A 144,179-nucleotide genomic window follows, 5' to 3' on the forward strand; every position below is an offset into this window, starting at 1 on the left:
TATCATATTTAATCGATCTCTTTGACTAGAGGTGCTATGCCGAACAGAGACTGTAGTCTGTTAAACTGTGACGGCCCAAGTTTTTCAACCCGGTACGTCAGTGATGACCCGAAAGTTGACCCGATAACGGATCCGAAATGCTGAAGCAAAAGATAAAACCATAGTGCTTTGAGATATAAATCATCTCTGGGACACCAATATGACATTCCATGAAGTCATAGAACTCAAAGAAAATGAAAGCGGAAACAAAGGTCAAAACGGGCAAAATCTATTAACCAAGGGGCAAAATGATCAATTAACAAACAAAAAGAGAAACTTGACTCTAAACAAGTCAAACAAGGTGAATAAAACCTAATCTAATTGTTTCACAACATTCCAAGAGGTTCTAAGAACTTTGGCCAAGAATCCCACAAAATGCCCATTTCCCGGTTTAAGCGAAAATCGATACTAAATCACTAAAACATAAATAACTCCCACTGTGGTTTGAATTTTAGAATGGCATTGGTACCATTGGAAATCTGACTCAAAATCTATGAATTTAAGCTCAAGAATCATCCCATTTGGATTAGAAATAAAGGAGATATGACCGTTTGAAGTTGGAACAACAGTGCTGAAACAAAACTGAAGAAGCTGGAGAATGAAGGCTATTTCGGTCTACTGAAATAGAGTTTCGGATGACCAAAACTCACAGAAACTTTGCTGAAATCTTGTTTTTGAGTGTTGGTTAGTTCGGTAGACCGAATTGGGCCATCGGTCGACCGAAATAGGCCATCAGTCAACCGAAATGGTCCTGAACAGTGCAAAAGCCTACTGGAAATGAGTTTTTGTGGTACAATGAAGTTTTCAAAAGCCATCGGTCGACTGAACTAGCATTTTTGACGATCGAAACGACTTGAGATGGTGCTGAATGACCTGTTATGCACAAGAAATGTTGAGGCTTCACCCAAGCCTCAAGCCCCAACATGTAATTGGTCCAAAAACCTGATTTTAAGCTATGTAAGCATGCCAACAAGTATACTTTAAGTATTGAAGTGTGTTAAAATGACCCATGGCCTCATACATATCAATTACAGGAATTTCATATGCTAAACCTCCAAGGTTGATAAAAATACATTTTTAAACAAAATATGGCGCTAATTGAGTACAAGTGCTAAATTAAACATGTTTGACCCTTGGCCTCATGTCATACATATCAAATACATTGTAAAGAGTGTACTTATGTACATTTTACATGTTTAGAATCAAATATACACATTTTGACATTTAAGGCTACAAATGGCATTTCTAGCTAACCTTCACAAGAATGGAAACTTTCAAGTCCACAAATCTTCAAGCATAATGAGAATCTCTAACCTTGATTCTTGTACCTGAAAAATGTCTCCACTACATGGGTGAGTAACATAAAGCTACTCGTAGAAAATGAGCATGCATCGACCTAGTATTTTACAATTTTATCACCTTAAGGTGAAACATGTTAAAGGGGCTCATGTCACCTAACGTCTATGTCAAAATGAGACTCAAGGAGCATCCTAAGTTACCCTAGATCATTTCTAGCATAAATCGCATCATCCATGCAATTTAAACCACATAGAAACATGCTATACAAAGTAACAAGATATAGATTCTCAAAGTCATCAACTTGAAATCTAATATACAAAAACGACAAAAGTGGGTCATGCCACCTAACGTTTACGTTCCAAATAAATCTATAGGATCATTCCTAAGCTACATTTGAACAACAAGACACGAATCACAATATCTATGCAATTTAACCAATATAGAAACATGTTATACAAAGTAACTAGTTATAGAATTAGAAATGTGAAATCGTAAATAGCAATTTAGTATAATTTGAATTTCTAATACCACACATCAAGACATAAATTCTCTTAGTTATCAACTAGAAATCTAAAAGTGTGAAATTAACAAAAGCGGATCTACTTGGACATCAAACGGATCAGACCGACACAGGACTTCTTTTGGGCTACTAACCCCTGGGCAGTCTACCCAACGCGCGTACTTTTGACTTAGAGGACTCTTGTCCCCGTACTAGAGCCAAACCCTAGCCATCAAACAATGTCCTCAAGTGGTTCCAAAATAAATAAGTTAACAACTTATATACGTATTAAATAGTACATGAAACTACTTTTATGCACAAGTAGGTTAGAACCACACAATACATGATTTAAATCGACAACTACTATAGGATGACAATGTCGAATCTTCAGAGTGCGATTCGTTACACGCTATAATAACATCACATGTCGAATTTTTAGTGTGTGATTTGTTACACGCTATAATAATATAATTCAATATTGAAAACATAAACTGGAGAATCTAATACAAGTCTAAAATCATACTTTAAACATACTACCAATGTCAACACATGATTTAATCAATTATGCAATAGAAATGGAAATTGATTAAGTAAAACAATTAATTTCTCTTAGTTTCAAATTTTAACCAAATGGTCCCTAATTAATACATGTTAAGCAACACAGCATGGTCATTACACATACCAAATTAAAAACTTAATTAGGCCATTTGGACAATAAAATAGAATTTAATTAAATCATGATAATCAAATCCCTAAATTCTAAAACAACATCAAATAGTCCCAAATTAATATATGCTAGTATACAACTCCTACTCATCTCAAATATCAAGTTAAAAACTCAATTAAGCTAATGAAACCTTTAAATAGATTTTAATTAATTCTTTAAATTAAAATCTCTAAATTTTCATACTTATCCAAACGCTCTCAAATTAACGTATGTTAAAGAACATGCCAAGACTTAATTTAAAAGCATATCACAAGTTAATTTCATGCAAGCTACATCCATGAGAATTAAACTTTCACAAAAGATAATTATTAAATAAAAAATACAATTCTTATTCAAATAATTCTAATTTAATATATGTTAACAACCATATCAAAGCATAATTTATCATCATGCCACAATTCAATTCTAAGCTATATGCGTCCTTGTAAAATAAATTTTATACAAAGAAATAAATATTACTAATATTCTAGATTTGATACAACGCATGCAAACAAGTTGTATAATCATGGAAAATACTCAATACAACACATACAGAATCCTAAAACATCTCTTACCTCAATTTGAGATGAAATCTCAAATCCCCATCGTAATGAAAGTGCTCCAAATCCGACAAAACTTCAGGGTTTTGTCGGGGACAACACGGTGAACAAGAACCCCAAGGAAGCCCAATCAAAATCACAACTTGACTTAAAACCCAAACTCAAGAAATGGTCAAAAATGGGTTCTAATAAGGAGGAAAGATGCGTGTAATCAAGGCGAACATAAAACGTTAAGACACTACACCTTTTTACTAAAGGGAAGTGGCCGAAAAAAGAAGAAGAAGGGTGGCAGCCCCTTGGCTCCCATGGCTGCCGGCCAAGAGAGAGGAGAGAGATAGAAAAATCTCATTTTTCATCTACTAACCCCCTATTTATAGAAAAACTCAAAAAGTGCCTCAAAAGGGCCCCGCCGGGTCTGAAAAAGTGGAATTTGAGCAGACGCGCTCAAATGGCAAAACTATGTGAACGAAAAAGAACCAAAATGAGAAAATATGAACAATGAAAAAAATGACGTCAAAAATCGAGTCCTGAACAGAGAAATATGCCCCAAACAAGTTTGGCGGCAACTCGGGCCAAAAACCCTGAAACTGAAGAAAAACAATCAGAAGAAAATTCTAAGAGTACACGACTCGACGAAAAGTGAAAATGAATCATGTACTGATAAGCGCCGAATATTATATATTCAAGCGCCCTAAATTGCATTAGTAAAGTCCGTTGTATGTTAATTTATGTAGATTATCTTCATTTCTATGTTTTTATGCATTTTCAGGTCCATTTGCCAAAAAAGGAGCAAAATCAAGGCTTTGTGGAGTTTTGGCCATCAAAAGGCACAATTCTGAATTTCTGGCAGCAGTGGAGTCAGGACTTTGCTCACCATTTTGACCTTGCAAACTCGAGAACTGGACTTCCATTATAAAATGGAATATTTAGAGCTCTGAATCAGCTTTCCAAATCTTCAAGAAGTTTGTCATTCGGAGCTCAGACCAGAGAGTTATGGCCTTGTTACCAGAGGTGCGCAGAACTGCCTGGCAGCAATGAAATTCTGCCTTGATCTTCATTTTCGACCAATCATCCTTGAGAATTGGATCTCCACCAAAACATGAAGTTTTTAGAGCTCTGAATTAGCTTTCCAAATCTTCAAACGGTTCATCATTTGGAGTTTTGAGCACAAAGTTATGGCCGTTTTACCAAAGTAGGTCCGGGATGAGCAAACCAAGCATAGGGCATTCTGGCCAATTTTCGAGTGCTCAAGGCCTAATTTCGAGTGCTCGAAATTAGGGCAGATTGCTTCACGAGATCAGCAGTGGAGTTAGGACTTTGCTCGCCATTTTGACCCAGAAAGCTCGAGAACTGGACTTCCATCATAACATGAAAGATTTAGAGCTCTGAATTAGCTTTCTAAATCTTCAAACGGTTCATCATTCGGAGCTCGGAGCAGAGAGTTATGGCCTTGTTACCAGAGGTGCGCAGAACTGCCTGGCAGCACTGAAGTACTGCCTTTCTCTCCGTTTTCGACCAACCAGACTTGAGATTTGGGTCTTCATCAAAACATGAAGTTTTTAAAGCTCTGAATCAGCTCTCCAAATCTTTAAACGGTTTGTCATTCGGAGTTCGGAGCGCAAAGTTATGGCTGTTTAACCAAAGTAGGTCTGGGCGGAGCAAGTGAAGCATGGGCATTTTTACACTAAATTCGAGCGCTCGAGGCCTTGCTTAGAGTGCTCGAATTTGGGGCAGAATTGCCTTCGGGAATTCTCATTTTGGCAGCCACTTGTGCATTGGTTTCCTCATTTTCTACTTACTTCTTTATGAGGTGGTTGGGGATGTTTTTTTTGGAGGAGAGAGAGAGCTTTGTTGAAGGAGATAAGGCAAGGAAGGCCACACATATCATTATCCTATATTCTACAAGATAGAGGAGAGAGAAGAGAGCAAGAAGAAGAGGGTTCTTGGAGCAAAAGGAAGGGAGCTCGAAAATGGAGGAAAAGGGCAAGCTTCTTCCTTCTTCTAGCTCACTCATGGGTAACTAAACCTCATCTAGGGAGGTGATGAAGCCTCCCCTTTTGTTCATGTTCTAGATTAGGTTCTATTTTGGGGATTATAATGTATAAACTTTGGTCTTTTCATAGTTTAAGAGCTTATTACTTCTTGTAATGAATATTCATGTTTAAATGATTGATGTGAGTTATTTAGCTTGTCTTGATGATTCTTACATTAGTCTTATTGCTTTTATTTTCATAGTGACAATGAAGATATTAACTACGAATGGTTTTCAAGGCATGTTGATTTTGAAACTTGATATTCCATTGCTTAGGTACTTCCTTTGATGGATTATGCTTGATTCTTACCTTCATGTGCTTCATCATTTGATTGAATGCTTGATGGTCTTTTGCTTAAGTTAATGTATTTGATACTACACCCTAGTCTAGGTAGTCCAAATGTGTTGTCTTTTGATAGACCATTCTTGTTTTAATCTCATGAACTTCTTATTGGTTATGAAGCAACTATGTGTTGCTACATAATTCTTGATCATTGCTTATATAGTGTTTATCCCCAATTTAGTCTTGATTTAGCATGTATTTAGGGCGTAGGTGGATTCACTTCTCTAGTTTCCCCTTTTATTATCTCTAACTCTCATTTACTAACACTATTATTTTATGCACTTTGAATTCCTAATTTGAGTGACAACAAACAAACCCTCTATGAACACCCCTTATCACTCTAAAATGACTTTAGACACTTAGGTTGCCTTAAGACTAGCGCAGTCCCAGTGGTTCGACTTACCCGACCAATAGCCCTATTTTACAATGATTCGTGCTATTGCGAAGGTTGATGTATAGTTGATCAACCGATCATGTACGAGGATTCAGGCTTAAAACGACGCATTTAGAATAACTTTCATTAATTGCACAATGCCCCTCCAAAAAGTGAAAACTGCACAACTAGCCCAAAATGAAAATATCATGCAAAAAATATTTTCTTAGAAACCCCTAAAATAAAATATCTTCAAAAGATATTTATGAAAAACACCCAAGAAAAGAAAATTTTCTAAATAACTGTGCATCCATGCCCCTATGAACACCGAAAGCAACCAGAGTATCTTTATGTAAAAGTAAAGATACGTATTTCATGGAAACCACTTAGAATGAAGATAGGCGAAGTCAAAAACCAACTCCGAACACTAAAAGTGTGGTTATGCCAACAAAGTAACAAGCGGAGAAAAGACAAAATAGGGAAAATGACGAAAGGTGAATAGTGTCCGAAAAATGAAAATGTGGAAATGACACGGTCCTCAAAGGAAGTTGTCAATTTAAAGAAAAGAGTCTCAGAAACTATTTCCGAGCATTCAAGATGACACTAAGTGGCATGAAACCGAACTCAGAAAAGAAAAGATAATGGAAAAAAAAAAAAAGATCCGTGAAAATCTGAGAAAAAAGGAAAGGAAGGAAAATGACCGGATCATTACACAAACCCACTTCTTTGAGAGAGAAACTTCCATAGCATGAACAGGAACAGAGAGAGCCAATTAAAGAAGTGCAAAAATAGAGCCTGCAGATTTCTGGGTCTGAGTTGGAAATTGAGAAGAATTCTCCCATTGGTGACTTGGTGAGTTTCGGTTCCTCAATTCGCATAATTTCATCTCCTTGGATTCATGGAAGCAATCCCGAAATTAACCCAAAAACCAACTTCGCACTTCCACCACCATCACTTTCACCACCCCTACCACTACTCAATTGAACCCACTACGATTTCAATCATAATGGTAATCACGAACCCACCACGAAATCAATGTGTATGTGTCTATCTTGACATTTCTTTTAGTTTCAACTTTTTTATTTGATTAAACTGAGTAGAACTCACTAAAAGTAGAAGTTGGGATGAAGTTTAGTATTTGATCTGGAGGTACAGATTGTGATTATAAAAAACAAAGAGTGTATATATATATATATATATATATATATATATATAAGAATAAAGAGGTCTTCATTTAATGTTGAATCACCTGGTTCAGAACTCAAAAGGCATCGAGTGAGAGATACAAATGGGTTTGTAGGAGGAAGAAGGAAAAAGGAAGAGAGGCGAGAGACTAAGATGGAGAGAAAGATTAGGGTTATATATATAAATATATACAAATATATATATATATGATGAGGGGTAGTAAAGGAATATACGAAGGGCAATTTCAGAATAAAGGGTTTAAAATGGTCATGTGCATGGCACATGACCAACTGACGTCTAATTTTCACTATAATTCTGACCGAAGGTGCTTAGTTGTACATTTTTATATCTAGTATGAATTTATATAAACAAATTAAACTATAAGGGTGTAATTCGCACAAATTAAAAATTATAGGGGTGATTTTTAGACTTTCCCCCTTTGTTTATCCAACTCTTTTATTTACTTGTGTCTTATTGTCGTTTAATTCTTCTTCTTCTTCTTCTTCATTCATCCACGTCATTACCTTAATTTTTTAATTTAATTTAATGTAAAATATCTTTAAATGACAAAAATATTCCTATATATGTAACTAACGCATTTTATATTTATTTATTTATTCTTTTTTTCATCTCCCCTATTTGCGTAATAAAACCGTCACCCACCATGGATTCCGGCCGAAGCTTGGGCAGCTGCCTTGGAAGCAGCTTCGGTATGTATCATCATTAACATCAAATATGTGTATAATGTATGAGTTGAGATGTGTAATCAATTTTCTAGAATAATACCTTCACTGAAAAGGGAAGTTCCAGCACAGTTAGTTTCTTGTCGTTGGAAGAGAGATTTAACCCGGGATAGCCACAGTGGTCTAGTTATTGGTCTTTGATCCTGAATGGCAACCTGATGGCTGGGCATTGAAAAGAAGGGGATGAGGATATTTATGCCCATTTCAATCTCACTACTCTACAACAGGGTCATATATATCTACATATATACACATATACACACAGGCTTCTTTGATTTTGGAGATCATATTTTCTTTGCATACGTATATTGATTTTGGAGATCATATTTTCTTTGCATATGTATCCTTGATTGAGGAGGATCTGGATAACCCTTTTTTGCTTTCAAATTTGGGAATCTAAACTCTACTCTCTCTCTCTCTCTCTCTCTCTCTAATATATATTCTGGACACATAAATTCTTTTCTAATCTATATTCTAAATTCCTATGATGTACAACCACAGCAAATTCTTGCAGATAAATTTCCTAAATCCCTAAGCAATTAAATTTTAAGACATTTAGTCATTTAAAATGGACTTATTGGTACTAGTTCAGTCATTTTATACATGAAACAAATTTTGTAAAAAGTCAAAATCGTTAAAAATAATTTTTGGAATGTGAATGAAATACAAATCAATGTAAGTGAGAAGAAAAAGGTAAATTTAACCTAAGAAAAAGTAGAGTAAGGATAATTTACGTTTTATTTAACAAGCCACAACTGTTTTTGACATTTTAGTTGCCGTGGTATCATTGCACTTTTGGTTTTTTTGTTCTTTCGCGTGCACTAAAGACTTACCATTTTGCCAATAGATATTTACTGTAATATATAATTTAAGATAATTTTTTCTTATCAACACTAACTAATAGAAATATTTAGAAAAATAGATCCATGAATTTTTATTAAATGTCAAGGCACACGTTTTTTTTTTTTTCTTTCCTTCATTCCTTACTTGAATTTATACAATCTACATCATACATGTGTGTATGTATTATTGTAAATATGCGCTTTATCGTCTATTGATTTAGGACATGTCTCTTTCAAGGAGGCAGTGGAAATTCAACTGCCCCTGGGGTAAGGTGTAGGGTACCACGAAAGGAAATGGATTGTGGCTTATTAATAAGCCTCAAATTGATTTTTTTTTGGGTCGATGCCCGAGCGGGTTAACGGGGACAGACTATAAATTCATTGGCATGTCTATGCTAATTCAAATCCAACACGGTCCAAAAATTTGCCAATCTGCCATGAACTAGTATAACTGCAGTAATAATGTGTTACACTACCACCCACCATAATAAAATAAGTTATATTTTTGTTTTAAAAGATTGACGAGTTATTTAGGCAATAAATTAAAACACTTGGTAGGTGGGGACAAAAAAATGGGCTTATTTGTAAAACAGCTATTTTAGGAGGGGCCGTTGCCCACTGCCTCTTATCTTTATATATATACATCTATGTGTCGTATGAAGTCTACATATTTGATCCTTAGTGTCAAGAGAAAAATCTATATCATCTCAAATGGCCTCCATTGAAGTTAGCAATCCTATAAATTGTCAGCCTGAGATATCTCGGCCATTAGCAAACTTTCCCCCTAGTATATGGGGTGATCGTTTCCTCTCATTCTCTTTAGATAACCAGGTAATTAATTACATATCTGTCCCACGTTTATTTAACCTATAACGCTCTTTTACAACTCATCTAGATTGTTCTAATTAATTTGTTGTCTTAAGTGTTTCATGATTTCTTGGGTTGTGGGAACTTGGAAACTCTAGCTAGTTACTCGTGTTATTTTTTCATTATGGCACAGTAGCTGTCCTTGGCGCCACTTTCTAGTCGCACAACCTTCATCTCCGCGACCATGCAAAAAAAAAAAATCCTTCATCTCTACCGCACGTCCATCACCGGCCACCAACTGACCCTAGTTCTCTTTTTATTTATTTATTTATTATTTTTTTTATGGACTTGAAAAAGAAATCCTATACTTTTTTTTCCTTCATTTTACATTCTTTACTTTCTTTTAATACTATTTTGAAATAAATGAAATTATAGTCAATGCCACAGTATATTTAGTTGCTTTCATGCATATATTTGCTTATTCAGGTATTTGAAATGAATGCCAAAGAGATTGAAGTGCTGAAAGAAGAAGTGAAAATTATACTAGTAGCTGCAAAAAATAAACCAGTAGAGAAAATAAATTTGATCAACACAATCGAACGCCTTGGTATCTCCTATCACTTTGAGAAAGAGATCGAAGACCAGCTGGAGCAAATCTTTCATTCCCTAGCGGATTTGGAAGATAATGATTTGTGCACAGCTGCTATAAGCTTTCGAGTATTCCGTCAACATGGTTATAACATGTCTTCGGGTTAGTGCCTCATCAAATATATACATATACATAAACTTGCAATGTATTTTGTGTAAGTCGTTCTAAAAATTCAAGCTCTTCAAAGAACTGGCCGGTTCTGTGGTCAAAAAGGTCGACCCTGATTCACAAACGGGCCAATTCCCAGTTTTTATTTTATTTTATTTATTTATTTATTTATTTTTGGGTATGGGATTTCAAACGGGCCAATTCCCACTTTTTTGCACGGAAGATAATTAATTAAGTTCTATAGAAGTTGGTTCAAAACATTTCCACTAGAAGCCAGTCAGAGCAGAAAGTGAGCGAGGCAGGCCAAATCCTTAGGATTGAATGGTGTGATCAATTCAGTTTAGTTTCCAATTTCTTGTACTTTCGACTTGAATTATATCATTTTCTAATTTATTTATTTATTTTTATTTTTTATTTATTTATTTTTTTTTTGCATGTTGTACCTGACATGAATATATATAGATAGGTCAATATTTGCTTTAAATGGTTTTCAAAAATTTAATTAAAATCACTTAAATTCAGTGAAAAATAGTGTACCAGTACTTACCGGGAAAAAAAATTGTGTATCAGTTCATTTTTGGTTCAATAACCATTTCTATAAGTCACGCACCCCAAGTATGTTACATCTCATTTGAGTCGGCATTCTTGTTGGCGATTGACCATGATACATACAAAAGCGGGCGTTGCATATACATATAAAAGCGTATACACCCATTCACATCACACTTGTTGTTCATAGAGATAACTGATATGTTAAGGGCATCTGAATCAGATATCTTCAACAAATTTAAAGACAGCAATGGTGAATTCAAGGAAAACCTTACTAGCGATGTAATGGGTATGCTAAACCTGTATGAAGCTGCACATTTAAGGATACATGGAGAAGACATTCTTGATGAGGCTCTTGCTTTCACAATCACTCACCTTGAATCCATGGTAACCCATTTAAGCCCTTTTCTTGCAAAACAAGTGATGCATGCCCTAAACCAACCACTTCACATGGGCATCCCAAGAGTAGAAACAAGGTATTACATCTCTATTTACCAGGAAGATGTTTCTAAGAATGAATTGTTGCTGAAGCTTGCAAAGTTGGACTTCAATCAATTACAGTCTATGCACAAGCAAGAATTATGCCACGTCTCAAGGTAATATAGATATAGATAGATATTTGTATGTTGGAAATACAATATAGATTTCTAAAATATGTTATATACGAGGAAGTCTACAATATCCCAGGGTACCGTGCCCTCGTGGCCTCTCAGCCGTTGGATCATCCATCAGGCGTGTCGCACCATTACATCCAATAGCTAAAAACCAAGATACGGTACCTGAGGATATTGTAGAATTTTCCGTTATTATACATATATTTCTATGTCTCATGTCTATATACATATGTCGGAAATACATGAATTTATGAATGAATTAGGGAAGTCATTCATGGAGAACAAGTTGAATTAGAAAGCAATTATGTAGGAAAGTATAATTCAAGCTACCAAGTGTTTCATGTTTCTTTGATCTTCTAAATCTTCTTATATCTATAACAACTTTATTTTATTTTATTTTATTATGCTTCGGTTACGACTTCGGCAATAAAAACACACATATAAACATAGAGAGAGAGGAGGGCACAATATTTGGCCTAAATTGGATTGCGTTGTATTGAAAATAGGTGGTGGAAAGACTTGGAATTTATGTCAAAACTTTCTTATACAAGAGACAGAATCGTTGAGTGCTACTTTTGGGCTATGACAATATACTTTGAACCGCGTTATTCCATGGGACGGATCATGCTCGCAAAAACTGTCGCTATGCAAACAATTATGGATGATACATATGATGCATTTGGTACACTTGAAGAACTCGAACCTTTTACAGATGCAATACAAAGGTTAGATTTACGCAATTCGTGTTTTCTTGTTTTTTGAGTTTCACATTAAAGATTATGGCATAATTGCAAATAAATCTTAGAGTCTTAATTCATAAAACCCTTCAAAATTTAGCTTGTACCAACATTTCAAGTCTTCATGTTTTTGTTTCCCTGTGGTTGTCTTCTCTACGAGAATATCAAAGAAGAGAAGTGAAGAATGTTGATTTGCGCATTTTTGTTGATCAACTATATATATATATATATTGGTGTTGAATAATTCAATAATTTGTAGGTGGGATATCAGTGCCATCGATCAGCTCCCAGATTACATGAAGATATTTTATAGGATGCTCCTAGATTTTTATGATGACATAGAAAAGGAAATGACAAAGTAAGGAAGAACTTATAGTGTTCATCATTCAAAAGAAGCAGTATGGCTTTTTTTCCTAAGCTTTTTTATGCAATTTATATATTCTCTTTTTCTTTTTCTTTTTAGTTTTCATTTCTTCAATTTCCCAATGTTTTAGATGGAAACGAGCCTATTGGGTTTAGTCTTATCAAAATAGTTCTCTAAAAGTAACTATGTTTTCATAGACCAGTTTTCATAAAACTTCAACCAAGCGTTTTCAGAGACGGAGGCAGCAAATGCGAGCAGCCCCCCCTCCCCCTAGCTCCGTCCCTGAGCGTTTTTGTACATTTTTATAATTTTTAGTTCTCTGAAAAGTGAAAATCGTTCTTACAAAGTAAACCACACAAACTCATTATATCTCATAAATTCTAATAGTAACTTGGGTTTATTTTGTTTTAACTCATGACCAGTTTAAAGAAGTAGCAAGGAGTTACTATATTGAGGCAAAGTGGTTCAACGAAGGATATGTGCCATCATTTGATGAATATATGGACATTGCATTGATCACTGGCGCTTGCTATTTGCTCGCAATACAATCCCTTATGGACATGGGAGAAATTGCTACGACTGAGGCATTTGATTGGCTACAAGCCAAACCGAAAATTCTTATAGCTTCAAACGCAGTCGGCCGGCTCATAGATGACATAATGAGCCGCGAGGTATATATCTGATCATAATAAATTTACATCACTAATTAGACATTGATGAAACACAAGTTATATAATACAAACATATAATTTATGCTATATGTATCGAACATTAATCAATACTTTAATATATATATATATATATATATATATATATATTGATGAATCTTTAAAATTTGAAGGTAGAACAAAAGAGGGGACATGTTGCCACGGGGATTGAGTGCTACATGAAGCAACATGCAAGAGTTTCAAAAGAAGAGGTAGTTGATGAGTTCTACAAAAAGATTAAAAATGCTTGGAAGGATATCAATGAGGAATGCCTCCTCAACCCAAACAACATCTCAATGAACCTTCTCATGCGAGTTGTTAATCTTACGCGCGTGTTTGATGGCATTTACAAGTGCAACGATGGATTTACTCATCCAGAAGTAATGTTGAAAGATCATATTATCTCTCTGTTCATTGATCCCATACCCCTATAGACATGAATTTGTTGTTTCTGTCTATGTGGGGTTTGGTTTTTACTTGTACGTGCATGGAGTAGGTCTACTTAATAGCTTGTGTTGAAGTGGCTCACGGTTGTTTCAGAAAGTTGCCTGTGTGTGTGAGGTGGTGGAAGAAACAAAAAGAAAATAAGTGAGGTGTATGATGTGTGTCTTCTTGTAGTGAATGAGTGAAATATTGAGGGTTGAAATCCTTTCTTTTCTTGAATAAAAGTTTGTATGTGTGATTTTTATCTTATTTTTTCTTTGTTGTGATTAAATATTTGTTGTGTGTGATCTTAGCCTGATTAATTCCAAATAGTTTGGACGTTGATGTTAATCTATTGGTACATTTTACGGTAATATGAATTATTTGACATTCATTAATAAGGGTTTTAATATAATCTAGCTAGCTTTAAAGGGCTATATATTCCTCGTCTAGAACTGTTACAACTTTCATATATATATATATATACACACACACACACACATACTAATTAGAACCACGTGCAATGCACGTGATTTTAATTCATTCATATCTTGAGGTAGTAAAATAATTTAGCTGAGAAATAAAAATAATTTAGAAATCAAATGAAGAAAGAATGTTCTAAAATAAAGTTAAAATAATTCATCGGTAACTTGTAGTTAGAAGTGCTAAATTAATTTGGTCGGTATATTTATAGTTGTAGAGCAAAATAAGTTCAAAATTTTAAGTTATCATTCATCCGAATACTATTTGACTATTAATTAATCTCAAAGATGAATAAGGGCTTAAAAAACACTTGTCGTCATCTTCAAAGTCCCTTTATGCAAAACCTTACGGAAACCCCAATCATCTTGTAGAATTTATAGCTAGACAAATAAAGGATAGAGTTTCATTTCGCAAAGTACTAAAAAAGGCTATTGAATCAACTATACAAGAGATTTATTTATATCATATCACATGCAACATTATATGTTGGGAAACAATTAAAAGAATAAAGAAAGAAATAAACATGGGTATGAGAACCGTTTATGTATCGTAGAGGCGGGTATGGATTTAGATTTTAAACCCGTTACGGGATGGGTATGGGTTTTGAGAAACATCCAACCCGCCCCACCCTTTATACTTTAATTTTAAAATATATATAGTATATATATATATATATATATATATATATATATATGTGTGTGTGTGTGTGTGTATATTGTGCTATAAATTTATGCAGATTATCGTGTTCATATATATATATATATATATATATATATATATATATATATATATATATATATATATATATATATCCTTATTTGCATTGTATAGAATTTATCAATTTATTTATATAGGTGTTCGCGCGGTTTTTGTTCCCTACGCCAGTCGATGGACTCTTCGCGGGCGTGCCAGAGTATTTGTACAAAATACCCAAAATATGTAATTGAACACCAGCCTATCCCTTTTTCCGATGGCTGACTCTCAGGCGATTGTGTGGGAGAGAGACTAGTAAGAACTCCCAGCAAGGTTCTTTTATGCCTTGTTTGTAGCAAGGACTTTTTAGAGTGTCTAAAGAAATGCAACGGCTGATGAATGTTTGAATGGATGGAATGGCCGAGTGAAGACAGGCGGCAAGAACTTAATCGATCGCCGGTCGAACGTGATGGCGAGAACTTAATCAATCGCCATCAGCCAAACACAATGGCAAGAATTTAATCGATCACCACTGAAACGTGATAGCAAGAATTTAATCAATTGCCATCAGCCAAGTAATGACAAGAATTTAATCAATTGTCACTACGATTCAATGGCAAGAATTTAATCAATTGCCATTGAATTGAAAGCCTAACTAAAATTGCGTAATTAAAATTGGCATAATTGAAATTGAAAGAAAGTAAATGGCTGAATCGAAATAGTTGACAATGATCTAATCAATTGCCATTAAATTGAAATAAAGAAATTGATATGAAAATGACGTAGAGTCAATTGAAAACATTTTAGTTGAAATGCATGTTTTGTGGTGGTGCTGGACGAATTGGAAATGGAGTACAATACTTCTATTTATAGAAGTTCTATCTCAACTTACTTTCCCAATTAATTGCTAGAAAATCTCTTTTGCTTCAATCATTTTCTTTTGAAATTCAAACTGAGCTACGGCCAACATTCCTCGCCTTCAATATCGATGCTCCAGTTTCAATGGGAAAGTCTTTACTGAAATCTCTCTTTTCCTTGATTTGCTTTACTTTGTTGCTGAAAATAAGTCGTATTCCAGTAGTCTTTCACGTCTCTTCTACTCTTGTTTCGTCTTGCTTCAAATAGAATACCTTTGTTGAAGAAAATATTGATTGCTAAGAAGTCGGTAGAAAGCTGCTGGAAGATTGCTAGTAAGTTGCTGATTTTTAGCAACTTCTTTCTTCAAGCTTGACTGAAATATTTCCCTTAAATGGCTGGAAAACCATTTATAGCCTTGACCCATACACTCACGTGGCTGCCCCTTCTTTTTGAATTTCATTTCCATAAGGATTCAATTTCCTTTCTCATAACTAAATCCCTATTTTTTAGGAACTTAATTATGTCACCTTAGCCAACCTCTCCCAATGTTCTATTTCTAATGAAATTTCCTTTTGAAATTAACACAAGTCTCGGTTGTTTAGTAACAACTCTTTTGGTGAGGTGGCTGAATATATAGATATCCTCCTAAATCTTCTCCTACTATTTCTCCATTGGCCGACCATTCTTGGACATGCTCAACATTTACCGGCTTCCCATTGGTCCACGTCGCTACTGAAGTGGCTACCAAGTTTTGGTGCCAACAATAGGAAAAAAAAAAAAAAAACAAAACGGGGCGGGGCGGGACAGGGCTGGCACTGGCACACTCATCTCTTAACGGGGCTAGTTTAGATTGTGAAATTAAAACCGTTGCGGATATGGGTGGGTATAGATTTGTCCATAATTAAACGGGGCAGGTACGGATTTAGGCAAATTCGCTCCATACCCACCCCATTACCATCCCGATCTAAGTTCTCGGCTTGTTTCACTATTTCTCACAAAATGGAGGATATAGTGATGTGATTGCATGTCCTCTCACCCACGCAGCTGTTTAGTCAACAACAAAATAAACAGGATTACAACACATAATACCTTAAGTATCCAAAAATAATTTTGCCCTTTTTGGTTTCCCAAATTAAATGACCTAGGATTTCACCCTCAAACAATCACTCCACAAACCCAACAATCTCCCACTTGGAGACTGATCTGTTACACTGATACCTTCATCCACCACAACAAACTAGTGTGAGACTTTCCCATCTTTCAGGCTTGAAGAGCAATAGAAGTTGAACATATCTTTAGCTTTTCAACTGTAACCACCTTTGTCACCATATTTGCCGGATTATCTCTTGTGTGATTTTTTTCCAATTTGAATTGTCCATCCTCCAAACGTGAGCGAATAAAGTGGTATTTCACATCTATACGGTTGATTTTTGAGTGAAAAACTGAGTTCCTTACAAGATGGATTGCACTCTAGCTGTCACTGAATAATGTGCAAGTCTTTTACTCTTTACCCAACTCTTTCATGAATTTTTTTAACCAAACCATTCATTGCACAACTTTGTGGCTGCTACGTACTCTGCCTCAGTCATGGAGATTGTCACAATTTTCTATAACTGGGAGACCCAACTGACTATGGCACTATCCGGAGTAAAAACATATATGCAGTGCTCTTCCTGGCTGTCAACAATATCAATCCCCTGCATAATTTTTGGCTACTATGTCATAAAGTCAAGTCTACCGTACCGCTATGATACCTTAAAATCCACGTGATTGCTTGCAAATGCTGCTTTCCTGGATTGCCCATAAATCTACTGATAACTCCCACTGCATTTTCGATGTCTGGCTTATACAGACCATAGTTTACATCAAGCTCCCTACAGCTGATGCATAAGGCACTCTAGCCATGTATCCACGCTCCTCGTTTAAAATGACTTGCTAGAGATGTGCTAACTAGCACCATCCATTTTAAACCTCTTAAGGACCTTTTCAACATGCTCAAATTTTGATAACATTAGCTTTATGTTCACTCTATCCCTGCTAATTTACATACCTAGTATTCGCTTTTCAATACCCAAATCCTTTATTGCCAATTCTTTGGATAGTTGTGCCTTGATATTCAAAATATCATCCATGTTTGAATATATAACATGCATATCATCTTTAAACAAAAGATGTATGAGATAAAATGTATTAGTATTCTTAAAATAACAACATTAATAAGCATGACAATATGAAAATCAACATTAGACATAAAATTGTCAAATTTTTGTACCACTATCTTGGAGCCTGTTCCCATACAAGCTCTTCTTGAGTTTACAAACCAGATTCTCATTTCCTATCACAACATACCTATGGAGCCTGTTCCCATACAAGCTCTTCTTGAGTTTAGAAACCAGATTCTCATTTCCTATCACAACATACCTTTGTGGTCGGTGCATTTAAATATCCTCATTTAAGTCACCGTTGAAAAAAAGAGTCCTAACATCCAACTACTCTATATACAATTCCTCAACCGCCATAATACTAAGGACAGACCTAATGTTAGAAATCTTCACAACGGGAGAAAAATTTATGTGTAGTCGATGCCTGCCTTCTATTAAAATCCCTTCACTACTAACCTCGCCTTGTAACGTTTGTTTCCATCAAGTTATTCATTTAGTCTGTAAACCCATCTGTTGTGTAAGGCTGATTTATCTTTAGGGAGTGGAACTAGCTCCCATTTATGGTTTACAGAAAGTGACTCCATCTCATCATTCATAGCACTCTCCCACTCTTCCTTGGTATCAACCTACAATGCTTCCTTAAAACATTCTAGTTCACCACTGTCAGTTAACAATAAATAATGCAAGGATGATGAATAAGGCACTCCAGATCTACGATCGCTAGAAAATCTCCTTAGGGGAAGAGTTTGTGGGTCTGTCTGACAAATTGGTTGTGTTTCAATAATTTAAGATTTTAGGATATCCCTATTAGTTATTTTTTGAAATCGACAATATCGAATTGGTCAACTCTTTTCTTAAGTAGGTATTTATACATAATAGACTCATTAAATACCACATCTATACTCCTAACAACCTTTTGATTTTCATTATCCCGAAACCTATACCCATAGTTATCACTGCTTTTGCCTATAAATAGACACTTTCGAGACTTCAGATCAAGTTTGGTCCTATTATCAGACTTAATATGAATATAGGCAACATAACCAAATATACGCAAGTGGGACAGATGAAAAATACGAAACCAAACTTGCCTCAACCTTCTAGGAGCCTTGGAGATGTCTAAAACTAGATGTAGACCTCAAAACCATCATATGCACCAGAAAATTCACTTCACAAGGCCTTGGTCATCATCTTCAATTGTATACACTCACAATATATACAATGGATCAAAGACTCAGAAATACTCATGTTCATTGGACTCTTGAGTGTCTTACACAATGTAGCTCACAATAAGGCTTTCATAGCTCACAAGAGACACATTGCACTAGTTGTTATAACAGAGTGTGTATATATATATATATATATTAGTACAAAGTGTGTTGATGCAGCCCAAAAAATGGATAGAATTGTGCCACAATCCACGAATCATTGGTGAGGATAATATTCTGACATTCTCTTTGTGAAAGGACCACTTTACCCCTGCCAACTCAGCTCTTTTGTCTTGTAGTGCAGTGTATAACAGAAATCATATATACATATAGGTATATGAAATGTAATGAGACTTGTTGCCAAAGAATTGTTCAACTGTCATGGAATTCTCTCACAGGGACCACTTCACACATGTCAAGCATTTGCACCACTCATACACAAAAAGACAGAATTACCCCTAGAATGATAGATGTCATTATAAATCAGATTTGTGACTTGTTTAACCTGTAACAAGGGTCTGTAATACATTGTACCTTCTTTAAAGAATTTTAAATAAACTCACATATACTTTAAAATGACCATACTACCCTTAAGGATATCAGAATTGACTTAAGCACACCAGAACTTGTGACAGACAGCAGGATTGGACCTATGATAAATCTTTTGACATTATAAAGGCAAACCATGTACAAAGGCTGAGACCAACAATCTCCCACTTTTGTATTTGAATGTCAAAAACCCAAAACAACTTCAACATCATAAAAACTACAAAAATAGGAGCATTGTACCAGCAAAATATTAACTGAAAACATAACCAAGGATATACATATCCTTATCTCAGGTCCATTTCTCCCCCATTTTGACATTGAAAGTCAAAAGGTGAGAGGGACCAACAATGTAGAGTATCATAAAGGGTTACACATAACCCCGAGAAGCTCTCTTAGGGTTGAAAATCTTTGTGGAAGTAGTGGTTTTTTCATGATATCAGCAAGTTGATGTTTTGTAGGAAGATAAGTGATATCAATGAGCCCTTGTTGCACCTTGTCTCTGAGAAAATGATTCTTGATGTCAATGTGTTTGTTTCTGCAGTGCAAAGTAGGATTCTTAAACATTGCAATGGCACTTTGATTGTAACAGTCAAGCTTTGGAGGGCCTAAAAAGTGAAGACTAAGGTTTTAGAGTGTTGTTTTCATCCACAACAGTTGAGAACTAGCTTGTGAAGCATTAATATACTCAGCTTCTGAGGTAGATAGTGATACTGTAGGTTATTTCTTGCTAAGCCAAGAGACTAAATTGGTGCCAAGAAGATAATAACAGCCTGAAGTACTCCTTCCTATCAGGTAAAGAACCACCTAAATCTGCATCAGAGTATGCAGTGATAAGTAGAGATGGAGAATGTAGATAGTGTAAACCATAGGAGAGAGTTCCTTTGACATATCTGAGGATTCCTTTAGCTGCTTGGAGATGGGAAGCCTTAGATTGCTTTAACACCTGGCCACTAAACCAACTGCATATATAATCTTAGGTCTGGAAGCTGTTAAATAGAACAAATTATCAATAATAGATCTGTAAAGAGTTGAAGGGATTGCCTCTGTTGAACAATCAGCCTGAAGTTCTTAAAGACAGTGTTACTCTCAGTCATATTGAACTTCTTAAGTAGCTCAGTAACATACTTTTCTTGAGAGATAAAGATACCAGTGGATGATTGATAAATTTGAAAACCTGGAAAGTTTATTAAGGAACCACTTGATGAGCGCTGAAAAGTGCGCATTTAAACCCCTTAAGCTTAGGTATTCTAGGACCTTTATCTATCTTACTTTCCCGTTTTAGACTAATTTCCCTTTTCAGGCACTTATCCCCAAAATAAGTTAATTCAGCCAAATAAGAGCTTAAAAAAAGTTAACTCAAGTTGGATGGAAGAAATGAGCAAAGTGGAAGCAAAGTGTGGAGAATCAACAAGTTCGATCGATCCAACATTCCTTCGATCGATCAGAGCAAGATCGATCTAAACATTTCAAGATAGATCCAAGCCTTTGTTCTTATCCAAAAGATCTCATCATCTTCGATTGATCCAACCTTACTTCGATCGATCGAAAATATTCGATCTTATCCTCACCTATCACCCCACCTACCACTTTTGTCTCTTTCCCAAAATATCCCAAAATATCTTAGAGATTTGTCTTTATTCAAAAAGGCGCCGCCAAGGATGATTGATCTCTGCAGTATTCGATGGATCTCAGCAATGTTCGATCGATCGAACCTCCTCAAGTCCGAAAAAAATAAGTTCCAGCTCATTAAAAGTTGGCTCATGGTGCAATCAATTCAAGGACTATAGTGCATGAATCCAGACCATTGGGTGTGACACTTGAGCCTCATATATAAGGATTTTTGAGCCTCATATATAAGGAGCTTCATAATTCATATCTCAAATCTTGGAGAAGAGGCTAAAGAGACTAGAGAGAGCTTTTACACATCTTTGGGAGTTCTTCCATTCTTCTAGGGTTTCCATCAAGAAGGAGGTCATTCCTACCATGGAGATAGCCCTTGAAGGTTAGATGACTACTTCAATGAGTGGCTAGACATCTACTTGGGGTTAGAGTAGCCCCTAAGTTTGCTTCCTAGACTTAGTTCTTTAAATATTTTTGGGGATTTATTTGTAACAAATGTTTTGAACTTGGATTTGTATATATATCTTATGATTTTTACTTGATGTATATGGATTAATGCTTTCAATTGATTATCTATTTCTAATCATATGTCTATGTATGCTAAAATGGATGATTCATGTGCTTTTCTTTAGATTCAATAGAATTTATGCATGTCTATGTGTATGGATGAAGTTAATCTAGAGATGATCAAAACATAGTGCTTAGTTGAATACTCTTGCAATTTATTTGATGGTTCACACTTGTTTCTTGATGGATTGTGCCACACCTTTAGCTTACTTAGTTTAATTTTCATGTCTTTAGTGTAGATGTAGTGTAGTTGCTTTAGATTCATAGATAGGTGGACAATCTATTCTTGTTCCTTGGTGTTCCATATTTATGAATGCAACTGGTGTATGTTTGTAGATATTTGTGTGTGCATAAATTGTGGTTTTATTGAATAGATTTTGGTCTCATTTGATAGGTTGTGCTTTCCATTTGAATTGGCTTGACAATCTATACTTATTTGCCATCCATGCTTCGTTTCAATTAATGTCATACACACCCACAAGTTACAATTCAATTTCCCAATTGATATACAATTGTTAATGTCTAGTGAAGTCAAGCTTAGTAGTGAGCTCTAGTACCCCAAGTCCTCTCCTCTATATCTTTTTCCCTACTTTCTAAATTGTTACTTTTGCTTGCTTTAATTCTAATTGCATTGTAGTTTAATTAACCAAACAATCTACCTTTGATCACTCGATCGACCTACTAACCCTAAGCATTGTTTCCATTACTAGTGCACCCTAAATCCCTTGGGACGATCCCTACTCACCTTGGCTATATTTTTAGTTAGCGTTAGTAGTGGCATTTATAAATTTAAAAACTTGGCCACACTATTTTGCACAAATTTTGTTGCACCACGACGAGCACACCACCACTCATTGACATTTCAAATGTTGTTTTCATGAGGTTTGAAAATTCAGAGGTCAAAGATGAATTGGAACCACAAAATGATACCATTAATATAAATTTGATGTATAAGAAAGTGGTTTTGAGAGGACCTGACATAATGTGTGTTATCCACATTACCTTTGTGAAATCCTTTATTGATAAGTGCCGAAAAGTGTGCATTTAAACTCTTAATCTTGAATATACTAGGACCTTATTCTATCTTATTTCCCCACTTTAGGCTAATTTTATGTTTTCTCCTTTTTAGGTGCTTAGCCTCAAAACAAGCCAAATCAGCTGAATTAAAGCATTGGAGGAAGCAATCCAAAGTCTAGTGAAAAGAAGGAGCAAAGTGGAAGCAAAGTGGTGAAAATTGTCCCTGTTCTATCGATCAAACCATGCTATGATCGATCACTCTGTGATCGTTCCAACCCTTCCTTGATGGATCGAGCTTTTGTCCTTATCATTAGGAAAATTTGCTCTTCGATCGATCAAACCCATTGATCTTATCCTCATAACCACTTTTATTCTTTTCCCCATAAATATTTCAGCTTTTGTCCTTATCCAAATAAGTGCGCCGCCATACTTCGATCAATCAACGCAACAGTGTGATCGATCAAACTGCCTCAAAAATCGTGTAAAACATATTTCAAGCCCAATTGAAGGTGTGCTCGTGGTGCAATCATTTGGAGGTCTTAGTGCACAAGGTCTGACCATTGGGTGTGACATTTGAGCTACCTATATAAAGAATTTGGTTATTTTTAGTAAGGAGGTTGGTTAGTTGGATAATATTAGCTAGAGATTAGAGAGAGAATATACACATTTTGGGTAGGATTCTTCCAACTTCTAGGGTTTCCATCAAGAACACCAAGGGGAGGAAGATGAATCCAACCATGAAGAGAGCCCTTGAGGGTTGGATGACAACAACCATGAGTGGTTAGATCATTCTCTTAGGGCTAGAGATAGCCCTATGCTTACTTTCTAAACTTTAATACTTTGTAATTAGTGGAGATTTGTGTTGTAAATATTGTTTTGATCTCATGTTTATATAAATCTTGTTTTTACATGATTTGTATAGTTTAATACTTCCAATTAATCTTTCAATTCTATTCATACGTCTATGTATGATGGAATGGATGATTATGAGCTCACACTTGATTCTTTACATTTAATGTATGTCTATATGTATTAAAATAATGGATCTAGTGTTGGTCAATGCATGGTGCTTAATTGATTACTCTTGTATTTTATTTGATGAATTAAGCTTATTTCTTGATGGATTGTACTACCTCCTTAGTTTAATTAGTTTAATTTCCTTGTCATTAGTATAATTATCAGGTAGTTACTTTAAATTCCTAGATAGGTAGACAATCCATTCTTATTATTTGATGATCCATGCTTATGAGTGCAAGTAGTACTTTAAATTACTTTGCCATCCATGCTTAGTATTTCAATTAATGGCACACACTTGATTTACAACATAGAATCCCCCAAAATTGACAAATATTAGATGTTTAGTGAGGTAAAGCCTAGTGGTAAACTGTATCTCCCAAGACTCCTCTCTCATTCTCTGCACTTCATTTACTTTAGTTTGTTTTACATTGCATTACTTTTAATTGAATCATAGCTTAATTTAACCAACAAACCACTCACTTTGATCATTCGACCTACTAATCCAATTTTGATTCCGTAGTACCTTACAAATCCCTTGGGACGATCCCTACTCACTCTTGCTACGTTAGTAGTAGTGGTTTTTATAAATTTAAATTTGACCAAAAGGGCTTCATTGAAACACTCTCACATTCACACATTTTGGCATATACAAGCGACACATTACCATTTATCAATAAGAAAGCTGTGAAGTTTCTCTACCAAGCTCTAGGGGCTTATTTGAGACCATATAGAGCCTTACTCAGTTTGTAAACATGAATAGGAGACTGTGAATCTTCAAAACCCTCAGGTTGTTTAATGTAAACTTCTTCAGAGAGATCACCATTGAGAAAGTCTAACTTGACATCCATTTGATAAACCTTGACATGCTTGTGACAGGCAAAGGATAACATCATTCTAATGGATTCCATCTTTGGCATTAAAACAAAAGTCTCATCATAATCAATACTAGCTTGTGCATTACCTTTACAAAAAAAGTCTTGGTTTGTTTATGATAACTGTGCCCTTCTCATTCAACTTGTTTATGAAAATCCACTTGGAGCCAATGACATTCTTGTTTATTAGTTTGTGAACAAGAGTCCAAGTGTAATTCTTCAGGATTCACTACAAGAAAAAGAGTTTTTTTACCACAGTGGAAAACATTTTCTACCACGGCTTTGAACCGTGGCAGAAACAGCCGTGGTAGTAAGCCATGACTTTCTACCATGATTTCTAATCGTGGTAGAAACCACGATGCGAAACCGTGGTAAAAAGTCCTTTTTCAACCGTGAAGTTGTTCTTTCAACCACAGTTCTGCACCATGGTAGAAAGTCTACCATGGTGCAGAAACATGGTTGAAAAAGGACTTTCTACCACGATTCAGAAACGTGGTAGAAAGTGGTATATAATTTTAAAAAAAAATAGTGTTGCCCCCATGAGGCCTTCCCTAATACTAGCCTTGCAAGGACTCCAAAAGCAAACACTAAATAAATAAAAAATAGTATCATAACCAAAATAACTTACAACTAACCAATAACATCATATATATATATATATATATATATATATATATATATAAAACAAATTCCAAATCATTGTTTTATACAAAAATTAACTATATACAAATTTCTTGCTTCTTATACCATATACCAAAATAAAACAAAAATTCTTATATCTTCTTGCTCTGTTTCAGTCTCTCTCTTCCATTACATATATGCAACTTCTTCATGAGCCATACAAAAAATATAACGGCAACAAAAAAAGTAACGGCAACTGCAATCCTAGCTTTGACTTACAAAGATGTAGTAGTTGAAGTCAGAGAATGTAAAGCAAGTTGTAAAGTTGTCAAAATTAAACCAAGCAAAGCAAGCATTACAATAGACTCTTCGAGTTAACTGAATATCTTGGGTCATTGACATTCCGTCACCAAAAGAAATCATTTGAGTAGTATTGCATGACTACAATTGTCCTCCTTTAAATCTTCAATATATATCATAATCAAATAGAGATGAACCAAAGAAACATTAAAACTAATTAGAATTCGAGTTATATGCACTTAGCTTCGTAGTTATATAGGCTAGCTGAAATATCATCAGCTTGGACTATATAATAGTACTTCAAGTTTTCAAATAATATCCCACAATAACAAGATTTGTTATAATTCAAATTAATTTACCTTTGCCCCCATTCCCCACCCCACCCCACCCCCACCACACACACACACACATAAAAGAACATTCATGATAGATAGAGACAATGAACAAAACAACACAACAGAAACAAAAAGATAGAAATCATAGAAGAAAGATATCATTTCCATGCATATATATATATGTGTGTGTGTGTGTGTGTATAGTTGATAAAAAAAGTCTCTAATTAAATACTAATAAATTTTAATCATAGGTACAATCAAGCCATTCTCAATAATTAAATATATTTTTCATGTCATGAGAAGAAAATGTTTGATTATTTATAACTTCTTTCATTATAGGGTTACTCTTCATCAAAATTAGAACACTTTAAATGGCCAACAAAGAATCATAATGATTGGTAGTGCAAATAGATGCTTTATTTTTCAAAGTGGTAGTTTCACACCCCACTAGAATTGCTTAAAGGGAAACAAAGTTCCCTAGCTACCATATATCCTATGTACCATTAGTTATTTCTTTTAAGTCCAAATGCACATAAAATGAGCACTCCTTTTTTTCTAAAAGTATAGAAGAAAAGTTGATGTTTCACCTTAATTTAACCAAATAAAGTTCAGAAAAATGAAAGGGATTCATCAGCATTAGCAAATCATAAAAGTGTTGTCGGCTAGAATGACTGAGAAAATTTCCCTTAAAACTCTATTCCTAGGAAAAATATTTCACTACTCTTGAACTATATATGAATGGTATTGTAGCCTACATAGTTTGGAAGCTGCCCTATATTCACAGGCAATAGGCAATCCCTCATCAACGCCGTTCTTCGGACTAAGAGAAGATGATCAAAACCAGATGAAGCAGCAGCAGCAACCTTCCATACCCACTTCTTCAACAGCTCCAACCACAACACCTCAGAAGAAAAGGACAAATCTTAGATAGGTTTAATAATTTGAAGTACCAATATATTCGTAGGTTGTGGTTAGTGTTTGCGCAACTTAAGGTCTGAGCTTGAGAATTTTAAGTCTTGGAAATTACTCTTTAAAGTCAGTTAAGTTGAACATTCTTCTTTTCCCCAAAAAAAAAAGTTGAACATTCTTCTGGAAATTTAAATAGGTCTAGTATAAAGTCTTATTTTAGTGGAAAATAGAACTAAAATAAGAAGGAAGTATGTTCATACTAAATAATTTTTTCCTCTATAATACAATCTTGAAACTATGTAAGCACATCGTTTGCATGAAAAATGGCATCCTGATTTTGTTTATACAATTTCGAGCATGTATTATTGCGAAGATATGATAGTTGACAATAAATGGGCATCCTAGTTAGTAAAGTTATGGAAAAAGCAGCTATATTATTTTGCATGATTAGTAGCCAATTCCACGGAGTTTACCTAGTTGTGTTTCTATCATCATCCTTTAAAGTACACAAATTAGGTACTTTAGGATTGAATTTTTATATTTATGAGTTTTATCTATTTTTGTTGGCACTTTTATCTATTTTTATATTTAAATAGCTTCAATTGTTGATCTTTGTGGCATAAGTCCAAATTGATTGTTGACACTATAGTTTCACACCTTAGTTTTTTTGGTTGCCAAAAGAAGGGGTGAATGTTAGGTGTTGCAAGGTCATACAAGCATTGAAAATCTAGGGGCAAACCTGTCTCTACTTTCAGATGCAACTAATTGGTTATATCAATCCTGTCTTTCTTCTTTTTCTTTTTCTTTTTTTTCTTTTTTCCCCTTTGACATCCATGGAATTTCTAGATTTGTGAGTTAGGTACTTTTGTAAACCTAATTTGATTCTTATTATGTCTTCTAGTTTATGGCTTTTTCAGTTTTTTGTTGTTTGGAATCCATATTATTCACAAGCATTGGCGAGGGACTTGAGGACTTGGGACCGATTTAGACCCTGCAATTAAGCAAAATCAATGATGGGCAACTTAAGATTAAGTTGAGACTGGTATGGTTTTCCTTTGAATGAATTGGGTCGGTCTAAAATGGGCAATATGTACTTAGGAAGTTTTGTAATGCCATTTTCACACAAATGTTTCACTCCTTTCTGGTACTGGATTTCTAATTGATCATCCTCTCTCTTACTCTCAGATATCATTACCATTGTAGGAGATATATTTCTATGTAATGCAACTGTATGTTATAGAGAGAGAGAGCGCTAAAATGAGAGATTGAAATGGTGATTTTGAGAAAGGGGATTGCATAGTATTTATAGGAGAGAATTAAGAGTAGACAGTTTTCAGATTGGTTTCTATAATACCAAAACAGTTGACAATACTTGGACATATCACAAAGAGGTAGGGACATGAGAGACGCCACCCTCCATACTAGTATTACTACAAACTTCTCAACTCTTCTGCAATCCCAGCTTGTCCTTTCTCTCTCTTTATATATATGTGTGTGTAAATGTGTATTATATATACACAAATATTATAAAATAGTGGGATATCAAGTCTGACTTCTTGTAAACACCTCATTCTAAACTGATCTCTTTCCAATCTTTTACCATCATAATCTGTATTATAAGTTAAATACAGTAGTTCTTTTTATATATTTATTTTTAATTAATTTTTGGCTAATACATTGCCTTTAATCATCTTAAAAGTACAAGATTATCTACTTATCACACTATTTCGAATTCTTTCTCCTACATAACAGATCCAGATGCGGAGGTAATTGCACTATCTTCCAAGACCCTAATGGCAACAAACAGGTTCATTTGTGAGGAATGCAACAATGGATTCCAAAGGGAGCAAAACCTCCAGCTCCACAGAAGATGACACAACCTACCTTGAAAGCTAAAGCTGAAAACTACAAAAGAAGTGAAGAGGAAGGTGTATCTGTGAGAAGTGGATACAATCAAGAAGCACTACTCAAGAAAGTATGGTGAGAAGAAGTACAAGTGTGAGAAGTGTTCAAAGAGATATGCGGTTCAATCTGACTGGAAAGCCCATTCTAAAATATGTGGTACTAGAGAATACAAATGTGACTATAGCATTCTTTTTTCAAAGTAATTAATCCACCCCATTTTTTCTTAGATCAATCATATGAATATAATATGAATAACAACTAATACAAAAAAAATAAAAATAAATAAATAATAAAAAATAAATAGGTTGCCAACTTGCGTTAACTCCTTAAACAACATATTAACAACTTTCCTCCACAACAATCAATCAAGACCTCCACATACGATGATCCCATACTCCCATGCTTTCAACATTTTAAAACAAGAAATAAAAATGGCCTCCACATGGGCCGATGTACCAATAAGGTAATTAAGTTCAAGATACACCACAAAATTAGTCACTTAAAGGCATGTGACCCCCCTGAGTATGAGTATAAAAAGTATTAAAAATGTGCAATCATAAAAGAATTTTATCGAACATAAAGACCATATAACTTACAAATTTTGATGTACTTGATAGGCCATGCAATCGACGCTCCCGTTGTTGTCTTTTCCCAGCCCCTTTGGAAGACTACATTTTAAGTACATGTAAATCAATTAAAGAAAATATAACACCAAAATACACCCTAAGTGGAGATAGTTAAATGAAAAAAACTCAAAAATAAGGGACATTATAAACAAATACACACAAAATCAAGATCACAAAACATCTTTGCATGATCATGTGAGAAGTCCACAGAGAATCCATGGAATGAGAAGCCCTTTCAACACCATTGGTTTGGATTGAATTGTAATTGTGAAAAGAAACAGGATCCACCATTCTTTTGGCTCATTTACAAATATTATCAAGTTCACTATATTTAATTTATGCATGCAGCTTATTCAAGTAGCTTTCTTTCTAAATGTCCCTTTTAATGTTTCAAGAATTTGACATTTAGAATGCCGGCTCACTATGACAAACTAAAAATATAAAAAATAAAAATTTCCAAATGACTTTTCCAAATATTGAACAACCAAGAGATCCTTCAAAAAATCGTATATGAAATGTAACTCCCAAAACTTAGGTCAATAGCTTCATACAAATTCAGATGAAAAATGTGCTTCCATGACAATAATTATAAAATAAATAATAAAACTAAACAAATATATAACTTTTGGTGAACCATCTATGCAGTGAATATCTAGATGTGTTTCGACACACAAGTTTTTAGTCATATCAATGAAGATCATATTTCCCTTAAGTAGAGAAAAAAAATAATTTTGAACTTCATGAATTTTATGGTAATGAAGATAGTAAAATAATCTTATAATTGGTAAGAAAGTGCAAATGCAAAATTCGAAACACATTCTTAGTTGAAACAACTATTATTTGGGTAGTAAAAGAACATTTTTTTTTAAAAAAAAAGCTAAAATCAATTTTGTAATATAATAAGATATACAATACAAGTTAGCCCAGGCTAACCAAATACAAGAACAGCCCATGAGACAGCCCAAAGCACAAGAGCAAAACAAACCCAACAAGAGTTACATTTGACACAACACAAAGCAATGTGTTTGTAGTAAGAGAACATTTATAAAAAAGAACAAATATACTTTTTTACCTTTTGGGTATATCACATAGTTTGAAGAAATAAAGCCAACTGATGAAATGCACCTGTCAAGAAAAAATATTTATCTCTAATGATAGAAGAAGAAGAAGAAAAAATTAAAACAAATATATTTTTTGGTTATTCAATTAATCTTAAATACCTACTTCTACTACACAATTAAGACTATAAACTTTTTCTCATATTACATACTAGAATCCTTCAGTCACATGAAATCATTTAAACATTGGATCCTATATGCCTCTGATTCTGATCATATATGCTCTAAAAATTTTGCTTGTTAATTTTGTTAAAAGACAAAGAAGTAGTACAATAGCAATCTTGAGAATCCATAATAAAGAATTCTTTAAAATAGTCATCAAACTACTAGTATGCAAGGTTCCCTGAAGCCAACAAGCTAGCTATATTGGTCAGTCATAATTTCTAGTATTAGGCAATCAATTGCCTTTGAAGTTTGAACCTTTCATCAAGTTTTAAAATGCTAACATGTGATAAGTCAGAACTCTTCAAATTATTTAAATTTGTATGCTCCCTTACTAAGACTTTGAGCATCATTTCATTATTTTCTTACAAAGATGCCAATTTGGAAGCAAATTAATTGATATTTTTCATTATAGTTCACATAACAAATCCTTTATGTCTCACCTTATATATTACCAAATCAGGTTCTAAAATTTCTCCTGCACCAAATCTACCTCAATCATAAACAAATCAAGCCTAATATTCCTCTTTGGAGATCAAATTTTCATTTCAAAAACTTTATGAAAACTCAAAGAAATACACAAATTTTCATCTAAACAATTTCTCAAACACTATGCATGCACATAGACACTCACGTAAAGGATTGCGATTAGTAGTAACCATCAATCCAACTTTAGAGACCAAATTAAAACTACACAGGCACACACAATGTCAAGATATTTTTCAGAGTACTGTTCAAATCATTTTGCAAAACAAAATTACAGGACTTGATTAATTGATTTAGAAAAAAAAAAAAAAAAATTAAAACAAAACCCATAAATACAAGTTAGCAGTTGCAGAGAGAGGGCTTAAGAGTTGAGAGACAGCGGGCCAGAGGCTGAAGCTTGTGAACGGCGAACCCGAACTGGAACAACGGGCGATGGAAACTGAAGGATAAGGGTTTTGATTTTTTGAACAATTTGAAATGATATGCCGATATGGGTTCTGATTCTTGTAGATTTTGTAGTTTGCAGTTGCAGAGACAGAGAGAGGGCAAGTTCAGAGTTGAGAACCAGAATAGAGATGGAGGCGATTTGGGGCTGATTTGATTCTTGTAGATTTTGTAGTTTGTAGTTGCAGAGACAGAAAGACGGCAAGTTCAGAGTTGAGAACGAGAATAGAGATGGAGGCGATTTGGGAGGCTGATCTGATTCTTGTAGATTTTGTAGTTTGCAGTTGCAGAGACAGAGGGAGGGCAAGTGCAGAGTTGAGAACGAGAACAGATATGGAGGTGATTTGGGAGGCTGAAATGATTTGCCCTAAAATTGGAGTATATATACTTTTGTATGTAAAATATGTTTTTTTTTTTTAATTTTTTTTTAAAGAAACCAGTAGGAATAAGATCCACGTATAACCGTGAAAATAAATTCACAATAAATATTCTTTCTACCATGGTTTTAAAACCATGGTATAAAGGGTCATCTATCAAGGTTATTTTTAAATCGTTGTAAAAAACTATTTTTATTGTAGTGATTTGATCAATTTTTTCTTTTATAGTTTCAACCTAATCTGAATCAAGCTTGGCTTTAGAGAAACACTTAGGTTCAATGGACGACAACATTGCAAAGTGACTGTATTTCTTATCTTCTTACTGTTTTAACTCACTTAATTTCTTTTAGGCTCTAGTCTGAACACCTGCTTTGGGATGACCAATGATACTTTCAGTTTGAACATGCTTCTGAGGTGTGGGATGAGTTTTTTCTTTGATAACTATAGGCTCAAAATGTGAAGTACTAGCTGCATTTGATTGTGGTGGTGAACATACTTCATCAAAGGTAGTGGATTGAGGACTTTCACCAAAATTCACATGAATGGACTCAACCATCTTGGAGGTTCTGAGATTGTAACAACTGCAAGACTTGCTCTTAATTGAATACCCCAGAAAAATACCATCATTTGACTTGGAATTAAACTTTCCCAAACTGTCTATATGATTTAGAATGAAACATCTGCTTCTAAAGACCTTGAAGTAGTGGACTGTGTGAAAATAGACTTGTACGGGATGCAAAAATAGTTAGTTGATTTTAATTGTGATTAACTCCTTTAATAAGCTAGATCTGATTATTAGGTCAACTTGCTCAATTTATGATTGATTAAATTGTATGATTAATTAAACATCCACAATCATAAATATAAATACTGAAAAGTAAAACAAGTTAAGTTTAAAAAGATTGCACTAGGATTTTTAGCGAGGTGATGTAGGACAGATTTTAGTATTTTTTTAATTAAGTTTATTAGTTTATTAGTTTATTTTAGATTTTTAGAGAGTTTTTAGTTTTAGATAATTCTTTATATTTTTTATTTTGTTTCCTTGTATTTTTATTTTCCTTTAGAAATTAGTTTATAGGATGAAATTTTAGTTTCCTTCTAGTATTAGGTTTTCTTTATTATAAAAACATGTACTGTGATAGCAGGGAATCAATTAATTTTATCAATAGAAATATTATATTCCTTTGTGAAATTTCTTCTAGTTTGTGGATTCAAACTACACCACCTTGTGGATTAAGGTAACCTGTTCTTCGTCAATAAATTTATCACTTCCGCTTACGTCAGTTGGTGGACAGATTTTATTATTATTTTAATTAAGTTTATTAGTTTATTTTTATTTTATATTTTTATAGAGTTTTTAGTTTTAGATAATTTCTTTATATTTTTAATTTTGTTTCCTTGTATTTTTATTTTCCTTTAGGAATTAGTTTCCTTATAGGATTAAATTTTAGTTTCCTTTTAGTATTAGGTTTTCTTTATTATAAAAACATGTACTGCGATAGCAGAGAATCAATCAATTTTAGCAGAGAATCAATCAATTTTATCAATAGAAATATTATATTTCTTTGTGAATTTACTTCTAGTTTGTTGATTCAAACTACACCACCTTGTGGATTCAAGGCAACCCCCTCGTGAACAATCTATTACTTTCGCTTACATCAGTTGGAATCAGAGTCTTGTCATACCCTGGTCTGATGATGATTACTCATTTTCGTAGCACCCACTTTGCTGACTATGATCGCAGAGTGAAGACCCCTTGGGCAGCCATGCATACTCAAGATCGGTTTATAGCAATTGGTTTTAGAATTGGTGACAACCAGGTTCATGGTTCCGTTCGTGTTCGCGTTGATGATGTGTCTCGCAGCCAACCAAGCATGGGTTATGTTCCTGTTTATCAATGTAGGCCTCCAGCCTATGCGGATTATTTCGATGATTCTTCTGATGATGAGGAGTGCGTATTCCGTGAGGTAGACGTAACAATCGTGAATTTCAGTCCAAACTTGGTCTATTTACTTTAAATGGAAGTTTTATTATTGAAGATGTCTTGGACTGGATTGGAGAAGTTGAAGAATTTTTTGAATATTTTGATGTACCTGAAAACAAGCAAGTTCAGCTTATTGCCTTTAAGCTTAAGGATCGGCTTCAATTTGGTAGGAACAAATACAATTCCATAGAAAGAGGGAAGGATCACATCCTATTCGATCATGGTACAAGATGAAACGGATGTTCATGGCTAAATTTTTACCATTAAGTTATGAGGAGTTGATGTTTCAAAAATATTGAAATTGTCGGAAAGAGAGTTCATCTGTCAAAAAGTCTACAAAGGAAATTTACAAGAAAGATAGTGATACCAAGGATAATAATAATTTTGTTAAGCCAACGACTAATATTATTAAGATTGATAGAGAGAAAAAATATGTTGTTTCACCTATTGAAGTTGAAGAGATAAAGTGGTCCAAACTTTAGCTATTGCAGACGCACTTGGCGAGACTATCAATAATACAATTTCAGAGGCCACTTTTGAGGGTATCATTGATGGTTCAACAGAATCTAATATTGAACAAGAAGGTAAAAGCCATGTGCAGTGCAGTTCGGGGCTTAAAGACGAGTGCTGTCCAAGTAACTACATGATTCAGTGTTTGAAAGGCCGAAAAAATTGAATAAACCTCAAACCATGATCACATATGCTAAGGGTAATGTTGAATTAGTTGGCACCAAAAACGAGAATGATGTCAGCTTGTTCCAAAGATGCATTAGAGATGATATCTTTTTGCATATCATAGATACTAAACTAGAGAGCACTTTGATTCAAAACACGCGTTGGAGTCTTTCTTGCAATAATGGCAGTGGTGGAGATTCGATTGAAAAAGGACAATTAAGTGAAGATAGTGACTTGTGTTACCTTCAGTTGGTGGATGCTTCAAAATTGGAATTAATTAATTATTCCAATAAACATGAAAGGTATGTGGGTACTAAGTTGGAAAGTGAGCTAGTTACTAAAATTGAAGATGTGAAGTCCGTCAACTTGTGTCTTTCAAAAATTGGCCAGCGAGAAGGCGTAGGTGCAAATTATTGGAAAGACTTGAAGAAACGAAAGAAAAAATGGAAGCAAGTTGATGATGAAGAATCAAGATCAAAGCGTCCATGGTATCGAATTTTGTCCATACTCGAGGACGAGTTTTTTTTAAGTAGAGGGGACTTATGTAGGAAAGATTTTAGTATTTTTTTTAATTAAGTTTATTAGTTTATTTTTATTTTATATTTTTAGAGAGTTTTTAGTTTTAGATAATTTCTTTATATTTTTAATTTTGTTTCCTTGTATTTTTATTTTCCTTTAGAAATTAGTTTCCTTATAGGATTAAATTTTAGTTTCCTTCTAGTATTAGGTTTTCTTTATTATAAAAACATGTACTGTGATAGCATAAAATCAATCAATTTTATCAATAGAAATATTATATTCCTTTGTGAATTTTCTTCTAGTTTGTGGATTCAAACTACACCACCTTGTGGATTCAAGGTAACCCGTTCCTCGTGAACAATCTATCGCTTCCGCTTACGTCAACTATTTGCATGGGAAAAATTTGTGGACTATTCAGTCCAAAGTAAACCGATCAACTATGTTTGAAACAAAGTAAACCGAATTTTGACTATAGCTCACACTTTATCATTCTACCAAACACCAATTGCTGACAATCCTCTGGCTTTGCGACTTGACCTCAGACTTATGCGTAATCTTTGTAGAAGGGTAGCAGGTAGATCAAACAACATTCCTCGAATGCTCCAACCCTTTCAAAGTGTGATCACTTTTACTTCTATTCTTCAAGATCTGAACTCGATGTAGAAGAATTAAATCCTGCTCTTCATACGGAATATATGAATCTTCAATATAACTCCAATTCCAATGAGATAGAGAATAACACTACTAAATCACTTATTAATATATGTGTATGCTCTCATAAATAAATTCAGAACAATCAGATTTGATTTTCTGAATTTTCTCTCTCTAAAAGGCTTTCTCAAAATATAGAATAGATTTTTCCTAAATCCATGAATAAACCTAGAAGACTAACAAGGTTTATATAGAGTTTATATTTTTCTAATCCCTCAGAAAATATGAAAAATTTCGTGCATGGGACTTAGAAAGTAGTTGGGATAAAAAAGAAAACAATCAGAAGAAATAAACTTGACAAGCCCCTTTCTAAGTGTTTAGAAAATCGACTTTTTAATGCGAGAGGTCGCTTTGCAAGGTCAAAATATGAATGTGGTTTATGAAGCCTTTCTAGTCAAATTTACATTTATAAAAACCACTAGTACAACTAATGAAGCATAGTGAGTAAGGATCGTCAGCAGGGATTATACGTGTTGGAATTTAATTTCGACTCTAATATACCAATTAATTGCAAAGAGAGATTCATTGATTACTTTAGAAAACAATTAATTAAAATGCAATTAAAATAAACTAAGTTAAGTTAGGGATTTAAGAGATGAGAAGTGAGGTCTTGGGGTGCATTGGAATCGCCACCAAGCTCGTTCACCAAATGACACACTTTCAACTAATTTGGGGAAAACTTTCTTGTGAACAAAATGCGACTACCAATTACAATATTAAGCATGGACCATCAAATTCAATAATGAATTGTCTACCTAACTAACAAATAAACTAAATGTAGAACAACCCATCAATTCTAAGCATGGCCCATCAAATTAGTCACAATCGTAGAACACATCAATCTAAAGAATCATGAAATTTGCAATAATAAGCCACGGAATATCAAATCAAGTAAAGATTATCTACCTACCTATAAGCATGAATTAAATTGTAGAACAACCCATTAAGCATAAGCAAAATTCATCAAATTAATTGACAAATCCATCTAATAAAAACCATATCTAACTATCACTAGATTCTTAATCAACCACACATAGACATGCAATTAATATAAAAAAAACTAGTGTAGAGATCAATTCCCAAATAATCACACCTAAGACAACATGTAATCACATAGAGAATCAATATAAAGAATTAATCCATAGAAATCAAAGGAGAACCCAAGATTCATTAAATTCACAAGACTAAAACACTAATCACAAGATATTATTCCCCAAAAAGTATGAAAGAGATAAAGGTTTAGATTACAATCTTGGGGCTCGGATGGAGAAGTCTAGCCAATCATGGAGGAGGTGGGTATGATCTTGAAACCCTCAAGGGCAATCCCTAAATATGACTCCATTTTCTTACTCTTCTTCTTTGTTAAATTCTAGAGAGAGAGTGTGTGTAAATTTTGAGATGTGTTCTTGGTGCCTCCACTCTTCTCTTTTCTTTTAACCCTAATCTCTAACTTTTCTAGAGAGAGAAAATAAAATTACAATGAAATAAAATTGAAGACAAAAGATATATTACAAAATGGTTCAATTCTCTTTAAATACAAGGTCCTTGGAGTAGTGAACAAGTCCAAAAATAAACCCTTAAAATATCTAATCCAGCAACTATGTGAAAGGTAGAGTTCGAGTGCGCGTGAATAAAACAGCTCGCTGCCAGCATATTTTCAATTGATCGAAAAAATCTTCGATCGATCGAAAAAATCTTAATCCATCCAAAAATTCAGCATTTTTGACCTTTTCCCGGATTTTTTTGGAATCTTCTCAAAACTTTTGCTTGACTCCAAAAAGGTTGTAATTGACCATTTTTAGCCCGTTTGAACCTTATTGACCTAAAATAGACAAAAACACAAATAAGTACTAAAATGAAAAAATAAAGATAAATGAATGGATTAAAATATCCTAACTTAGGTGCTAAAATGCGTCACATTTGAGCACTCATTACACTCCCAAACTTAGATATTGCTAGTCCCTAGCAATGAAATATAAGGAAAAGAAAGAAATAAACAACTAAGTAACTATGAACTAGGAAGCAATAAAATGATAGCACCACTTTCGTAGGGAACACGATTGCATTTAACAAATGCAACAAGCCTTTTAAACCCCTAGGTTACCCCTAGTGGACGAGTGAAGTCTTGCACAAACATTGAGCTCTTTCTCACTAAAGAGGCACCAATATATAGAACAAATATCGGTAGAAAACTACCTCAAGTATGTAATTTTTTAACCCTTTCCAAGCAATCTCCCAAAATTTCAACATCAAGTAAGCAAATATGGTCCTCCACACATTAAGACAACGATCATGCAAATCAAAACAACTCTAGAATCCTTTTTAAGTGAACCAACATCAAATATGTTTCTATCTAAGCCAACTAAAGAAATGATCACATCCGACCTCAAACTATCACACAAATCTAGTACCGATCATCAAGAAAAAATAATGGACTTTTTATTAAAGCTTTATTCAACTAGGTGCGATTATTCTTTTCACTCGAAGTTTATTTATTTATTTTTAACTACCCTAGAGGATAAAAAATGGAAGCATAGTGCAATGTGTTGATCTATTAAGTTTTCTAGTGATCTATGAGGTCGAGCGTTAGGTTAATGACTCCTAAACCGGACGGCTTTAAGACATTAGTTGTTTAAACACCCTTAAGGAGTTACAAGCTCAAATCGACTAAGTTACAAATCAAAACAACCTTCATCTAACCATTTCCTACTTCTCACCTTTTGGGAGAAGTCCTCACTTTTTCTTTTTTTTATTTATTTGCTTTTACTACATTTTTATTTTTATTTTTTTAACCTAGAGTTTGGGCCCTCCAACTTTTAGCATGAGAAATTCAGTACTTGGTGAAGTTAGAATACTGGCTACTTAATGAAAAGGGTTTGTTATCCACTTTTGTTAAGATGAAAGCTTTCAATGCACTACTAGCTCAATTGGGATATAATCAAATCAATAGTCAACAAAGCATGTGTTGCCCAAGTAATGACTCCAGAAGGGGGTGAATAGAGTCAATGCAAACAATGGTCAAGTTCAAGTTTGGATTTTCATGGTACCTCCTTGGTGTTTAATGTTCCTCTCGTTCTCCCCGACATAACCTAGGAGTATCGTCGGATTCGAAGCATTTTTCTTTCGTTGGGGATTCGAGATTTCATCTCAAATGGAGGTAGGGGTGTTATAATTTATATTCTTGAAGTATTAAATGCTATTGATGCTTATACAACTCATTTATATGTCTTTGTACAAAATATAGAGATTTTATTATTTATTTTCTTGTATGAGATTTGATTTTCCCGGTTGATTATAGCTTGGTTTAAACATGTGGCATGATAGTATATTACACCTTGATATGTTCATTGACATATATTAAATTGAGAGCATTTGGACAAGTATTGAAGTTATTATTTAATATTTTTCTAAAATGAAAATTTAATTCATGTGGCCTTATCTAGCTTGAAACTAATGTGTGATGTCATATTATATTAGGCCCTAGCATGCTCTTTAACCTATGTGAATTTGAGAGAAATCGGTGATGTTTTAAAATCTAGAGATAATTAATTAATTACATTAATTAATTCATTCCAAGTGTACTATTCATTTCGTTGGATTTCTGACTTGATATTCTTGATGCGCATGCCATATACTTTCACATATATTAAATCTAGAATATTTGATTAGGTTTTGAAACATTTCATTTATTATTTTTCTTGTATGAAGATTTAATTATCATGGTTGTAGCTTACATAGAATTCACTTGTATCATGGTATTAAATTAAGTCTTGACATGTTTAATGACATACTTTAATTTGAAAACATTTTGATGTGTTTTAAAATCTAGAGATTTTAATTAAATGAATTAATTAAAATCCATTCAATGGTTCTATGGACTTGATTAAGTTTCTAACTTAGTATTCATGATTTCCTTGACAAGTTCCTTCACGTGTATCAATTTGAGAATAATTGGATAAGTTTTGAAACTTATATTTAATTATTTTCTTTGCATGGAACTTATTTCACATGGTTGTAACTCGTATTTCATAGGGCTTTTAGCTTTTTATCATGTATCTAGACTCCTTGTATCTTGGTTTCATTAATGTACTTAATGGACTTACACAATTGTCTTGGAATGGTTTATTTACTCATGTGTTGTTAGTAAATAATTAAATCATTAATCTTATACTTGTGGTATATTTACATCAATGGATTCCTTGTGTTTTAAATCCTAATTTGTAGTCTATATAGATACATATTATGATTTCTTGACATTTCAAATGCCATCATAGTTGAGAACTTAGGGCATGACTTGTGTGTTCCAAAATCTTGGTTGTGCATGGAATGTGGTTTAATGCATTACTTGTATCGTGATACATTTTTGGTTGCACAACTTGTTGATTTTGGGACTTGGGATATTAATAAAAAATTGACATGGTTAGGCCTTGGTTTTAGTACGGGAGATAGAGAGCTTCCTATATCATAGTGTGCACTTGGGGAAGGTACCTATGTGTTAGTAGCCCTAAAGTGATCCAAAGAGTACGGTTTTAATCCGGGCGATATCCGAGTTTCCAAATTGGCTGATTTCACTCTTTAAATTTCAAGTTACTATTCCTTGAAGATTTAAAACTTGTCATGTTATGTGAAATGCTCCAATCGTGTTTCATTGCATAGATATTATGCATCATCCTTGATTTCATGTAATACTCTTGTCGTGTAAATTGGAATGCTCCAATTATGTTAATTGCATTGATAATGTGATCCTTGTATTCAAGCAACTTTCTTGTCGTGTTGTATGGACTATTCTAAATCTTGCTTAATTGTATTGATAATGCAATTCATGTTGATTTATATCCAAGTATCATCCTCATCGTGTTGTATGGATTATTCCAAACTTACTCAATTTCATAGACATTGTAATTCATGTTGTTTCATGTTAATATGACATAGGAATGATCCTATATAAGCATCTTGACTTAAATTCTAGGTGGCATGAACCGTTTCAATACTTATTGCATTCTAGGTTAAAAGGTGATAACTTTGGATACCTATGTCTTGTTGCATTACACTATGTGCTCCTATGTTATTTAAATTGCAGGAATGACGTGATTTATACTAGAAATGCTCTAAGATAGCTTATGATGCTCCCTAAGTCTCATTTTGACATAGACGTTAGGTTGATAAATTTGTAAAATGATAGGTCTATGTATGCTAATCTCTTACGAGTAGCTTTATGTTACTCACCCCGATGTTACTGGAGATTTGTTTCAAGTACGAAGACTTGGTTCGTGGTGCTCATCATTCTTTGGATGACTTACAGCTCTTTGGTTTCCATCTCATGCAAATGTTAGAATGAAATGTCATTTAATAGCTTTACATGACAAAACTTGTATTTTTGTTCTCACTATAACATATTGGGTTTTACCAGTGCTTTTTTAAAAAAACGCTGGTATAGATATATTATTACCAGCGCTCCTATACTATTACTAGCGCTCTTTCTAGGAGCGCTGGTATATGGTGGTATTGGTTTTCAGTACCAGCGCTCTTGTTAGGAGCGCTGGTATAGAGTTTTTAGTACTAGCACTTTTTAATGGAGCGCTAATATAGGGTTTTTAGTACCAGCGCTCCTTGTAGGAGCGCTGGTATATGGTGGTTAGTACCAGCGCTTTGTTTAGGAGCGCTGGTATAGTGTCAATAGCCCTCTATCCCACTTTTTCCCTTCCCTCCTTTTTTTTTTTTTTTTTTACCTCCCTCCATTTTTTTCCCTCCGTTGATTTTGGGCCCTAAACTACGCCATTTTTGGGGGCCAATTAACATTGAATTCCACTTACCTATTTCATTTTGCAATAGCGCTAACACCTTCAGCCTCTCTCTCTCCTTCCATCATAGCTCTGTCGCCCTTCCATCACTAGTCTCGCCCTTCCATCACCGATCATCACAGCTCTCTCTCCTTTCATCACCAGTCAGCGTTCCAAAATTGGTGGCTTAGTTTAGAAAGACAAAGTCATTGCTACTGCACACACAGAGAGAGAAAGAGTTGTCCTTGGGGGTTTCCAAAACCTCGTCTACACTAACAAATAGGACGAGAATTTTTTTAGGTTAGTAACTGTTCGCCTTCTGATTTTGATTACCACTTTATTTATTTATTTTTTTTAATTTAAATTATGAATTTACCATATTTGTCAACATGCCCTAGCTTTGTTTGTGCAGAGTTGGCAGACGACTCTTCGCGAAAGCCCTAGCTCCTTGCCCCCGACCACTGGACATCGCGAAGCCTTGGATAGCTCCTTACCTCCTTCTTACAGCTTACTGAAGTCTAAACAAGGTGTGCTCCTAACTTCCTATGTTTGATTGTTTGAACTTTTTTGTTTTGGACTTTGAAATTTTTCTTTACTTTTCTCTGTTTTTTTTTTTTTTTTTGTGGGGGGGGAATCAGTTTGATCTGAAAGTTTAATTTGACTTCTCATCGTGCCCTGATTTGGAATGCAATCCTTTGGTACTACCCACAATATCACAATCCATGGCATAATAGACACATTAGCTGGTTAAATTGTTCTAATCTTTGACAATTATTCTAGATATATGTTGTTCAGGAAGCTTCAACATTAATGAGTATGATGATATGACTAAGCTAATAATGATCAAACTTCTTCTTTCCTTGGGCTATTTTGCCACATTTATCTTCCAGATGCTCCATTTTGACTGGAATTGAGTTTCATAATTTTCTGGATGCCTGCATAAACTTGTCTAATCACTGATTTTATGTTAATATTAGGAACCCAAATTTCCTCTTTACTTTTTATCTTTTCTGTCTTTTTGATTTTGTTATTTGGTTCACCTTTCCTGTATTCAATTGAATTTATACCTTCCCCTGTATATTTCCTAAAACTCACCTAAAGCCAGCTAAAGGAAGCTTAAACCTATTTGCACATCTTTTTTCTTACTTTCAGCTCTATTTTAGGGGCCAAATCCTCAATAAAATTATGTCATTTTACAATTTTCAGTCCTTTCATTATAGTTTCCTTTTAGTTATAACTTAAGCAGTTTTTTAATTTTTAATTTTATTTTTAAATACTCTTATTACTATTTTGTTCATTGGTTGTCATCCCCTTAGCTAGAACATCTTTATGACAAATTTACACATATTTCCCTAAATTGATGCCCCTTTTGCTTCTTGATTGCGCCCATTACTTATTTATGTTGTTATTGTACAATTATGTCCTAAATTAAAAAAAAAATATAAAAAAAAACTCTGCAATAGTAACAGTTTGAAGGTTTACGATATGTGAATATTAAGGGTCATTTATGTGAATTGATTTCATATGGGTAAGAATTTCGCAAAGCTTAATGCAGGAAAATTGCATAAGATAAATGGTGGTTTTGAAACTGAAACTCTCAACTAGCTTCCACAGTTCAAAGTCATTTAAATTTCTCTGTTATGCCACAATAACTTATTTAGTCCAAAAAAAAGTTGGTGCCATATCAGGGTAGTATATCACTTTTATGCAGTCAAGCAATTTCATTATTCCATGCTTTATATCTGAAAAAGAAAAGAAAAGAAGTTACATTACATTTATAATTTCTCTTTATCTTCGCCCCATTTTTATAAGTCAATGTGAACAGGTCCGTCCTTTCAAGTTGGTTAAAAACAATAAAAAATAATAATTTGGGAACACTTTCTTGGATTTTTTTCTCTTACATTTTGATATAGCAGTCGATGATTTCGGATCAAACCCAAAAATTTCTATTTTTGTATGCTGCAAGACACTGACCTTGCTATGTTCTTGCTATTCCTGACAGTGTGACCACTATAATTCAGCCTTTGTCCCAATTTCCTTCGCATTAGCAATCAAGAAGGGGATAACTCGCATTTGATTGGCTAATATTCTTTGAAGGTATTGATGATTGCTTTTCCTGTTTTTTAATTTTTTTTTTTTATGCATTTAAAATTATTCCTTATGAGTTTTATTAGTTGATCAATATATTCTACTTGTTGCATGATAGGTAAATCAACTTTGGCATATCATCTTGTTGAATTGTCAGCTCTTACAAATAATCGTGTTGCAATATGTTTTTATTTTGATTAATGCAAATAATTTATTTATGTTCATGTGGACCCATCTTGCATAATGATATTTTACTAAAAATTTACGAGCATTCTTAGGAACCCTAGCTACATTTTGTTGAGGAATTTGTTTTAATGGAGTAGTCATGATTTTTTTTTTTTTGTACATGTTACTCTTTTTATTCTTTTCAAATACCTTGACTAAATTGTTATCATGTTTACCAATAATATATTTCTTGTCCATATATTTTATTTAGGTTACTTGATGTAATATCATGGATAGAAGTTGGATAACTCAATCAAGGTACTTCAGATTGTAGGTTGATTAGGTTACTTAATCTAATAACTACAATTTAAGAAATTTGATTTATTATATGCATTACCATGCAAATAGGTAAAGTTTAGCATACTTGCGTGGAGTTGAAGAGTTTCTAGATATCTCATCTGAGCGAGTTGGGAAGGATGGGCGTATAAATTGTCCTTGTACTGATTGTGGCAATTGTATAAAAAAAATACATTCTGAGGTGAGAGATGATTTGGTATGCAATAAATTTATTCAGTTATACACAACTTGGTTTTATCACGGGGAAGAAGTGCCGTCATCTTCTCGGCAAACTGATGTACACACAACACACGAGGATATCAATGCAAACAAAAATGATGATATGCATGGACTCTTACACGAGGGTTTTGGTGTTCCAACTGAAGGGAGGGAAGAGACCAACGGAGAAAATGATCAGCACTGAAGGGTGTTAAATGAAGAGTTAGATAAATTTTATAGGTTATTGGAAGATGCAAACCAAGAGTTATATCCTGGGTATAAAAAGTTTTCAAAGTTATCCTATGTAGTGAAGCTATATTTAGTGAAGACTAAATATAATTGGAGTGACAAATCATTCACTGATCTATTAAAAGTGATAAAAGATGGATTACCAGATGGCGAGACATTACCAAAGACCTTCAATGAAACAAAGAAGATGATTGGTGACCTGGGTCTTAAATATGATAAGATTCATGTTGTATTGGAAGGAGCACTCTAATGATGAAATGTGTCATAATTGTGGCAAGTCAAGGTGGAAAGTTTTTGATTTCGAAACTGCGGGCAATGCGAGTACACCATCCTTATCAACAAGTAAAAAAATTCCTGCTAAAGTTATACGATATTTTCCTTTAAAGCCAAGACTCCAAAGATTGTTCATGTCAAGTAAGATAGCCTCTTCTATGAGATGGCATGCCGAAGAGCGAACCAAAGATGGATTAATGAGACATCCCGCTGACTCCCCAGCATGGGATAGCTTTGATAAAAGATACCCAACATTTTCTAGTGATCCTCGGAATGTTAGGCTTGCATTAGCAATTGATGGGTTCAACCCATTCAAGACCATGAGTGTTGCACACAGTACATGGCTTGTTTTGATACTCGTGTATAACTTACCCTCATGGATGTGCATGAAATAGCCTTATTTTATTCTATCAACCTTGATACCTGGCCCTAAGGGACCTAGAAATGATATTGATGTCTATTTGCAGCCTTTGATAGAGGAATTAAAAGAGTTATGGGTTGATGGGGTGGAAACTTATGATGCTTCAAGAAATGAGATGTTCCGCATGCATACAACATTGTTTTGGACTCTTTATGATTTTCCTGGTTATGCAATGGTATCCGATTGGAGTACAAAAGGGTATTTGGCTTGTCCTACTTGTAACAAAGACACTTGTTCTCATTTCTTAGATCATAGCAAGAAAATATGTTATGATGGGTATCGTTGTTTTCTTAGAAAAGATTATAAATATAGGCATTGTAAATCAGCATTTGACAACACTGAAGAGGTAAGGTGTGCACCACTTATGTTATCTGGACCACAATTGTTACATGAATTAGAGGGCCTTAAATTTCCACCATTTGGAAAGAGTGGGCATACAATGAATGAAGATCAGAAACATGAAGATTGGACACGTTCGCCGCACAATTGGAGAAAGAAGAGTATATTCTTTCAATTACCATATTAGAAGTATAATCTTCTGCGTCATAATCTAGATGTGATATATATTGAAAAAAATATATGTGATAATATACTTCACACATTGATGAATGATCGGAAAGGGAAGGATGGATTAAAAGCAAGACTTGACCTACAGGATATAGGAGTAAGGCCTTCACTTCACCCACAAGAACGTGGTTCAAACAAATTTTATTTTCCTCCTGCAACTTTCACGCTATCTTCACTTGAAAAGAGCACATTATGTCGAGTGTTGAAAAATGTTAAAGTTCCAGATGGGTATGCATCTAACATTTCACGTTGTGTGAAATTGAAAGAGCGTACAATTAGTGGGTTGAAGAGTTATGATTGTCATATCTTAATGCAATAACTTCTAGCCATAGCCATTCGTAGGATATTGCCTAAGAATGTTTGCTCAGTACTTGTCAAGCTCAGTAACTTTTATCGAGAGCTGTGTTCAAAGACTCTTCGGCTTGAAGACATAGATAAATTGGAACATTGAATTGTTTTAATACTATGTCAGTTGGAAATGATATTCCCACCTGCCTTCTTTACCATAATGGTACATTTATCTGTTCACTTGGCTCACGAGGCAAGGATTGTAGGACCAGTGCAATACCATTGGGTGTATCCAATTGAGAGGTCAAGATTTTTAATGAATTTTCATTTATAGTTTGTTTATTTTTTAATAATTCTGATATTATTAAATTTCATTCTTTATATTTAGGTACCTTATGACTTTGAAAAATTACGTGCGAAATAGAAGTCATCCCGAGGGTTCAATAGCAGAAGGTTATTTAGCAGAAGAATGCTTGACTTTTTGTTCACGTAATCTAACAAATATTGAGACGAGATTTGATAGGCCACAAAAGAATTCCGATAATGTGCTTGATGGAGAGGAAGTGAATGATTTTGGTGCACAAGGTCGTGCCTTAGGAAAACAAGAGTTCATTAATCTAGATGAGATGACTTTGGTGCAAGCTTATTGGTATGTTTTGTTCAATTATCATGGAACAGAACCATTCATTGAGTAAGATTAAGTTCCCTAATATATTACGTGATTATATTCGTGTCAAACTTCATTTAGTTTAATAGGCAATATGTTTAACATTATATTTTCACAATGCAGAAAACATAAGAGATTTCTTAAGATGAGGCAGCGCTATTTAAAACCAAGACAATTAGAGAAGATGTCTCATGATTTATTTCACAAATGGTTTAATGAATGTGTAAGTATTTGACTTTTGTGTATGTGTTGGTGTATTATAGGTATATGAAAAATTACCTTATTATATAAGTTATATCTTTATGAATACAGTTGCGAGATAGTGAGGATCCAATTCTGAATGAGCTGAGGTGGCCAGCACAAGGTCTAAACCTTGTCGCGAAATGGTTTAAGAAATTTGTGATCAATGGTTTGAAGTTTCAAGTTAGAGATGTTGAGAGACGGAGAAAGACTCAGAACAATGGAGTTGTCATAAAGGCAGTGACATCTAGTTATGCAAGAGCCACCAATCAAAATCCCATCACAAGAGATATTTAGTACTATGGTGTGCTGACTGATATCATTGAGTTAAATTACTATGTAAATAGGAAGGTGGTATTGTTTAAGTGTGATTGGTTTGATGTCTTATCCAAGGGTAGAGGAATAAAGGAGGATGATTTTCGATTTAAGCTTGTTAATTCGTCAAGATCGTTGGGAGCAGATGAGCCTTTTATTCTAGTATCTCAAGCTGGACAAGTATTTTATGTTGATGATCCCATTGACAATGAGTGGAAAATGGTTATTGGCGCAAAACCACAAGACCTTTATGATATACCAGAGCATGATATTGAATCTTATCAAGTTCAGGAGCCATTTCATGCACAACATATGGATAACGACTTGGATGTACCTGATGATAGCACGTTTTAGACAAGAGCTGATTTGCTTGGAACAACTATAGAAGAAGATGATGATGTTGATGATGACCTTGATGAAGATGAGATTTAGGATGATTCCATATCTACTATTCAATGGATGTGAAACGTCTTTTTTGGATGTCAAATGTCTTTTTTTTTATCTAATAAGCTCAAATTGACTATATATATATATATGCAGCTTTGACAATAATATTGCAGTATCATATTTTGTAACATGCACATGTACGCTTCCCATGAAAACTGATTTAGTTTTTTTGTGTGCTTATATATTTTTAATATATTTTGATATATTCTTGGCACATTATTGTATAAGTGCAATGAATGATTTTACCAAAATAGAATAAATTAATATAATTTCCATTGGACAACCAAAAATACCCTAAAGTTTTGAGGTATTTTTTATTTCTTTTTATTGATTTTTCCTGGATTGTGCATTGCCTTTTTTAAACAATTTGATTGCATTCTCTTAAATGAATTCTCACTTTTTTGTTTGCTTTTCCAGGAAGGATAAATAATAAGCTGACAATGAAACGAACGGTTAGTGAAGTGGAAAAAGTAAGTGAACAAAATACCGAAGTTTCAACTTCAAAATCATCCCAACCACCACCGAAGAAGAGACGGGGCCCAACATGATGCAAGAATGTCGTAAACACGACAACCTTATTACCATTAAGGTACATATATATAGAGATCATTTTATATAGTTAACATAATTAGACTATATTCAATATGAAGGAGAAAAAAGGATTTTTATCTTTATTTTTGTACTAAACATCTACAATTGCTAATTTTTGTTTAGGGTTAATAAGTTTGGATAACCGATCGGCCTTGGAAGTGGTACGTATACTAATTATTTGGGAACACTTGCCCGGAGTGCTAAATTAACTCCTTTGTGCTACAAAACTTGGTGGGAGATGCCTAAATGGCTGAAGGAGGATATGTGGAACATTGTAAAGGTAAAACCCTTCAATGACATTAAAATAATTTTTAAGGAAAAAGTGGACTGACATACAACAATTATCACATTCTCAGGGGAAGTATGATATGGGAATCATGTCAAAACATTGGACATTATCCTCCATCGGAAAAAAATGGAGGGGTACAAGTGTGAATTAAAAAGTGAATATTACTCGGTTAGGGATACAGATGTAGAAAGATTGGCAAACCCACCACTTGTGTTGAAAAGGAGCATTGGGAATTTTTGGTTAGGCATCGGGGTACGCCTATGGCGAAGGTAATCCTCCATCTATCAATTTTGTTTAAAGTCATTGAGTTGAATTTATAGTTTACCTGCTTTCAGTCATAATTTTAGGTGGAATGTTCTTTACTCAAAGAACGTTTACTTTTTCTCACTTTTTGTAGAAGGTCAGCGAAAAAAATAAAGAACGTCGTGGGAAGCAAACAATGATGCATACTACAGGGACAAAAAGCTTTGCATGTGTTTCTGCCGAGGTTAGTTAAAGTTTTGGCAATATAAATTATTTCAATTCATATGTCGTTGAATGATTATAAATGTTAGTGGTAAATAATATATATCACAATGTTTATGTTTCTTTTATAGATTGAGGAAACGAAGGTATTCAGCTTTCTCGTGCAGATTTATTCATTCGTACACATATAAATAAGGATGGCAAAGCTACTGACGCTGCTGCTTCGGAGATGATTGTAAGTTTTCATGCTTCCATTTTGCAAAAAGGGGGTCACATGCCTTGAAGTGACCAATTTTTAAACTCTTTGCGGTGTATTAGGGGGTCACATGCCTTGAAGTGACCAATTTTTAAATCATCAGCCCGTGTGGAGGCATTTTAATTTCATTGTTTATCATCGGCCCGTGTGGAGGTAATTTACTTTCTTATATTTGTTGAAAAGCATGGGAGTATGGGATCATTGTATGTGGAGGCTTTTTGTTGATTGATTTGTGTTGTGGAGGAGAAGTATTTGTTATTAATCTTAAAGGGATAATGAGAATTAGTTTCTCTTGAAGAGAAAAATAAGACAAAATAATCCCTTGTAATGGAAACTAGCTGTTTGTTAGGTTTAAATTTCTGGGTTTACCTTGTAATGGAAATTTTATATTGATCATTTTGTGAGCCTTCGTTTGTAATGATGCTTTGACTTTCTTCATTGACCTCAATTTTTTTTCCTTCTCTCTTCTGAAAAGAATTTGGATTAGTGTTTTTTACATGGTTATTAGCTCTGTTTGAGTGCTTGAAGTTCATTCCATCTCATCTGCTTGGTGTTGCTAGGATTCCTAGCTGATTAGCTTTTGGTGTAATTCATTACATCACCACTGGTTGAAATTCTCTCCTATAGGTTTATCAATGGCAGGTCAAAATCTCTAAGCTCTATGTAACACTGCATCTTAGACAAATAATTGCAGCAACAAAGTTCAGCTGAGTGCCAATGCAATAGCATTGTAGACTTTTTGTAAAACTTTCCCCACAATGTGGTGTCATCCATCATCGAATTCTTAATAAAAACAGGTCAATTCGAAATATGGAAAAGGAAAACAAGAAAAAAGAAAAAAAAAATTCCCCCATTGGCTAGTATGATATTTAAGTATTAACAAAAGATTTCATTTCATTCAGAATTCTTTTCACATAACACCTAAATCACAATGACATGATTTGAATTCAGTACATGTCCAAAATGACCATTACATTCCAAGGACTTTTGGTAACATCATAGTGTGATAGTCTCTACGCAAAAGTACTGTGCAAAAAATTTCGTTCATTTCACACTGTAATCTTTACCAGTGAACTTATTTAACCTCATTGACAAAAAGTCGGTCAAGTAACGTGCTATTTCCAATTTCTGATATGAGGCAGCATGCTTAAGATTGATTCTCATGCCTCATTGCTCTTAAAATGGGATTTTCATCATCTAATAAGTTGTCTTCATCATCAAGTTCATCCAGATCATTCATTATTGACTGGTTGGTTTTCTTACGAGATTGTCTCCGATGCTTCTTAGTCTCTAACCTTGGTTCAGCTTGCATGACGCCCATATCTCCCGCCTTTTACCAGCAAAGAGAGTTCAGTTCAAGTTTAAAACCAAGGAAATGGAGTACACAATAAAGGGAAATGAATAAATACAGGCCTTTACTCAGGGAGATAGACCAAAATTGGAGATTGATTGAATAACAAGGCATGGGCTTGTGTGACCATGTGAATAGGAAACCGAAAAAATAAAAATATAATATAATATAATAAATTCTAATTCTAACATTTAAGAAGGGCTCGAATACTCAACCTCCCCTTTGAGGGGAGAGATTATACCCATTGGTGGAGGGATTTATTTGATAGACTTAACCTTTAACATTATCTGCAAAAATAACCAACCTCATACTCAAACCTAGATTTTCTCATGCTTGAGAGCAAAACGTTTTACCATTGCATTGGCCCTAGTAACATGGGGAACTAGAAACTAAACATAGAACAACGGAAAAAGAAAATAAAGATGCTAGAATTGTGACAACCTTTTAAGTACGGCAAAGGACTGAAATATAAGAAGAGACATGAAAATATAGTAGACAAAGATTTACAACTTCTTTGGCATAACTAGATCAGAATGATAAAAACAAAGTTGTGAAAAACTTCTGTAAGCAAATATATTATCTGGAAATGATAAGCTACTTTTAGAATTTAGTTACAATATGTACAACTAAATTCTGGTATGCTGAATGTGGTTTCAAATGATACGGAAAATTTAGTTAGGAAACCAGCAAAATTTTCCATGAGAAAGAAGTAACATGATTTTGTTCATTGTTATTAAAATCACAACCCAATCCAATGTTTATGTTTATGTCACCTATGATACTCGTGGCTGCAACTGTTTTTCGTTTTCCTTTTCTTTTATGGGGTGTTTATTGTGCTAATTAGTATTTAAGCATATTTTCTTTTCTCATTTAAACTTAGTGTTTAAATTTAATTGAGAATTTGGCTATGGAAATTCTCTTTCATGTCTCAATTTCATAAAAATGATAGGAACTTGGACTCTTTCTGACTATTCATGATGTTAACAGTTGGACAAGTAGTTAAATTTTTGTTGCCCACACTACAACAGTTCTGGCTTTTACCAGCGCTCAAAAGCACTGGTAAAAGTCTTAAAAAGCGCTGGTAAGCGCTTTTGAAAAAGTCTTGCTCTTTTCAAAAGCACTGGTTTTTAAAATTGTTCCAAGGAGTCCTAAGTATATCTAAAACCATCCCAAATCCTTACTTAAGTCAATTTGCATCAAATTAAAACTTAAAACATTTACCGATCCAACATGCTTAAAAAGAGCAAGCACTGCAACCAAACCAAACTTGCATGAACTGTAACAAAATTAATTCACGCCTACATACAGATAATTGATTAAACAAATACTAAGCATCTAAGATTCAATTTATTAGTCCATTAAAGCCCTAGAGACTATCTACAGATGCACAGAACACAGGCAACGGGAGAGAGAAAGGAAAGAACTTGCCTTTGCGGTTTTGGAATCAAAACCTTGTCGCCGTCTTCCTAGGTTTTTTTTTCCGGCGATCATGACTGCCGTCAAGCCTCCTACTGCTCAACCTTCCCTTCTCCTATGACTAATCCTATATCCACAGTTGAAACCCTCACCAAAGATGGTATGTTATTATCTCACAATTTATGCTCTGTTCCTCTCTATCTCTATGGTACGTGAAAAAGGTTTACATATATATATTTTTTAAAACCTTAAGTCAACATAATGATATATTTATAGGTTTAGAAAAACTAAAACCCTAATTCTAATTTTAATCCGAGAAAGAAAAACAACCATAAAAGTTATAATGTAAGTCGGCTAAAAACGTGAGAATATATGTAACCCTAAAATTATAACCTATATTAAATTATGATTAATACCTCAAGTTTAATTATTAATAAATACCAATAATTAAAACTAACTCTATATACATATATACCCATATATATACATGTATATACTTCCATGGGTAAAACGGTACCCATTTACACTATCCAAATAGTCCGTTAATCATATCCAAGCCTAAGTTCGATTAAAAATAAAATAAAATAAAAACAATACATTTAATTTAACATTCAAATGCCACTTCATCACGCACACTTATAATTAAATAGTTAATTTATTTAAACAACAAAACAGGAAGTCACGTAACAAAAGTCATGAAAACACCTAAGAATAATAAAATAAAAATAAAATTCCAATTATGTCCTTTTTAAATTTAGGGGTATTACATTTGACCCTTGACCTCATGTCATTCACGTCAAATAGATTACGAAAAGTGTACTTATGTACACATTATATATTTAGACACTACAACAGTTTTGGCTTTTACCAGCGCTTAAAAGCACTGGTAAAAGTCTTAAAAAGCGCTGGTAAAGCCAGTGTCGGTAGGCCTTTACCAGCGCTTTTTCAAGAAGCGCTGGTAAAGGCCTTTTACCAGCGCTTTTCCAAAAGCACTGGTAAAGGCCTTTTACCAGCGCTTTTCCAAAAAGCGCTGGCATACCAGTGCTTTTCCAGAAAGCGCTTGTAAAGGGGCATTTAATTTTTTTTTTTCCTCCCCCCCTATGCCAGTGCTCTTTTAAGAGCACTGGTAAAAGGTCATTTTAATTTATTTTTTTCCCCCTTTATTGTTTTTGGAAAAAAATATCTTTACGGCTAATAAATATCATCAAGTCAATATAAAAATACCATCCAAATTGTTTTTACATAATACAACCACAAGTCAACCTACTGCCAATATGAAAAATACCATCAAAATTGGTTACTAATAGATAAAGCTGGTAAATGTCAACCAAAAAGGCAAAATGTATACTAATACGACCCCAAGTTAACCAGCCAATATGAAAATACCATCCAAATTGTCTAGATAAAGCTACTAAATGTCACGCAAAAAGAATTAAGAATTTTTGACAAATGTAGTACAAGTTTATCAAAAAGAACCCATCCAAGGCAAAGGAAATTTAGAAAGCACAGCCACGACCCCATCTTTAGCTTCAACTTCAAAAACTCTTCTTGCTCATTTGATTTGAATTACCCTACATTTTTTATAAATTCATTAAGCGCACATTATAATAAATGAAAATTTAACATATAAGAGAAATTAAAAGTTCATAACCTTAACTGAATTGGCATCACGACTAGAAAATGAATTTGGGGATACTCTAGGAGGAGCATTTAAAGAATCAGAGCCTTTCAAAATAACAAAACAAAATACATGAAATCTTGGCATAAGTAAACATATATTTAGTAAAGAGTAAAACTAATAATATATATACCTGTCCACTACAATTTTGTGGTTGCATCTGCATTAGCATAGCCATCTGTTGTTGTAAATTTTCCAACTTGTCGTCATAGTTGGCTCGTAAATTTTCCAACTTGTTATCATAATCGGCTTGCTTTTTTGAAATCGTCTCCTGTAACTCTACACGTGCAGCACGTGCCTCCTCATCAGATTTTTTTGCTTTATTAATTAGTTCAGCTTTACTAGGAGAAGGCCCCCAAACATCGCTTGGTGTAGGCCCGAAGCCAAGCATCCGCACACGACCAGTTCTTTCTTCTCCCCTCACAACGGAGAACAAATCATTGGAACTGCCAATAGGAGAGTCAGAGTAACTTTTTTGAAGTTCTTTTATATTTTCTTGCAAAAAAAAAAAAAAAAAAAAAAAAAAAAAAAAATGAAGAAGAATAATGAATGTATAAAAAATAAATTAAATAGAATGCTTCGTGTCCAACATTTGGGTAGTATATTTGACTTTTAGAATGGAGGGAGATTTTGGAGTACTGTGAAAGAGCAGCGGTGAAAAATGGACTCAATTTTTTAAATTTCTAGTCCAAATGCAAGAAATTGAGATTTTTCAGCTATATAAAAGGTTAAAGTCCATAGTTAATTACTCCATTTTTAAAAGACTAATGATTTGGCACTACAACATATTAGGTTTTTACCAGCGCTTCTAAAAAAAGCGCTGGTATAGGTCTAATATTACCAGCGCTTTTAAAAAAAGCGCTGGTATAGGTGTAATGGTACCAGCGCTTTTCCTAGGAGCGCTGGTTTTTAAAAGCACTGGTAGAGGTGTAATGGTACCAGCGCTTTTCCTAGGAGTGCTGGTATAGGTGTAATCGTAACAATGCTTTTTTTAAAAGCGTTAGTATAGGTGTAATCGTACCAGCGCTCTTTGTAGGAGCGTTGGTATAGGTGTAATAGTACCAGCGCTTTTTGTAGGAGCGCTGGTATAGGTGTCCCCATTTTTCCACTTCCCTCCATTTTTTTTCCCTTCACTCCATTTTTTCCCTCCGTTGATTTATATATAGAATATTTGGGCCCTAAAACTACGTCGTTTTGTATGGAATTAACATTGTATTCTCCACTTTCCCATTTTATTTTGCAATAGCCCTAATCCTTTCATTTTGCAACAGCCCTAATCCTTCAGCCGTTCTCTTGCTTTCCATCACAGCTCTCTCATCACAGTCTCGCCCTTCCATCATTGGTTGCGCCCTTCCATCACCGGTCAACGATTCGAACTTCTTCAAGTGAAAGCTTGAACCATCACTCTCTCTGTCTTCCTATTCCCAACCCAACCATTCCTATTCCAGACATTATCTAAGTAGATTTTGTAGCAATTCGGCTTCGAGTGCGTAGGGGAAGAAGTGCCGTCATCAAGCCGGGAATACGGAAACAGCTAAAGAAGTAAACAAGATCAGGTGGGTTTGATTTGAGACTGGAATTTAGTTCACGTGACAATGCATCCTCCCAATTTCAATGATTCTGCAACCACTATTTGATCTCATTCTGTACCTAAGATTGTTGTTTTCAATTTTTCTTTTCTTTGTACAGGAGGAAATAATCGATCGTAGCTTGGATTGTTGGAACAAGTTTTGTCGTTGATTAGTCTGATTTCGTTTTTCAGGTAATTTCTTTCTTTCTTTCTTTTTTTTTTTTTTTTTTTGGTGTTCCAACATTGAGAAAACTGTATATAAATAATATACAGTTTGTCATTAATTAAAATTAATAATATTATTATTATTACTATTTTTTAATGTTTGGTGGTTAAAATAATACTGTATATAAATATCAATTAAAATTCAAACAAATCTCAATATGATTAGTTGGGAATCAAAATTGGATCCTCTAAGACAATTAAGGATACAAAAATATGGGGCTTAAAAATTCTCTTACTGTATACTTTTTCTATACAGTTTTCTAAAAGAGTAATCTTTTTTTGGCACAGAAGAAGTATGTAGTAAGAATTTCCTAAAAGAAACGTTCTTCTTTAAGAGTTAAAAGTTTATTAAAAAAGACATCCTCTTTGAAACAAAGGAAAAAAAAAAAATTTCCTAAGAATTTCCTAAGATTGTTGTTTAAATTTTTTTTAAAAGTTTTTGGTTAACTGTATATTTAATTTCAAATGTGACGTGGAATGGGTGATTGGTTGAGGAGCTCAACCAATTTCAGGAAATGCTGTCTAGAGAGAGAGAGAGAGCAATGGGTTATTAAATGGGTCAGAAACACCTTGATACGTAGTAATTTTCCCACCCTCGCATTAGGTTCATGATTTTACCCCATGGATTCCGACACCTCACCTTTACATGAGGAAATACATGTGTAGCTTTAGGGGAGCTCCAGTCCAAAAGGGCTGGAAACGCGTGTGTGACAGCTCTTCATTGTTGTGGGTTGGTTAGAGTGTTTGGTTGATAGAGTGAAACTCTTTAGATAGTAGATAACACTTGAAGATGGTAAGATATTTTATAAAAGCTGGATAGTATCATTGTTGTTGGAATTTAGGTGGGATGGGTAGAATGTTTGGTGGATTATGGAATTTAGATGGTAGGTAACAATTGAAGATAGTAGGATATTTTATAGAAGGTGAATAGTTGTATGGAAGAACAAGAACACTTAGTAGAAGAAAGAAAATTTATTTATTGCATGTAGCAGTTGATTATCTAGAATTACAATATGCAGTATTTTCTCCTTTTTAGATAATTTGTACACATATTCTGACATGTCATTTGTCTAGAAAAATGAATCTGGATTTTCTTACTCCATATTTAGACAATATATTTTGTTTTGCATATATGCATATTGAGGGTAAAAATTTAATCGGTACAGCATTCAGATTTCATCTTTTGTATTCTACAATCTTAATGAATTCAACACTTAAAAAGTTAAAATTAAGACAATATCAAATAGGTTTTCAAAGTAATACATTCAACTCTTAAAATTTAGTGCTTGAAATTTTTAGTTTTACTAAAGGGCACCTTAAAGTTGTTCTAGTAGTGCCATTGTTAATAAATATAGTATGCCATTAAAAGCCTTCTGATTTCTCATGTGGTTTATACATCCTTAACAACTATTACCCAGTAACATATTATATTATGTAATGTTTATTAAGAAATTCAATTGAATTCAGGTAATAGTGATAGTGTTTTGTTTAGTTAGATTTGCTGTCTACCTTCTGAAGGAACAAGGGGATTCTGCCTTCGCAAAAGTTGGATTCTTTCCTGGTTTTCTTTTGACTTAATAATGTTGCATTGATAATAAGGATCACTTTGGCACTCTAGGAGAATTGGTGTTTTAGGGTGGGATTGAAAAGCTCTCCAGTGTGTTGTGAAGCCTTTGGTGTTGAGAAAAAGAAAGAGAAACTAATGATCTTTGTATAAACCATGTTTTGCTGTCAATCTGTCCAATCACATTCTCATTGTCACACTCATTTCCCATACTCCATTCAACCTAAAATATATTGTGAATTCATTAATTCCCTATAGAAAGATTGTATAAAAAGGAGAGAGAAAATGATCGTTGTAAAGGGGCTTGTATCATTACGTTTTTTGAAAAGAAAAAAAAAAAAAAAAAGGTACATTATTCAACGTTGAGATAAAATCCTACTAAAAAGTTTCTAGGAAAAAGATAATAAGGATAATAAATAAATAAGTAAAAGATAAAATAAATGAAGTTGCAATCTTAAGGCTCTGTTTAGTTAGAATGAAATAGCCACTAGAAGGTGGAAGTAATAGAAATTGAAGTGGAAAAAGGAAAATTATTTTTTCAACATGTATTTGGTTAAAAGGATTTTTTTTTAATTTTTTTTAATTTTTTATTTTTCTCATTTTTGTTGCACACGAAAACATATCTAAATAAACTTGTCTCAAATAAATATTTTTATCTTCTCTCAAAAAGTAAAATTTATTGGAGAATCTAAATAAAATTTTTTATAGTTTATTTAGAGAGAGATATGAACCATTAGACCTTTCTTTCAAAATTGTAGGGGCTTAATTGTTATTTTTCCTATCTCTTGCCTACATACTTTATTCCTTTGGGTTCTGTGACCTCATGGAAGGTCATCTTAAGGTCTTAGAGGTGTGTTATGCCTTGGGAGACCATTGTCTTGTTTCTTGCTTCCGCATCTGGATCCGTTAATGGGTCAATCTTCGGTTCATCACTGATGCACCGGGTTGAATAAAACTTGGGTCACTACAAGATATGAGCTTCAAAAATGTTCATACATACTTTGACAAGGGTTCCTAAAAGCTCACCATCTTAGCTATCCTATTTGATAGATATGATCTTGATGTCTTTCTTTTAGGTCTTGATTCCTTTGACTTTTTCCATATCTTCATGTTGCTTCTCTTCCTTTGTGCTTAACATGAAATGTCTTGACTTGATGAGTGCTTAGATTTGTAATTTTGCTCAAGATAGACATTAGAACATATAGAACATCATTAATGAATTATAATCATCAAAAGCCTTAGATTCAAGATCAACAATCTCCCCCTTTTTGATGATGACAATTCATTGATGTGTTCGACAAATAAGAGTAAAAAATATGAATAGTGCTCCCCCTATCAATGTGCATAGTTTTGAAAATGAACTAATACATGAAAGAGATTACTAATCTCCCCCTTTCTTTGTGCATCTATTTTAATGTTATAAGCAAGATTGAGATATCATATTCAAAACATGTATTTTAACATTGTAAGCAAGATTGAGATAGTATATTCAAAACATGTATTTCATTTGATCAAATAAGGTTACATTTCAGCATGGTCATAACATAATGTCTCATAAATGATCAATACAGCATAGACATGTGACATATAGATATTGAGACCAAAAGATATCCACAGCTACATCCACTACTAGCTACTTTCATAACTACATCTACTCCATAGCTACATCATCCTTTTTCCCCTTTTGTCATGCATCAAAAAAGTGGGGGGGAGGGGGGCATATCAGAAATGAGGGAGTCCTGTTACTCGGAGGTCAGCAAGGTCGTGCTTGACAGGGTCGACTTCATTTACTACTTCTTCAACTCGTTCGCGCAAAACTATAATGTGTTCCCTATTTTCTTTGCCAAAGGCGAGTTGCTCTTTAGAAAAAGCAATACTTTCTAATAGAAGCTCACGAAGAGATCTTTCTTCTGATGGAGGGACTGGAGGAGCATTAGTGGCTTCTTGTTCTCTTCTTCACCTTCTTCCTCTTATTATTCTTCTTCTTCTTCTTCACCACCCACTTCAGCACCTTCTTCTTGTTGCTTTGCCAAAACAATTTCTTGGCCCATATTTGTTGTATCACCAAATTTAGGGTCATACAAGGTGTTGTCTTTAGATTTTTTAAGACCCATTCTGCCGAGTAAATCTTTGTCAATCCGATAGAGATTAGTTAGTTCTTTTTCATCCTTTCTCGCTAGCCGTACTTTATAGGATCTAAATATCATGGTGAGAGCCATGTCATAAAATAGATGAGTTTGTTTGCTTTTTGGCGCAATCTTGCATATGGTGAAAGATGAGGAAGGCGTGCTCAAACTTCTTCCCGTTTAGGACACACCAAATTAGAATAGTTTCCATAAATGATACATCTGAGCGTCAGCTAGATTTTGGAAGGATGGTATGTATGATAAAATGGTAAATAAGGTGAGCTTTCACAGTTAACTGACTTGCAAATATTTTGTCAGTGTTTTCGGTGGAAATTGGCACATTTGTTGAACTGCTTCCTTCTCATCAAACCCTTCCCCATTATACTAGTCATAGTTAGTAAAGTAAGTGATATCTCTATGAGGAATTTTGAGAATTCGGCAAAAATTAGACAAGGTAAGTGTAATTGTAGTGCCGACGACGAAAGAAGTGAAAGTGTTTTGCCCTAGTACTCTCTCAAGATGAGTGTAAAATAATCTTACAAGCTTGGGGTAATAGGGAACTTTGAGGGATACAAATCCACCCAAGCCAATAGCATTAAATAGGGAGAAGGTGTTTCGAATCAATTCTTCACTCTCACTTCCATCGAAAAATTTATTCTTTGCAACTATCTTATGGATAAATTTGGTTTCATATGTTTCTTTGAACTTGGGTTCTCGGAAGAGGCGCATTGTTGGGGCTTGATAGGGGTCGGGATGGTCAGGATTGGGTGGGACAAACCCTCTGGCATCAAGATCATGAACATGTTTAGTGCGTTTTTCTGAGCCTCTGGCCATCCTAAATGGATTCTTCCTAGAAACCATGGGAAACGAACTCAAAGGTTTTCTCTAGAGTTGAGGGATGGTATATGATAACAAAATAGAAGGATTTATTATAGATAAGGATAAGCACAAAGAAAGGCAACCTAAGATACCAACACAGGATAATGAAGAACAAATTGATTTTGAGTATGAGTGATGAGTCTTACCTTGAATACAAAGAGAAGAGAGTGAAGAAGCTTCGCAATCGCCTTTCGAGAGAGAGAGAGAGAAATCTATTTGAGTTTGGGAGAGAATAAAATGGTTCATGGGTTACTTAAGGGTATATTTGGGCTTTTATGTTTCTGAGCCGTGAAGTATTGGTCGACCGAAATTACTTCATCGATCGGCCGGTTTGCAGTTTGAAGTGATTTTGACATCCTGATTTCGGTCTGTCAAAATAGGGTTTCGGTCTGCCGAAATACTTATTTCGGTAGACCAAAATAAAGTTTCGGTTTGCCAAAATGAATACAGAGGCAAGCTTGTGAAGGATTTGACAATTGTCATTGAATCTCACTTTCCATTGCCATTCCGATTTCTCATCGAAGTGTACAAAACCTATCTTCTTGAAGTTGCTTTGTGAGAATGTCAGCTAATTGATTCTCGGTGCTAATGAACATCAATTCAATATCACTTTTTGATACTTGATCCCTTAAAAAATTATATCTAATCTCAATATGTTTTGTTTTAGAATGCTGAATTGGATTCTTTGATATACAAATGGCGCTGGTATTATCACATTTGATAGGAATTTTGTCGAAGAATAAGCCAAAGTCCTCAAGCTGTTATTTAATATACAAAAGTTGTGCACAACAGCTGCCAGTAGCTACATATTCAGCCTCAATAATGGATAATGCAACTGAATTTTGCCTCTTACATGACCAAGACACAAATGACTGACTTATAAAGTGACAGGCACCGTTTGTACTTTTTCTATCAACTTTACAACCGGAAAAATTCATATCAGTAAATCCTACAAGTTCAAAGGACGTATGCCTAGGATACCAAAATCCTAAGATAATAGTGCCATTTAAATATTTGAAAATACGTTTGACAGCATTGAAGTGAGACTCTTTGGGACAAGACTGAAATCTAGCACATAAACACACACTAAATATAATGTCTAGCCTACTAGCCATTAAATATAGAAAGCTTCCAATCATCCCTCTATATTTCTTAATATCAACATCTTTGCCTTTTCTCATCCTTATCAAGCTTTAAGGATGGACTCATGGGAGTTTTGGTATGTTTGGTGTCCTCCAAGCCAAATTTCTTTAGCAAATCTTTAGTATACTTTGATTGGGAAACAAAGATTCCATCAAGAGTTTGTTTGATTTGCAGCCCTAAGAAGAAGTTGAGTTCACCCATCATGCTCATTTCAAACTCATTTTGTATGGAGGTGGCAAATTCTTTGCTTAGCAAGTCATTAATTGATCCAAAAATAATGTCATCAACGTAAATTTGAATGATCAACAAATTTCCATCAATGATTTTGGTAAAAAGTGTATTGTCAATTCTACCTCTACCAAGACCATTTGAAAGTAGAAACCCACTAAGTCTTTCATACCAAGCTCTAGGAGCTTGATTCAAATCATATAATGCTTTAGACAATTTATAAACATGGTTTGGACTTTCATAGCTTTCAAAGCCTGGTGGTTGTTCTACATATACTTCTTCATCTATGAAACCATTTAAAGCACTCTTTACATCCATTTGAAATAATTTAAAATTTTTGTGAGATGCAAATGTAAGCAACATCCTTATAGCCTCAAGTCTAGCAACGGGAGCAAAAGTTTCTCCATAATCTATACCTTCTTCTTGGTTATACCCTTTTACAACAAGTCTAACCTTGTTCCTAACAATAGTTCTCGATTCATCCTTTTTGTTCCTAAAAACCCATTTTGTGCCGATGATTGTTTTGTTTTGAGGCCTAGGAACAAGATGCCAAACTTTGTTTCTTTTGAATTGAATGAGTTCTTCTTGCATTGCCAAAAGCCAAGACTTATCATTTTCAACCTCATGTATATTTTTAGGTTCAAATTGAGAAACAAATGCCATAAAGTTGCATACATTTCTTAATTGTAACCTTGTACTAATACCTTTGGATGGATCACCAATAACTTGATCTAATGGATGATTATGAACTAACTTCCATTCATTTGGAGTAGTATTATTATGAGGGATGTCATCACTTGAATTGGTCTTTTGAGAGATATCAACAAGAGACTCATTTACATTGAGTTCATTGATACTCTTCTCAAGCTCAATAGAGGACTCATTTACATTGAGTTCATTGGCACCCTTTTCAAGTTCAATTTCTTCATCATTGTCCATCACACTTTTTTATAGGAGGAGTTGGGGATTCATCAAATACAACATGTATGGATTCAACCACAACCAAGGTCCTCTTATTATAGACTCTAAATGCTTTGCTTCTAGAAGAATAACCAACAAAAATGCCTTCATCGAATTAGCATCAAATTTTCCTAGATTGTCTTTATTATTTAGAACAAAACATTTACACCCAAAAACTTTAAAACAACCTATATTAGGTTTCCTTTTGTTCCATAGTTCATAAGGTGTTTTGTTGAGAATTTTTCTAATGACAACTCTATTAATGACATATCTTGAAGAGATCTATTCTTTCTTTCAACAACTCCATTTTTTTGTGGAGTCCTAGGTGCCGGAAGATTGTGATTATAACCATTTTTGTCGTAAAATCTTTCAACGTGTTGATTATCAAACTCTCTGCCCCTATCACTTCTAATAGTCTTAATCTTACACTCCTTTTTGTTTTTTACTTTTTTACAAAATTTTAAAAGAATTAAATGAGCCTCATTTTTATGTGCAAGAAAGAATATCCAAGTGAATCTAGAGTAGTCATCAACAATCACAGAAGCATAAAGTTTACCACCAAGACTAGTAATTTTCTCCGGTCCAAATAGATCCATGTGAATCAATTCAAGTGGCTTTGAAGTCGTTATATCCTTTTTCCTTTTGAAAGAAGACTTGACTTGCTTATCTATTTGACAAGCACTACAAGGTTTGTCTTTTGAAAAATTTGTCTTTGGGAGACCTTTAACTAATTCATTTTTAGACAATCTTGAGATTAAATCCATGCTAGCATTACCTAACCTTTTATGCCACAACCAACTATGTTCATTTGATGACATAAAACATTTAACATCTTGTTCATGTAGTTCACCTAAGAGCAAAGTATATACATTACCACTTCTAGGAGCACAAAATATTTGAGTTTCACTTTTTTTAACGATACACTTATCCGTTTTAAAAAACACATCAAATCCATTGTCACAAAGTTGACTAACACTAAATAGATTATGCTTTAATCCTTCAACAAGCAAAATATTTTTAATAGACAAGGAAGAAGAAATACCTATGATCCCAATGCCAATCACCTTGCCTTTAGAATTGTCTCCAAATGTGACACTTCCTTTGTTGTATGCTTTTAGAGAAGAGAATTTTGAGTAGTCACCCGTCATATGTCTTGAACATCCGCTATCTAGAAACCATTTGTCCTTGGAAGATGTGGAAGCCTTCAGACCATCTTACAAGAGAGATTTCAAATAATCTTTACTTGGTACCCAAATTTTGTTGGGTCCATAAGAGTTAGTTAGAGGCATGTATGTTCCTTTAGGAACCCACTTCTTTATGATTTTTGACATTTTCTTCAAGCAATCTTGAATAAGATGACCATTCTTTTACAATAGTTGCATCTAGAATTTTTGTTCTTACTTTTAACAAAATAGTTAGCCAAGGGCTCTCTCTTTTTCAATAGGCATGTTTTTTTGTCAAAAGGATCATATCCTAATCCATGTTTATTAAAGATACTTCTTTGAGCACCTAGCATAAGTTCTAGATTTTTTGTACCTTGAGTAAATTTTGCTAGACCATCAATTTGGTCTTCAATGATTAATTTCAAGGATTCATTTTCAAAAATAAGATCATGTGATGCTGATTCTTTAAGTAGAGTGCATTCCTTTTTCAAGCAATCATTTTTATTTTGAAGAGTTTGAATTTTGTTATCAATGATAAGCTTTTCTCTTCTTTGAGAAACACATTTTTTGACCATTTTACCTAGTTCATCATGCAATTCTTTAAAATCATCAAGTGGTCCATTATAAGCATCAACCAAATCATCATAAGACATTTCACAATCAGATGAAGAGTCAAGATTAGAGTTTACCTCATCCCTGTTTGCCATGAGACAGAGAATAGCTTTTTCCTCATCGTTTTCGGAACCTTTTGAGTCATCATCTTCCCAAATGGCTTGCATGGCTCTTCTATTTTTCTTCTCCTCTTTATAAACAAGACAATCACCTTTGAAATGTCCCAGTTTTCCACAATGAAAATAGGTAAGTGTGTCTCATTTGCTTTGTTCATTTGATGATTCACCATTTTTAGATCTTCCCTTGTTGAATTTCTTCCTATGAAGAAATCTTTTGAAGGATTGAGTAATGCGAGTAAGATCATCATTTTCACTTTCGTTGTCGGCAACTTCCTTTTCTATTTGAGAGGACTTGAAAGCGATTTCTTTCTTTCGATGATGATCTCCTTCTCTATCTTTTAGGGTGATTTCCCATATAAGAATAAAGCCAAGTAATTCATCCAACTCAAGTGTGTTGAGATTGTGTGCTTCCTTAATTGCCTTAGCTTTTGCGTCCCATTTTTCAAGTAAGCTTCTTAGAATTTTCCTTGCAAGATCAGAATTAGTAATAGTCCTACCAAGATACTTTTAGCCATTTATAATGTCAGTAAATCTTATAAACATTTGACTAATGGACTCTTTTTCATTCATGAGAAACAATTCATATTAATGCATAAGAATATCAATTTTGGATTCCTTAACATGTGATGTTCCTTCATAGGTAATTTGAAGTTTATCCCAGATTTCTTTACATGTGATACATGTAGAGACTCTATTGTACTCACTAGGACTTATGGCACAATTCAGATTTACCTTGGCTTTAACATTTAGGGAAATGAGTTTATAATCTCGGTATCCCATTCTTCTTCAGTTTTAGGGACTTTTCTTGTGTCAACAACTTTCATTGGAACAACCGACTATGACTAACCAAATTTGATAATCTATGGATTGAAGAAAATCTATCATTTTATTTTTCCAATAACCATAATTTGTTCCGTCAAACCAAGGAGGTCTGGAATTAGATTGACCTTCTTAATGAAAGTGACCATTTAAGTTTGTCATGATCATTCTCTAATACACTTAAGCCTTTTCAATAGAGATTAGGCTCTGATACCAATTGTTGCCCAAGTAATGACTCTAGAGGGGGGTGAATAGAGTCAATGCAACTAATGGTCAATTTTTAATTTTAATTAATATGCAAGTACCTAAGTTAACTTTCTTAACAATTGTTTGATAAAGCAATTTAAATTTTGAACCTCAACTAACAACATTTATCAAAAAATTAATCATGCTAAACTTTAAGCAATAAATGGAAGAGATAGAGATAGAGATTGCAAACAAGTACTCAGCGATTTTAGCGAGGTTTGGAAACTCTTACTCCTCGGCTCAAGACCCCTCTTGAGACTTCCCAATCCACTATGACTTTTCCGTATGGGTGGAGAGCAAACCTTTTACAAAAAGTACCTCTTTGTTTCAAAGTGCTAAGAGAAACACCTTCTCTTAGTCTTCCTTTGGCCACACCAGCCCTTACAAGATTTGAAAAAGATAAATGAAGTACAATATAATCTCTCTCAGATTTGAAGTACAAATTTTAGCTCACTCTAGAGTATGTATGAATAAATTGAAGCTCAGTACTCTATTAAGATTATGAAATATGTGAATGATAATACAAAGCCTCTATGATTGCAAGGATATAATTTGTTGTGGTTGCAATGCCTTTTTATGAAGAAAATAATTCATTATATATAGTTTCAGATGTGTCTGATTTGTATTCTAGCTGTTGGACATGCACTTCGAGGTAAAATAGCTGTTTAAATTTGAATCTGCACAGGTTCGGTCGACCGAAATGAAACACCACTTTGTTTCAGTCGTCCGAAATGGTCTGAGGCTAAGTTTTAACTTTTTACTTCGGTCAGCCAAAATGGATGAGGCTTTTATTTTGGTCATCCAAAATAACCTGGAGCTTGTTAGCAAACCTACTGGAATCATCGGTCGACCGATTCATATCGTCATTCTATTTCGGTCATCCGAAATAACTAGAGGTTGTCTTTCATCAATCCAATTTGGTAGGCCAAAATGATTTAGTCTTTTATTTCGGTAGGCCGAAATAACTTGAGACTTTGTTCCAAACCCACTATTAAGATCAGTCAACTGTTTCAAGTTGTCCTTCGACCGAAATGGAACTTATCTTTCAAGAAACATGTTCTAAGATCATAGATGATTTTTATTCTTCGTTTCTTGATTACCATGTAAGTGATTAATGTATGATCCTAGATATAAGCTTCAAAAATGTTCATACATACTTTGACAAGGGTTCCTAAAAGCTCACAATATTAGCTACCCCATTTGATAGATATGATCTTGATATCTTTCTTTTATGTTTTGATTCCTTTGACTTTTTTCGTATCTTCATGATGCATCTCTTCCTTTGTGCTTAACATGAAATGTCTTGACTTGATGAGTGCTTAGATCTGTAATTTTGCTCAAGATAGACATTAGAACATATAGAACATCATTAATGAATTATAATCATCAAAAGCCTTAGATTCAAGGTCAATAGCATGACCTCACAAATGAATACTAGTGTGTGCCTGTGCTAGTGTAGAATCCTAGAATGAATCTCAAAACAATCATGAGATCAAGATAATGTGGACCACAAATGCAAGCAATATATCAATCTTTTGAAAAATTTACTCCTAAATGGCATCCAGAAGGCATATAAGGAGTATTGGACTCTGACGTCAAGCAATTTTTAAATTCTAAGTATCATGGTTCTCAAAAGATCAAAATCATCGTTAACAGAGATTTCACATCTCAATCATGCAATTAAAGCTACAACTTAAGTATAATGCAACAAAGTCACCTTACCCATAAACTTAAACCGCACATTGTCCTCAATGTGCAATGAGAACAATGGAAAAGATGAAAAGAATATACCGTGGTGGAAAAGATATAAAGCCCGGTAGTGATCCATTGGGAAATAGTGCACCTCCAAACTTAGAATCAACAACCTACTTGAATAATCACACTAGCAAACTCACATCAAATATCAAATGGGATAAGATAAGTAAATCAAGTATTCTAAGGCAATATAACACAAGATGAAGAGAGATATGAGATCAAGCCCAATAGAAAATATGAAAGTAGCATGACTACACATAAGGGCACAATGGTGAATTTGTTTTATATTTTTCATTTAATGAAAGCAAGTATATACAAAAGTAAGAAAATCAAAGAATAAAATGCATGAACAAAATACAAAATGAAAGATAAAGAAAGTAAAATGCAATGAAAGAATATGTACAATGCAAGAAATGAAAAATAAAAAATAAGAAAGGATGCATGAACAAAATAATGAAAATAAAAACTATTTTTAAATTTTTTATTTTTATTTTTTAGACATAGCAAGTATGTACACACACACAAAAATAAAACAAATAAATATGTAGGGAATGAAAATGCAAGGAAATAAAGAATGCAAAGAATTTTTTTAAATTTTTTTTTTTTTTTTATGAACAGTGCTCGATCGATCGAAAGGGGTTCGATCGATCGAAAAGATTGAACATTATTGCCCTGGGATAAAAAATTTCTGATGCAATTCCAATCGATCAAAATTATTTTTGATCGATCGGAATAAACATAGATCGATCGAGAAAGTCTTCGATCAATCGAACTGGGCGTTGCCTATAATACCCCTAATTTTAAAAGGATAGTCTCGGCATTTTAATATTTATTTTATTGCATTTTTTAATTATTTATTGGTATTTGCCTGTTTGTTTTAATTAATTGATTCATGGTTGTTTAGTTTCATTAATTGTTTAATTGCTTGTTTATTTGAATTAAGTGGATTAATTGTTATTATTTGAATTATTTGAATTAATTGATTTAATTGTGTCTTTAATTGAATTATTGTAATTGTTTAAATATTTAAATACGTTAATTGGTTTACATTTGGGTTTGGTGAATGTTTAATTTAGGTTTTTTATTTTTCTTTTATGCTTCACGTGGTGGCCGACTGGGGTTAATTAGGGTTGGCCGTCTCTAATTATAAGTGAACTATGATTTATATTAGTCTACATATATGCTATCATATGAGGTCTGTTTAGGGTTTACGACATAAACCACAAATACAGAGTATTAAGAGGCAGAGAGGGAAAGTTGAGAGAAAACAGAGAGAGAAGTTAGGGTTTTGGTTAGGGTCAAGGGCTGAATCAAGGAGGAGTAATTAACGCATGCTCGTGGGTTGAACTAGGAGCAGCAGAGGTCAGTAAAGGCAACTAAGGTCGCCAGAGTTGCTAGAGACGACGGTTTAAGATTTCTAAACTGAAATCGGAGGCAAGTCTCTATTCTATCTCTTTCCCTTAAACCTGTGTTCTGTGCAGGCCTAGGTAGACTCCAAGAGCTTAATTAATGCTAAAACATAGCTAAAAAATATTTGTGATGTATGTTTAAACTGAAATTTGCTTCGTTGAATTAAACTGTTTTGAAAGTGTTTAAAGTGTTTAATTGTATCCTTCTGTTTATGCTTTTAAGCCTTATGTAATTGATGTTGTTAATGCATAATAAGTAATCTGGGACATTAATTGAACACTTGAACAAGATTTAAAAGAATTACAAAGGGCCTAGGTATCACCGGAGGCAAGTAAAACGAAGCAAAAAGCGTCGAACGGCTTCAGGGAGTAAGAGAGCAGGCTCCCAAAAGGAGGGAGCCAGCTCCCTCATCAATGGATCCAGCTCTGAAAGGTGTAGAGCCAGCTCCTAACTCCATAGACCCTGCTCCCAAAGTTAAAGATCCAGCTCCCATGTTGTTGGAGCAGGCTTTCAACTTGTGAGAGCCTGCTCTGGCACTGAATTACGAATTTAACTATTTTAGGGCGCTGTTTGGACTGTGTAGGGTGTTTCTACTTCGTTTAAACTATTTTAAATGATGTATATAATGGCTATGGACTTGTAAAAACATAGGAAAATAATAATTCATAAACGGAATAAGGAATGGACGGTGTGAACTTAGGGAAAAATCCTATATGTTGCACTTTGATTGTTAATCAACTTACATACTGGAACTTGGAGGTTATTTTAAATATAATTTTAATACTGTTAATCACATTTAAATAGAGATATAAGTATAATGAATCACTTGAAATTAACTATGCTTGATTTGGAATAAATTGATACTTATTTGCTACTTAACTGCATCAATTTATGGACAATTTGGAGGATGTAAATGCATAGATTTATTTTAGTAGTTTACATAGTTAAAATATGATTTTTAGGTTCTACAATGACTGCCTAATGTTGATATATATGCATTAATTTATATTAATGCACATTTTGGAGAATGGTTGATGGATATATAGTGTTGTTTTATTAACTATGTTATTTGGAGGATTGTATGCACCGGTATGGGACGGTGGCATACTAGGGATGGATTAGTTCAAACACTAAGTCCTACCTATTCTGGATTAAAGTATGGATTAACCATAAAAGTTAAGTCTTACTTATATTTGTGTCATGTTATAAAATGATTGAATGACCTACTTTGGTTTTTGGATGAATTGTTATATATATATCAGGCTACTATACCAGATGGATGATATTTGGTATTAGGAGTAAACGGACTTCATATATTTATGTTATGGTGCCATGGTATGAGCTTGAGTCTTAAGACCATGGTTAGGGTGCGTATATCGCCTAGGATGGATAACTAGATAATAGTTGTTGTTCCCTGGTAGGTCGAGGTACACATGACCACGTTATGTGTGATTTGCATGGTATCTCTACTCAGGCTGAGACAGACCTATTGGGTTAATGAGCATCCTATAGTTTGTGCTTATACATATATGGACTATTCTAGTTATTGTTGAGCTATTTAGGATGTATCTGCATATCAAGTTTCTGTATGGATCGTAGTAGAATAGGACTTGCATGTGGGCCTGACCCACTCTCTTATTTTTCAGGTGCTCGTTAGTTCCAAGGTTAGAGCTTCGTCATGCAGAGCAGATATAGACACTCATTCCTCCGACTATGTAGGATTGCTTTTTATATTTAGCTTTGGAATTTGATTACAGTTATTTCCTTTTCGGTTTGGGATATTTGATAGGGGTCCACTAGATGGATTCCTGATGAGCGCTAAAAAGTGCGTACTTAAACCCCTTAAGATTAGGCATTCTAGTACCTTTATCTATCTTACTTTACCATTTTAGATTGATTTCGTATTATTTCTATTTTTAGGCACTTATCCCGAAAATTAGCTAACTCAGCCAAATAAGAGCTTAATTGAAGCAATTCTGGGATTAAACAAAAAAAGGAGCAAAGTGGAGAAAGAAGAAAGCAAATGAAGCCAAAGGTGGGAAGCAGCAAAGTTCGATTGATCGAATAATGATCGATCTCAACACTTCAAGATAGATCCAAGCCTTGGTCCAAAAGCATAAAGTCCAAAAGTTCGATCGATCCAACACCACCCTTCGATCAATCGAACACTTTTGTCCTTATTCAAATGATTGATCCTATCCACAGCTGTACCACCCACTAACCACTTTTGTCCTTTTCCCAAAAATATCTCCCAAAATATCTCAGATTTGTCTTTTCCCAAAAAGCTCAACCAGTTGGATTGATTCAGCCTAAGTTCAATGGATCTCAGCCAGTTCGATTGATCCAAGTCTAAGGTTCGATCGATCGAACTTTCTCTAGTGCGAAAAAGTTAACTTTCCATCTCATTGAAAGTTGTCCTTTATCCAATCATTAGGGAATATTGTGTGCACGACCCCAGCTCATTTTGGGTGTCATTTTGACCTACCTATATAAGGATAAGGATTACTTTTTACAATGGGGAGCCAATATCATTTTCATATCATCTCTTGGAGAGCAAGCATAGAGGAGGAGGCTAGAGACACCATTGGAGACTCTTCATCAACCAAGGAACAGATCTCTTCCATAGGGTTAGCCCTTGAGGGTTGGAGCAACATCACCATGAGTGGCTAGACATCCTCTTGGGGCTAGAGTTAGCCCCAAGCATGCTTTCTATATCTTAATCTTGTGTATTATTGAGGGATTAGTGTTGTAATTAATGTTTTGACACTTTGATATATATAGATCTTGTTTATTCAATGATTTATGTGGTTTAATGCTTCCAATTGATCATTTCATTCTATCCATGTGTCTATGTATGCTAGAATAGATGTTCATGTGTTTGTCTCTAGATTTTGTGTTATTGATGCATGTCTATCTGTATTGATGCTATAGATTTGGAGATTGTCAAGACATAGTGCTTAAAAGAATGCTCTTGTGATTCTCTTGATGGTTCATACTTATTCCTTAACAGATTGTGCCTCTCCCCTAGTTTATTTTCATGCTAGTAGTGTAGATGTAGTGTAGTTGTAGTGTAGTGTTAAATGGGAGGACAATCCATGCTTGTTGTTTGATGATCTAAGCTTTTGAATGCAAGTAGCATATGTCTCTATCCTTGTGTTGTATTTGGATTGTGAGCTTAATGAAAGGATTAATGACTTGTTTTGATCTATTGTGCTTTTCACATGTTGTTTAGACAATATATGCTTCATTGCTTAGATATATTGTACATTTCACATGATGTTTAGACAATACATGCTTAACTAGTCATCCTTGCTTGTTGAATTAATCAAACACACACACACTTCAATATTGCAACACACCATTTGCCCTCATTAGTCACTTGTCAACGGTATAAAAATGCATTGATTGGTGGTGATCTCTAAACCCCAAGATCTCTCTCTCTCTTACTTACTCTTAATTACATTATTTTGTTATCACTTAATCTAATTTAGTTGTTATCAAATCAACCAACCAACTAATTGTTTGATCACTCGACCTACTAGCCCTAATAGCGATTCCACGACCTTGTTCGATCCTCATAATCCCTTGGGACGATCCCCACTCACTCTTGCTATATTTTTAGTGAAGGTAGTAGTGGCTTTTATAAATGTAAAACTCTTAGCCCTCGCCTTAAAACACACATTCTCAAGCTTTATATGGTGTAGCGACCCTCACAAGGACCACGTTAGTTTTTAGCGCCGTTGCCGGGGATTTGATTGATTAGATTTGGCAACGTTGGATTTGTGGAATTGATTAGGATTAGTACTCTTTTAATCATGTCTTTACTTTATTTTTATTTTTCTTTTTGGTTACTTATTGTATTGTTCTTACTTAACTAGGTGCATTGTTGGAGAGGAAGCAAGCAAAGGAGTATTCAAGCTAAGCAAGCAAGGAAAAGTGTTGAAAATTTTTAAAAATTTGCTAAGCTAAGCTATAAATTTGGAGTTGAAGTGCTAAAGGACCTTTGTGAGACTTTCTTTACTTAATCCCTTAGTTCAATCATCGGCCCGCGTGAAGGCTTTCTTTTAATTATTCTTTACATCATTATTGTTAAAGCATGGGAGTATGAATTAAGTGTATGTGGAAGAAGTCTAATTGCATTACTGTGAAGGCATAGTGTTTGTCATTCTTTGTGTTTGTTGTGTTTTGCATTGTGCATTCATGGACGTCGTTCATTGAGACCAACTCTTGTCCCTCTTGATTTGCATTTGGAATGTATCGTTAGAAATCCTAGGGGAAGAGGAAGTTCAAATAGATCCAATCTATCAATGATGACCATAATAATGATCATGTTGAGGACCTTGGTCATATAAACCAACAAGGTATCCTTCATCCCAATGTGCACAATGAGAACATACAAGTATCATTAGGCATGCCTAGGCCATTCATTCACCAACCACCATAACAACAAGGCCAAGCTCCATATGGAATGCCAAGGCCAATGTATGCTCCACAACCTTCTATCATCAATCAAGGAATTCAAAACCAAGGTGTTCATGTTGCACTTCAAGTAGCTAATCCACCTCTTGCTTTAAGAGACCATTCTGTGCCTAACGAGTATAATGCACTGTGATACCCCTCGGATCCGAGACACGAGTCGATCAGGCCCAGGCCCAAACCTGAGGGAATATCTAATAATTAATATTTTATAATGAACACGGAATACAAAATGAATTAAGAAATGAAATTAAAGCTGAAAGGAACTAAAAATAGAATCTGCAAAATATTATAATTATTAAAATCCATCAAACCCAAACTCCAAAACTCCATCAGTTTACAACTCGGGAATCCATCTCTAGTGGACCCCTATTAAACATCCAGACTGAAATAAAACAACTGTAATAAACATCCAGAAAAACTATGGGAAGAATCCTACATCGTCAGAAGAGTGAATAGAGACCTCTGCTTAGCACGAACACATCTAAGCCTGGAACTGTCGTGTACCTGAAAAAATAGAAGTGGGTCAGGCCCACGCGCAAGTTCTATACTACTATAATCCAAACAGAGGCCGATACGCATGTACATCCTAAACAATTCAACAATAGCTAATAGTCCGTAAATATATATATAGTCACACTAAAGGACTCTCACTAGACTACAGGCCGGTCTTAACTTGAATAGAGGCAACATGCTAAAATGCACACGAAGTGGGCATGTGTACCTAAACCTAAACAGGGTACACCTCTAACCATCGTATCTAGCTATGCATCCCAACGCATATACGCTCCCTAACCGTCGATCCTGAGACTCAAGCTCATATCGAGGTACCACAACAATATATTTAAAGTCCCTCCTGAACCCTAGTAGTGCCGCTCAACTAGTCGTTGCTATGACACTACAATTAATAGGACTTAAATTTAGTTAATTCATTTCATAATCCAGAGTGGGTAGGTTTTGGTATTTTGAAACCAAACCGTCCCTAGTATACCACCGTCCCATACCGGTGTATACTATCCAATCATCCAGCAGTTGATAACATCAACAATTAAAATAAACATCCGCTAAATCCATATTTCCATTACTGATACTAACAGGCATAGTGTAAGCATCAATAACCATAGTCACAGTATAAATATAAACCTACTCAGTTTAGGTTGTATCATAAAATCTGGTACAGTGATAGGATTATTTCAAACTGTCATCCAACACTTAGCAGTTGATACTACAGCCATTTAGAATAACCATCAACAAGTTCAATTCCTCCAACAGTTGATACTAGCAGTAATAGTGCAAGTATCAAGATAGAATTACAGTATGTATATACACATGCTTAGTTTTTGGTTGTTTCACAAAATCCAATTGATGTTAAATTTAAAACTTAGTTCCATTCAACACTAACGCATCCTACCCATATATAATTCAAATACAAGATCATGGTATATGGTCAAACATGTTCTATTACCATTGTTCATCTCAGAAAAGGCTATTGTAGAGAACTAAACACTACAAGTCTATCAACTCCAATCACAGTATAATTATTTGTTCAAGTTCTTTATTGTCCAAGCTATTCCAAGTGGACAGATTAATTAACACTCCTTTTGGAACCTTAACCCAGACATGAGCCTCTTCTAAACATTACATATTCAGTTTTAACCTCATCTGAAAAGTTCCAGAACCATCCACTACATGAAAAACTAATTAGAAACGAAGAAAAAATTGAAAAACTGAGCAAAGAGACGTCTCCAAAAATTAGAGCCGCCTCCTTTAGACCTTGGAGCTGGCTCCAATTTCTTGGAGCCGCCTCCACACTAAGGGGAGCCGGCTCCCTCCAAGGGAGAGTCGGCTCCCTCCCTCTCTGCTTCGTCGTTCCCTCCTCCGATGAACTCTGTAGCCTCTACACCTCACTGTTATGACTTCCAAACCCTGTAACCTAACCCTAGTGTGTTCCCAGGCCATGTTTAAGTCCTTATACCATTATTAATCATGAATTTAAATCAAGAATTATGCACACAACTATCAAGTTTTAACAGTTTAACAACCATGCAACACATACTGGTGTGTATCAAACTTTAGCACGAATAGAGAAACTTTTTAAGTTACAATTAATCCTGGAACAGTTTAGGAATGCAAAGAACACGAAGCCTAAGGGAGAGAGTAAGGATAGAACTTGACTTTGAGATCTTTGTTCAAAATCTCTACGCCGTCTTCTAAGACCTCCGATGAATACAATTGTTGTAAACCTCCTCTGTTTCTCTCTCTGCTACTTCCACAGACGTGTGTTGGTTTTCTTTTCTTTGTGTTTTTTTTTTTTATTTGTATGTAAAACCCTAGGTAGCCTTATTACGTCTATTTATAAGGCTACATAAAACCTAAAGCTCACTGAAGCCCTAATGTGAAACCTAATCGGCCCATAACACCATTAAAGTGAATAAGCATGTCTGCTACTTACCACCAATCCTACAGTAACGTGAATTTAGGAAAACAAGTAACTTTAATTTATTTTAATTACCAATTAACCAAAAACTAAATAAAACAATTAATAAAGAATTAAAAAACACAATTAAGTAAATAAAATTAAACGAAGTAAAACAATATAAATAATTAAAGTCAATAAACAGGTCAACCAAACAACTAATTACAATTAAACCAATTAAAACATTAAATAAAACAATTAATCAAAATACCGAGACTATCCTTTTAAAAATTAGGGGTATTACATTCTTCCCCCTTAACAAAAGGAATTCCATCCTCGGAATTCGCTCTTACCTTCTTCCAAAATTTCAAGAAACTGCGAGCGAATGACATCCTCCCGTTCCCAAGTAGACTCAGCGTCATTGTGATGACTCCACTGGACACGAACCAAAGGAATAACCTTATTACGAAGGATCTCATCCCGATGATCTACAATACGATATGGTGGTTCCAAATAAGTTGCATCCGGCTGCAACTCAATCTCCCCAACATCGATATGCTGATACCGATCCTCATCTCGCAGAAATTTTCGCAACATGGAAACATGAAACACGTTGTGGACGCGATCCAAAGTATCCGGAAGTGCCAATCGATAAGCAACGGCTCCAATGCGATCCGTAATCATGAATGGACCGACAAATCGCAGTGACAACTTCTTTTTCTTCCTAAAGCGCATAACACCCTTCATAGGAGACACTTTGAGTAGAACCTGATCCCCAACCTGAAACTCCAATGCCCAAGTATGACGATCAGTATAGCTCTTCTGCCTACTTTGGGTAGTACGCATGCGATCTCAAATAAGAGCTATCTTCTTAAAAGTATCCTTGATGAACTCAGGACCCAAGAATCTGCTCTCACCAACCTCCATCCAACAAACAGGCAATCGACAGGGTCGGCCGTATAACGCCTCAAATGGTGCCATCCCAACAGTCTTCTGAAAACTATTGTTATAAGCAAACTCCACAAGCGGTAAGTAATCCTCCCAGTGGCCCTTGAAATCAAGAACACACGACCGAAGCATATCCTCCATAATCTAATTCACCCGCTCAGTCTGTCCGTCAGTCTGAGGATGATAAGCAGTGCTAAGATGCAACTCTATACCCAACGCCTGCTGAAAACTCTTCCAGAATCCTGACACAAAGCTCGAATCCCTGTTCAATATGATAGACAACGGAATGCCATGCAACTTCACAATCTCTGAGATGTAAAGCCTTGCCAACTGCTCCGAAGTGAAATCAATTCAAGTAGGCAAGAAATGGGCTAACTTAGTCAACCTATCCACAATAACCCATATGGAATTATGCCCTTTGAAAGAATTAGGCAGTCCTTCCACAAAATCCATAGATATGCTCTCCCATTTCCACTCCGGAATCGGTAGTGGCTGTAGAGCACCTGGCGGCCTCTGATGATTAATCTTAACCATCTAACAAGTACTACACTAAGAAACAAAAAGAGCAATTTCCCTTTTCATACCTACCCACCAAAACTGCCGTTTCATATCTTGATGCATCTTGTCACCTCCTGGATGAACAGAAAACTCAGAATGGTGAGTCTCAGTCATCACATCCTTCCTCAAATCATTAGCAGAAGGTACCACTAACTATCCCTTGTACCTCAAACCTCCGTCAGCCCCAACATAGTAAAATGGAACCTCTCCAGAAGCTATCTCTGCAACCTTGTCAATGCACTGCTGATCCGTGAGTTGTGCTTGTAAAACATTGCGAATGAAGGAAGGTGTAACCACCATGCAAGCCATAAAAGCATCCGATAACTCATCCATATCCTTCAAAGCATTCCACTCAGTGGTGAATAAAGCAGAAAGACTACCAACAGGTCGGCGACTGAGTGCATCCGCCACCATATTCGCTTTCCCTAGATGATACTATATAGAAAAGTGATAGTCTTTCACAAATTCCAACCACCTGCATTGTCTCATATTCAGCTCCCGCTGAGTGAACAAGTACTGCAGACTCTTGTGATCACTAAATAATCTGAAGGACTCACCCAATAGATAATGCCTCCAAATATGTAAGGCAAAAACCACTGCTGTCAACTCCAAATCATGTGTTGGATAATTAAGCTCATGAGGCTTAAGTTTCCGAGATCCATAAGAAATCGGTCGCTCCTCCTGCATCAAAACACATCCAAGACCCTGCAACGAAGCATCCGTGTAGACAAGATACTCTATCCCACTCTGTGGAGTAGCCAGAATCGGTGCAGAAGTCAACTTCCTTTTCAGCTCATCAAAAGCTCGCTGACAGTGTTCATCCCACACGAACTGTACACCCTTCTTGGTCAGATGAGTGAGTGGTTCTACTATCTTGGAGAACCCCTAGATGAACTGACGATAATATCCTGCCAAATCGAGAAAACTCCGAATCTCGATAGGTGAAGTTGGTTGACCCCACTTTATCACAGCTGAAACCTTAGCTGGATCAACCGCTATCCCCCCTTCTGACACCACGTGACCCAGAAACTTCACTTCCCGTTGCCAAAATTCACACTTCTCGAACTTGGCATATAACTGGTGCTCACGAAGCGTCTGCAAGACTATGCGAAGATGTCTAGCATGATCGTCCTCCGACAGAGAATAGATCAAGATGTCATCAATAAAGACAATAACAAATTGATCCAAATAAGCCCAGAAGACTCTGTTCATTAAGTCCATGAACACTGCAGGTGCATTAGTCGTCCCAAACGGCATAATACGAAACTCATAAGAACCATACCTCGTGAGAAACGCTGTCTTAGGAACATCCTGCTCCCTGACCCTCAGCTGATGATACCCAGAACGCAGATCAATCTTGGAGAAGTATGTGGCTCCCCTTAATTGATCAAATAAGTCATCAATCTTGGGCAAAGGATACTTGTTACGAATCGTAACCTTGTTCAACTCCCTGTAATCTATACATAAGCGAAGTGAACCATTTTTCTTCTTCACAAATAACACTGGTGCTCCCCAGGGTGAAGTACTCCTGCGAATGAAACCCTGGCTAAGTAGCTGCTGAATCTGATCCCTCAGCTCGCGCATCTCCACCGGTGCCATCCTATAAGGTGCCCTAGCAATAGGCGCAGTGCCTGGAGCTAAATCTATCACGAAATCGATCTCGTAACTAGGTTACAACCCTGTAATCTCCTAAAAAACATCTGGAAAATTCTGTACATCGGTATGTGATCCAATGACACAGTAATCCCCTCCTCCTTTTCCTTCTCCACATGGAACAAATAGGTGCTACCGCCCCCTTTAGAATGTGGCATAGCTACTACATACATATCCTGACCAGGTACGGTAAATACAATAGACCTATCAAAATAATAAACTTGGACATGGTAGTGAGACAACCAATCCATCCCAAGTATCACATCATAAGTGTGCATGTGCAGGACCAATAGGTTGGTTAGAAATCTGAGTCTGCCAATATCTAGTGTCACAGGCCCATCACTCTCATGTATAATAGCTGTATCGCCCAATGGTGTAGGAATACCCTGAGGTCTAGTGCATACCTTCGTCCTCATCCCAGATAAAACACCAAAAGTCCTAGCTACAAATGAGTGTGTAGCACCCGTATCAAATAAAACACGTCCATGAGAACTATGTATAGGAAACTTACCCTCAACAGCCTGAGGTGCCTGCATATCCTGTGGCTTAAGGTTGTACACCTTGCTATAATGTAATTGCTACGGTGCCTGTCCCTGAGGTTGCGGCGGTGCCGGTAATGCCAGATAAGTCTATCCCTGAATCCGAAGAACCTGTAGAGTTGGAAGAGGCATTGGCGCCCTCTGCCCCTGTTGCACATGCTGTCCCTGTCCCTGTCTCTGTCCCTGTCTTATTGTAGGACACTGCTTAGAAGTGTGACCGTACTCTCCACAAGTATAACAACTACCCTGGAAAGTACCAAATGGCCTCCTCTATCGGTTAGCCGGTGGCTGACCCTGTCCTACCTGCGGTCCCCCATTCTGTTGACGCTGAATAGGTGCTACATCCTTGGGAGCATCTGAACCACCCTTGTGCTTCTTCCAAGGCTGCTGTCCCTGGAATATGCCCTTGTCATTCTATCGGTGTCCGTTCCCATTCCCTTTCTTAGCTGACTGGTTAGCAGAGTCTCTGTCACCCCGCTTCTCACCCTTGGCCTGTATAATGTCCACGGTCAACTAATACTACTGTAGAGCGGCGTCTACCACCTGAGCATAGGTAGTATAGGCTGGACTACCTGTAATAGCTCTCTTGATAGACCACATCAGTCCCTTGACAAAATTGTTATGCTTCTTCTCTTCTGGTGCAAAGAGAGACAAGCGTGTGAACTGCTGCTCATACTCCGCCACTGTCATATTCCCCTGCTGTAGATTTAGAAACTCAGTCTTCATAGCTACCCTGACTGCATAAGGAAAGTACTTTTCATCAAAGCGTGCACTGAACTGATCGTAAGTCAATGCCATCCTCTCCTCTGCGGTGGTAACTGACTCCCACCACTGTAGTGTATCCCCAACTAGCTTGAATGTAGCAAGCATCTGCTTTTAAACCTCCGTGCACTGAACCAAGCGAAGATGTCGCTCGATGTCCTATTTTCACTGGTGAGCTGCTCTGGCATCAGTGGAGCCTGTGAACTCAGGTGGGCTCCCCTTTATGAAAGAACTCCTGGCCTTCTCCCAAGTATCAGTCTGAACAACTGGTGCTGGTAGCGGTGCCGGCTGTACCTGAGGCTGATTCCGAAGTGCAGCTGTTACCCCAGCTTCTATAGCCCGAGCAACGAGCTCATTGAGGTGAGGAAGAATCTCTGGATCTCTGACTTGGTCCAGAGTCTGCTAAACATTCTCCTGTTCCTCCTGAAACTGACCCATGTCTTCTTGAAACCCAAGCCTTTGCTGCTCTTCCTCCATTTGCTGACGCCGTAGGAGATATTGATGCCTACATGCCGCTCTCCTTTCCTTCCTAGTTCCTTGCATTTTCTGTCCGTTTCTAACGTTAACCATTTGTTAACACGAAAAGACAGACGTCAATACCATTTCTATATGAACCGTAAGGAATACAATGAATCCTAACTTAAGCTCTACTTAAGAGAAAATGCTACGCGGAAGTCTTATATGATAGAATCCTAGAGACACTTGAACCTGGAGTGCTCTGATACCAATTGTGATACCCCTCGAATCCGAGACACGGGTTGATCAGGCCCAGACCCAAACCTGAGGGAATATCTAACAATTAATATTTTATAATGAATACGGAATACAAAATAAATTAAGAAATGAAATCAAAGCTGAAAGGAACTAAAAATAGAATCTGCAAAATATTATAATTATTAAAATCTATCAAACCCAAACTCCAAAACTCCATCAGTTTTCAACTCAGGAATCCATCTCTAGTGGACCCCTGTTAAACATCCAGACTGAAATAAAACAACTGTAATAAACATCCAGAAAAACTATGGGAAGAATCTTATATCGTCAGAAGAGTGAATAGAGACCTCTGCTCAGCATGAACACGTCTAAGCCTGGAACTGTCGTATACCTGAAAAAATAGAAGTGAGTCAGGCCCACGCGCAAGTTCTATACTACTACAATCCAAACAGAGGCCCGATACGCATGTACATCCTAAACAATTCAACAATAGCTAATAGTCCGTAAATATATATGTAGTCACACTAAAGGACTCTCACTGGACTACAGGCCGGTCTCAACCTGAATAGAGGCAACATGCTAAAACGCACACGAAGTGGGCATGTGTACCTAAACCTAAACAGGGTACACCTCTAACCATCGTATCCAGCTATGCATCCCAATGCATATACGCTCCCTAACCGTCGATCCTGAGACTCAATCTCATATTGAGGTACCATAACAATATATTTAAAGTCCCTCCTGAACCCTAGTAGTGCCGCTCAACTAGTCGTTTCTATGACACTACAATTAATAGGACTTAACTTTTAGTTAATCCATTTCATAATCCAGAGTGGGTAGGTTTTGGTATTTTGAAACCAAACCGTCCCTAGTATACCACCATCCCATACCGGTGTATACTATCCAATCATCCAGCAGTTGATAACATCAACAATTAAAATAAACTTCTGCTAAATCCATATTTCCATTACTGATACTAACAGGCATAGTGTAAGCATCAATAACCATAGTCACAATATAAATATAAACCTACTCAGTTTAGGTTGTATCATAAAATCTGGTACAGTGATAGGATTATTTCAAACTGTCATCCAACACTTAGCAGTTGATACTACAGCCATTTAGAATAACCATCAACAAGTTCAATTCCTCCAACAGTTGATACTAGCAGTAATAGTGCAAGTATAAAGATAGAATTACAGTATGTATATACACATGCTTAGTTTTTGGTTGTTTCACAAAATCCAATTGATGTTAAATTTAAAACTTAGTTCCATTCAACACTAACGCGTCCTACCCATATATAATTCAAATACAAGATCATGGTATATGGTGAAACATGTTCTAATACCTTTAGACCTTGAAGCCGGCTCTAATTTCTTGGAGCCGCCTCCACACTAAGGGGAGCCGGCTCCCTCCCTCTCTGCTTCGTCGTTCCTTCCTCCGATGAACTCTGCAGCCTCTACACATCACTGTTATGACTTCCAAACCCTGTAACCTAACCCTAGTGTGTTCCCAGTCCATGTTTAAGTCCTTATACCATTATTAATCATGAATTTAAATCAAGAATTATGCACACAACTATCAAGTTTTAACAGTTTAACAACCATACAACACATACTGGTGTGTATCAGACTTTAGCATGAACAGAGAAACTTTTTAAGTTACAATTAATCCTGGAACAGTTTAGGAATGCAAAGAACACGAAGCCTAAGGGAGAGAGTAAGGATAGAACTTGCCATTGAGATCTTTGTTCAAAATCTCTACGCCGTCTTCTAAGACCTCCGGCGAACACAATTGTTGTAAACCTCCTATGTTTCTCTCTCTGCTACTTCCACAGACGTGTGTTGGTTTTCTTTTCTTTATGTTTTTTTTATTTGTATGTAAAACCCTAGGTAGCCTTATTACATCTATTTATAAGGCTACACAAAACCTAAAGCTCACTGAAGCCCTAATGTGAAACCTAATCGGCCCATAACACCATCAAAGTGAATAAGCATGTCTGCTACTTACCACCAATCCTACAGTAACGTGAATTTAGGAAAACAAGTAACTTTAATTTATTTTAATTACCAATTAACCAAAAACTAAATAAAACAATTAACAAAGAATTAAAGAACATAATTAAGCAAATAAAATTAAACTAAGTAAAACAATTTAAATAATTAAAGTCAATAAACAGTTCTACCAAACAACTAATTACAATTAAACCAATTAAAACATTAAATAAAACAATTAATGAAAAGAAAACAATTAATCAAAATACCGAGACTATGCTTTTGAAAATTAGGGGTATTACATGCACCTACCTGCATCCAATTGCCTCCATTTAGAGCACATCATTATGAAATTAAGCCAAAAACTATTCAAATGCTTCCTAATTATCAAGGATTTCCAAGTGAAGAACCTTACAAGTATTTGGATGAATTTCTTGAAGTATATTCCACCATAAAATATACGGACATGCCGGAAGAGGTTTTAAGACTCAAACTTTTTCCATTCACCTTAAAAGACAAGGCGAAGTATTGGTTTAACAATCTTAGGCCTTTTTCAATCACTTCTTGGGCAAAAATGCAACAAGAATTCTTGAAAAAGTACTATCCGGTTTCTAAGACCAATGCCATGAGAACCTTAATTCGAGAATTTTCACATGGGGATGGAGAAACGTTCCATGAGGTATGGGAACGCTTCAATGAATTGCTTAGGAACTGTCCACATCATGACATGCCCAAATGACAATTAGTTTAATATTTCTTTGAAAGCTTATCAGACAACTATAAGAGTATGGTTGATGCTTCCATGGGTGGCTCATACATTGATAGGCATGAGGATGACGTGTAGCGTCTTTATGAGAGCATGAGTGAAAATTCTTTGCATAAAACACTATCATACAAGAATAGTAGAAATTCACAAGGTAGGAAGAGTGTTAGCTTACATCAAGTTGACCATTCAAATGAAATAGTCGCCGAAATGAAGTCTTTATCTCAAAGGTTTGATCAATTTTTGATTAACCAAAACTCGGCGAACCAAGTATCTTCCTTCCCTAACCATTCTCATCGTGCATCAAATGAAACATGTATGACTTGTTCTAGTGTTCTTCATTTTACTTCTCATTGTCCTCACGGACAAGTGCAAAATGAACCTAATGAACAAGTCAATGCAGCTTTTGTGAACCAAGGGAATAATCCTTATGATACTCACTATAATCCAAGTTGGAGGAATCATCCGAATTTCTCTTGGAAAAACTAAGGAGAGGGCTCAAACCCTTCCCAAGGAGGTTTTCAAGGGAAGTACATTCCACCTCTACTTCAAAACCAAGGATCCCAAGGTTATAGACCTTATCAATCACAAGGGAATCAATTTGCTAATTCTCATTTTCCCAACCAATCTTATTCCCAAGGAAATACTCGAAGTCCCGCCTTTGAAGAAAAAGTTTTGAATGCTTTGGGCACTTTAGAGGCTAACACTTAATTACTTCATTCTCACTCTCAATCTATTGCGAAGCTAGAAACCCAGGTAGGGCAAATAACAAGCACACTCAATGCAAGAGAGAAGGGAAAGATGCCCATTAATGCCCCACCTAAGCAACAATATGTTGTGGAAACCCATTCCTCATCGGAAGGCCACACCATTGAATATGTTAATGCGGTGACTACCTTGCGGAGTAGTAGGATTGTGGACAATCAAGTAGAAATGTCCAATGAAGAGAATGAACCGGTGCAACCTCAAGTTGTCACCCGTCCCGTTTCACATCCCATTCCTCTTTCATTGCGTGTTCATGATCTTATGAATGAGAAATCTTCAAAATGTGATTTGAAAAGTGATTTTGAAAATGATACATTGAAAAAAATCTTGAAAAATGTGTTTGAAAAAGAAGTTTTAAAAAATGATGTTGAAAAAGTTTTGTTGAAAAATGATTTGAAAACTTCTTGTGTTGAAGAGAGTTCAAAAGAAAATTCTGAAAAAATGTTTGAACCAAAAGTTCCATTTCCGGATGCCTTAAAAGGATCCATTTCAAAAGATAAGCAAAAGGCAAAAACCAATGAAATCATGGAAATGTTTAGGCAAGTGAAAGTTAATCTTCCACTATTGGATGCAATCAAGCAAATTCCGGCTTATGCCAAATTCTTGAAAGACTTGTGCACCCAAAAGCGGAAGAACAAGAGCCAAGCACCAAGAAAAGTGGTTTTGACCGAGTAAGTAAGCTCCATTTTGCAATATAACATTCTTCCAAAGTTTAAGGACCCCGGTTCACCCACTACATCATACATTATTGGTGATCATATCATTAATCGGGCGCTTCTTGACTTAACAGCAAGTGTTAACTTTCTTCCATACTCAGTTTATGTCAAATTGGGCCTAGGTGAATTGAAACCGACGTCGGTAGTTTTGCAACTTGCCGATCGATCCATTAAGAAGCCTAGGGGTATAATTGAGGATGTTTTGATTAAGATTGATAAATTCTTCTTCCCGGTTGATTTCATTGTCATCGACACGGAACTGGTCCCCAATCCTAAGAGCCAAATTCCCGTTATCCTTGGCCGTCCTTTCTTGGCAACCGCTAATGCGAACATCAATTGTAGGACGAGGATAATGAAGATCTCATTTGGCCACATGAAGGTGAAGTTGAATATCTTTAATCCCATACCCAATTCATTTGACAAATATGAATGAGAGGTTAATGTTGTAGATAAATGTCATGATCTTCAATGTCAAGGAAATGAGCTTTTGTGTAAGACCAAAACTTCCAAAGGATCATCTTCAACCTTGCATTCTCAAAATCTTGTTTCAAATTCTTGCTTTGAAAGGGCATGGAAGCCTAAAGGTTGTGATTGCATAGACAAGGGACCAAAAGTTTCTTTTGAGCTTAATCCAACAAGTTCTTCAAAGAACCATTTATTGGGTGGAGTTCAAAGTATCTATCACCCCAACAAGGACGGGATGCATTATAAGATCTTTGATCCGGGCTAAAAGAGCCCAATGTCTTACTAGAGACGTTAAAGACTAGCAAAGACATTTCGTAGGGTGTCAAAACCCTACTCCTCCCTCATTTCTATTTTAAATTTCATTTCTTGCGAAGTCTAGATACTTGTTTTTGGTTCTCATATGCATTGAAAGGAACTTTGGTGAGGATTGCATGAGCTTTCATGTCATTATTGAGCATTCTACATAGTTCGATCGATCTCAAACCTAAGTTTGATCGATCGAACTCCATTTTGCATCCAACACTTAGAAAAATTTTCGACCTGTAGAAACCTGCATCCAAATCACCTCTCTATCTCATTGTTCGGACTAACTCTTAGATCGATCAAGAGACCTTCGATCAATCCAACTTCCAAGTTCGATCGATCTCATAATTCAACACTTAGAAAAATTTAAGCCTACATCAACCTGTATATTTCACCTCTCTGTCTCATCGATCGAAACATTCCAAGATCGATCAAGAAGTTCTTCGATCAATCCAACTTTCAAGTTCGATCGATCTTCAAGTTCCAACACTTAGCCAATTTTCTGAACCAAAAACCTGCATATTTTTGCTCTCTGTCTGATCGATCGAACTCTTGTTTCGATCGATCTCAGTTATTCATTTCATTATTTTGACTTTGTTTTGACTTTTCAAATTTTTTTTTTTTAAAAAAAAAACACCAAAAATATTTTATTTTATTTTATTTTACAATTTTTAATTTTAATTCCAATTTTTAATTTTAATTTTGCAATTTTCAAAAATTTCAAAAATCCAAAAATACTTTAAAGAGAGTTCATCACAGTTCGATCGATCGATCGAACTATGCCGGGAATGTTTTTAAAAATAAAACCGAGGGTTTTCTAGATCGATACCTTAGATCAATCTCACCCTCTCTACAAACCCTAACCCCCTTCTCCGTCACCATTTTGCCATCACCTCTACCACCTCCGGTGAACTTTCCGGCGAGCATTTAAGCATCAATCTCTCTCTCCCTTCTTGGATTCATCTTCACTCTTCCACATCTCCACTTCTCTCATCGTTTGAGGTAAGATCCGAGAATGTCCCTCATGATTTAACCCTCAATCTTGTGCATACATGCTTTATATGTTGAATACATACTATATACATGACAAAATCCTCCATTGTTGAAGCTTGAAACATTTGTGTCTATATATATATATATATATGTATATATGTGTGTATATTTTTGATGATTTGATTCGATTTGGGAGTATGGGCTTTAAACAGTGGCTAAGATTGATTAATTTGTTGTATTGCTGGGCCTACAAACACGTTCGTGTAGGCACCGTGCTTCCAAAGTCACAGATCAGTGACCTTTGAGTTTTCATTGTCGCACAGTTCGATCGATCGAACTTGTATCTCAGATCGAGCTTGAGAGATCGATCAAACTCATGTCCCCGATCGATCGAAGTTGTGAGATCGTTCTCACTTATTTTCGATTGATCCAACTTTTGTGATCGATCTCACTCCTTTTTATGATCGATCAAACTTCACAGATCTCACACATACACTTTATTCATCATATCTTATGTTCATGCTATCTCATATATGCCCAATGCCTGTGATATTCCATATTGGATGCATTTCATACTTACATTGTTTAGCATGTTTCATATCCTGCCACTTGCATAGATTCATGTCATATCTGTTTTGTCTATTTTTTTTATTTAACATATATGTTTCTATATTATGCTTAAACTTTCTTACTCTGGTACTAACTCCCATTGCAAGTTTTTCTTTTTCTTTTTGCAGGCCATGGTTAAGAGGAAGACCGTTGCTAACAGGCAACACGGGCCCCACCGACACATTAGACCACGGACAGAGAAGCCAGCAGAGCCCTCTTATGCACAGGAGGAGCCAGCACAGGCTATCCCACCTCAGTCACCATCTCATGAGGCTGAGGATGACCACATACCATCCACCTCTACGGCTCATCCTGCATTCACTCTATTACCATCTCCACTGCATACTAAAGCTGAGCATTCACCTCAGCCTGCTCATTCACCTCAGCCATCTCATCTGGAGCGTGATAGGCCTGCGCCTCGATATGCGCATATGACGGTCGACCATGAGTCAGTGTTCGACACGGCCTTTTTCTATAGATCGGTGCTGACCCGATCCGCTTACCATGACATCATTCAGAGGGGTCTGGCCGCTATTCTTACCCTCGTCACAGAGCCAGTCTACCCGCGGCTGGTACGGTTGTTTTACTAGAACCTTTGACCATTGCCGCGTACCACAGCAGAGCTAGTCACTTCTATAGATGGACATCCGATCACCATCACAGTGGACTCACTAGCCCGCTCTTGCTGCTGTCTACACAGATGTCCTCCAGAGCTTCAGGAGACATATCCGAGGCTATACAGGCCTTCATACGCCGACATAGCAGTCTTTCTTACAAGTCATCATACCAGTGGCGAAACCTTCGCCACTTGGACATTCCTTCCAGATGACCTTTGGTTCACCAATTTTGTGCTTTTCTGGAATATATACATGGCAGGGCATAAGATTCAGAGGAGGGGCGATTATTTGACAACCCTCTACGCCTTCTACACCAGGCATTGGGTGTCCATTCCTGCGCTCATCTGGAGCGTGATGAGGAAGCTATATGACGAGTACATCAGCAAGGAGACGCCCTGACGGGCTAAGTCTCTTCCATTCAGCCACCTCATCACCCAGATTTTAATAGATCAGCGTTACCCTATTCACCCTCAGGAGCTGTGATACCCCTCGGATCCGAGACACGGGTTGATCAGGCCCAGGCCCAAACCCGAGGGAATATCAAACAATTAATATTTTATAATAAACACGAAATACAAAATAAATTAAGAAATGAAATTAAAGCTGGAAGGAACTAAAAATAGAATCCGCAAAATATTATAATTATTAAAATCCATCAAGCCCAAACTCCAAAACTCCATCAGTTTACAACTTGGGAATCCATCTCTAGTGGACCCCTATTAAACATCCAAACGGAAGATAGAACAATTGTAATAAACGTCCAGAAATAAAACTATAGAGAGAGCCCTACATCGTCGGAAGAGTGAATAGAGACCTCTGCTCAGCACGAACACGTCTAAGCTTGGAACTGTCGTGTACCTGAAAAATATAAGTGGGTCAGGCCCACGCGCAAGCTCTATACTACTACAATCCAAACAGAGGTCCGATACGCATGTACATCCTAAACAATTTAACAATAGTTAATAGTCCGTAAATATATATATAGTCACACTAAAGGACTCTCACTGGACTACAGGCCGGTCTCAACCTGAATAGAGGTAACATGCTAAAACGCACACGAAGTGGGCATATGTACCTATACTTAAACATGGTACACCTCCAACCATCGTAGCCAGCTACACATCCCGATGCATATACGCTCTCTAGCCATCGGTCCTGAGGCTCAAGCTCATACCGAGGCACCATAACAGTACATATATAAAATCCATCCAAAATCCCTGGTATTGCCGCTCAACAAGTAGTTGCCATGACAATACAAATCCACGGGACTTAACTTTTAGTTAATCCCATCCTTATTCCAAGTAGGTGGGTAATGGTATTATTTTAAAAACCAAACCCATCCTTAGTATGTCACCGTCCCATACCGGTGCCTACTTTCCAATCCTCCAGTAGTCAATAATACCAATAAATCAAGTATATATCAACTAAATTCCAACATCCGACATTCAATGTTAGCAATGATAAAATAAGCATTGATAAACAGGGTCACAACAACAACATATACATGCCCAATTTAAGTTGTTCCCTATAGTCTGATATAAAGACAGAATTAATTAAAACTTCCATTTAACACCTTACAAATGACATACAGATATGTAGGGTATGTATCACAAAATCCTAACCTCCATAGTTGATACTAACTGTGATAATATAAGCATCAAAACAATATTCACAGTATGTATGTAGACATGCTCAAATTATAGTGCTCCACAAAACCGATCTAGTGTTAAACTCAAATCCTCCTAGTATTTAAGTTCCAACAGTTGTTATTATAGAAGTTAAGATAGCTATCATCTAGACCCATCCTTCCAATAATTTATACTAGCAGTGGTAAGGAAAAACGTGAACCAAAGAACCATAATGCATCCACAAACATGCTTAGTCTAGGTTGAACAAGCATACAACACTACTGTAACTACCAGTTTCATAGCAAAACATATATCATTTTAGTTTGGTTTAATCTTCATTAATCCTGAAATCATTTAAGAGTGTAAAGAGTATGAAGCCTAAGGGAAAGAGTAAGGATAGAATCTTGCCTCAGAAACTTTTGTTCAAAGTTTCAACGTCGTCTTCTTAAAAAATCCCGGCGAGTTCCAAAACCTGGTTACTGTTCACGGGTATGAAACACTATTCCCGAACTCAAAATCTGATCTCCACCGTTCAGATTGTGCGACACTGAGTCATGAACCTATTCTCCAAATTTCAGCTCGATCGGACCACGGACGAAGCAGGATTGGATGTTTGATGAAATCTGGGCAGAATGGAAAAAAAAACCTGTGCGACCCAGTTACTGTTCACGAGTACGAATTACTGTTACCGAGGTCAAACTCTGATCTCCACTATTCAGATTGTGCATCACTGAGTCATGAACCTCTCTTCCAAAATTCAGCTCGATCGGACCACGGACGAAGCGGGATCGGATGTTTGATGAAATCTGGGTAGAATGGAAAAAACCTGTGTGACCTAGTTACTGTTCACGAGTTCGAATCACTATTCCCGAGGTCAAACTCTGATCTCCACCGTTCAGATTGTGCGTCACTAAGTCATGAACCTCTCCTCCAAAATTCAGCTCGATCGTACCACGGACGAAGCAGGATCGGAGCTTTGATCAAACCTTGGCAGAATGTGAAAAACTGCATTTTTCCTTTTCCACTTCCACAAAACGTGTGCTTTGTTTAAAAAACCCTACGCAGACGTCTACCTTATACTTATAGAGTTTTCCTAAACCCTAGGTTCATTTAAGTCCAACTCACAATCCTAACCGGCCCATCCATTAACGTAGAAACCTACGATGGCTATAATATAAAACCCTAATTTATACTGTAATTAAAACCCTAGTTAGATGTATTTACCTAAATACCCTATTCACCATTAAATACTTAACAAATAATCTAATTGAACAAAATAATAATTAGTAAACCCAATTAAACCAAATAAGACACATATAAAATAAGACACACATAGAATAATTAAACCAATTACACTTAAACCATTAATGCCAATTAAATAATTAAAACACTAACAAGTAATTCCAATCAAATAACTAAACCAATTACACTTAAACCATTAATGCCAATTAAATAATTAAAACACTAACAAGTAATTCCAATCAAATAACTAAATCAATTACACTTAAACCATTAATGCCAATTAAATAATTAAAATACTAACAAGTAATTTCAATCAAATAACTAAAAATAAATATCATTTAAATAAATTAAATCACCACAAAAGAAAACAATTAAGCACCTAATAAAAAAATATAATGACACATAATCAAATAAAATGCACTTAAATAATAAATTAAATACCATTAAATACCAGGAATATCCTTTTTAAAATTAGGGGTATTACAGGAGCACCCCAAGAGAGGTTCCTGTCACTTCCTAAAGAAGGACTGGGACAAGAGCTACCGATCCATTATTACCAGACTGTAGGACCACGCGATAGTGGCTGCAGCGAAGTTAGAGGAGGAGGAGGCATAGGCAGCAGCAGCAGATCCCGCAGCGGATGACACACCAGTTGATCCAGCTGCAGATCATATAGATATTGACTTAGAGCGCCGTGCAGACGACGCAGAGCAGTACTCTCCAGCCAGGTCGCCCATTCACGAGCAGGAGCAAACTCAGGAGCTTTCTTCTGATTCATCTATGCCTAAGGTGCCAGATCTGACCCCTAGCTTTGGAGTACATCTGCAGATGCTTGAGGATGCTGTTGTTGCCATACGAGCTGATCTTACAGCCCACAGAGCTGATTTTATTGCCTTCTGCACGGATGTCGCGACTATGTTCCGAGATCTATCCAGAGATATCCATGGAGCCCGACCAGCCCATCCTACCTCATCCTCCTGAGTTCCCAGTTCCTTCTATCTCATGATCCCTCTCTCCTATTGATACTTTACTTTTGTCACTGTACATTATTATTTTTTACAACCGGTCTGTCGGCTTTGATATTTTTGTTATACCTGCACTTTATCTATTTTATATATATCTGTTTTTGCTATGGATGACATATGATTATATTCTCATATCTATATGTTTGAATCCATCAGGTGCATCATAGTGACTTCAGTGAGAGAGTGTTACCCAATTTTCAGGACCACAGTTAATCCCAAGTTTGGGGGGCCATACCACCCACTTTGGATACTTCAGTCCCGATCATTCTTGCTTAGTTGCACTGGTATACTCTTTCCTTTATTCTCTTGCACATTAAGGACATTGTGCCATTTAAGTTTGGGGGGAATGGTGCTTTACAGTGTTAGTTAGTACTAAATTCAAAAATTTTGAGCATGACTTGTGTAATTGAGGGATATTGATCTTTTGAGGACTATATTGCTTAAAATTTAAAAATTACTTGACTTGAGAGTCCAATACTCCTTGTATACCTTGTGGATGCCATTTATGAGTAAATTTTTCAAAAGATTGATATCTTGCTTGCACTTGTGGTCCACATCATTTTGATTTTGTGATTACTTTGAGATTCATTCTAGGATTCTACACTAACACAGGCGCACACTGGCATTCATTTATGGGGTACATGCTTTGTTGATTATTGAATTAGTTATATCCCAATTCGGCTAGTAGTGCATTGAAAGTTTTCATTCTTAATAAAGGTAGATAACAACCCCTTTTCACTAAGTAGCCGGGATTCTAGCCTCATCAAGCACTGAACTTCTCGCGCTGAAAGGTGGAGGGCCCAAACTCTAGGTTAATAATTTAATTAAAAAAAAAAGTTGCAAAAGCAATAAAAAAATGAGGGCTTCTTCCAAAAGGTGAGAAGTGGGAAATGATTAGATGGAGGTTGTCTTAATTTGTAGCCTAGTTGATTTGAGCTTGTAAGTCCGTAAGGGTATTTGAACGCCTAATGCCCTAAAGCCGTCTGGTTTGGGAGTCATTGACCTAACGCTCGACCTCATGAATCGCTGGAAAGCTTAATAGATCAACACATTGCACCATGTTTCTATCTTTGATCCTATAAAAATAAAAAATAAAATATGAGTGAAAAGAATAAGCGCACCTAGAACAATAAAGCTTTAATAAAAGGTCCACTTTTTGTCTTGATGATCGGTACTAGATTTGTGTGCTAGTTTGAGGGTAAGGATGTGATTAATTCTTTAGTTAGCTTAGATAGAAACACATTTGATATCTGTCCACTCAAAAGAATTCTAGAGTTGTTTTGATTTGCATAATCATCTTCTTGATGTGTGGAGAACCATATTTGTTTGCTTGATGTTGAAATTTTGGGAGATTGCTCAGAAATGTTTGAAAAATTGCATACTTGAGGTAGTTTTCTCCCAATGCTTGTTTGCAATATTGGTGCCTCTTTTGAAAGAATGAGTTTAATGTTTGTGGGTACCATTTCTGAAAACCCTCACGAGATTTCACTCGTCCACTAGGGGTAACCTAGGGGTTTAAAAGGCTTGTTGCATATGCTAAGTGCAATCGTGTTCCCTACGAAAGTGGCATTATCCATTTATTATTTTCTAGACTCATACTTGTATAGTTGTTTATTTCATTCCTTTACTTTCTAGTTCATTGCTAGGGATTAGCAATATTTAAGTTTGGGGGTATGATGAGCGCTGAAAAGTGCGTATTTAAACCTCTTAAGCTTAGGCATTCTAGTACATTTATCTATCTTACTTTACCGTTTTAGATTGATTTCGTATTATTTCTATTTTCAAGCACTTATCCCGAAAATAAGCTAACTCAGCCAAATAAGAGCTTAATTGAAGCATTTATGGGATTAAACAAAGAAATGAGCAAAGTGGAGAAAGAAGAAAGCAAATGAAGCCAAAGGTGGGAAGTAGCAAAGTTCGATCGATCTAACTTCAAGGTTCAATCGATCCAACTTCAAGGTTCAATCGATCAAACAATGATCGATCTCAGCACTTCAAGGTAAATCCAAGCCTTGGCCCAAAAGCATAAAGTCCAAAAGTTCGATCGATCCAACACCACCCTTCGATCGATCGAACACTTTTATCCTTATTCAAATGATTGATCCTATCCATAGCTGTACCACCCACTAACCACTTTTGTCCTTTTCCCAAAAATATCTCCCAAAATATCTCGGATTTGTCTTTTTCCAAAAAGCTCAACTAGTTGAATTAATCTAGCCTAAGTTCGATGGATCTCAGCCAGTTCGATCGATCCAAGTCCAAGGTTCGATCGATCGAACTTCCTCTAGTGCAAAAAAGTTAAATTTCCATCTCATTGAAAGTTGTCCTTTATCCAATCATTAGGGAATATTGCGTGAACGACCCCAGCTTATTTTGGGTGTCATTTTGACCTACCTATATAAGGATAAGGATTTTTTTTTACAAAGGGGAGCCAATATCATTTTCATATCATCTCTTGGAGAGCAAGCATAGAGGAGGAGGCTAAAGACACCATTGGAGACTCTTCATCAACCAAGGAGCAGATCTCTTCCATGGAGTTAGCCCTTGATGGTTGGAGCAACATCACCATGAGTGGCTAGACATCCTCTTGAGGCTAAAGTTAGCCCCAAGCATGCTTTCTATATATTAATCTTGTGTATTATTGAGGGATTAGTGTTGTAATTAATGTTTTGACACTTTGATATATATAGATCTTGTTTATTCAATGATTTATGTGGTTTAATGCTTCCAATTGATCATTTCATTCTATCCATGTGTCTATGTATGTTAGAATAGATGTTCATGTGTTTGTCTCTAGATTTTATGCTATTGATGCATGTCTATATGTATTGATGCTATAGATTTGGAGATTATCAAGACATAATGCTTAAAAGAATGCTCTTGTGATTCTCTTAATGGTTCATACTTATTCCTTGACGGATTATGCCTCTCCCCTAGTTTATTTTCATGCTAGTAGTGTAGATGTGTGTAGTGTTAAATGGGAGGACAATCCATGCTTGTTGTTTGATGATCCAAGCTTTTGAATACAAGTAGCATATGTCTCTATCCTTGTGTTGTATTTGGATTGTGAGCTTAATGAAAGGATTAATGACTTGTTTTGATCTATTGTGCCTTTCACATGTTGTTTAGATAATATATGCTTCATTGCTTAGATATATTGTACATTTCACATGATGTTTAGACAATACATGCTTAACTAGTCATCCTTGCTTGTTGAATCAACCAAACACACACACACTTCAATATTGCAACACACCATTTGCCCTCATTAGTCACCTGTCAACGGTATAAAAATGCATTGCTTGGTGGTGATCTCTAAACCCCAAGATCTCTCTCTGTCTCTTACTTACTCTTAATTGCATTCTTTTGTTATCACTTAGTTTAATTTCGTTGTTATCAAATCAACCAACTAACCAATTGTTTGATCACTCGACCTACTAGCCCTAATAGCGATTCCACGACCTTGTTCGATCCTCACAATCCCTTGGGACGATCCCTACTCACTCTTGCTATATTTTTAGTGAAGGTACTAGTGGCTTTTATAAATGTAAAACTCTTAGCCCTCGCCTTAAAACACACTCTCAAGCTTGATATGGTGTAGTTACCCTCACAAGGACCATGCCAATTCCCGAGTTGTTAAATTTATGGAGGCTTTGGATTATTGGATGTTAACATTAATACTTTGAGGATTTTTAATTAGAATTCTTTCAGCTTTTAATTATTTAATTCTTTATTCATTTTATAATCTGTGTTCATTTAAATATTAATTGTTTGATATTCCCTTAGGTTTGGGCTTGGGCCTGATCAACCCATGTCTCGGATTCAAGGGGTATCACAGTTGGTATTGATTGGTTGTCAATTATACATCAACCTTTGTAATAACATAAATCTTTGTAAAATAGGGCTATTGGTCGGGTAAGTCGAACTACTGGGACTACTAGTTTGTGGCAACCAAGGTGTCTAACATCACTTTTAGAATGATAAAAAGGTGTTTTAGAGTTTTGTTGGTTTGTCACTAAAATTAAAGGTTTAAATTGCATAAAACAATAACTTGCAAGAACTTTAGAGAAAGGGAATTCAGAAATAGAAGACTAGGGAAGTGAATCCACTCCAACCCTTTACACATGCTAGATAAAAACTAAATTGGGGATAGACAATATATTTAATGATCATGAAATATATAGTAACACATGGTTGCCATATAATTGTCAAGAAGTTTATTAAATCACAAGGCAAGAATAATCCATCAAAGGTTCATATATTTGAACTACCTAAACTAGGGTGTAGCCTTAAACATACTCACTTAAGCAAGGATTATCAAGCCCCTAATCAAATGATGAAGCACATGAAGCTAGGAATCAAGCATAAACCATCAAAGGGAATACCTGAGCAATAGACTAAGGTTTTCTATCAATATGCCATTAAAACCATTCCATAACCTTATTTTCATTGTCAGTATGAAAATATAAGCAATATGATTAATATAAGAAACCATCTAAGACAAGATAATTAACTTAAAATAACCATTTATAGACATTGGAATCCATTACAACAAGTGAGAGGCTCTAGATCATGGAAAGGCCAAAATTATACATTATTATCCCCAAAATAGAAGTTAAGCTAGAACATGCTTACAATGGAGAGCTTCATCACCTCCTTAGGTAGGGAGTTAGTTACCCATGAAAACAAAGAATGAAGAAGAAGATGAAGAATCCCTCTCCATTTTCGCATCTTAGCTCCAGAACACCCAAAACCCTCCAAACTCACTATTTTTCTCTTTAGAACTTAGCCAAAAGGTGAGATTCTCTAAACAATAGCCTCAAGGGCTTTTTCTAGCCAAAAGGGTTACATTTCCCTCCATTTTTGTGCCCCTATAACCCTAGGAGCATTCAGGACCACACAAAAAAGGGTCAAAGGGACAGCCTTGGAAGAAACAATGCAGCCATACCCACTCGTCTGTAAATCGGCGGGAGCCCGCGGGTGCTTGCATCCGAAAAGGGCCTCTGGACAAAACGGCAAGCGCCCGCAGTGGCGCGGCGGGCACCAGCGGAGCAGGCGGCGAAGGCCCGCGAGGAATGCAGCATACTGGAGTAATTGGCGAGCGCCCGCGGATGCCTACCTTCTAAGTATTAAGCCCTCTCTTTTAGCCATATTGATTGGTCCAGTGACACAGCCGTCATTTTTAATGCAAGGCCGCAAAACTCACGTACATGCTGATTCAAGAAACTTGGCTCAAATAACGGTCCCCAGCAACGGCGTGCTCTGATCCTTCAAAGGATTGTCAAAACCGCTCTTCTAATTATATTCGGGGGAACCAACCTGGAAATAGACGAAAGCAAACAAATAAAGCAAAACTATACATTATTATCAACTAATGGACTTAACTAATGCAAATAAGGGCGCTTGAATATGCAATATTCGGCGCTTATCAGGTATCAGAGCACTCCAGGTTTAGTGTCTCTAGGATTCTATCGTATATGACTTCCGCGTAACGTACTCTATTGTTTGGAGCTTAAGTTTAGGATTCATTGTATTCCTTTATAGTTCGGTTTAATCGTACTGATGTCTTTCTTTTTGTGTTAACAAAATGGTTAACGCTAAAACCAAATGGAACAATCAGTACCGAAGGGAAGTAGCCCATAAGCAGTTTTAGGATGATGATGGTCAGTTCTATGGAGAGCAGGAGGAAGTTCAGTAGACTCTAGATCAGGGCAGAGATCCAGAGTATCCTCCTCATATCAATGACCTCATTGCTCGGGCTATAGAAGCAGGTGTGACAGCTGCACTTTGGAATCAACCACAGGTTCAGCAGGCACCGTTACTAGCACCAGTGGTTCTGAATGATTCTTGGGAGAAGGCCAGGGGTTCTTTCACAAAGGGGAGCCCACCTGAGTTCACAGGCTCCACCGATGCGAAAGTAGTTCATTAGTGGAAGAAGGATATTTTGCGACATCTTTGATTAGTTCATTGCACAGAGGTTCAAAAGTAGATGCTTGTTACATTCAAGCTGGTCGGAGATGCACTACAGTGGTGGGAGTCAGCTACCACCCTAGAGGAAAGGATGTCATCGACTTACGATTAGTTCAATACTCACTTTGATGAGAAGTACTTTCCTTATGCAGTCAGGGCAGCTATGAAAATTGAGTTTCTTAATCTGCAACAGGGGAACATGACGTTGGCAGAGTATGAGCAGCAGTTCACACGCTTATCTCTTTTTACTCCAGATGAGGTGGATATAAAGGAAAAGAAGCGGAATAGTTTCGTTAAGGGACTCATCTGGTCTATTAAGTGATCTATTACCGGTTTTCTCGCCTATACTACATATACTCAGGTGGTAGACGCTGCTTTACAGTAGTATCAGGTGACCGTGGACTTCAGATAGGCCAAGGGTAAGAAGTAAGGTGATAGAGACTCTGTTAATCAGTCAGCTGAAAAAGGAAATGGTAATGGACATCGACAGAATGACAAAGGCAAATTCCAAGGTCAACAGTTTTGAAAGAAGCACAAGGGTGGTTTGGATGCTTATAAAGATGGGGCACCTATTTAGAGGTAGTAGAATGGGGGACCACAGGCAGGACAGGGTCAGTCATAGGCTAACCGATAGAGGAAGCCATTTGGCACTTTCTAGGGTAGTTGCTACACTTGTGGAGAGTATGGTCATACTTCTAGGCAGTATCCTAAAGCAGGACAGGGACAAGGGCAGTATGTACAGCAGGGACAGAGGGCACCGGTACCTTTATCCGCTCCATAGGTTCCACGGATTCAGGGATTGACATATCTGGCTTTACCAGCGCCGCCACAGCCTCAGGGACAGGCACAACAACAGTTGCATTATGGCAGGGTTTTCAACCCATGCCACAGGATATTCAAGCACCCCAGTCTGTTAAGGGTATGTTTCTTATTCATGGTTCAAAATATCATATTTTATTTGATACAAGTGCTACACACTCATTTGTATGTAAATCTTTTGTTACTTTATCTGGGATGACAACACGGGTATGTAATAGACCTCAGGGTATTTCTACACTGTTAGGCAATATTGTTATTTTACATGAAAGTAATGGGCATGTGACACTAGATATTGGTAGACTCAAATTTCTAGTCAATCTTTTGGTCCTGGACATGCACACTTATGATGTGATACTTGGGATGGATTGGTTATCGCACTACCATGCCCAAGTTAATTGTTATGATAGGTCTATTGTTTTTACCGTACCTAGTCAGGATATGTATGTCGTTGCTATGCCACGTTCTAACGGGGTCACTAGCACTTATTTGTTCCATATGGAGGAGGAAATGGAGGAGGGGACTACTATATCATTAGATAACATACCAATTGCACAGGACTTTCCGAATGTATTTTAGGAGATTCCAGGGTTGCCACCTAGTCGGGAGATAAACTTTGTGATTGACTTAGCTCCGGGCACTACACCTATTACTAGGGCACCATACAGGATGGCACTAGTGGAGATGCGAGAGTTGAGGGATCAGATTTAGCAATTAATCAGCTAGGGTTTTATTCATAAAAGTACGTCACCCTAGGGAACACCGATTTTGTTTGTGAAGAAGAAGGATGGTTCACTTCGCCTATGTATAGATTACAGGGAGTTGAACAAAGTTACTATTCGGAATAAGTACCCTTTGCCTAGAATTAATGATCTTTTTGATCAGTTAAAGGGAGCTACATACTTCTTTAAGATTGATCTGCGTTCTGGATATCATTAACTGCGGATTAGGGAGCAAGACGTTTCGAGGATAGCGTTTCTCACTAGATATGGGTCTTATGAGTTTCGTGTCATACCTTTCGAGTTAACTACGCACTAGCAGTTTTCATGGACTTAATGATTAGAGTCCTCAGGGCTTATTTAGATCAATTTGTCATTGTCTTCATAAATGACATTTTGATTTATTCTAAGTCAGAGGACGATCATACTAGACATCTTCGAATTGTCTTGCAGACGCTTCATGAGCACCAGTTATACGCCAAATTTGAGAAATCAAGGTGGATCCAGCCAAGATTTCAGCGATAGTTGAGTGGGGATAGCCTACTTCACCTACTGAGATTCAGAGTTTCCTTAAATTGGCAGGATATCATCATAGGTTCATCCAGGGGTTCTCGAAGATAGCGGGACCACTCACTTACCTCACTAAGAAAGGGGTACGATTCGTGTAGGATGAACACTGTCAGAAAGCTTTTGATGAGCTAAAGAGCAAGTTGACTTCTGCATCGATTCTGTCTACTCCACAGAGTGGGATTGAGCATCTTGTTTACACAGATACTTCTTTGTAAGGTCTTGGATGTGTTTTGAGGCAGGAGGAATGACTGATTTAGTATGGATCTCAGAAGCTTAAACCTCATGAGCTTAATTATCCAGCACATGATTTGGAATTAGCAGTTATGGTCTTTGCTTTACGAATTTGGAGGCATTATCTGTTGGGAGAATCCTTTAGATTATTTAGTGATCACAAGAGTCTGTAATACTTGCTCACTCAGCAGGAGCTGAATATGAGACAGCGCTGATGGTTAGAGTTTGTGGAAGATTATCATTTCTTTATACAATACCATCTAGGGAAAACAAATGTGGTGGCAGGTGCACTCAGTCGTTGACCTGTTGCTAGTCTTTCTGCTCTATTCACTACTGAGTGGAATGCTTTGAAGATGGTGGATGAGTTGTTGGATGCTTTCATGGCTTGCATGGTAGTTACACCTTCTATCATTCACAAGTTTTGAAGGCATAACTCACAGATCAGCAGTGCATTGACAAAATTGCAGAGATAACCTCTGGGGATGTTCCATTCTACTATGTTGGGACTGATGGAGGTTTGAGATACAAGGGACGGTTAGTGGTATCTTCTGCTGATGATTTGAGGAAGGATGTGATGATTGAGACTTACCACTCTGAGTTTTCTGTTCATCCAGGAGGAGACAAGATGTATCAGGATATGAAGCGGCAGTTTTGGTGGGCAGGTATAAAAAAAGGACATTGCTATTTTTGTCTCTCGATGTGGTACTTGTCAGATAGTCAAGATTGATCATCAGCAACCGCCAGGAGCTCTGTAGCCACTACCTATATCGGAGTGGAAATGGGAGAACATTTCTATGGATTTCGTGGAGGGATTGCCAAATTCCTATAAGGATCACAATTTCATTTGGGTCATCGTGGATAGGTTGACTAAATCAGCTCATTTCTTGCCTATTCGCACTGACTTCACCTCAGAGCAGTTGGCGAGACTTTATTTTACAGAGATTGTGAAATTGGATGGCATTCTGTTATTTATTATATTGGATAGGGATTCGAGCTTTGTGTTAGGATTTTGGAAGAGTTTTCAGCAGGCTTTGGGTATAGAGTTGCATCTTAGCACTGTTTATCATCCTCAAACTAATGGACAAACTGAGAGGGTTAATCAAATCATGTAGGATATGCTTCGTTCGTATGTTCTTGATTTCAAGGGCCACTGGAAGAATTATTTGCCACTTGTGGAGTTTGCATATAACAATAGTTTTCAGAAGACTATTGGTATGGCACCATTTGAGGCATTATACAGCTGACTGTGTCGATCGCCTATTTGTTGGATGGAGGTTGGCGAGAGCAGATTCTTGGGTCCAGACTTCATTAAGGATACTTCTAAGAAGATTGCTCTTATTAGGGATTGCATGCGCACTGCTCAAAGTTGGCAGAAGAGTTATGCCAATCGTCGCATACGTGCTTTGGAGTTTCAGGTTAGGGATCGGGTTCTGCTCAAAGTGTCTCCTATGAAAGGAGTCATGTGCTTTGGGAAGAAAGGGAAGTTGTCACCGTGATTTATCGGTCCATTCATGACTACGGATCGAGTTGGCGTTGTAGCTTATCGGTTGGCACTTTCGGATAATTTGGATCGCGTCTACAATGTGTTTCATGTTTCCATGTTGCGAAAATTTCTGCGAGATGAGGATCGGTATCAGCATATCAATGTTAGGGAGATTGAGTTGCAGCTGGATGCAACTTATTTAGAACCACCGTGTCGTATTGCCGACCGACGGGATCAAATCCTTCGTAATAAGGTTATCCCTTTGGTGCGTGTTCAGTGGAGTCATCACAATGAGGCTGAGTCTACTTGGGATCGGGAGGATGTCATTCGCTCGTAGTTTCCTGAAATATTAGAAGAAGGTAAGAGCGAATTCCGAGGATGGAATTCCTTTTGTTAGGGGGGAAGAATAGAATACCCCTAATTTTAAAAGGATAGTCTCAGCATTTTAATTTTTTTATTGCATTTTTAATTATTTATTGGTATTTGGCTGTTTGTTTTAATTAATTGATTCATTGTTGTTAAGTTTCATTAATTGTTTAATTGTTTGTTTATTTGAATTAAGTGGATTAATTGTTATTATTTGAATTACTTGAATTAATTGATTTAATTGTGTCTTTAATTGAATTATTGTAATTGTTTAAATATTTAAATACGTTAATTGGTTTACATTAGGGTTTGGTTAATGTTTAATTTAGGTTTTTTATTTTTCTTTTATGTTTCACGTGGTGGACGACTGGGGTTAATTAGGGTTGCCGTCTCTAATTATAAGTGACCGAGGATTTATATTAGTCTATATATATGCTATCATATGAGGTCTGTCTAGGGTTTACGACATAAACCAATAATAAAGAGTATTGAGAGGCAGAGAGGGAAAGTTGAGAGAAAACAGAGAGAGAAGTTAGGGTTTTGGTTAGGGTCAAGGGCTGAATCAAGGAGGAGTAATTGACTCATGCTCGTGGGTTGAACTAGGAGTAGCAGAGGTCAGTAAAGGCAACTAAGGTCATCGGAGTTGCTAAAGACGACGGTTTAAGATTTCTAAACTGAAATCGGAGACAAGTCTTTATTCTATCTCTTTCCCTTAAACCTGTGTTCTGTGTATGCCTAGGTAGACTCCAGGGGTTTAATTAATGCTAAAACATAGCTAAAACATATCTGTGATGCATGTTTAAACTGAAATTTGCTTCGTTGAATTAAACTGTTTTGAAAGTTTTTAAAGTGTTTAATTGTATCCTTCTGTTTATGCTTTTAAGCCTTGTGTAATTAATGTTGTTAATGCATAACAAGTAATCTGGGACATTAATTGAACACTTGAAAAAGTATTAAAAGAATTACAGAAGGCTTGGGTATCGCCGGAGGCAAGGAAGACGAAGTAGAAAGTGCCGAACGGCTTCAGGGAGTGAGTGAGCAGGCTCCCAAAAGGAGGGAGCCAGCTCCCTCATCAATAGAGCCAGCTCCAAGGGGTGTGGAGCTGGCTCCTAGCTCTATAGAGCCTACTGCCAAAGTTAGGGAGCTGGCTCCCATGTTGTTGGAGCAGGCTCTCAACTTGTGAGAGCCTGCTCTGGCCCAGAATTACGAATTTAACTATTTTAGGGCGCTGTTTGGATTGTGCAGGGTGTTTCTACTTTGTTTAAATTGTTTTAAATGATGTATATGATGGCTATGGACCTGTAAAAACATAGGAAAATAATAATTCATAAATGGATTAAGGAATGGACAGTGTGAACTTAGGGAAAAATCCTACATGTTGCACTTTAATTGTTAAACAACTTACATACTGGAACTTGGAGGTTATTTTAAATATGATTTTAATACTGTTAATCACATTTAAATAGGGATATAAGTATAGTGAATCACTTGAAATTAACTATGCTTTATTTGGAATAAATTGATACTTATTTGTTATTTATCTGCATTAATTTATGGACAATTTGGAGGATGTAAATGCTTAGATTTATTTTAGCAGTTTACATAGTTGGAATATGATTTTTAGGTTCTATAATGACTGCCTAATGTTGATATATATGTATTAATTTATATTAATCCATATTTTGAAGAATGGTTGATGGATAGATAGTGTTGTTTTATTAACTAAGCTATTTGGAGGATTGTATGCATCGGTATGAGACAGTGGCATACTAAGGATGGATTAGTTCAAATACTAAGTCCTACCTATTCTGGATTGAAGTATGGATTAACCATAAATGTTAAGTCCTACTCATATTTATGTCATGTCAATAAAATAATTGATTGACCTACATTGGTTTCTGTTATACATATATCAGGCCACTATACCAGATGGATGATATTTTGTATTAGGAGTAAATGGACTTTATATATTTATGTTATGGTGTCATGGTATGAGCTTGAGTCTCAGGACCATGGTTAGGGTGTGTATATCGCCTAGGATGGATAACTGGACAATAGTTGTTGTTCCTTGGTAGGTCTAGATATATATGACCACGTTATGTACGATTTGCATGGTATCTCTACTCAGGCTAAGATAGACCTATTGGGCTAGTGAGCATCCTATAGTGTGTACTTATACATATGTGGACTATTCTAGTTATTGTTGAGCTATCTAGGATGTATCTGCGTATCGGGTTTCTGTATAGATCGTAGTAGAATAGGACTTGCATGTAGACCTGACCCACTTTCTTATTTTTCAGGTGCTCGTCAGTTCCAAGGTTAGAGCTTGGTCGTGTAGAGCAGATACAGACACTTATTCCTCCGACTACGTAGGATTGCTTTCTATATTTAGCTTTCGGTTTTGATTACAGTTATTTCCTTTTCAGTTTGGGATATTTGATAAGGGTCCACTAGATGGATTCCCGAGTTTTTAAATTTGTGGAGGCTTTAGATTATTAGATGTTAACATTAATACTTTGAGGATTTTTAATTAGAATTCTTTCAGCTTCTAATTATTTAATTCTTTATTCATTTTGTAATTTGTGTTCATTTAAATATTAATTGTTTGATATTCCCTCGGGTTTGGCTTGGGCTTGATCAACCTATGTCTCGGATTCGAGGGGTATCAGACTGCCTGGGCACAAAATGCTGAATTTCAAAACTTTTTCAAAGGCAGAAATATTTCTAAGGCCCCAAAATGCATGAATATTGTCTAAAAACCTAATTTTTAACAATGAAGTGCAATGCAACTTATCTAGACGATGCAAGAAATGAAAAATAAAAAGAAATGTGGAAGGAATAGAGTTGTGAAACTCTACGAATGCTAGTGTTTAACGTCTCTTGCAAGACGTTGGGTCGACTCACTAGTCGAACGAATCAAAAACTAGATATGAAACATCTTTATTGACCCTCTTGTCTATTTTCTCAGGTAATGCCTCACTTACAACAATGAAATCATCCTCCAAAAGAATGACTTGAAAAGAAATGAAAGAGATGATTTCATTCCTTTCATCCATGGTCTTAAAAATAAATTCAATGATGAATGGCCTTGCACTTGACAAGGCAAAGTCTTTCAAAGACTCAATTGGAATATCATGAAACACCTTCTCTTTATCCTTTTCTCTTCCTCAAAAATCACTATCTCTTCACCTTTCAAGTTAGCTAAGGAGTCCATTAGAGTGTTCACTTCATTTTTGGAGCTTTCAAGGTCAAAACCACAATTTTTATACATTTCAAAAAGGCATGTCTCAAGAGGGTCTTTGGAGATAATAGAAGGAAGGTTCTCTTCAACAAGTTCCTCCTCCTCATTTCCTACCTCTATAGTGGTCAACATCTCTTCACTCTCTAAAGTATCAAAGGCCGGAATCAAATCATGATCAAAATAAGGAAAATCCTTATAAGTCATATTGTGCTCTATCGGACTAGCCATTGGTGGACTCATTAATTCTTCAATTTGCTCACTTGCTACTTCCTCTTCACTCTCATCATCCTCATCTATATAGATTGATGTTCTTGCCATTTTTTCATTTGTCTCTTCCTCCTCTTGACGAAAAAGAGTATTTGCAATTTGCTCAACTTGAGCTTCAAGCTTGGCTAAAATTTGAGAATCTAAAAGGATAAGTTAAGTTTATGAATTAAGTACATCAAGTAGAACTAAAACTTTTTCTTGAAACTTGGGTGAATAAGATGATGGAGGTGGTTCTTCATAAAATAGTGGGCGAGAGCAATAGTCATAAGGAGGATTAAAAGAGTGATCAAGTCCATAATAAAATGATGAATGAAATGAATTGTACTCAATCTCATAAGGATTAAAATATGATGTCGGAGTATAAGGTGAAGGGATATAATTCCCGCCCAAACTTGGATCAAACAATTCCTCCTTTCACACTCAAAATCTAAATGCAAGAAAAAAAATTTGGCCTCCACACGGGCCGATGCTTGGATAAAAATTTAAGCAATATAATGAGCCGCAACAAGGGCTATCATAAGCATGCAAAGAAGTGCACAATTAAAATACAAGAATTTCAAGAATTACTCACAAAGGTCCTTAAGCAACTTCAAATTTTAATGTTAGCTTTAAGCTCCAATGATTGCTTCGAGTTCCAAAGTTTGTCTTTCTTATAGTCAAGTACCTAATTGACAAATAATATCAAGAATGAGAAATGAATATACAATAGAAATAAAATAAAAATAGAAGCAATCAAATGAACACTGTTGTCTAGTCTAATTCCTACAAAACCGTTAATCTCCGACAACGGTGCCAAAACTTGACAAGCCTCTTTCTAAGTGTTTAGAAAACCGACTTTTTAATGCGAGAGGTCGCTTCGCAAGGTCAAAATATGAATGTGGTTTATAAAACATTTCTAGTCAAATTTACATTTATAAAAATCATTACTAAAACTAATAAAGCATAGTGAGTAGGGATCGTCCGCAGGGATTATACGTTTTGGAATTTAATTTCGACTCTAATGTACTAATTGATTGCAAAGAGAGATTGGTTGATTACTCTAGAAAACAATAAATTAAAATGCAATTAAAATAAACTAAGTTAAGTTATAGATTTAAGAGATGAGAAGTGAGGTTTTGGGGTGCATTAGAATCACCACCAAGCTCGTTCACCAAACCACACACTTTCAACTAATTTGGGGAAAACCTTCTTGTAAACAAAATGCGACTACCAATTGTAATATTAAGTATGGACCATCAAATTTAATAATGAATTATCTACCTAACCAACAAAATAAGTAAGTGTAAAACAACCCATCAATTCTAAGCATGACCCATCAAATTAGTCACAATTGTAGCACACATCAATCTAGAGAATCTTGGAATTTGCAATAATAAGCCATGGAATATCAAATCAAGTAAAGATTATCTACTTACCTACAAGCATGAATTAAATTGTAGAACAACCCATCAAGTATAAGCATAATCCATCGAATTAATTGACAAACCCATATAATAAAAACCATATCAAGCCATCACTAGATTCTCAATCAACCACACATAGACATGCAATTAATATAGAAAAACTAATGTAGAGATCAATTCTCAAATAATCACACATAAGATAACATGTAATCATATAGAGAATTAATAGAAAGAATTAATCCATTAAAATCAAAGGAGAACCCAAGATTCATTAAATTCACAAGGCTAAAACACTAATCACAAGATATTATTCCCCAAAAAGAATGAAAGAGATAGAGGTTTAGATTATAAACTTGGGGTTCATCCAAGCCCCAAGGAGAAGTCTAGCTAATCATGGAGGAGGTGGGTGTGATCTTGGAACCATCAAGGATAATCCCCAAACATGGCTCCATCTTCTTCCTCTTCTTTTTGGTTGAATTCTAGAGAAAGAGTGTGTGTAGATTTTGAGATGTGTTCTTAGTACCTCCACTCTTCTCTTTTCTTCTAATCCTAATCTCTAACTTTTCTAGAGAGAAAAAATAAAATTACAATGAAATAAAATGAAGACAAAAGATATATTACAAAATGGTTCAATTCCCTTTAAATACAAGGTCCTTGGAGTAGTGAACAAGTCAAAAAATAAACCCTTAAAATATCTAATCCTGCAACTATATGGTAGGTAGAGTTCGGGCGTGCGAGAATTAAAAAGCTCGCTGCCAACTTATTTTAGATCAATCGAAGAAATCTTCGATCGATTGAAAAAATCTCGATCTATAAAAAAATTCAGCATTTTTTTTTACCTTTTTTCGGATATTTCTGGAATCTTCTCGGAACTTTTGCTTGACTCCAAAAAGGCTATAATGAACCATTTTTAGCCTATTTGAACCTTATTGACCTAAAATAGATAAAAACACAAATAAGTACTAAAATGGGAAAATAAAGATAGATGAATGAACTAAAATACCCTAACTTAGGTGTTAAAATGCGTTACATTTGAGCATTCATCAAAACTGAAGTTGGAATAGTACCAGGAGACCTTGAACTGGTTCAGGGGGGCTGAACCGGTTCAAGAAGACTAGTAAAGAATCCCTCGGATTCTTGAACCGATTCAGGCCCCTTGAACCAATTCAAGATAGCCGGTCTTGAAACTTAGGCAATTCTACTAATGTTAAACCTGTTTGATAAATCTTAAACCAGTTCAAGATTGACAGAATGTAAAATCTTGTTTAAAATCTTTCAAAACCCTTCCTAAATGTTCACACAACCTCTCAAACTTTTTAGAGCATTGTTCTCATCATCTCAAAGTGTAGTGTATCATAAACACTTGAACTTCTTCAAATCTGCATCCGATCTTCAATCTTCGAAAGTTTGAACCAAAAAATTACAACTCAATCGGACTTGTTTTGACAATGAAATTAGCTAAAATATATATCTCCCAATCTCCCCCTTTGGCAACTTCATGACAAAACACTAAAAACAATTCAGCAATCTATCCAAGCAGGAAAGTAAATTACAATGATTGTTAAAGGAAATAAACCGCATAAATTTTCTTAAACCTCATGAAACTTCAACACATGTAACAGCCTATAATCTACACATTAGCTCAAGCACAACTACCCGTGAAGCTTAATCAAGCAAATAAACACAAGTATAAAATTGTAAAGCTAATAATACCTAAATATCAACGCAATTTAAACAGCAATGATCAATGGTTCTCCCCCTCAATGCAAAAAGTTCTTCCCCCCTTAATGCAAAAATATCTCTCCCTCTGAATGATAAGACTCTAAACTCTCTTCCTCTTTTTGTCACAAATTAACAAGGGTCTCAAGGAAGAAATGTCCTAGAAGTAGGAAGTAACCAACCATATAAATCTTGTAAATTGAAACCAATAAGAATGTATACTCCACAAGATTATATGTATCAATAGAAATATCTAAGATCAATTCTTTTAAGTTCTACTTACTTAGTAAGTGTAGTAAAATCACCACCAAGTTCCAAAAACATATGATCTGTCAATTGTTCAGATTTCAGATAATAAATCAATGATATCACATATCCTTTGAAATCAAACAATCAACATGTGCAAACGGCATTTTATTCTTCTCTCTCTGTGCTCCATTTTTCTTTTTGCACATTGGCGGCTTTTACACTTATGGGCAGCAAGCTCTTTCCTTTATTCCCATTTGTTTCAAGTCAGGGTAGCTTTCAGACAAATCCCAAAGGTAGCCTTTTCCATCTCACCTTTTTTTTTTCTTTCTTTTTCAAAACTTTTTCATTCTAAGCTATTTTTCAATTTTCTATTCTTTTCACTCTTTTGGTCTAAAACACATAAATCAAGTTTAAATTCCAAGACAATGATCAATCATGTCAACATTATCTTTGACCAAAACAATGATATCTCAAGTAAATGTACTATCAATAATTCATTTACTATACAAAATAAGTAAGCAAAACCAATTTCATCAAAATTCATAGCCACTGTATGCTTTCCACAAATAATCCATGTGTCATTAAACTCCTTGTGTTCAACATATTTAATCAATATGGTTTACTTAACTTCCCAAAAACATAATCTAGACTCTCAAGATATGCATGAAAATCCTTTATAGACTATATTTTCGCAATGCATCTAATCAAGACAACTAACACCAACAGATTTCCTAAAATGAGAAAACTTAGGAGCATCTAATGGTTTAGTGAGAATATCAGCTAAATTTTGATCAGTATGCACTTTTTCCAAAGACAAGACATTTTATTCAACAAGTTCCCAAAGAAAATGATGTCGAATGTCAATGTGCTTAGTCCTAGAATGAAAAACTAAATTCTTTGTAATATTAATTATATTAGTATTATCACAAAAAATAGCAATAGTACCTTGATCAACTCCATAATCCAAAAGCATCTATTTCATCCAAAGCAATTGTGTGGAACAATTTCCAGCAGCAATGTATTCAACCTCACAAGATGATAAAGATATGTAATTTTGTTTCTTGCTGTACCATGAAACAAGGTTAGTATCATCATAGAAACAACCACTTAAAGCTAGTACTCTTTCTATCATCCTTGTTTCCAGCCCAATCAGCATCAATATAGCTTGCAATCTTAGAGTTAGACTCAAAAGAATAACGTAATCCATAATTCAATGTACTATTGACATAACGAATAATGCGCTTGACTGCAAGAATGTGTTGTCTCTAGGATCAGCTTGATACCTAACACAAATACCTACACTAAATGAAATATCTGGCCTACTTGCTGCCAAATACAACAAGCTACCAATCATACTTTTATATAAAAAATAATCAACCGTGTTAGGATCAGAGTCTCTATCCAATTTGGATGAAGTACTCATAGGAGTTTGAACATGCCTTGAATCTTTCATACCAAATTTCTTAACTAATTCCTTTGCATATTTTGATTGAGATATGAAAATCCCATCATCAAGTTATTTCACTTGAAGACCTAGAAAGAAAGTCAATTTACCAACCATGCTCATTTCAAAAGTATTACATATATCTTTAGAAAAATTATGAACAAGGTTATCACAAGTAGCATAAAAAATAATATCATCCACATATATTTGAGTAACAAAAAAATCTTTTCCTTTCCTGAAAATAAATAATGTTTTATCTACTCCTCCTCTTCTGAAGCCCTTGTGCATTAAATAAGAAGTTAACTTCTCATACCATGCTTTAGGTGCTTGCTTTAAACCATAAAGAGCCTTTTTAAGATGAAACAAAAAATCAGAATTACTGTTTTTTGTCATGTTCCATTTTTCGGGCCGGACGGTCCCGGGTGGGACCCGCTATCGGGATTTTTGTGCACGGGGGTGGTGTCACGGGTCCATTGCATGTCATGCATTATTTCATAGTGCATAATCTTGTTGTGTAAATTTAATTATGTGGTTGTATTATATTAAAACATATATATACGACTTTGTGGTGAAAAAATTAAGTTAAAAAGATTTTTTTTTTTAAATGGTAGGACCCACCACTTCATTGTTTAATGGCCAAGAGGCCATATTTGGCCTCACTTTTTCTCTCTCCCTGTAAGGCTCTCTCTCCCTCTCTTTTCTTTTCCTTTCTTTTTCTTTTCTTATCAAAATTCAAGCTTTGATTTCTCTCTCAATGATGCCACCAATAAAGAAGCGGCCTCTAAGGTTATACATATCGGCTGTTGAGGAGTTCATTGGATGGAGAGTCTTGGTTTCCTTCTTTACCCAAACTTCTAAAATGACTCTGGTGTTTCCATGAGAAGTATTGCCAAATTCCTCATCTTTTTTGATAGATTTTTCAGTCTTTTCACCATAAAACCTGGAATCTCTTTTTCTAGGTGGAAGAATGTTTCTCCTTTCATAATTCCTTGTTTCTAGGTTCCTTAGTCGAAACCTGAAACTTTCTGCATATTCAAGCCTTTTCTGATTAACAGGCATTCTATCAAAATACCGTTCTCTGGCTGTCGAAAAGTCAATCTGTCATGAACCTTCCTCTTCTGGCCACACTCTTCACTAGATGTTTACACCTCTTTAATTTTTTTTTATATTTTATGGCCTTGAATTAAGGACAACACCCTTGTTGGATGAGGACGATTTGAGCCGCTTAAAGCTGCCTTTCCAGTTTTGCCACTGTTTTCTCTAATGGAATTGCTTCTGGCTTTACAACTATTTTTCCTTTGGCATTTTCTTCATCTAGGTCCACCTTTTTTTTTGCAATGTCCAGCAGCAATGCTGATCACATTGCTAGTGACTATTGTTGGGAAAAGGTTCCCTTCAACTCCTATTACTTCACCTTTCTCTGGAAATTTCATCTTACCCTCCTCAATTGCTTTCTGCACAACATTGTGAAAAATAACACAATTATTAGTTGAATGTCTCCAAGAATTGTGATTCTTACAATATTTTTTTCCAGTTATATGACTAGGAGTTGGGAGTTTATGTCCAGGAGTTAAAATCAGTTGCTTGTCAGCCATTAATAAATTGAATATTTGTTCGGCCTTGGTAATGTCAAAGGAATATTCTTTAGTAGAATTAATTATCCCTTTCTTATTTGAAGTGGAAGTGGCTTGGGCACTAGTCGTAGTTACAGACTTTGACTTTATGAGTACCTCAGAAATATGTGGCTTTTTGATGTTTAATTTTTCCATATGGACCTCAAAATTGCCATCAAGGTAGGCAGCAAAGACTTTATAATTTGGGTTGTGATAATAAGTTCCTTTAGAGGAAACATTCCTATCTTTTTCCTCATGAAGCAACCCATCATACTTGGCAACTCTACTCACCAAGTTAAAGAGATCACGAAATTCTATCCCTTCAAAGTTTTTGCGTAATTCAAAGTCTAGACCCTTAACAACCATTCTGACATATTCTACTTCTGAAGATCTACATAACATTTGTGCTTCGCCTATCTGAATCTGGAAAGAAATGTTTCTATAGATTCTTCTAGCAACTGGTTAAGTCTAAAAAGATCAGCAATGGAAACTTCTAGCTCATTTCTATAGAAATATGTATGGAAATTTTTTTTAAAACTAACGCCAACAATTGATGAAATTTGCAGGCAATTAGTGTACCACCTAAAAGCATATCCGGTCAGGGTATTATGAAACAATAGGACTTTGAGCCACGGATTGACTCCTGCCTCACCACATTGAACCGTAAATTGACTTATGTGTTCTACGGTGGATTGGTCACCTTCGCCACTAAAAGTGGCAAATTCAGGAATTCTAAAATTCCTTAGATATTCAATTTCATCTACGAACTCAAGATATGGTTTCCTATAGATAAGTCTTCCACCCTTCTAGGTAGACCAAATTCTTGTTGAAAAAATTCTGGCCTCTATCCCATATCATGGGTAACTGGAATTGCGGTTGGTGACTCTCTGGCCATCCTTGGGGTTGGTAGGCCATGGGTTGCCCCCCAAACATCATTGGAAATGTGTTTGGGTCTGGGTTATTCCTCCAGCAACCTCTATTGCCCCCTTGGTCAGGAAGTTTCCTCGATAAGTTTTGTCCCCCACCTGCTATAGGAAAAACCTGAGGTGGCCTTTAAGGAATGGTAGGAGGTGGCTGAACATTCTGTTGAATAGTATTGGGTGAAAAATACGGCTAATTTCCCAACTGACCAGCTTGAGTCATACCCTGATAAGACCCAAATTAATGTAAATTGTTAGTAAAAACATTATAATAAACCTATTGAGGTATAACCACAGGAGTTGAATTCTACACATACTGTGTCATTATAATAGACATCGATTGCGCAGGTGGCATCTATGTCGTTTGCACCTTCGGCATGGTATGCATAGGATAAAAATGACTCCCTTCAATAAACGTACTTAGCCTGTTCACCTGAAAGTCCGATTGTTGAGAACCTTCTAAATTGCTTGGCCTGTTGGCCAAGCTTTGAGATAACCCTATAAAAGACCGTTCAAGCATAGTTCCCAATCTGTTGGTCATTTGGTCTAATAGACGTTCCGTCTTTTGGTCTTGTGCATAAGCGGCCTCTTCCTAATCATAAGTATCATTTTCTTAATTATGGGCTATCAAAAATTGAGTGATAAATGAAATAAATGCATACCTATAGATAATTAGAAAAAATACCTTGGATATCATAATTTGAAAGGTTTACTTGTGAATTGAGGGATAGCATGAGTTGGATATAAGTATGGATGGTAAGCCATATGTTTAAAATTGTAAGTTCATTATTAAAAAGGATTTTTGGGGATCGAGATTGTTAAATATATGATTAAACTGACATATGGGGATCATGGCTGCTGATATGATATTAAAAGTTAGATATTTTTCTTGCTTAATATAGTTCCTTATAATTGTTGTAATTAACTGACTGATGCATTGCTGGGACATTATGATATGAAAACAGGTTTGAAAGAACTTATCGTGCAATTAAGGTACTGATTTGAAGTTTGTGGGTATCTTCATTGGAAGCCCTCACGAGACTACAACTCATCTACTAAGGGTAACCTAGGGGTTTAAAGGCTTGTTACGTAAGCTAAATGCAATCGTGATTCCCACGAAAACGACTTTTTGGTTCTGTATTGCTAAAGGATTAGCAATATGTAAGTTTGGGGGTGTAATGAGCGCTGAATATTGCATATTTGAGCTCCTAAATACACATGTATTAAGACTTAAAGTGATATATCTATCCTGTTTTATACTGATTTATGTTTATTTCATATTTTTAGGTAATTTCCTAAAGAAACGGTTAAGATCGGGCTTTTATGATGAAAATAAAGATAAAGAAGTTTACCGAGTCATTGTCGGTCATTCAAAGCAAGCCGAGAGTCAAAATGTGAACTTTGAAAGAATTTAAGTGTCAAAGCTCAAGCTTTGAACTCAAAGCTCGAGCCCAACTTAAGGGTGCTTGAGCTTTTGCCTAAGAGCTCGAGCACATAATGCATTGAAATTAAAAAGTGGATCCAAAGCCCCAGAGCTTGAGCCCAACACCTTGGGATTGAGCACCATGAAGGAAGGATTGAGCACCATCAATAAAAAGACGTTTTGGACAAATTTTGCTCCTAGAGCTCTAGCCCAAGCTTTAAAGCTTGAGCCCAACTCAGAAAGCTCGAGCATAATCACTCAGGGCTTGAGCATTGCTGAAAACTCTGGACCTGCTTTAGTATTTTGGGCATAACTTTTGACTCGAAACTCCAAATTGAGCAAACTCAGTGGCTCTGGTAAGAAGACTCGAAGCCCAATATTTTTGTCTCTAATAGCCATCTCAGGATTCACAATCTAAATGGGTCAAAATCACTTCGGCTAGAGATATGTTCTTAAAAGCTCGAGCCTTGTACCTAAAAGCTCGAGCTCTGACGTCCTAAAGGTTAAAAATACATGCGGGAATTATATATTTTGACCCTTCTTTATTTCCTTATGAGCCCAATTGTTACCAAAAGCTAGAAAACCAATCCAAAAGAGATTAGGACTTGTTCTCCACTATAAAAGAAGAGGAGAAGACACATTAAGGGATCCATCCATCAATCCAAAAATCTCTCTTCCATCAATTCTATGTCTGTCTCTCACGGCAGTTTTTAGGGTTTTAAAGAAGAAGATCCAAAAGGAGTTTTGGCAGTCCATGGCGATGAAGACCACAACAACACAGATGATATCTTGCATCATCATGAGTAGCTAATTCCTCTCTTAAGGCGTTGATGTAGCCCGAATCTCAATATTATGGTTTGATTGTTCTATACTTTGGGAATTTAATATATTATATATTTTGATTGCATGATTATGGGCAATTGATTGAATTCAATTGGTTTTTGATTACATAATTTTTGAATAATTAATACCTTGTCTTAGTTTAATTTATTCTTAAATTATATTCAACTCATTCTTATTGATGGTATTTGGTGGAGGCCTATCGGACATAAGAATGGATATCATGCAATGGTGTTCAAACGTTTTTCATCAATGAATGTTTTCATAGTCTATGCCTAAGGCAGACGAGCTATACTGCAAAATTAGTTAGAAATAGGTAAGTAGATAATTCGTGCCAACCGAAGATAGGTTATTATTAATTGAAATTCATGAAACATCTTTCTTTAAATGTTATTGAGTTTAATTCCATATGATACATAATTATTGAAACCCCAAAGCTGAACAGTTGACCAAAATAGGCGGATTGTGGTGAAGTCAATCCCTAAGTATTTCTTCTCTTGATCTTAATTATTTTATTCTGTTTATTTTATTTTATATTATTGAATTGCATCACAACACAACAAATCAAATCTTCCTTCTAAATTAAAATAGCAATTAATTGAAGACTCAATAAACCACCACAGTTCTTAAGGTTCGACATCCTCAATATAGCCCTATCTTACAAGGATTCGTTCTATTGCGAGTGGTATTTTATTATTGGTAAATAAAAACACACATCAATAAGTCCACTTGACATCGCTTCGATGAACTTTGTAACCAAATTTTCTCCTTTTTCAAGAACGGCACGTAAACTATCATCTAGAAGTTCACTGGCCTGCTCCTCTTCAATCTCGGCAAGATCTTGCAGAGACTTGTCGTGTCTTTTTCCTCCCGCCATGGAAACACTCTGTTCAAAAGGTCCCGTCGGGCGTGCCACTATGTTTGGCCTATTAAAATGGTCGGTTCAGATGGAACCGGATGGGCATGCCAGGAACTAGTTACTACTGTAGTTCCAAAGAAAGATCCAAAAAATATTATAGAAGGAAGATTGCAAGACCAGGTGATTATGAAAAGGTCTGCAATGAACACCTCTGGGTTCTTTTTTCCTTTGAAAAAAGACTTCGGGACTGCTACTTAGCTAGAAAGAAATAAGCTACTTTTGTAAGTAAATGATTTGAATGTAAAATATTCTACTGTAAAGCAATGAAATGCCAGACTTAAGCTAAACATGTTGAAAGTGCATTGCAATGAAAATAAAGATTGTATTGAAATGTTGCTGTAATTATGTTGTGTGTTTGAAAAGGCCTTCTATGTTACAACATAATGCCCTATTTATAAAATTTATGAAATAGCAGTTAACAGAATAGTTTTATGCAATTCCATTGTTGTCTTCAAATGCTTCCAAGTGGATTGGATAGACTTGCGCCATTTGTCCCATTATTTTCTTTGATTCTTCTGAAGCTTCCATGTGTCCAAGCCATGCAATCATGCCTTTGATGTCATATTTCTCAAATGAACTGTGTCAATTTCTTTTGTCTGAGCAACGACCATTATTCCTTCTTTTTCGGATAGTGGTAATAGTGGCCCAAAATTGATAGTGTTCCTTTGACTAGGTCATATCCCTTACATATGGCTTCTCTTGTTGTGTAATCTTAATAACTTTCCCACCCTCAAAGTCCCTATCCTCATGGGTTCTGTTAAATCAGTTATTGAGTTTTGTATAGAACATATCTTCTATAACCACATTCCATGTGTCTTCTTTTAATTGGAGAGGAACCATCAACCACTTCTATTAGAAATTCCCTAAAATTCGCCCTGATTCGAACTCTTTCCACGTGTCTGAAATTGGCTTGATTTGGACTCCTTCCACATGTCAATTTTCTATTGGAAGAAAATAATGGCGTGAAAAAAAAAAAAAAAAGCCCTGGACACATTTTCTTAAGTATAATCAAGAACAGGAAGAATGGCTGGAGAAATAAATTAATCAATTTTATCTTGACTAGAAAATGCTTTTGCTCAGAATGGGATTACCTGCATTTGGCAAATATGTGTTGAAGGTTCCATTAGTGTGATACATTCGGTTACTTTCAACTATCACATGGGTTTGAAGGTTCAGGTTCTAATTGGCATAAATGTGTACTTTCGATCTGTTTGCACCTACTTAAAAAATAAAATAAAAATAAAAAAATAAAAAATTGGCCTGAGTTTGAAGGTTTAGGTCGCTATGGGCACAATTGTGCACTTTGGAGTTTCGATGTGTTTGCTTACGTACCAGAAAAAATAAAAAAAATAATAATATTTTGATTTTGGTTTGACAGTACAATAGTAGTGCCATCCGGTCGGTTACCTTCACCTAGGTTTAGGTAGATAAGAGAACAAATTCAGGTAACAACCGAGTATTGAAGTCGTTGAATTGGAACTTAAGGAGATAGCCTAATAGCCCGATTCTGATCAAAAGTCAAGCAAGCATGGATACGGACAATACGACATGAATAACCACAAGTCAAATCCAAAACAAATAAGACATAAATACAACATTGACATGGCTAATATAAATTATTGATCATATAGTCTTGTTTTATATGAGAAATGTCATTAATTAATACCTGTTACGACATGCATATGGTGTCAATTTTCTCTTACAAGAAAAAAAGTATAGACGCGATTGTTGTATGTTTGTGTTATATAAAACTTGTTGTGTCAGCTAAATGAGCAGAATGTATGTGAAAAGTTTTTTCATTAATAAAAATATTTTTAATTATGGATATGTTCATGAAGTATTGGAAGATACATCATCTTCAAGGATGCTAAAGTGTTCCGTCCATAGGTCTTTTCAAGTAATTAAATAAATAAGGGTCTTGTAACTTAGTGGTATCTTATATACCACCTAATATGGATGGTGAAATCTCTAAAAGGACAAAGTGAATGATATGTGTATTTCTTGTCGATGAAAAAAAAAAAAAAAGAAAGAAAGAAAGACGAAGAAGAAGGAGAAGGTACTTCAATAAATTTTATAGGACTTTCAATTTATTCCATTTAGAGCTGGCAGTAGGTGCGGTCTCGAAATCCAATTCGACACGACTATTGACAGGCTTGCATTAGCAAAGCTTGTGCATAAGTTTGGTTTTGCATTGAGCCGCGCCTCTGGTATAATCATCCATCGTCTTTACTCGTCGTCAGAAGTTCACAACTCCACTTGCTACTGTAATGAGTACATATTGGATGAAAATTTGCAGGATGCCAGCATAAATTTTTTAAGCTCTTATTTTGTATAATCATGATAAATTTAAGAGTTAAGTGCAAAACACTCTCTATAGTGCAGAAAACTCATGTGTGGCATAAAACATCTCTACACCTTTAATTGGTGCAAATACCCCTATTTAGGCTTGAATTGACTATAATGCTCTCATATTAGTAGAATAAAATAATAGTTAAAAATGCAAGCCATGTAATTAAAATGATTGTCTTTTCCAATTTTCATAAAATAATTTAAGGACCAAGCTTGAAAGAGGAAGTGTTTAATTCACAAATAATAATAATAATAATAATTATTATTATTATTATAATGAAATATATTACACACAAAAAGGAATAGCAATTGGTTCTAGTTATGGGAGGGAGGGAGAAAGAGAGCGCATAAAGAGGACGTACAAAACAAGGGTTCGGAGGTCGAGTTTTATACACATAATTAGAGAGAGAGAGAGGCAAAATCAAGTTTTCATATTTATTTTTCGCCAAAAAGTGGTTAGAAGGAAATATTTGCACCCTTTTGAAAAACAGGAGGTCATTGAGCATAAAACCTGTAGTGTAGAGGGTATTTTTTGCACTTAACCATAAATTTAACCACCTTGATTTAAAAACAACCTTTGGGAAGAACATATACTATCACCTTAAAAGTTCAGTTACATGTCTAATATCTCTTAAATGGAAGAAGAAATTAGCTCATAACCCCTCACTCTTTCAAAAACTCAAATCAGCAAGAAGTTGGAAAAATCCTTTTTTCTTTTTTTTTTTCATTCATTGGCAAGAAATACACACTACTTACACGTTCACTTTGCCTATTTGGAGAGTCAACCCTCATTATCCACTTTGAAAGTTTGATAAATACCACTAGGCTACAAGACTCTTGGTGAAAGTTGAAAATATATATATATATATATATATATATATATATATATATATATATATCTTATGCAGTACATTCCGTATCCTTATGTATCGAGCCATGGTCTTGGTGTATCCGGCTCATGTCCTTGTGGTGTTCGTCTACAAAATAATAATAATCATTTAAAAATATGAACACTTTTAGCTATGGCGAACACATGTCCGGCCATGCACCTAGTGTGTCCGTGTCAGACAGCCATGGCACATAAGTGTTCGTCCTTCCTGGGAGTTTGTCAACTACAGTTCACAGTGTGATAGAGCTACAAAAAGGTGATTGCTACAGGGGATGTTGTTGGATTGACCAAGGTAGTTTCGGGCAAAATGAGATGTCCTAGCTTAGATTAATCTTGTAGTTCAGAAAACGAAACATTTAGCAAATTTTCCTTTTGACTCCGTGAGAAGAGAGAGCAAATATGATGGGTAGATATGTTTTTTGGTTTGATACTATTCTTGCGGTTTTTCTAGCTGTTAAAATTGATTTTAATTGTGTTTGTTTATGATTGACAAATGCATACAATATTAAGTACTGTGACAAAAAGATAAGCATAGAAATTACAGAGAGAACATACCTCAAGAACATAAAGACAAAGACAGAAGGATATAACTAGCTTACCAACTTGCACTATTTTGGGCAACACAGACCCAAACTGGCGATGGTACCCAAAAAGAATGCAGTTCAATGAGCTTCCAATCATGTGTACAATAATAAGTGATGGACTTATCTTCTAAGTGGAAGACGCCGTTATCATGACCTGTATTGGGATATATCCCTTCTTCTTCACTATATTCTGTGAAATAAATTGAATTCTCACTAAGCTCTGGATAATCACGGGTGGAGAGAGAGAATGAATGATTATAACCCACAAATAACGCCCTATCATTTAAGCATGCCACAGGTTCCCACTTATTGAGATCGAAATTCAACTTATGAACATCCAATCTCAAGGTCCGGTGAAACATTGGCTTGTCATATAAATCTTCGAATTGATCCTCCTCCGAAACAGACTCCAAAATGAAAAACCTGATAACCAGTAGAAGATCCCCCGAGGATTCCACCAAATGTTTCACAAAATAACAAATTTGTCGATGAGAAGACTGATAGTCTTTCATTTCCTGGATCGTCTGTGGACTAGAGAATGTGGGATCAATGAGTTGATCTTTAGGACAAGAATGATCACTGAGGTCCCAGGCTTCGAGTTGATGAAATTCGTACTCGTTGCCCGGGGAATAAAAGCATCCATCTTTGCTGAATATATATAAGGTCACAACAGTCGTGGCTATCCTCATTGCTCAAGAGAGTCCTTCTCTCATCCACCCCGAGTTTACAGAAATATAAACACCCGCAATAGTTCATCACTGCCGTTGTCGTGCTTTGATCATTATCAAGAGACGATGATGGTGGTGATGACAAAACAACATCTCGTATGAAATGATAATCAACTGTTTGGGAGGGGGGTGAGTTGTACTCTTCCTTTTGCTCCCAGTCGGTCATAAGGAAGTCCCTGACCAGAGGAGTGGAGGGGGAGAGGTTATCTGATTTCAGAACACGCAAGCCCTTCGTGATCGGTAGGGTTTCCAGAGAAGGTAGGGGTATGTATGGAAGACGATTAGAAGAATAGGAGATGAAGGGACTAAATAGATAGATGTAGCAATTACGAGGGTCGAGGAAGACGAGCCAGCCATGAGTGGAGCCAATATAGGCGGCGGCGTCCGGTGTAAGGTACTCCCTTTGCCACCCTAACCCTAGATTCTTTCTCACTCTGAATTTCTTCTGCTCGGCAATGCTGAAGAAGTGAAAAAAAATCATTGTAGTCGTCATCCTCCCCTGCTTTACTCAAGGGTGGTACAATCATCAACGGTGATGACAACAGCGATTGAAACTTTTCTTCATCAACTGTTGGATCAACTGTAGCGGGTGGTGTTGCTGCTGGAGGAGGAGGAAAAAATTATATTTTAGGATTGTATGATTTTATAGAACTAGATCTGATGATAGGAGAAGGTGGTTCAATTCCTTGAAGTTGAAGAGGTAGACGAGGACGAGGACAAAACTCACCCAAAAATCGTTCGGAAGAGAGAAAACAACCACCACCGCCACCATAGGTTTTCTGAAATCTGGCCGGATTCAGCGCAGATAGGTGGCAATACAGCAACCGATCGGCTAAAGGAGGGCAATTAGCTGCCATCGCCTCTTCGTCTGTGTCCCTGATACACAACTACACGACCGTTGTTGTGTTTGCCTGTGTAGGTGTCCAAAATATGTTAGCCCACATAACTTGGTTAAATAGTCAAAGAATTATGCCACATCATCAACAATGACCACATAACTTGGTCAAATAGTCAACAAACTATGCCACATCAGCAATGATGGCCCACAAATCAAATGGTCAACGGTCAAAGATACGTGTCATTTACCACGTTATCAGTATATCTCGAACAGAAGATCGAAGACTAGCAGACCTGAGTTAGGAGCAGGACTCAGGATTACTTGGGATCCGAGGTGGACTGAGAGAGGTGGAAGCACAGCCAAACTCGAGAGAGAGAGGGTGAAGATGGCAGTGTCATCGTAGACCATTGACTCCCTTGATAAAGGTGTATGGAGAAAACATAAAGGTTATTTTCTCCTCTCTTGTTGCTCTACCTTTACTTGGTCTTGGAACACATCCTTATATAGGCCAAGTAAGAGGTTGGGTGATGTCATATGACATCATATGTGGGGCCCATTAACATTATAAAATAATGTTAATTAAGATGGGTCCAGAATGTATGGGAGTCAAAATGGTATATCTCTCTGTGAGTCAGGTCGAGTGTTAATTCAACGAGCCCTGAACTTCATCCACCAAACCAAAAACCTCCTCGGATCCCAAGTAATCCCGAGTCCTGCTCCCAACTCAGGTCTTCTAGTCTTCAATCTTCTGTTCGAGGTATACTGATAACGTGGTAAATGGCACGTATCTTTGACCGTTGACCGTTTGATTTGTGGGCCATCGTTGCTGATGTGGCATAGTCTGTTGACTATTTAACCAAGCTATGTGGTCATTGTTGATGATGTGGCATAATTCTTTGACTATTTGACCAAGTTATGTGGGCCTTGTGGGCTAACATATTTTGGACACCTACAGCCTGCTAACAAAATTCTGCACGCATTTGCCCTACCATCTCTATGAATTTAACTAGTATTTTATATACACACCAAACACACTCCAATTTTGAGGTACATGCCCCGATACAAGGTAGGGCTACAAGTTGGACTGACCCAACCCAACGTAGTCCCAACCCAACCTCAACCCAAATCGGGTTGGGTTGAACCAGCCCGAATTATACCCAACATGGGGTTGTGGTCATAAACTAGATTGAATATTTTCAAGCGGGTTAGGTCGGGTTGACGGGTTGAGTTTTTTTTATATATAATTTTTTTTTTTAGGTAATTTATATATATTATATATATGTATATTATATATATTTAATTATATTATTATTAAAAATATCTATTTTTTTAAGGCAGATCATTTCAGCCTCCCCAATCACCTCCATCTCTATTCTCATTCTCAACTCTGAAATTGCCCCCCCCCCCCCCCTTTCTCTCTGTGTGCAACTGCAAACTACAAAATCAACAAGAATCAGAAGTTCAAAACCCATATATTTCAGTTTATCTATCTATCTGCAAGAATTAAAAGTTCAAAACCTATTACCTATATCAAAACCCATATCGGCATATCATTTCAAATTGTTCAAAAAATTAAAACCCATATCTTTCAGTTTCCATCGCCCGCTGTTCCAGTTCGGGTTCGCCGTTCGCAAGCTTCAGCCGCTGTCTCTCAACTCTCAAGCTTGCCCCCGTCTCTCTCGCTGCAACTGCTAACTTGTATGTATGGGTTTTATTTTAATTTTTGGAAGTGACTGCGATGGCAGAGGCAGAGGGATGGCGGCAAAGGGGACGGAGGTAGAGAGAGAAAGAGAAAGAAGATAGAGGAGAGAGAAAGGAGATTTTTTTATTTTTATTTTTTTTTTTTATTTTTTTTATTTTGAGTTTTGGGTTGGGTTTGGGTTGAGCCCGTGCCTAACCCGAATATGTCTGAATTTTGACAAAACTTATCCCGAACATGAACCTGATTTGTGAATTTTAAGCTCCAATTTTAAAATTTTTAGCTTGGGGTTGGGTTGGGCTGGGTTAGTCCACCCAAATTGCAGCCCTAATACAAGGTAACCTTAATCACTTTATAGTTTACAAGATAAATATAATAAATATTACAATAAATGATATTAACTCTCCTCTTCAAATGAGAGGGCTTAGTCTTTAAGGCATTATTATTAATTTTTTTTTTAGGTCAACTTCATATATAAAAGTAATGTAAATATACAAGCTCATAAATGGGATAAAAAGAAAATAAAATGGATTAAGCCCAGCTAATCAACAATCATCTGCTTACCCACAAAAGGGGGAGCCCAGCCCATTAGAAAACCCACCCATTCATTCAAAAAACATATCTGTTGTAGCAATGCTACATTCAGGCAATATGAGTTGGAACAGAGTTCCTCCTCAAGTATTCAAATCTTGTGGTTTTGATGGAGGGCGAATAATAGAGTGAGGAAGTTCCCATTCACTGGCAAGGCATCTGGTTGATGGAGAGTCAAAGAGAGAGCATGTCATCAACTTTAGCTCGACTGGTTCAAGAGCTTTTAGCAAAACAGAGTTGGCAGTGAGGTATTTCTTCTTGAAGATTCTTCTACTCTTTTCGTTCCATATATTGTAGACAGGGGAGGCAAGTGCAAGCTTTGATGCTGATTTGCAATGATCATGTGTTTTTTTTTTTAATTTCTTCTTTTCAAAATATTCCCCTTTTGCAAGAGTTGGTCAGGAACTATTACAAAAGAAACCCTTTAAGAAAGATGTACTTATATGGTGGGTAAACCTTGTGACACTCTTCCCTTGGGGCTATTTGTAAGATATTTTCTTATATTTGTGACCCATATAATTTGGACACGCGATTTACTTCTATTATTTGATGGTTAAATAAAATAAATATTAGATTAATATTATATTATTTAGTAAACTTATAAATTACCTTTACGGTAATTAATTATTGGAGAAGTGTTTTTCTATTTATTCTTTACTTTAATCGAAAGTGGAATTAAGGTTACTAAAAAGGAAAATTGATCATCTCTCTGCCTTTATAAAAGTGTATTTATCCCATCAGTTATGTACATTAATGAAACAACACGCATAATATTTATATGTGCAAAAGGCCAAGAGAGAGAAATCGGTCTCCAAGTTTTGGCTATTGCAGTTTATCACGTTGTTTGTTCCGCAGAAAAAATCTCGACGTTGGACTTGATCTCTACGATATTTGCAATCACAGATCAAGGTATTTATATCTAACTATATTAATTTATGCATTATAAGTATGTGAGAATAATGAAGTTCTAAGATTTGGAATTCATATTTATTTGTGATTAATGATTTGCACGAATAATTAAAATTTACATGTGATATCAAAGCTCATGGTTTAGGAACTCATTGTTTCCCATTAATGTTGCATAAATAATATTTTCAATTTAATCCGATTGCATGTCTAATCTTTCGTGTCTAAATGCATATAAATATATTCGAATATGCTGCTATATTTGATCTGATCGAGAGTAATAAACGTGGCCCACCATTGATTAATTGATATGCCTTTTGAGTCCTTTTATAAATAATTATTCTATAGTAATTTTATTTTGATCAGTTTGTGTGAACATGATTATATTACTTGAAAGTTAATTATTAAAAGCATGTATGCATATCTATAATAATTCATCAAGACGCATAATTAATGTGTACAGACAAACGGGTGCAAGATATGTTTCATGAATTGATTTATTTTATTATAGAAATTTAAATTTCTAAAATAACATGAGTTTAGAAATTTAATTTAATCATATTATTGGACAAGCAAATAAATTATTATTTTTGTACTCATACATACATACATGATGGAGAGTCAATTTTAGATTGATTCAATTATGATCTTCAAGTCTGAAAGTAAAAATAATATATTTTATTATGTATATAAAATAAAAGGATATTTTTATTGTATTTTCGGACTATTAAGTTTTTGGAATCAAACTTATCTAAACTTGGATCGATCAGTATAAGTATGTGTGTATAATGTTTAATGGGTAAATTAATGATAAATTAATAACTAGCTAATTTAATATTCATGTTATGTGAGGGTTAGTAGCTACCAAAGTGGTCTAACCATAATAATTGATGAATATTAATTTTAGTAGTAAATATAATTAAAGATGAATTAGTCACTAGTTAATTTAATATTCATATTATGTAAAGGTTAGTAGTTACCAAAGTGGCCTAACTATAATGGTTATTGGATATTAATTTTAGTGGTAGACATAATTGCAATATTTCATGAATTATGATGCTTATGATTTTTTATGGTATTCATGAATATTGACTTTATTTAATTATGAGAAAAAAATTTCTAAAGGGAATTGATTTTCAAGTGATTAAACAAAAATTAAGGGGTTGTTTAATTGCAATATTTCATGAATTATGATGCTTGGAAGAGATCGAGCAGATTAAGCATTATGGTTATGTGAATAATTGTTTCCCATAGTAATAAGGAATATTTGACTAGAAGAATGTTTTCGTATTGTAAATAAATATCTAAAACAAAAATTATTAATTTATATCACTACTGTGCATTTTTGTTGGTACTCTTACCATGTATGTGTATGCTCTTAAGATGACTAATGTTGGCTTATGGATGATTGTGGATGAGAATTTTCTTATTCAATTTATTCTTAATTTTTTTTTCTACTCAGTATAGGTTATTTCGAATTAACACTATTAAGACAAGTGAAAACTAAAAGAATTGACCATTATGTTAATTTAGGAGGAGACAAGACTTAAGCAGTAAGTAATCATTATGTTCATCTCATGACTCAAGAATTTAGAAAGAAATTTGGGAATAAGTCTGAAAGGGCATTAAGTAAGTAACCCCCAAAATTAAAAATTTAGGTTAATCTACTAAAAGAAAGGAATGTAATAATGTAGAAGTGTCATTTATGTATTGAACACTTTTAGAAAAATTACATGAAACATGAAGAATGATTCGAAAAAAAAGATAAGTCTTTTAACTTTTGTATATTTCTAATCACTTATTGATATTCCTTCTAATAAATGGTAGGTTGATTTAAGTATTCATGTTTATGTCTAATAGATGTAATGATTTCTTATGGTCTAAATCACAAATTTAAATGATAATTTCTTATTTATGAGAATTGAGAAAAAATTTGTTGAATCCATTTTAAAACCATTAAGACATTTTGTTTAGTCTTAAACAATGGATTTTATTTAAATTGTTTTAAACTATTTATGTTTCTTCAATTTCTCTCAATTTGATTTTATTTCAAAACTTTATGTTAATGATTTTTCCTTTAAGTTTGATAATGATGTTTATTCAAGAAATTTTAATTTGTGAGTTATGCTATTATTGTTGATGATTTCTGTAAATTCAAATTTGATAGTTTATTTATTAAAACCCATTTGACCTTAAATCATAATGTTATAATTAAGTGTAATTCAATTAATAAAAATTCATTTATCTTGTGGCATAAAAGACTGGACAATATTCAGTGAAAGGTTAAGAAAATTAGTAAAGGATGTGATTCTTCTGTATCTAAACTTTACTGATTTTGGTATTTATGTAGATTGTATTAAGGGTAAACAAACCAAACACACACAAAAAAATGAGTCACAAGAAGTACAGAGTTTCTTGAAATTATTCATACAGACATTTGTAGACCTTCTGATGTTCCATCTTTTGGTGGAGAAAAATATTTTATCGCCTTTATAGTTGATTTTTTTCACGTTATGAATATATCTATTTGTTGTATGAAAAATCTCAAATAGTGGGTACACTTGAACTATACATAAATGAAGTTTAAAAATAACTAGATAGAAAAATAAAAATCATAAGGTCATATAGAGGTGGTGAATATTATGGAAAGTATGATGAAACGGGTTAATACTCTAACCGTTTGCTAAACTCCTTCCATAATATTCACCACCTCTATATGACCTTATGATTTTCACTTTTCTATCTAGTTGTTTTTCGACTTTATTTATGTATATTATGGAAAGTATGATGAAATAGGTTAATACTCTAACCGTTTGCTAAACTCCTTGAAATGCATAGCATTTGTGCTTAATACATTATGTCAGGCATGCCACAGTAGAAGCGTGTAACTGAAAGGCGTAATCGTACTCTTATGGATATGGTTAAGAGTATGTTAAGTAATTTTCTGTTACCCATAATCTAAAGGGTATATGTTTTACTGTCCTAAATATAGTACGAGAATTGTTGAAACCGGAAATGTTAGATTCATTGAGAATGGTGAAATCAGTGGGAGCGATAAAAATAAAAATGTGATCATTCAAGAAGTTAGGGTACAAATTTCTTTACCCATAACTTCTAAGAAAATAATTGTTTCTTTAGTTGTTGAACTGTATAATAACGAAAAAACAATTGAATGATCAACAACTTTATAATGAGATTGTCACCAATGAATAGATTGTAGAAGAATCATAAGAAATAACATTAAGACAATCTCAAAGAGAAAGGAGATCTGCTATTCCGGATGACTATGTGATATATCTGCAAGAATCTGATTTTGATATATAGTGAGATATATATGGTTCCGGTTATATATTCACAAGCCATTAACAGTAATAATTTTACTAAATGGATTAGTGTCGTAAATGAAGAGATTATAAAGAAACATTCTCTCTAGTATCTAAGAAGGAATCTTTTAAAATATCATGGCATTAGTAGCTTATTATGATTTAGAGTTATATCAAATCGATATGAATACAACTTTTATGAATGGGAGTTTATAAGAGGAAGTCCATATGGAACAACCTGAAAGCTTCACATTAGAGGGTAAAGAATTCATGGTCGGCAAACTTAAGATGACAATATATATATTTAAACAAGCTTTCCAACAATGGTATATTAAGTCTAATGATACCATTATTTCTTTTGGTTTAAGGAAAACATTATTAATCAGTGCATATACTGGAAGGTTAGTGGGAGTAAGTTTATATTTCTGATTCTATATATTGATGATATTTTATTTGCTAGTAGTGATCTTAGTTTATTATATGAAATTAAAAGTTGTCTCTAAAAACTTTAAAATGAAATATATGAATGAGGCATCCTACGTGATAGGAATAGAAATATTTCTTGATAGATCACGTGAATTTTTAACATTATCTCAGAAAACATATATTGAAAGAGTTCTAGAAAGATTTGGTATGGAACATTATTCAACCAGTATTGTTCCATACATAAAAGGAGATAAATTCAGCCTAATGCAATCCCAAAGAATGAGTTAGCTAGAAAGTAAAAAAAGTGAAAAATATTCCTTATGCATATATTATGGAGTTTGATGTATATACAAGTCGGTAGGGGATAAAAAATTATATACTCACACTTAGGAAGACATTTTTTAATTAGTTATTTATTTCTTTTGGCTGGAGGAACAATATTATGAAAAAGTGTAAAGTAATTTATTATTACTTTGTCTATTATGAATTTTTTAATTTATAGCATGATTTGAGGTTACAATTTATGGTTGCAGAATTTATTTTAGGATATGAAGTCATGAATACCATTTTTTTTTTTTAGATTGTTGAAAATTAATACAATAATTGTTATTCTTCTTGTATTAAAAATGATAGGTATTATAAAGTTGAAATACTTTATCATTAAAGAAGATATTTAGAAACAATGAATGTCTATCGAATATATAAGCACACAACTTATGATTGCAATCCATTAACGAATGGACAACCACCCAAGACATTTATAGAACATGTTGAAAGAATGGGTTTTGAATGTAGTCAATGTTAATTATTTTTTAATTGTTGGATTGCTTAACAATGCTTATATATATTTGGCATTTTGCGCTCATTAAATGTATTTATGATATTTGATATTGACTAATATACATGTACGTATTGTTTTAATAAGTGGTAATAGGAATAGTCTTGGAAAAGACATTATTGTTAAATCATTATTGATACTTCTCATTTATAAACTATGTTGTATAGGTTACTAGTGTTGTGGTATATGGAAGGGACTGTGTCATTTAGTGATATATAACCGCCATGACTCGCATTGGTAATTTATTTACCATGGTATTTATGATGACCAACTTAATAAATCAATCTGATTTATAGTGCACCCTAATGACTATTTTACAAAACCATTACAGAAATTATCATATGGGCAAAGTGGGAGACTGTAAGATATTTTCTTATACTTGTAGCCCATATGATTTGGACACGCGATTTATTTCTATTATTTGATGGTTAAATAAAATAAATATCAGATAAATATTATATTATTTAGTAAACTTATAAATTACCTTTATGGTAATTAATTATTGGATAAGCGTTTTCCTATTTATTCCTTACTTTAATGGAAAGTGGAATTAAGGTTACTAAAAAGGAAAACTGATCATCTCTCTACCTTTATAAAAGTGTATATGTCCCATCAGTTATGTACGCTAATGAAAACTACACGTTTAATGTTTATGTGTGCAAAAGGCCAAGAGAGATAAATCGGTTTCCACGCTTTGGTTGCAATTTATCACGTTGTTCGTTCCGCAGAAAGAATTTCGACGTTGGACTTGATCTCTATAATATTTGCAATCATATATCGAGGTATTTATATCTAACTATATTTATTTATGCATTATAGGTATGTGAGAATAATGAAGTTCTAAGATTTGAAATTCATCTTTATTTGTGATTAATGATTTGCATGAATAATTAAAGTTTACAATTTTTTTTTTGTTTTGTAAACATAGACTTCCTTTTATTGCATACCAGCAATCACTGTCAAAACACGAATATCCGGTAAATTCAAACTTGAGGCTTAATGTTTCTAGGAAGGAATTAAATGCAAGACCTCTTAGTTGTGCTTAGAGACTATGTCAACTCAGTTACCCTGTGGGTTTTTTTATTGGGGCTTTATTATTGAAATTCTTTAACTTATGAATATATATATTTTCGGTAGTGGTGATTAAATGGATTGTTGAATTCATCAATACATCCAAGTTCTTTATCAATGGGAATTGAATGGGTATTTTTCAGGAAATATATGCTAAAGTCATGGTTAGCAATAGATGTTTATATATTTTTCATTAGGGGGAATATCAAGTACCATTGTTTTCCAACATACATATATATATTTTCGGTAGTGGTGATTAAATGGATTGTTGAATTCATCAATACATCCAAGTTCTTTATCAATGGGAATTGAATGGGTATTTTTCAGGAAATATGTGCTAAAGTCATGGTTAGCAATAGATGTTTATATATTTTTCATTAGGGGGAATATCAAGTACCATTGTTTTCCAACATACATCCAAGTTCTTTATCAATGGGAATTGAATGGGTATTTTTCAGGAAAAATATGCTAAAGTCATGGTATATATGTATGTTGGAAAACAATGGTACTTGATATTCCCCCTAATGAAAAATATATAAACATCTATTGCTAACCATGACTTTAGCATATATTTCCTGAAAAATACCCAGTATATAAACACACACACACACATATATCAAGAACCATTAGAAGTGTGAGAATAAATATCTATATGTATGTTGGAAAACAATGGTACTTGATATTCCCCCTAATGAAAAATATATAAACATCTATTGCTAACCATGACTTTAGCATATATTTCCTGAAAAATACCCAGTATATAAACACACACACACACACATATATCAAGTACCATTAGAAGTGTGAGAATAAATATCTCACGTTTGTGGTGCAGATGATGTTTATTAAGGATTAACAATAGGTTGATATTCTAACTCATGAGAAATTATTAGATAGCATTTATGTTTGGCGGACCAGTTTAATCCAAAATTTTTGATTAAAAAATTGTCCACAAAAGTGTATTAATATATTATAAAAAAAATCTCAATATTAGTTTTAAGTGTCAAATAATTTAGAACCATTTAATAAATTCTTCCAACTCAATTATAACCAGGCCCATGCCTCCTCTATATTTTTGTAATATTTTATTATGTAGTTTGGGACCATGTAGTCCTAACCAATTACAAAATGCCTTGCAACAAAATGTGCCAGTTTTATTTTGCTTACCTCGAATATGTGCAATTGTCAATTTAAACCCGAATGTTTTTATGTTCAACTCAGTACCTCTTAACCACTGGGCCACCAGGGTAATTTTCCTTAGTTTTATTATTATTATTATTTATTTTTTATTTTTTAAAAGTAAAACAATTTATTGAAAAAAAAAAAAAAAAAAGTGCATAGAGACCCCTTAGCTGGGCCCAAATAGATCAAGGGCTAAACAAGTAAACCCTACAACATAAGTGACACCATGGATATGGGCCAAAACACAACAAAGGGCTAATATAAACTCACTTCCCAAGAGCCCAAAGGCCCCAATCAACTCAAATCACATCGTCACTCATTATTGCTCTGTTTGTAACGACAGAGCATTGTTCATCTGCAACAATGGAGCTGAGGGTGAATCTTCACTAGTGACGAAGGAAGATGGGAGATCCCAATCCTCCGAGATTCTATTGGTACTCGCTAAAGGCTTCCAGTTGACAGACATCATCTGCAGTTCTTTCTTTTCTCATTTGAAGCAACTTTCAGTTGCTAGGAAAAAATTATATGGACTCTCCAAATGGATTATATAGATATATTCACTTCAAATGAAGAGAGATATATATATATATATATATATATATATATATATATATATATATATATATTTTCCTTACGGTTTGCTTGAACTACTATGAACTTTTGGAAGATGCAATTGAGAATATTTGGAGCTTTAAACTAGGGTGTTTTGCTCTTTGTCAAGTGATTTACTTGGGTTCACATTTATCATATGCTTTTACCTTTTTATGATTTAAAAGGTTTGTTCGAAGAATATATTATATACAATATATATATAATTCTATTATTTTTCATTTATATTAACTCTAATCATATTTCATTTAATCCAACATAAAACGCCAGACTATTCTTATGATTTTCCTCTGTATAAAATGCAGTTGATTTAAGTGCAAATTTGTATTTAGGCAGGTTTCATGCAATTTTGCTAACACAACCCAATAGAAACTTATTGAAAAGAGGTTGACTGTTCAGGCCTGCTGAGGGATCCGTCAAAAAGTGAGTGCAAGCTTAACCTATTAAATTATTAGAACAATATCAGGTAAACTTAATTCAATTATTGAAGATGCAAGAAATAAACTCTCTTAATTTAGAAAGACAAATCCTTACATTTCAAAATATCTCAGCCATTTTTCCCTCTTTTCTCACCTTATTTATAGACCTTTATAATTGTTCTAGAGGCTTCCTATTTAGTTTTTTCATGCTGGGCCGGTCCTTTGGGTTCATCCTGGATTTGGGCCCATTTCCTTTGCTCTGGGGTTGGGCTTTTGGATCACTCTTAGTGGATACTGGATTGATCAGCAGTCATTCGATCGGGTCAAGTGTTCTCCCTGGATCCAATCCTCAACAATCCGGGTTATGTCTGCCCAGGTCATTTTTGGTATCCTCATTTGCCCCTATAATCTCATCCTAATTCAATTAGGGAGAGGTTATCGAAGAGACCTAATCATGACAAGATTGCTCGAGGCGGTGTCGTGGAGAAGCAAATGGTTGGCTCAGAGAACCACGTTTTGAAATTTAAAGCGTCATCATTGCCATGATTTTTTGGATATTGAGCCGCTTTCTCCTTAAAACCCCAAACTCCCATTTTGTCCTTACCCTATCTTTCTCATCTTTACCCTCAAGCATCATTTTTTTCCTAATCGCTTCTGCTACTAACCAATCTTCTCCGGTGAGTTCCCCTTGTCTTCTCCGATGAGTTCTCCCTTCGCGATTTTTCATCTTTCACTTTATTGCGGTATACTCTGTCGATCTTCCTTCTAAGGTTAGTTCCAATCCCTTGTTATTTTTCGAAGACTTTACTCTTTAGTATTTTTCTTAAAAGAAATAAAACTTAAAACTGAGAACTTCTTCCACCATTACAATGGCTCCTGACCCAGAGGCTCTTCGTTTGAAGAACGAAATCCCTAATAATGTTTTCATTAGGGTCTATCATGAGGACTTGGATGCGAGAACTGGTGAGGGTCTTCTTCCTGGAGAGATCCTTTTCTCTGTTCTTCACCTAAACGTAATTAGATTCCCTTTGCACCTTTTCTTTTGCTATGTTTTTAACAAATTAGGACTTTGCCCTCTTCAAGTTAATCCCAATTTCCTTAGGGTAATATCAATTCTTTTGATCTTAAACCATAATAGAAATCTAGATCTAGACATCATAAATTTTCTTCTCTGCTATCGAGTCACCAAAATCAGAACCAATGACATGTACTTCCACTTCTTTCCCCTTGAAAAACGGTCTATATGCATGGATAAGCTTGCCTCTGAAAAGGGTTGGAGAAATAACTTGACTGGGGTCAGTGGAGCTTGGCAAACTCCGCTTGGTCAGACTTTCCCTATCCCGACCTTTTTGGAGAGTGTTATGTCCCTTCATATAAAAAACATAAAAAACATAAGAACGATTGCCCTTGTAAAATTTGCCTTCTTCATTTCTGCACTTTCCTTTGTTGTTGCCTTCACATTCCTCACGATGAATTGGTTTTCAGCATTTGCAGGGCTAAACTTGATCATCTGAAGGAGAAGGTTCTGAACGTCATTCCTTTTGCTTCAGATCTGCTTACCCCGGAAAACCTCTCTGACATCTCAATCCTCGGTTCTACCATGGAACATATTCAGATTCCTTCTTTTAGCAGAAGGAGACCCCTTTCTGCAGCTGCCATTGCGGCTACCCCTGTTGCTTCTGCGGCTATCCCAACTATTTCGGTTAATACCCAAAACCCTGGTCGAACTTTTGCTGAACCTCTCGCATCCACCTCAACTAGGGTTCTGCCCACTTTGCTGAGTGATAACCCTTCAAAGGTTCCAAATGAAGTCTCGCCATAACTATTCCAAACACTGAGGAATCTCTTCCTGTCCGAACATCTGCTATAGAGAAGAGTTTAGGTAAAAGGCCCCAGCCTAAAGGTGGTTTTAATTAAGATGACCTTCCTTTGGCTCGAAGGGCTAGTACTTACAGGGTCACCACCACTCTTCTTTCACCACAGATATCCATTCCAGAAGGTGAGTCAGCTAGAACCTCCGTATCCTCCCCAGTAGTGGTTCAATGGTGCCCCATACACAAAAGGGATGATGAGTTAATTGTGGCTCCTACAGATTCCATGTTCAAGGATCTTGCCGCTTTATTTGCTTTTTACAAGGGTATTTGGACCCTTCAGGACCTAAAAGTTCAGGAAAAAATGTCCTTCAATGACATGTTTAACCGTTTTCTTACGGCTGCCGTTGAGGTAAATCTTTTCTGCCATCTGGATATACTTTTATCATTGATATAGATCATCTCTTATTTGTACTGACTGTATCAGAACGCTTGCGTCTTTGTGCAAACTCTATTTGGGATGATCACTTTCCAAAGGAATCTTGAACTGGCAAATAAGAGAGTCAAAGCCCTCTCCCTTTGCCTTAACAGATCCGTCAAGAGCATAAAAGCAGTTGAGGCTAAGAACACAGAACTGCTGGTTAAGCTGGCTAAGTCAGAGAGAGAAATGGATGCGCTGAAGGCAGAGAGAGATGCCTTGAAGAATGAGCGAGACTTTCTTCATGACGAAATGGATGTCTTAAAGATGGAGAAAAATGTTATGCAAATCGAAAGGGACGCTCTGAAGGTTAAGAAGGGGAACCTCCGGCGCACTTTAATTTCTGAGCAGCTCACCCATTCTGTCTCTGAAGAGAAACACTCAAACCAGCACAATGCTTTAATTAACGTTATTGGCAGAGTTGATGGTGGCATGAGGGCTCTTCATACTCGCTTTTTAAGGATTAGGGCTCTTAGATACGCCAAAGGGTACATAGATAGTTTTATTGACTATTCTCCTCCCGAAGGCAAGTCAAGTTCCAATACAGGCCCGGATGATGTAGATGCTTTGTTAAAGATTGACCCGCCGAGCACCTACAGAGATCCACCTTCTGACCTTGCCGAGGTTATATTTATGGAGTGCAATGAGATTGCATCCTCTCTGGAATTGTCCCCCCTTTTCGGCCTCTGAGTATTTCTCCCATCACCACCATCGTTCTTCCCACCACTGTTACCATTGATGGAGCTCTGCCAATTGACAAGGTTATTCATCTTGATTCTCTATCTAGAGGCAAGGAAATGACCAATGATGAGGAAGGGAATAATGGACCAGCCGGTGACGACGAAGCATCCAATGATGGTGGAACGGGCAATTGATCAGGCACAGGAGAAAATCTAATAGAATAGAGTTATGATGGCTTATGTGCTTGTTTCATTTCATTCCATTGTCACTTTCTGTATATCATGAACTTTTTATATCGATGAATGAAATGATAATTTTGTTTTGCTAAGTGTCCATACTTCTACCTGTGCTTAAATGAAATGATAATTTAATTTTTCCACCTGACTTTTATTTCAGCAAGTGTTTGGCGTTCGCTTAGAATGCCGCTTGTCACTTGACTTTTTTATTTTATGCAAGCATTTGGTGTTCAGCTTAAAGTGTCATTTGCCACTAACTTGTCTAAGTGTTTGACGTTCGGCTCAGAGTGCCATTTGCCACTTGACTTTTTCATTTTGTGCAAGTGTTTGGCATTCGGCTTAGAGTGCCATTTGCCACTTACTTATCTAAGTGCTTAGCACTCGGCTAGAATACCGCTTACCACTTGACTTTTTTATTTTGTGCAAGTGTTTAGCGTTCGGCTCAGAATGCCATTTGCCACTTGCTTGTTTAAGTATTTGACGTTCGGCTCAGAGTGCCATTTGCCACTTGACTTTTTTATTTTGTGCAAGTGTTTGGCGTTCTGCTCAGAGTGCCGCTTGCCACTTGACTTTTTATTAAGTGCTTTTTACTCAAATAATTTTTGAAATAGAATGAACTCTTTTTTATAAATCTTGAAGGATCGATACATTCGTATAAGCACAATCCTAACTAAATATTGTTTGGAATGAAATTTAATCTTTATTGGTAGTACCTTTTTAAAGACGTGGCATTCCATGGCTTATTGACCAATCTCCCAGCCATGGTCTCCGGAACATATGCCCCATTTCCTATGGCCTCTGCAATTCTGTATGGACCTTTCTAGGGTGACATCATCTTTTTGACGATTCCTACCTTCTTTTTCAGAACCAAGTCACCAGGTGCAAAATCTTTATACTTCACCTTTTTGTTGTGACTATTTATAAGTGTTTGTTGATAGGAAGCGAGTCTTATTACTGTTGCATCCCTTTTTTCTTCCAGCAAATCAAGGTTAAATTTTAACATACTGTCGTTCTGCTCTTTATCCTATGCCAAACTCTGAACAGTTGGAACTAAATGTTCAATCGGTATTACCGCCTCAGTGCCATATGCCATAGTAAATGGGCTTTCTCCGGTTGGTGGTCTAGGTGTTGTTCTATAAGCCTACAAGACCTTCAGAAGCTCATCCAACCATTTTCCTTTCTCGTCCTCAAGTTTTTTCTTGATACAAGTAAAAATTGTTCTGTCTTTGATTTTGGCTTGACTGTTCGCCTATGGATGGCTAACCTCTGCCAATTTTTGGTTAATTCCATACTCTTCTAGTAGGTTCCTTACTTGCTTACTATCCAAATTGGTTCCATTATCCATAACGATCGATCTCAGTATGCCAAAACGACAAATGATGTTGTTCCAAATGAAGCGCCTTACTTGAGTTTGAGTCACACTAGGATACGGTTCGGCTTCTACCCATTTGGTAAAATAATCTGTTACAAGCAAAACATATTTGTTCTGCGATTTGGCTTTTGGCAGTGGGCCAACCACATCCATCCCCCATTGCGCGAAAGGCCATGGTTTAGCCATTACGTGCAAATTTTCAGGTGGTTGGTGGATCAGTGGTCCAAACCTTTGGCACTTATCGCATCTTATAGAGAATTCTTCTGCATCTCGCGATATGTTAAGCCAAAAATATCCCTGTGTCATTGCTTTATGTGCCAGAGATCTCCCTCCTGAATGATTATCACACACTCCCTCATGGATAGCTCGCAGGATCTGTCTGACCTCCGGGGGGTAACACACTTCAGATATGGGCCCGAGAAAGACCTCATATACAGTTGATTATGGATAATGGCATACTTTGCTACATTTGATATGACTTTCCTTGCCTCGTTTTTCTGCTCAGGTAACACACCATCTCGCATGAACATTATAATTGGGCCAATCCTGCTCGACTCAAATGGTATGACATTTACTTGCTGAGGACCTAAGCCGAGGGGTTCTTCAAAGATAGAGGGTTGACATAACATATCGACAGGGACCACTCTTGCCAGTGTCTCCCCGGAACATGATGCACTACAGGCTAACCGATCGGCATCCTCATTGTATTCTCTTAGCAACTGAATGAACTTGATTTGATCAAAGCTCTTTCCTTTACGTAGAACAGTAGAACGATATGCCTCAATTGTTTCATCCTTGGTACCATACTCCCCAGTGACCTGCTGAATGATACACTACGAATCATTACAAGCAATTAAACTCCTGACTTGTAGTTCTTTGGCCAGTCTTAGTCCTGCCAGCAATGTTTCATACTCTGCTTCGTTATTAGTTGATTTGAACTCAAGTCTGATCACTTGACACAGCGTGGTACCTTCTGGTGTCTGCAATTTGATCCCTATGCCTGCCTTCATTTGATTTGAAGAAACATCAACGAAACATTTCCATGATGAATTTTTGAGGTCTTCTTCCATGTCTTCTACATCACATTCTAACAAGAAAACAGCCACCGCCTGTCCTTTTATGGCCGTTTGGGGCTCATATGTTATATCAAACGAGCTCAGCTCAACAGCCCACTTTGTCATTCTTCCCGATAGATCTGGCTTATGCAGGATTATCCTTATAGGAAATGTGGTAAGAATGACAATAGGATGAGACTCAAAATAGTACCTGAATTTCCTTTTTGCATTCACCAATGATAGGATAACTTGTTCGGCCTTTGAATACCTTCTTTTTGGCTCAGCCATTGTCTTGCTAACGTAGAACACTAAGAATTGCTTTCCCTCTTCATTACTTATCAAAACGGCACTAGTCGTAACACTCGATATGCCAAGATATATGAAAAGTTTCTCGCCTGGCTTTGGGGCAGATAATATTGGAGGGTTCTACATATATTCTTTTAACTTAGTTAATGCCTGTCGTTGTTCATCCCCCTAAGCTTGCCGTCCGTGAGCTCTTATTATGTCGAAGAATGGTTTGCAGCGATTTGATAGCTTAGAAATAAATCGACTTAGTGTTGTTATCCGCCCAGTGAGCGCTTGAACCTCCTTAATGGTCTTTGGTTCTGTATTTCTTATGAGAGCTTCTGCTTGGGCTAGGCTAACCTCGATCCCTCTACTATTGACCAAGTGCCCCAGGAATTGTCCAGAACCCACACCGAACGAGCATTTGGTTGGGTTAAGCTTATTTTATACCCCCTTAATACTTTAAACACATCTTGTAGGTGCTGGAAATACTGGTCCTTCTTTTTGCTTTTCACTACCATATCATCAATATAAGCTTCCACAGTTTTGCCCATTTGACTTTTTAAAATATTCCTAACCAACCTTTGGTAAGTGTCTCCAGCATTCTTCAGTCCGAACGGCATGACCTTGTAGCAATAGGTCCCTCGTTTGGTAACAAAAGAGGTTTTTTCTTCATCGTTCGGATCCATGGGAATTTGATTGTAACCTAAATAGGCATCCAGAAAAGTTAACCGTTTATATCCAGTGGTGGCATCCACCATTTGATCAATCTTTGGTAATGGGAAACTATCATTTGGACAAGCTTTGTTCAGGTTGGTGAAATTAATGCAAACTCTCCATTTTTCATTCTTCTTCTGCACTACGACCACATTTGAGAGCCATAATGGGTACTGAACCTCTCTGATGAACCCTGCCTCTAACAGTTTATCAACTTCATTAGCTATGACACTACAAGAAAATAGCTCTTTAGTGACAGTCAAATTCGTCACTAAAAACCCTTAAACCATCACTTAAAAATCAAAATCGTCCGTCACTAGTTAGAGCGTCACAAAAGATCTTTAGTGACGGTAAAAAATGACCGTCACCAAAAATAAGGGTCATTAGTGACGGGAAGTACCGTCACAAAAAATAAGGGTCTTTAGTAACGGGAAGTACCGTCACCAAAAATAAGGGTCTTTAGTGACGGGAAGTACCATTACCAAAAATAATGGTCTTTAGTGACGGTATTTACTGTCCCAAATAATCACGTCACGAAAAGTTATTAGGGACGGAATTACTGTCACCAATAAGTTATATATTAGGGACAATTTTGGACTGTCACTAATATGTAAACTAATTCGTGATAGTATTTACTGTCCCTACTAACTTGTTTTTAATTTTTATTTATTTATTTATTTTTAACAATTGTGATAACTAGAAACCATCCCTATTGCCCGGCTATGTTTGATTTGTTTGTATGTTCCCTAGCTATGTTTGATACATTTATATATTTTTTTTCTTCTCAAGTTCTTTATAAGAAAAACTCAAAAATCTTAATTGAAAATAAGAGAGTATAAACCCACAAAATATTATACCGCATGCACCATAGATGCTATCAAAAGCATATGACATGTAGAATATAAAAATAAACTTTAAACCTCTTCCAACATGTTCAAAAATCAGAGTATCATTAGTTTTAAATGCCCAATAGAATATGTAGTTGAAACACAAAAAGGGCTAGTTATCAACTAATCATAAGAAAGCTGTAGTTGAAAGACAAAAAGGGCTATATATCAACTAGTTATAAAAAAGCTTCATAATTTTGTACCAAAATATTTGGCTCTAGCCATCATATTCGTCATTCGATTTGTGGTTGTGGTTGTGATTGTGGTTGTGGTGGTGCTCGTAGGTGGTTATAATATCGCCACTATGGTGGCAGCGGCTACTGATATTGCCACCATAGTGGTGGCGACTGTGATATCCCTCGGATTCGAGACACGGGTTGATCAGGCCCAGGCCCAAACCCGAGGGATATCGAATAATTAAAGTATTTTAAAATGAACACAGAATACAAAGTGAAATAAGAAAAAAAATAATAAGCTGAAAAAAACTAAAAGAAAAACCTTGTATCATAATTAGTCCAATCTGATGTTCCAAAACCTCTATAAGTTTACAACTCGGGAATCCATCAATTGGACCCCTTATTAAAATTCTCAAACCAAAATAGAAAAGACAGAAATAAAATCTAAAGTTATCATAGAGAAGATTTCTATATAGTCAGAGGAATGAATATCTGTATCTGCTCTGCATGATCAACCTCTAGCTCTGAAACTGATGAGCACCTGAAAAATAAAGGAGTGGGTCAGGCCCACTTGCAAGTCCTGATCTACTACGATCCAAATAGTAATCTGATACGCAGATACATCCTAGAAAGACTCAACAATATCTAGAGTAGTCCATATATGTATATATAGTACACACTATAGGACGCTCGTTAGTCCAGTAGGTCTGTCTCAGCCTGAATAAAAGGCAACATGCGAATACGCACCCGAAGGTGGGCATAAGTACCTAGACCTACCAGGGAACAACACCTATGTCCAGTTAACCATCCTAGGTGATATACGCACCCTAACCATGGTCCTGAGACTCAAGCTCATACCATGACACATATAATAAATATATAAAGTCCATACTCCAAATACAAAATATCATCCATCTATATAGTGGTCTGATATATGTATAACAAATCCAACCTGAAACCATAATAAGTCATTCAATTTATTTAATTGACATGACACAAGTAAGTGATGGACTTAACCTTTATGGTTAATCCATACCTTAATCCAAATTAGATAGGACTTAGTGTTTTGAACTAATCCATTCCCAATATAGGTAGGTCTTAGTGTTTTGAACTAAGCCGGCCCTAATATGACACCTTCCCAAACCGGTTCATATATATCCATATAAGTAGGACTTAACATTTTTATGGTTAATCCAACTCATTCCAAATTAGGTAGGATTTAGTGCTTAAACTAATCCATACCTAGTATGTCACCGTCCCATACCGGTACATACAATCCTCCAGTTAACATAGTTGACAAAACAATATTAAATAGTCATCAACCACATTCCACAGTATGCACAAGATAAGCTAATCTATATACATAAATATTAGGCATTCAATACCGAGCCTAAAATCCAACTTCAATAATGTAAATTGCTACACAATTTGCACACATTTACATTTTCAAACATAATTCATGAATTGATACAATTTAGTACAATTGAAGTATCAAATACACCCAAGTTAAGCATAGGGAAAATCAGTTAAATAACTATACTTCAAATACTATAGAATTATGATTTTTATATATATATATATATTTAAATCATACACAACAACCTTACCAAGCTCCGGTATATAACCCTAGCAAATCCTCCAATATAGTCCACGAATTGATACAATTAATGAAAATTTACGTATCAATTTAACTCAAGCTAAGCATAGGTAAGTTTAGTTAATTCCCTATGCTTATAATATTATGGAAATATGATTTATATATATAATTAAATCATGTCACAAAATCTTACTAAGTTCCAGTGCACAAAATTTACAAAACAGTGAGCAACACCTTAGTTTTTCTTTAACTTTGTATTGCTTCATCCCTTAATCCAACTGCAAACTAATGTTTCACCATTATTGTTACAGGTCTACAGTAGTCATCCCTATCCTTTAAACCAATTTAAACTGATCAAAAAACCCCACGCAGTCAAACAGTGCCCAAAAAACAAAACTGGAAGACTGTAGGTGAGAGTAGGCTCTTAAAAAATGCAGAGCCTACTCTTCTTCAACAAGAGCCGGCTCCAACGCCTTAGGAGCCAGCTCCTAGCAAGGTGGAGCCAGCTCCTAGCAAGGTAGAGCCAGCTCCACACCTTAGGGAGCCCGCTCTAAGGTTAGGAAGAGGCGGCTCCCTCTCCTTTGGAGCCTGCTCTTCTCTCCTTAGATGCCGTCAACTGTTTCTGTGTCTTCTCCTCCAACTCCGGTGATTAACGGAGCCTCTGTGATGTTTTTAAATCTTTGTTCTAGGTTCAAACTCAGTCCTAGATAAATTTTAAATCACTAATATGCAATGATTGCATGCATAGAACATAGGTTTAGAAGCACTGATCACAAAAACTTAGTCTGAAATTGTAAGCAACCCACAACAAATTAATTTGGTGAATTCGAGCGCTGTTTTAAGTACTTATTCTAGAGCTCATTTAATGTCTTAGACTAATCCTCCAACATAGATATACGATCACAATAAAAATTTAACACCAGATTTGAAAACAATTGGCAACAAGATTTCAGTTAATACTTTTAAGCAACACCAAGACAGATTAATACGATGGAATTAAAAACTGATTTAAACATGCATACAGGATGAATCATAACATTCGTTTCATCTATTTTAATCTTTGATTAACCCCTGGAGTCTTAACTAGGCATGCACAGAACACGAATTAATGGGAAAGAGAAGAACAGAGACTTGCCTACAGTTTTAGATTTTGAAACTATAATCCACCGTCTCTAAAGTTTTCGACAACGTCCTATACTACCGTTCCACTCCTCTGGTGCTCTTGGTTCAACCCAGAAGCAACCCCCGTTCCTTTCTCCTTAAAGCTCCCTTTTAAACTCTCAGAATTCTCTCTCTGTTGCTCTCTGTGTATCTCTCTGTTTCACAGTCGTGTCTATGGTGACTAGGGTTTTGTTTGTAACCCTAAACCAACGTATAATATGTATATATATAGGCTTCACACTATAATCCTAATTCTAATATAAAACCATCCCTAAGTCGGCTAAAACCCGTGACGTGATTTAATTAAAGACAACCAAAAACCCTAAAAATGAAACAGCTAAATTACATTTAAATCACAAAGCCACATAATCACGTACATACTAAAATTTAAGTATACAATTTAGATAATAAAACAACCCAAAACACAATTTAAATAAACAATTAAAATAAAACAATTAATTCACAAAAACGAGCAACTTAACAAGTAATTAAAACAATTATCTAAATAAAAATGCAATTAAATAAAATAATAAAATTCCAAGACTGTCCTTTTAAATTGGGGGTATTACATTCTTCCCCCCTAACAAAAGGAATTCCGTCCTCGGAATTCGTTCTTACCTTCTTCCCAGAATTCAGGAAACTGCGAGTGAATGACAACCTCCCGTTCCCAAGTGGATTCAGCCTCATTGCGATGACTCCACTGCACACGAACTAAAGGAATAACCTTGTTACGAATGATTTGATCCCTACGGTCGACAATACGACACGGTGGCTCCAAATAAGTTGCATCCGGTTGCAACTAAATCTCCCCAACATCGATATGTTGATACCGATCTTCATCTCGTAGAAAATTTCCGCAACATAGAAACATGGAATACGTTGTGTACGCGATCCAACGTATTCGGAAGTGCTAACCGATAAGCAATAGCTCCAACGTGATCTGTGATCATGAATAGACCCACAAACCGTAGTGACCACTTCCCTTTCTTTCCAAAACGCATAACACCTTTCATAGGCGACACTTCGAGGAGAACTTGATCTCCAACTCTAAACTCCAAAGCACGAGTACGCCGATCAGCATAACTCTTCTGCCTACTCTTCGCAGTGCACATACAATCGCCCTTTCAGGCTGTCCATCAGTCTGAGGATGATAAGCAGTGCTAAGATGCAAT

General features: G+C 35.6%; 3 protein-coding genes, 2 long non-coding RNA genes and 1 other non-coding gene across 14 annotated transcripts in view; 2 read left to right on the forward strand and 4 right to left on the reverse strand.

Moving 5' to 3' along the window:
- Nucleotides 1-9,283: 9,283 nt before the first annotated feature.
- LOC132311471 (valerianol synthase TPS1A-like) lies at nt 9,284-13,849 on the forward strand. The gene is made up of 7 exons (XM_059809375.1): nt 9,284-9,452; nt 9,915-10,179; nt 10,958-11,330; nt 11,855-12,073; nt 12,345-12,483; nt 12,872-13,120; nt 13,291-13,849. Exons 1-5 carry the CDS (start codon nt 9,333-9,335, stop codon nt 12,445-12,447), a joined length of 1,080 nt encoding a protein of 359 aa, XP_059665358.1. The 5' UTR covers nt 9,284-9,332; the 3' UTR covers nt 12,448-12,483; nt 12,872-13,120; nt 13,291-13,849.
- LOC132311472 (uncharacterized) lies at nt 11,326-32,089 on the reverse strand. Of its 5 annotated transcripts, none has more exons than XR_009483010.1 (4): nt 31,424-32,088; nt 30,394-30,446; nt 29,292-29,363; nt 11,326-11,513 (listed from the first exon to the last, which is right to left on the reverse strand). It is a non-coding gene; the product is annotated as an uncharacterized LOC132311472 (long non-coding RNA). The 5 variants fall into 5 exon arrangements; XR_009483008.1 differs by lacking the exon at nt 11,326-11,513 and adding an exon at nt 13,026-13,128 and having other exon boundaries at nt 31,424-32,089; XR_009483009.1 differs by lacking the exon at nt 11,326-11,513 and adding an exon at nt 25,173-25,709 and having other exon boundaries at nt 31,424-32,087.
- A 9,265-nt stretch (nt 32,090-41,354) lies between these two features.
- LOC132311473 (uncharacterized) lies at nt 41,355-104,592 on the forward strand. 5 transcript variants are annotated; one of them, XR_009483013.1, is made up of 11 exons: nt 41,355-41,877; nt 41,990-42,104; nt 43,580-43,674; nt 48,270-48,441; nt 48,567-48,723; nt 48,800-49,001; nt 49,130-49,219; nt 49,329-55,454; nt 55,588-55,660; nt 72,596-92,190; nt 104,362-104,592. It is a non-coding gene; the product is annotated as an uncharacterized LOC132311473 (long non-coding RNA). The 5 variants fall into 5 exon arrangements; XR_009483012.1 differs by lacking the exon at nt 104,362-104,592 and having other exon boundaries at nt 41,360-41,877; nt 41,976-42,104; nt 72,596-93,006; XR_009483011.1 differs by lacking the exon at nt 104,362-104,592 and having other exon boundaries at nt 41,361-41,877; nt 72,596-93,006.
- Nucleotides 83,403-83,509, reverse strand: LOC132315321 (small nucleolar RNA R71). The gene has a single exon (XR_009483621.1). It is a non-coding gene; the product is annotated as a small nucleolar RNA R71 (small nucleolar RNA).
- A 15,340-nt stretch (nt 104,593-119,932) lies between the features above and the next one.
- Nucleotides 119,933-120,610, reverse strand: LOC132314064 (uncharacterized). The gene has a single exon (XM_059812979.1). The coding sequence runs from the start codon at nt 120,608-120,610 to the stop codon at nt 119,933-119,935; it is 678 nt and encodes a 225-aa protein (XP_059668962.1).
- A 19,919-nt stretch (nt 120,611-140,529) lies between these two features.
- LOC132311474 (uncharacterized) overlaps nt 140,530-144,179 on the reverse strand; it is an 18,266-nt gene continuing 14,616 nt past the window's right edge. Inside the window, exon 5 of the transcript XR_009483019.1 lies at nt 140,530-140,790. The gene's annotated coding sequence lies outside the window, so the exon portion shown is untranslated. The remainder of the gene's footprint in view (nt 140,791-144,179) is intronic.

The sequence above is a fragment of the Cornus florida genome, unplaced genomic scaffold (assembly GCF_030987335.1).
Source record: "Cornus florida cultivar Cherokee Brave unplaced genomic scaffold, ASM3098733v1 CherokeeBrave_3.0.0_Hap2_Chr06, whole genome shotgun sequence".
NCBI lineage: Eukaryota > Viridiplantae > Streptophyta > Magnoliopsida > Cornales > Cornaceae > Cornus > Cornus florida.

Excerpts from the sequence above, each read along its gene's own strand:
- LOC132311471 (XM_059809375.1), top strand. The coding sequence starts at position 9,333 with ATGGCCTCCATTGAAGTTAGCAATCCTATAAATTGTCAGCCTGAGATA. Across the intron at positions 11,331-11,854 it reads GAATTATGCCACGTCTCAAG|GTGGTGGAAAGACTTGGAAT; the intron begins GTAATATAGATA and ends TATTGAAAATAG. Across the intron at positions 12,074-12,344 it reads TTTACAGATGCAATACAAAG|GTGGGATATCAGTGCCATCG; the intron begins GTTAGATTTACG and ends AATAATTTGTAG.
- LOC132314064 (XM_059812979.1), bottom strand. The coding sequence starts at position 120,610 with ATGAGGATAGCCACGACTGTTGTGACCTTATATATATTCAGCAAAGAT.